This window comes from Nelumbo lutea, chromosome 4 (assembly GCF_056320005.1).
Source record: "Nelumbo lutea isolate HS-2025 chromosome 4, American lotus-T2T, whole genome shotgun sequence".
Classification (NCBI taxonomy): Eukaryota; Viridiplantae; Streptophyta; class Magnoliopsida; order Proteales; family Nelumbonaceae; genus Nelumbo; species Nelumbo lutea.
Window position 1 is genome coordinate 100,987,759 of NC_142687.1, and position 109,893 is coordinate 101,097,651.

Genomic DNA, 109,893 nt, shown 5'->3' on the forward strand with positions numbered 1-109,893 from the left:
ATTGGTCACGAAATAGACCTGCTGCATAAGCTTTCCCTAGTTGACACTTTGCTGCTAGATCGGAATTAAGTTTAAGGGATTTTTAGACTGTCCTCTACCTCAAAATTCTGATTTGCAACCCCCCATAAACCGCATCCTGCCCGTGCCCGTGAATTTGGCATCAATCCACGGGCAGGATTCAGTCCACCCCTAGAAATCCTAGCTCCACCCTAGGGGTGGACTGAACTGTAAAAACCCCGACCTTCAGAGACTGCAACAGTTCTCTTTCGGGCTTTACAAGAAGAAAAGACTTCTTAAAGCCACTAGTTAGGAAGAAGGAAGAGTGTAAGGATGAAATGGAGTATAGGGAGTCTTTATTACTGACCCTATAGTACAAGGAGGTCTTTGTAATTAATATAAATTTGTTTCTAGTCTAGCCTTGCAAAGGAGCCACAAGTTATATCTAAAAAACTGTGACCAATTAAGCAATATCATAAAGGTGATAACCAATTGGGTGTATTTATCAAACTTCATGGGTGGGTTTTGATTGGTCAAAGATCTTCTAGTGCCATGTCTTTTCATATCATAGATTTTTCTGTATGCATAATATATATATATATGTGTGTGTGTGTGTGTGTATGTGTATGTGTGTGTGTGATATATATAATATATTATTTATAATGCAATATATTATATATATTTATTGTATCTATATTATATATTTATATATTTGTTTATTATCTATATTATAAATATCAAAAAATCAAAAAATTTAAGAATCAAAGCTATCGTAAACCGAACTGATCAATAGGTTAGTCGATTGGTTTTGATTTGGTTTCAATTCATAGTTTTTCAAAAACTAGTGATACTGGGTTTGGTTTGAAAAATAGGTCGATGGCTCGGTAACCAAACCATGAACAACTCTATAGCCACATGCTAAAATGTTAAATAGTGTATGCCCTTAGTTCCAATCAAATTTATGTATATTGAGCTTTATGAACAAATAAAGTTAGCTCATTATTGTTTTATGTTTTGATTGGTGTGTTTACATGAATTACTTCTTAAATTAGACATCTATGAGATTTATGCTAATTTAAAAAGTTCTAAGCCACTGGATAAGTTTGTGGAATTTATCCTAACAAAGCTAATACTGATGTACTACTCAAATGGTGGAGCAACTTGTCTTAATTGTTGGAGTTGGACCCTAAGTATAATCAATGGGTGTTTGCAAGAAACAATGGATATGGGCCAATTTCCAATTATGCCTTAGATCTTGGAAACAAGTGGACAAAAATGGAAAATTGCACTTAACCCCATACTCGACAAAGATATTACACTAGGCTTTGAACTATGATACTTTTGATATGCCAACTAGTGAAATCCTCTTAGGGTCAAATACCTAGGTACCATGGAGCAATTCAGAACATTACTTAAGTGGGTGATCATTGTAATAGGAATAGCGACTTTGTGAGACAAAGAGAATATTGGGGTTAACACTTTTTGTGATAAAAACTTGAAACTATCAGTTTTGGATTTCAATTCTTTTTGAAATCTCTTTAAAAAGTGTATTTATATTTATGATATATTATTTATGAAAAATATTTGCAGAAATTTTTAATCATAGGATCCATTAGAGTAGAGGGTGTGACACTGCATTTAGTCGTCAAGGAAAATATCATTCTCTATGAGTAGTGTTTGATCATTTAGGGTTAAGAGGTTGAGAGCAAAAGACCATTACAAGGATGAAACCTAACGGGCTTTATCTTATGTCAATCCATTATCCTTGGGATTCTTAGGGTGGATGAAACTAAGGGTCACTTAGACTCAAGTGTTGGGGTCATACTTAGCCCAATTCGATTAAGTTAGGGGTTCACTAACTTTGTTCAATGAAATTAGCACATGTGTTACTGACATGGGGTGAATCCATATGGACTGATATAAGACCTTTGTGGGTCTTATGCCATACATTATTTAAGCCCAATAAGGCTTGGAAGAATGATGTTAATAAACCACTTAAGTAATGAGCCTTAGCCCATTAACTAGTAAGACTAGTTAGACTAATTATCATGTGCAATGAATTGAATATGGGTATGGATCTCCATATTATCTAATGTAATTAGAGACCTAACCAAATCAGATTTGGATAGTCCTAATTACATTAGGATTGAGGTCTATATATAGGACACAAGAGGGAGAGTTCGACCACTACTTGTCTTGCACTCTTTCTTTTTTCTCTTGTTACCCATAAACCCTAGTTCAAACCAGCTTTGATAGTCATTGTTTTTGATGTTTTTTCTACTATAATACACTAGAATTGAAGGCGTGAATCACCACTCTAGTAGTTGGAATTTGTGGTTTCTGTATTAGTTATGCTCATGTTTAATTTGTACACCAAATCTAGTTCAATCCAATGCTAGATCAACCCTAGAAGAATCTGACTCTCCAAATTCAAAGAATCCTATTCTTGGATTAGGACTGGAAAAAATTTTGAAATTCATCTATTGGACCCTACCTGGTTCAGTCAACATACTAATGTTTACAGTTCGTTCAATAGTAGTATCAGAGCATTAGGTCCGGTTCTAGTAGAATATTTGATTTTTTTTTTTTATCAATTTGACTGAAACTAGTTTAGCCAATTTGACCTATAATTGTTTATATTAAGAATTAAGTTCTCAGTCTTGGGGAAATGATTTGGGTATTGAATCTTTATGTTTTTTTTTTTTGCAAATATTTATAATATTTTCATGGAGTCTTGAATTTATTGGTTGATGTCTGGTGGAGATTGAATTCTTTATTGTTTGCAAGATTAATTCACATGGTGCCATTTCAACTATTGCATGAAATTTGTAATTATATAATTACAAAAATGCCACTATTGAACACATTTTTATATTACCTTTATGAATAATGATGATAATTAAGTGCTAAACCAATTAAAATTACTGATTTTTTTCACTTTCAAGTAAATCTTTTTCCTAAAACAAGCTTTTAATTAAAAAAATCTGGGACATCAATGGGTAACCTCTCTCCATTGGGGATGGAGGTTCGTTTTCCTCCCCCCACAATGATCGAGGACAAGGATGGGGAGTATGGTTAAGCTAATTTATATATTGATTTAGTTTAAATTAGTAGTGTTTGGAGAAAAAAAAGCTTTGATACTAATAAAGTTTAGCCCTATTTATTAGTAAATGTATTATCTTAGAACGATTGTTACTATATATAGAATATGTTTCTATAATAATAAATTAATTAATAAACTAACTTAGATTAATAAATATCTATTGAACTATTTTATTAGGTAAAGTACATTTTTCCATGTTAATAATAAAATATTTGCATTTCTTTTTAATCCATTATGTTGTCATATTATATATCACTATTGCTATATAAGGTTTAAAATTTCGCAAAATATTGGTCAATACGTATCGTGAGAGATCCGATACACGGAAAATAACTCAATTGTTTTTTTTTTATTTTTTTGTTTATATTGGACTGTTTCAAGTACGTATTGGGCCTATCAGAATTTAATTCTCCCTCTTTCTATTTTTTGAATTCAAATTTAAATTTAATTTATTTTTTCTCTCTCTCATTTATATCACTTCAAATGCTCATTTGAGTTACCTCTAATTGAGGCATTTAAGACATCATTAAATGCTAATTAAGTCAATTAACTTGTTTAGAACCCTAGTAATCTATTTACAATAACAACTAATTAACCAATATGCTAACCTTAATTGCTTATCTTAACGGCATGCATTTTTATTCTTAAAATAATTTTTCTTCTCTTGGTGTACGTTTCTCAATAAATGCTAAAATTTGATTATTAAAACTTATATACTAATAAGGTTAATACAAATTATATTTATTTTGTTAAAAAATAAGGTATATATTAACTTATATATAATAAATATTAGTATGTATAAACACAACATTTTAAGTTCTTCTATTATTTTTCAACGGTTACACATATAAATCATTAAAGTATGATTTTTAATTTAAATAAATTAGTTATAATCACATAAAACTCATTTTTATCATTGTTAATATAATTTTACTAATATTTTTTAAAATTTTTAATATATTCATACATTTCCAAAATGTATCTCGATACATCTTTTAAAATTACCATTCCGATATTTTGAAATTTGAGGCTAACATCTCACCTAACAATTATTTTTGTTTTGTTTTAAGAAATAAAATCATACATGACAGCAAATACTCCCTTCTGTCTCTCAAATCCAATACAAGTAGTCTTTTAAAATTACCATTCCGATATTTTGAAATTTGAGGCTAACATCTCACCTAACAATTATTTTTGTTTTGTTTTAAGAAATAATATCATACATGACAGCAAATACTCCCTTCTGTCTCTCAAATCCAATACAAGTAGATTATTAAAATCATTCCAGCTGATTGACTGTGGACAGACTGCATCTTAAAATCATTCCAGCTGATTGAAAAAAGAATATTAAGCCCATTAAAAATGCGAAAGTAAAAAGAATATTAAGCCCAGAAATCGCCTTTTTATTTTAATTAAGTTTTAAGGGAACAACTGACCCGTTAATGGCGATTTCTAAAAAGAATGTCGGTTCACATCCAGAGAGAATAGAACCTTTGTGTATAACCCCTTTTCAACCTCTGTTAAGCTTCTTCTCCGCTCTTAGTTTCTCCTTCTTGCGTTTGGTATCTGTCACTCTTTCTCTCTCTATCTCTTGGATTTTTTATTTTTCTCTTTGTTTTTTCAAGAGCTTGAAGCTGAGCTCATTTATGGAAGAAAGAGGCAGGGTTTCGGATTTACCGGCCTGCAAAATCCCTAATTTACTTTCCTTCTCAGTCATTTTACTGCTTCTGAGCTTCAACTTCGTAGCAGCAGCTCAAGAACCAGAGCTCGATTTACAGGTTGAAGACAAAGATTCTCTTCTCAGGTTCAGATCCTCCATTAACGACCCAAAGCAAAGTTTGGCGAGGTGGGTTGGGTTCAAATGTAGCAACTGGACCGGAATCGCCTGCGAAAACCGTACTGGGAGAGTCGTTTCCATCAATCTTAGATCATTCAATCTCTCCGGACTGATCGATTCCAGTTTGTGCCAACTTTCCATGCTCGAAACCCTAATTCTGTCTCACAACAACTTCTCCGGTTCTATTCCTGCCTGTTTTGGGAATCTTCAAGGTCTAAAAACCCTAAATCTTGGCAACAATGCGCTTCGAGGTGGTGTTCCTGATGAGCTCATGAAGCTTCGGCAACTTGAAGAATTGGTGCTGAGAGAAAATTATGATCTGGGAGGCCCCATTCCAGGTTGGATTGGGAATTTCTCTGATAAGCTTCGGAAGCTCGACTTGGGGATGAATTCGTTTCGAGGGGAGATTTCTGAGAACTTATTCTACCTTGAATCGCTGAAGTATTTGGATATCTCCAACAATCTGCTGTTCGGGCCCCTGCGTGATTTTCATCAAACCTTGGTTTATCTCAATCTCGCTTCAAACGGGTTCTCGGGGACAGTTCCTTGCTTCTCTTCTGCTGCTCAATCTCTCACAGTTCTCAATCTCGCTAACAACTCCATTGTGGGAGGAATCCCCACTTGTCTTTCTGCTCTTAAAGCATTAACAGAGCTGAAATTGGCCTTCAATGGTCTTAAGTACGGAATTTCTCCGATGCTCATGTTTTCAGACAAGCTTCTCGTTTTGGACCTGAGTTACAACAACCTATCGGGTTCTCTGCCAACCAAAATTGCGGAAACAACAGAGAAATCAGGTCTTGTGCTTCTCGATCTTTCGAACAATCTATTCTTGGGTGAAATTCCGCTGGGTATTACTGAGCTTAAGAGCTTGCAAGGACTGTTTCTGTCTCACAACCTCCTTACGGGAGAAATTCCAGCAAGGATAGGAAACCTGACTTATCTTCAAGCGATTGATCTCTCTTACAATGAATTATCAGGTTCAATTCCTCTCAACATTGTTGGGTGCTTTCAGTTACTCGAACTGAAGCTCAATAACAACAATCTCTCCGGTGAAATTCAACCAGAGCTCGACGCATTAGACAGTCTGAAGATATTTGATATCAGCAACAACAAGATCTCCGGCGAGATTCCGCTCACATTAGCAGGTTGCAAGTCACTCGAGATTGTGGACCTCAGCTTCAACAATCTCACTGGCACATTAAACGATGCAATCCTTAAATGGTCTAACCTCAGGTTCCTCTCCCTTGCTCGAAACAACTTCAATGGTGTCCTGCCAAATTGGTTGTTTTCATTCGAATCAGTTCAATCAATTGATCTATCGGGCAACAATTTCTCCGGCTTTATACCAGATGGAAACTTCAACATCAGCTCATATTTCAACAATCGCCAAGTAAGCAGCGGCAGCAGCAGAACCTACGAGCTAGAAATTAAGGTTTCTGCAAATGCTGCAGGAGGAAACAATGAATTGGGTTTCAGTTACAATCTCTTATCTGCAGTTGGAATCGATTTATCTGCAAATTTCCTCCATGGCGAGATTCCAGTAGGTCTGTTTGGATTACAGGGTCTGGAGTACTTGAATCTATCATACAATTACCTTGTGGGTCAGATTCCGGGAAGCTTAGAGAAAATGTGGAGGTTAAAGACTTTGGATTTGTCCCATAATTCGATATCGGGACAGATTCCGGCGAGCATTTCAGGGCTTCGGGATCTGACATTTTTGAATCTGTCCTACAACTGCTTGTCTGGGTTTGTACCGAGGGAGCAAAGGTTTTGGAGGTTTCCAGGAGCATTTGCTGGAAACCCAGACTTATGTGTGGATCTGACCAGCCAAGGGTGTCAACGGGGGAATTTTCCTGTGGCATCAAGTAGGATGTTTGAGGGAGAAAGGGATGAGGGACTGATTTCTTTTACGGCTTTCTATGTAAGTGCTTTAGTTAGTTTTTATGTTGGTATTATTCTTCTGTGTTGCTCTGCTCGAGTAAGGAAAAACATTCTCCAGCCCCTGAACCCGGAATATTTATAACATAGTTCTGTTATCAAGTGATTGCACTGTAAATAACAAGCTATTCAGTTTCCATTGTGTTCTTTCTTTTTGAACTTTTGTTTTAAGTTGAGCATTGTGGTTTGTGGGTAACATGATCCCAGTCCCATGTTTAACTTCAGCTTGCATGCATTCAGTTTGGATCTGCTACCAACGAAGCTTCTGACATTATCTATGTCTCCCATTCTCAGACATGATTGCCGTCTCATAGGTATGACCACATCAACGAGTAAGAGACATGTTTGAGATGTCATGTTGGAAGTTTTGTTGCTAACATCTTGTTATATGCAAATTTGAATAAAATGAAATGCCTTTTCCTTTTTCTTTTTTGGGTTCTAACCTCTTTTTTGTTGACATGATGGGTCAGAAGATAAAACAACCAAAATCACTTATTGACTCTTCAGTGCGAAATGTATCGGTGACCTTGACAGTAAAACGGATATTCAGACCATCAGGAACAATTTCTTCTTGATTACATTCACTTCATTGTCGACTATGTGACAGTCATTAAAAATTGACGTTGGATGGTGAAGGGTTAGTACCTTGTCTTTGTGCATCAGCTGTGGTTGGAGGGGACACAAGGCACATGAGTGCCCAAAAACTAGCAAAAATACACATAATGATGGGTAGGTCACTATTAACCATTGAAGAAAATAAAATACTTGGAGGAACAATTTCTTCAGTACGAGACTCTTGTGAAGAGATAGGAAATTCATCATATGGATGGCCGAACCCTACAGAAAGGTTTGATGAAATTTCAAAAATTTCATTTTCTTTCATCTGAGAATCGTATTCCCTTATTTAGAAAATTGCATTTTAAAGGTTCATTTTTTAAACAAAACTGAATCAGATCTGAAACCAAACGGAAAGTGAGGGATATACCTGATACAAAGTAAAAATGAACTCTTGATATATGTGTTCATGCCCAAAGATAATACCAAATCCACCTCCACTGAAGATGATACAACGTATGTTGAAACAGGATCAGCAAGAACCTGGGATTCTTCACCAAGAATCGAGCAAGGTGGTGTGAGCACGACTTTTGGTTGTTTCTTCACCAAGAAACAATGACAAGAACATTTCTTGAACACTCCAGTAGGTGGAGATCGAACTGGGATGGCACCAAGAGTTGAGGGGGAGAAAAGACTGCAGAAATGAATGAATTCTCTCTATGGAATTCGCCCCCTATTTATAATCCTTTCATGATCAGCTTCCTAATCTGATTAGGAAGAGATTTCCTAATCTAAATCTTGTATTTAGATCTAGACTTTCAAATTGATAAATGTTACATTTTCTAACTGCTAATCCCAATCAAATTATAAACCAAAATGACCCATTTTAATTAAGCCACTTAAACCCAATTCGAGATGGGCTTTAGGCCCATTAAGTTATATTGCTCATTTAGCCCATTATATGTTAGCTAATTTGGTTCTCTTTGTATTGTTTGGGACCCTAGCATTGATCTATACATCAGTCACATGGGTTTAGCCCAACCTTTGTTACAAGGCCTGTCCGAATTCATTGTATGTCACAATAAACCCCTGGATCCATCACCATGGGCTCTTAAAAGGCCCAACATTTACACTAAATGGTCATTGGGTCGAGTCATCTTGTGAAAACCCAAGGACTATGGGTAAATGCAAGATTAGCCCATCAGGTATTACCCTCAATGCCCTTACACTTAACCTCTCAGCATATAATGATCATACACTACCCGACTAGAGAGGATATCTCCCTCGGTTGCAAGGTACAACGCTACAATCTCTACTCATATGGATCTTGGGAATTAAAACATTTTGCAAACATTTTGTGAAACCATAACATACAGGTATATCTCTATATATATGTTTTGTAAAACAAGTTTCAAACACATTTGAAATCCACTGCTAGTAGTTTAGGTTTCCATCAGAGAGAGTGCAGTCCCCGATCATTTGCTTTGTCCGACAAAGGGGCTGATCATGTCATTATGGTCACTCACTCAAGTGAATTCTCGGATTGCCCCAACATACCTAGGTTTTCACCCGATAAAGGATCTCACTGATTGGCATATCAAAGGCAACCAAATCCGACACTTAGTGTAGTACCATAATCGAGTCTAGAGGTCAGGTGTAACATTCCAGTTTTGCCCATCTATTTCCAATCTCCAGGGCAATTCTGAAATTTGATCTGATTTAGGGTTTCAAGCAAATCCACACTACATGTACCTCAGGTCTCACCCTAACAGTTGAGACAAGCCACCCCAACCAACTTTGGCAGTACATCAGTGTTAGCCTTGGCAAAATAAATCTCCCCAGATCTATTCAACGGATATAAAGATTCTAAACTAACACAAGTCTCATAAGTGTCCAGTTTTAGGGTATTACACAGAAACACACCATAATAACATGAATCAATTATGCACTTTATTCATTTACAATAAATGACAATAAGTACATCAATCTGATTAGAGCTAATGGTATACACTGTCTAACATCTTGAGTTCTAATTTCAATGGTCACCACAAAGACAGGACATGGATGAACCAACATGCACACTGGACACAAGCAAAGAACCATCGTGTTGAACACTAACAGGCTGGAGGTTCCAAGGAACAACAAGAAAAACAATAGTGTGATAATTAACTACTTGGCAAAACCTCGGCTATTGCTGCTACTGATGGCAACAATGGCATCAATATTTTTTAGATCAAAGACTATGATGACCATGAAAAGAAAGATAGCTATTACAATGATAAAGATGAAGATATTGGAGTATCGATGGTAAGGAAGAGGAAAATGATGAAATGGAAGAAGATTGGAATGGTCAACATCCTCGTGGGGGCTGAAGTCATGAAGACCTTGCCTTTAATGGAGCTACATAGTTGTGATGTTAGAGGGGTAGGAAGACCTTGCCTTTAATGGAAAATTTTGAAACTAAATTGAATTCACAATCCTAGAACTTGTTTTTTTTTTTATGGAAATTAGAGCCAATCTTGAGCATGCAAAAAATGTTAGATCTTTGTTTTTTCATAAATTTTTACTTGTTCATTCTATGGGTTTTTCTAGGGGATTTTGGATCTTATGGGCCAAAAACATTTGTAACCTCCAAGTTATATTTTCTCATGATAGGTTGGTGCATGTTTATGCCAATGAAACTTCTACGCACAAATCATGGTTCTATACTTTTGTTTATGCTCCCCCTAACAAAAGTGAGCAACCTCAAGTTTGGAGTTTGGTAAAATAAGTTGTTGAACATACAGTTGAAGCTAAGGTGGCATTTGATAATACTTTTTAGATCTTTGAAATCTGAAAATGTTGCTTTTCAGATTCCACCGATGTTTGGGTTGAATTTGAAAATTTATCTCTGAAATGCACTTTTAAATCTAAATTTGTAAGAGACAGGACAATGACTTAATGCACTCAAACGTTTTACAAACCACGTTAAAAGACAAAATTGCCCATAATCGATTTCCCTCACCCTCTCCCTTTCTCTTCGCTTGTCTTCCCACCACCCCTGCAACTCTCAACAGCAACATTTCCCTCCTTCTCTCTCTATATATTCTCGCCACTACTGCTGCAACTCTTTGTAGTGGCGTTCAATGTCCCATAACTTCTCCCTCTCCCTCTCTCTCTCCCCCCTTGTCTTCTCGCCATCGTTGCTGCTTTGGAGCAGTGTTTCCCTCTCCCTCTCCTTCTCCCTCTCTCTCTCCCCTTGTATTGTCTCCACCACTGTTGCAAAGTGTTGCGACAGCGTTCAATTTTCCATGCCCTCTCTCTCCCCCCTTGCCTTCCCGCCACCGCCACTACAAAGAGTTGCAACGACGTTCAATTTCCCATGCCCTCCCTCTATTAGATAGTGTATGCCCTTAACTCCAATCAACATGATGTACATTATAACATTTATTGTAAATGAATAAAGTACATATTTGATTCATGTTATTATTGTTTGTTTTTGTGTAATACCCTTTAACTGGACACATATGAGACTCGTGTTAGTTTAGAATCTTTACAGTCGTTGGATAGATCTGGGGAGATTTATCCTACCAAGGCTGATACTGATATACCACCAAGTTGGTTGGGGTGGCTTGTCTCATCTGATAGGGTGAGACATAAGGTACATGCAGTGTGTGTTTTCTTAAAACTCTGAACAGGACCAAAATTCCAATATTGCCCTGGACCTTGGAGAAAGATGGGCAAAACTGGATGTTACACCTGACCCCTAGACTCGATTATGATACTGCACTAAGTGTTGGATTGGGCTGTCTTTGATATGCTAATCAGTGAGATTCTTAGAGGGGGTCAAAGCCTGGTATGTTGGGACAGTCCGAGACTTCATCTGAGATGGTGATCATAGTGACAGGATCAACCCCTTTGTCGGACAAAGTGAATGATCGGGGATGCACTCTCTGATGGAAACCTAAACTGTCAGTAGTTGATATCAACCGTTGAAATTTGTTTTCGCAAAATATATTTATATAGACATATACATAAGTGTGTTATATATATATATATATATATATATATATATATATATATATATATATGTATTATGGTTTCAAAATTTTGCAAAAGGTTTTAATTCCTAGGATTCATGTGAGTAGAGAGTGCAGCACTGCACCTTGCAGCCGAGGGAGAGGTCCTCTCTTGTCGGGTAGTGTTTGATCATTATGGGCTGAGAGGTTAAGTGTAAGACCATTGATGATTATACCTGATGGGCTAATCTTGCATCTGCCCACAGTCCTTGGGCCTTCATAAGATGACTAGATTCAATGACCATTTAGTGTAAATGTTGAGCCCATTAAGAGCCCATAGTGATGAACTCAGGGGTTCATTTTATTCAGCAACGAATTCGGCCAGGCCTTGTAACAGATGTTAGGCTGAACCCATGTGGCTGATGTGTAGATCAATGATAGGGTCCCACACTATACAAAGAGAGTCAAGCTAGCTAGCATTAAAGTGGAAGTGAGCCTGAAAGCTTAATGGGCATAAAAGCCTATTTCGAGCTAGGTTAATTAGATTAATTAAATAGAGGCGGATCTATGATTTGGATCAGCAGATAAAATAAGAGATTATCCTAAACCACTTAAAGAGTCCAGATCCAAATAAAGATTTGGCTCAAAGGAACTCCTAATTTGATTAGGAAGGCTGATCTTTATCTGTAGATAAGATAAGGGATTATTCTTATCACTTAAAGAGTTTATATCCAAATAAAGATTTGAATCAAGAAACTCCTAATGAGATTAGGAAACTGCCTCTTTAAGGCTAAAATAAGAGAGCAGGGCGAACTTTGAATACACACTCACTCAATACAGAGAGACAACAACTCAATTAGACTTATCTTACCTTCAGCTCTTTTTCTTCCTACTCTTGCCGCCCTACCCTGTTCGATCTCTAGTTCTTAGATTTGATCAAGATTCGATCTTGATATTGTTTCTTTACAGAAGAAACAATTTAGAAGCTGTGCTCACTGTCCCATTCAATTCTTACTGAATAATCACTAGTTTTTGGTGAAGAACTACCTGATGATCATGCCTCATCCCAAGTTGTGACATCTTTAGTAGATGGAGGATTTGGTACACTCTTTGGGCGTGAACACCTACGTTGGGAGAAGCATTCTTGCATGGATTCCATATCAAGTATATCCCTTCCTTATTTTTGTTTCAGATTTGATCCGATTTGGTTACAAGAACGAACCTTGAAAATGCAGTTTTCTAAATTGGGAATAGGATTCCCGAATGGGAGTAAAGAAATTTTTGAAATTTCGCCCAACCTTCTTGTAGGGTTCAGCCATCCATATGATATATCTCCCATCCCTTCAGTGGTATCAAAGTCAGGTTCAAGTCTTGAACCAAATTAGAATAGATCTGAATCTGCACAAATGGGCAGAAGGCGTTCTACCTGATTTGCGCAATTGACGCTTTTTCTGGGAATTGGTTCTCAGATAATGGGCAGATGATTTGGAAAATAAATCTTTATTATTCTCTAATATTTATGGAATTGTTCTGTGAATGTTTCTTGAATTTTTGAGTTGCACATGTGATGGAGATCGAATCTTTTTTGTGCCAAGATTGGTGCACCCTACAATTTCTTTTCTATTCAATTTTGGTTTGTAATTTTTTTTTTTTATTTTAGACAAATTGTATAGGAATTCGATGTGATGTAATAATAGAAAAAATTAGGTTTTTCTATTTTATTTCCATCTGGAGATTGCTGGAGCATGCAACAGAGGAGAAGAAGATTTTGCATAAACAAGTTCTGCGATCTGCGATTTTGCAGATATTAATTCTGCAATCTGTGATTAACTGTTGTTTACAGGTTTGCAGGATATCCAAGAAAAATCACAGTGCAGCCTCTAATTTTAGTTTCTTGATAATTTGATTATCTTGAATTAATTTATTTTCAAATCATTATTCTTGAATTAAATCTTCAACTTGAAACCAAAACTTGGGCCGATTTACACCAGATTTGGTCAAAACTGGTTGGACCGAATTATTGGTTCGATGGGGTTGGATTTTCTTACCCTAATTCGATTTAGGCCAAAGAGTTGATGGCCCACTTCAAGTTTTAATTCGGCTCACCTCTATAAAACCTAATTTAATATGATAAAACTAAATCGGCCATAATTTAGCTACATGGGCCGAACTGCTTTTTGCAGTTCAACCCGTGTACCTAGATAATGTTATATGATAATATTATGTGCTTTGTTGGGCTGATACTGATTTAACCTAATTAATTAAGGATTTTACAGATATTTTAATTGATTGAATCAATTTATTTCATGCATGTGATGTATGGATGTGTAATGTGTTACATACATGGAACATAATTATTTTGATAGTGACTCTTTCGCACACCATGGCTGAATGCACATCATTGCCATGGTGTTCATAAGATCATTGGATGATCTCCCCGTTTAATGGGCCCTACATCAGCTTCCTCCCCAAGAGGAACCGTGCAGAACCCTAGCCGTTTAGGGCCCATTTAAATATGACTTTGAGAAAGTCAGTGGGAGCCACTTTTGTTTGACCTAAATAAAACTAGGGTGTAATTGTTTTTTCCCTCCACTGAAATATGAGTGCATGTGATAGTGAGATTCATATGATGAACTCTCTAAAGGCCTTCCATCATTAGTATGAAGATGGGTCATTCAATAATGAGGAGATGCACCATAAAATTGGGCTATCCATTTGCTATTGGATCTGTTGGATTGTTTCATAAGATGATAGGGGCGTCATAGACCGATGTGGGAGGGGCCTATCTTAAAATGGAAGACTCTTTCATGGTACCTTGGCGTTCACGAATATGATGGGTAAACACTCATTGCAAAAATGTTTAACCTAAAATGACAATGAACCTTGCCTGACAAAAGCCAAAGTGAAAGTTCATGAGATGAATGATGTATGTAACAGTAGAAGATCTCCCAACCTGTGAACCTTGCCTTGAGGGTAAGATGATGAAACAACCATTTAACGGTAAGCCTGAAAGATCTACAGGTACACTTGACCTTATACATACTGATGTATGTAATCCCCTGAATGTTAGGACACGTAACCAACACATTTATTTTATAACATTTACCGATGATCACTCTCGGTATGGTTATGTGTACCTAATGAGACATAAGTCTAAATCCTTTGAAAAGTTCAAAGAATTTAGGCAAGAGGTTGAGAAACAGTTAGGGAGACATATTAAGGCCCTTTGATCAGATCAAGTAGGCGAATATCTCTCTGATGAATTCAGTGACTACTTAAAGGAAAATGGGATAGTATCACAATTAGCTCCTCTTGCTACACCACGGTTAAACAGTATGTTAGAGAGGAGGAACCGAACTTTATTGGGGTTATGCATTGGAGACTGCGATATATGTGTTGAACCGAGTTCCAACCAAATCTGTTCCGAAGACTCCCTATGAGCTTTGGACCAGTAAGAAACCAAGTGTGAGACACTTGAAGATTTGGGGTTGTCCAACACATGTTAAAAGAACAAATGCTGAATGTGTTTTGTAGTCGAAAGGCTCTGTAGGGTATTTATTCTATGACCCAAGAGAGCAGAATGTGTTTTGTAGTCGAAATGCTCATTTCTTGGAGGAAGATTACATCCTAAACAATCATTGTTAGGAAGTTGTTCTTGATGAGAAGAGCTCAAGGGTAGTGAGAGATGTCCCACAAGGTCTAGTTAATAACCAAAGTAAGAAATCTACCTGGGAATCCAGGCCTCCAGTTCGTTACGACTATGACAAAAAAAGTTACTTGGTAGAAGCCACAACCAGTGAGGAGGATCCCGTGATTTATACGGAAGCTATGTTGGGCATAGATTCCTTGAAGAGGGTAGATGCCACTAGAGCTGAGATGGACTCAATGGAGACCAATGGAGTCTGAACTCTAGTAAATCCGCCCCCTGGGATAAAAGAAATTGGTTGCAAATGGATCTATATGAGAAAGAAATGCCCCGATGGTAAGGTTGAGACCTACAAGGCTCGTCTTGTGGCGAAAGGGTACACACAAAAAGAATGAAACAATTATGAGAAAACATTTTCGCCTGTGGCCATGCTTAAATCCATTAGGATTCTGCTAGTTGTAGTAGCATACCATGACTACGAGATTTGGCAAATGGATGCCAAAACCGCGTTCCTAAATGGAGATCTTACTGAAGATATGTATATGCAGCAATCACAAGGTTTTATAGTTGCAGGTCAGGAATACATGGTATGCAAACTCAATTGATCCATATATGAACTTAAGCAAGTTTCTAAGAGCTGGAACATTCGTTTTGACTCTACTGTCAAATAGTTTGACTTTGAGCAGAACCCGGATGAGCCTTGTGTTTATAGGAAGACTAGTGAGGATAAGGTTACGTTCTTAGTTATTTATGTAAACGACATTCTACTCATTGAGAATGATGTAGGAATGTTGACTACGGTGAAAGTATGGCTTTCACAACAATTCTCCATGAAAGATCTTGGAGAATTCTCTTATATCTTGGGACTTCAACTCTATAGAGATAGATCGAAGAGGATAATAGGATTATCCCGATCTACTTATATTGACAAAATAGTCAAGAGATACAGTATGAAGAACTCTAAGAAAGGAAATATTCCTTTCATGCATGGAGTCACTCTCTCCAAGGGTATGTCTCCCAATACACCTAAGAAGATTGAGCGCATGAAGGAAGTTCCCTATGCCTCTGCCGTAGGGAGCATCATGTATGACATGCTGTGCACTCGGCCAGACATTGCTCAGGTCGTGAGTGTAGTAAGTAGATACCAGTCTAACCTAGGACAAGAGCATTGGACCGTTGTGAAAAATATACTAAAATACCTTCGAAGGACAAAAGAGTTTTGTCTAGTATTCGGTGGTAGTTCACTACATATCCTTGGGTATACTGATGTCGATTTCCAGTCAGACCTAGATAATAGAAAGTCTACATCTGGATACATCTTTACGGTGGGGTCCTGTCCAGTTAGCTGAAAAAGCAGCAAACAAGGGTCTACTACAGATTCCACAACCAAAGCCGAGTACATTGCCGCAAGTGAAGTTGCCAAAGAAGTCGTATGGATGAAGTTCATTTAGGAGTTAGGAGTAGTTCCATCTAGCACATCATCCATTCCATTATTGTGTGACAACACTGGAGCCATTGCTCAGGCTAAGGAGCCACGAGCCCACTCGAAGTCAAAGCGTATCGAGAGGAAGTACCATGTACTACGAGAGATAGTTGGAAGAGTGGACGTCCTGATTCAGAAGGTAGCATCAGTAGAAAATATAGCAGACCCATTGACTAAACCACTAACACAGAAAGTGTTTGAGAAACACGTGGAAAGTATGAGACTCTGGCTTATACCTAATTGAACCTAAGTGCAAGCGAGAGTTGTTAGACAGTGTATGCCCTTAGCTCCAATCAACATGATGTACATTATGACATTTATTGTAAATCAATAAATTACATGTTTGATTCATGTTATTGTGGTGTGTTTCTGTGTAATACCCTTAAACTGGACACATATGAGACTCTTATTAGTTTAGAATCTTCACAGTCATTGGATAGATCTGGGGAGATTTATCTTGCCAAGGTTGACACTGATGTACCGTCAAGTTGGTTGGGTGGCTTGTCTCAGCTGCCAGGGTGAGACCTGAGGTACATGTAGTGTGGGTTTTCTTGAAACCCTGAACCAGACCAAAATTCCAATATTGCCCTGGACCTTGGAGATAGATGGACAAAACTGGAATGTTACACCTGACCCTTAGACTCGATTATGATACTGCACTAGGTGTCAAATTGGGCTATCTTTGATATGCCAATCAGTGAGATCCTTAGAGGAGATCAAAACCTGGGTATGTTGGGACAGTCCGAGAATTCATCTGAGTGGGTGATCATAGTGACATGATCAACTCCTTTGTCGGACAAAGTGAATGATCGGGGATGCACTCTCTCTGATGGAAATCTAAACTACCGGCGGTTGATTTCAACCGTTGAATTTTTTTTTTGCAAAATATATTTATATAGAGATATACACACATATATATATTATGGTTTCAAAATGTTTGCAAAAAGTTTTAATTCCCGGGATCCATGTGAGTAGAGAATGCAGCACTGCACCTTGCAGCCGAGGGAGAGGTCATCTCTTGTCGGGTAGTGTTTGATCATTATGGGCTGAGAGGTTAAGTGTAAGACCATTGAGGGTTATACCTGATGGGCTAATCTTGCATCTGCCCACAGACCTTGGGCCTTCTGAAGATGGTTGGACCCAAGGACCATTTAGTGTAAATGTTGGACCCATTAAGAGCCCATAGTGATGAACTCAGAGGTTCATTATATTCAGTAGTGAATTCGGCCATGCCTTGTAACAGAGGCTAGGCTGAACCCACATGGCTGATGTGTAGATCAATGATAGGGTCCCACGCCATACAAAGAGAGCCAAACTAGCCAACATTAAAGAGGAAGTGAGCATGAAAGCTTAATGGGCCTAAAAGTCCATTTCGAACTGGGTTAATTAGATTAATTAAATAGGGGTGGATCTGGGATTTGGATCAGCAGATAAGATAAGGGATTATCCTTATCCACTTAAAGAGTCCAGATCTAAATAAAGATTTGGATCAAAGGAACTCCTAATTTGATTAGGAAGGCTGATCTTTATCTACAAATAAGATAAGGGATTATCCTTATCACTTAAAGACTTCATATCCAAATAAAAGATTTGGATCAGGAAACTCCTAAGGAAATTAGGAAAGGCTATAAATAAGAGAGCAGGGTGGACCTTGAATATACACTCACTCAATACAGGGAGAAGACAACTCAGTTAGATGATCTTGCCTTTAGCTCTTTTTCTTCCTATTCTTGTCGCCCTACCCTGTTCGATCACCAGTTCTTGGATTTGATCAAGATTTGATCTTGATATTGTTTCTTTCCAAAAGGAACAATTTAAAAGTTGTGCTCACTGTCCCATTCGATTCTTGCTGAAGAATCATTAGTTCTTGGTGAAGAAATACCTACTAAAGCTGCCTCATCCCAAGATGTGTCATTTTCAGTGGAGGAAGGATTTGGTACACTCTTTGCGTGTGAACACCTACGTTGGGTGGAGCATTCTTGCATGAATTCCGTATCAGTTATATCCCTCCCTTATTTTGGTTTCAGATTTGGTCCGGATTGGTTACAAGAACGAACCTTGAAAATGCAGTTTTCTAAATTGGGAATAGGATTCCCATATGGGAGTAAAGAAATTTTGAAAATTTCGCCCAAACTTCCTGTAGGGTTCGGCCATTTATATGATGGATCTCCCATCCCTTCACCCTCTCCATCTTTCTCTCCTCTAAACTTCCCGACATTGCCGCTGCAACTCTCAGCAACGCCTCTCTCTCTCTCTCTTTCTCTCTCTCTCTCTCTCTCTCTCTCTCTCTCTCTCTCTCTCTCTCTCACCGCTGCTGCAAAGAGTTGTAGCGGCATTTGATTTCCATCACCCTCTTCCCCCCTTCCTCCTCCCTCACCCTCGCCCGCGGCCCGACACGATCATACGGGTCGTGCTGGGCTTAGGGCCCAGCCCAACACGGCCCATATATATATTTTATATATTTTTATAATATTATAAAATTATAATAATATAATAATATATAATATATAATATATTAAAAAATAAACATTTTTTTCTTTTATTATACTAATTTATTTAATATTGTATATATAAGCAATTTTATACATCAAAATTCATATACAATTAAAATTTGAAGTTTTTTTTGTCAATATTTTAAATAAATCGCTTTAGCCTGATGCACGCCCCAACCCGACCCAAGGCTCGGCCCACGGGCCATCCCAGCCCACGGCACAGCATGGGCCCGCACAAGCCTGGGCCGTGGGTCGTGTCGAGCCGACCCCCCAATTTATCCCTGGGGGTAGGACGACACAACCCACACTTTGTGCGGGCCACCCACGAGCCATATTGTACCCCATTTTACACCTCTAACTACCGTTAGATTAGGGTTTTGGTCCAGAGAGAGAGGGAGGGAGAGATTGGTAGAGGAGGAGACTTGCCGCCATGGGTGGAGCTAAGATTTTTTATTGAGGGGGGCCAAAGCGTAATAAACGTGGATAGGGGGGCCAAAAGATAAGAAACATGGGTAAGAGGGGCAAAATATATGTGGGATTTAAATAATTACTATGAAGATTTTCAAGGCATAGGGGGGGGGGGGGCATGGCTCCCCTCTGCCATCCCCTGGCTCCGCCCCTGCTTACCATCCTCAGATTTCAAATATGTAGAGGAGGAGACTTGTCGCCCTCATATTTCAGAGTTATAGAGGAGGAGACTTGTCATTTGTAGAGGAAGAGAAATTTGTCAAAATTTCTCTCTCAGATATAAACAAATGATGAAAAAGTAGAATCCTTAATTGATGGATATCCGTTTGACACCATGACCCAACCCACCCAACCCATTTAAAATTTTGTTATTGGGTTGATCCACCCGCTAAGAACCCAGTATTAAAAGTTACGACCCAACCCGCTAAGAAATGGGTGGGTTGGGCGGGTTGAGCAGGTTGGGTTAAAAATTGCCGCCCCTGAGTCTACCTCTTTCCATATTTTGATTAATGGCACTCTCAAGAAATTCACCCCTTCAAAGAGATTAGGCAATGTGATTCTCTCTCTCTATACATTTTTGTATTGTGTGCTGAAGCTCTTGCTAAAAAACTTTAGAAAGAATATTTACTCTAGAAACCCTATTTGATGCAAAATGTCAAGGGAAGGTCCAAAGATGCCAATATTACAATTTATCGAGGATTGTCTTATTTTTGCTAAAATTACAATCCCATCGTGTTTAAAATTCAATGATATTCTAATTAATTTTGCTAATTCTTTAAAGGAATGTCCAAATTTTGCTAAGTCTATAATCCAATTTTTAAAAATATTCCTCTATATGCCATTGATTTCAATGCGCTTGAGTTTCTTAATGTCTAGCATCCCTAGCCATTAGCCAACAAGTAACAACAACTTCTATAGCCTCAACTTCTTCGGAGTCTACCCAAAATTCTTTTTCATTCCCCTCCTTTGCCTTCGTGACACAAAGGTCTTGCGCACTAGTCGCCCAATGCGCATAGGGACGAAACTCAGAAAACTAACCTCAATGATTGCCTTCTCACGCACTTGTTAAACCAAAACATGAGGCACAACACCAGTGGCATATTCCCCTTAGCCTTCGTCTTCATAGAGTTTAAATCTGCGCCCCACAACGTCGCACAACACATCCCAGTCCTGTATTATAAACATATCCGATGATAGTATCAGTTTCAATGATGTCATCATTGAGAGATGTTCTTAATACAAGGCAGAGATGTGTTACCTTTCATGACCTTATGCAGTGACATCAACTCCACATGAAAACATTTACTATTGGCTAAATCTACTAGAGTGAAGTTCCCCTTCACCCACAACGTCAGTAGAGAGGGCGATTCTTCTGACAATATTCCAAATTCACCACCCGACCATAGGAATGTTTGGGTCCTAAGACACTAATGTGCCAATAGAGGTTCCATGAAGTCCATGTTTTAGTATCTCGTCCTTGATCACGTCGTATAGTCCATTCTCGTCGATGGTTGCCAGAATAGTCCATTCTCTGTTAGTAGGGCAAAAGCCTCCATTGTTTCCTCGGTTTGGATTTTTAACTGCTTTTGTGACATATAAAATCCATTTACTCAACATAGGCCAGAAATGGCGGCACATAGAGAAGAATACGATTAATGGGACTGAACCATCCTAATTAGAAAAAGGTTACAAACAGAATGTTTGGCAAATATAGAGTAGGGATAACAATTTTTTCCATAAAACCGAGGCCCCGCCTCAAATGTGTGGGTTTTCTCTGATCTTAAACGGGGATGAAGTGGGGATGGGGATTTCATATAATTCTCCAAATCCACCCTGAATTAGATAGTAAATTAATAAAATATACCCAGGTTTAATATTAATTTTTAAAATATCTATAAATTTTCCCTAAATTCTTAAAACCCTAAAATTGCATAATTCTATTTTTAAAATACTTCCAAATTATCATAATCCAATTTCTAAAATACCTTATTTTGATAATCCTATTTTTAAAATATTCTAAAACTAAATATACTTTTAAGAAATTGTCTCTGGGGAAAATTCAAGTATTACCGATCTTTAAGAGGGAGTGGGGAATCCACCTATTGTCATTCGTAACGGAAGGGGAGAATAAGATGAACAGCAATCTCAAGATATTTTTTGAAATTATAGGTAGTATCTTAAGCGCCAATCCTAAAATAAAGAGGCAACGTGCATGTACTTCCACGTGTCATGATGGGGTTAGCCCTGTGTTTGCAAAAAAATGATTTAATAGGGTTTCCAATTTTCATAAATATTGCTTTAATGTGTACATCCTACATTTAACAGTCATGCAATTGAGACAAGTGGCATTTTCATTTTCTAGAAAGCTAAACATGTGGCACTTTATCAGAAATTTCTGTTAAATCCCACAACCCACTACCAAGCTGCCAAACACATGGCCTTCTCATTTTTTCTATAAAGTTACACACATGACATTTTCTGAGAACTTGTTGCTAAATCCCACAACCCACTATCACCATTTTCAATACATTCCTAAAAAAATGCAGAAAATACAAAAGTGATTATCTAGAACCACTTCTACCTACATTCTATCAATATAGATTAATTATTAACCCTCTACTTATTATAACAAAAGAAAATTATCCATATTCTAATAATTATTGAAAAGTTATTTTTTAAAATAAATATTTTTTGAAATTTTAATAATTATTTAAAATATTAATAAATATAAATTTAACAGTATTGATTCCATAATGTAAATTTAACATTATCGATTCCTCGTAATTAATACAAGGTCATTTAGTAGCCCTAAAATAAAGAGGCCACATGCATGCACTTACACGTGTCATAATGGGGTTAACCTGTGTTTGCAAAAAATGATTTATGAGGGTTTCCAATTTTCATAAATATTGCTTTACTCTGTGAACACCTTATCGTTATTTGTCAGACATTTAACAGTCATGCAATTGATGTGCTACCGTAGTTATGGCTAATGAATGACAAATAAAAACGGGAGAATGACAAATGCCAAACGCCACGTCAAAATACTAAATCGTTGCAACAAAGGAAAACGGGAGAATAATTGATCAGTCCTGGTCAGAACTTTTTAGCCCCACCATACAGGGGATGAATCTTGACGTAAATTGATGCTAAATTCATGAGAAGATGTGGTTTATAGAGGGGCTAATAGACTATTGGGGGTCATCATTCAGAATTCTGCATTGGGTTGCATTGTACTTAACCCAAGGAAATGGTTCTGCTCCTCAGTAGCGTGCCTCATGTTGGCCTCACAGGCACATCCCACCATGTATAGGGAACATCTCTCGTACTTATATGTTGTCAATCATGGGAGATGTTCCCACTGCACGATGGGATGTGCCTAAGAGGTCAGTGTGAGGCACGCTTTGTGAGTAGCAGATCCGATCTCTAATCCAACACTTTTCCTAGCAATATACTTATTAACAAAAATACTTTAATTAATAAGTAAGGAGGCTACCTTAGAATAAGAAAATGTCAAATTGACTTAACCTTTCTTTCTTAATTCGTGTAGAAATAGACTTTGCCTATTGACATAATTTCTTTTATCAATAAGGAGGGGAGGGGGGGGCCAATGTAAGTATACTAATTTAGATTCTATGGAGACAATGTTATAGACACTCAAGTATGACTACAACACTCTCACATAGCATCACAAACTTAGGTCACACATGAAGGATGATCATCCAATGATCATGTTATAAAAACATTCTAGCCATTAGAGTGGTAAAAAATCAAATTTTCATTGAAACCCTGATGCTGAAACGGCATAAAAGAAAATTTGGAGTTTTCTCTTCTTGGATTGAATGGATTTTAGACCATAAAAAATCTGATCTTTTCAGTCAAAATTCATCACATTACCTGATTTTGAAGTCCACAATTGCAGAACTCAGTGTGGCACACCCAAGCCAAATCTTCCGCAATGCATTGCAACAAGTTGAAGATGGTGCAACTTTGAACTTGCAGAATTGGATTCTTTCTCCAAAAGTTATAGCAGCAATGGTCTAACACTTCTCATGTTTTTGGGCAAGAATTTTGACCCCAAACAAACCTGAAATAGTGTTAGAAATAGTGGATAAAAGGGCCAGTCAAATGGGGTTCAAAACCCTAGCCAAAAGATCACACAAAGGTAGTGTGGAATTCAAGTAGTAATGAGAGAGTGGGATGGATCCGACCTCTCTATGTTCCAATCTATTTATAGACTTGGGAGGGATGAATGAGTCCTATCCTAATCTAATTATAACCCTTAACTTGTTTAAGACAAGATTAGAGTGAGCCTAGCTCTCTTAAATCAACCATTAGATTGGAATCCATCTAACTAGTCTACGTAGTCAAATCCTAATCTTACTAGACTTTTCTAACACATAGTTTGACTAGGACTCTAATGTGATACTTCTGATTATCCATTAACTCTCTAATAATTCTAGAAAAAAAATTATCCAATTGGAAAATCATAGATGTGAGACCCATAATTCAATGGGAGAGCTAACATGTCACATGCTTTATGCAAGCTAATGGAGACAACCACTTAAATTCTCATTAGACTCATAGGCTAATTCGACCCATGCTGATATGGACTTTAGTAATCAGTCCCATAAAGTGTCTAAACACTTTTTCCCTCTTTGTCCTTATGACATGGTGTCTAACTTTCAACACTGCTTGAATCCTTCGTTGAGGATAAACAAAATTCTACTACCAATAGATTCAAGAGTCCAAAGAGAAAATTGTACAAAGTATTCTCTATGTCTTGACATAGTGGCAGATCATATCACATTAATCATCAATTGGCATACCATCCTTGAATGCCCCAAAATAAACAAATTTTTTACCCAGAAGGATCTCATTGGTTGGTATATCAAAGACAGACAAGTCTAATAATGAACCCGATATCAATATCAAGTTAGGGATTACAAGCAACACCCATTTGTTCCATCTATCATAAAATTCAGGAACATGCTGGATTTGGTCTAATTCAATATTTTTTGTAAACACTCACCCTCACACCTTAGGTTACAACCTGAGTAGTTGAAACCCACTGCTCCACAAACTTGGACAGTGTGAGAATGTCAACCTTTTTAGGATAAATTTCCCCAAGTGTCACTAGTTGTGAAGATTTGAGCCCATATTAAATTAATTATGTGGTATCGTACATAATACTAATGTGAACCAAGGATAATTTAGTAAAACAACCCAAATGGCACATGGAATGAATGTTCCTTTATTCATATAAATTATGCAATATATCGGTTCGAATTGAGGGCATACACAATCTAAAATATACTTATACAATAAGATAATTATGCCAAAGGCACCCAAATACAACTACAACTTAGCCTAAAAGTCCTCATAGTGTAGTCTCGCGCAGATCTTAAACCACTATAAACAACTATATCCATGAAGAAAAGTAATGAGCCATTGTCACAACGTAGAACACAACCAGTAATACCTTAGAAACATCACTATTGTTCCATGATTCAGCACATCACCACATTAGTTCTTTGCATAATAATGACACATCCCTTGGCATTGCAGCGCAGTAGTATAACATATCCACAAAGGCCCACAATGACAAATTAATGCATGAATATCTTAACAAAAGCATCTATGGCATAAGGGGCTTCTAGAAGCGGGGTTATAGCTAACCTCATGCTCAGATGTGGATCCTGGGGAGAAGGGTGGTACCTAAACCCTTGGATCTCCATAATGAGATGTGGAAAAACCCTACTTATGCCCTCTATGTCTTAAATCTAACTGAATAAAAGACCTTCCCACTTTTGGGAAAGTTCTCTCTTCTGTTATGTGATTTCCTATTCCATTAAGTGACTTCCTCTATAAATAGAGGATGCCTTATTACACCCTTGCGTAAGCTTCGGGCTATGCTCTCAGCCTCTCTCACAACCTCCATTGAAGCTTTCCTGCAACCTTCTCTCCTCTCTCTTCCTCTCCTCTCCTCAGAGGCATCTACCATCTTAGAGAAAGACCTCCCTGCATTGCCTTACATCTCCCACTCACACTTGGTTCTTTCGGGTCTAATAGAAATTGCAAGGTAGGGTGTCGATCTCAAAAATTGCTTTAGGATGAATCACCCTAAGTAAAAACAAATGGAGATTCCTCTCAACTACCTCACTCTAAGATGAAAAAGCCTAGTTGAGACCTTGTAAGGCACTTTCTCTCTCCAATTCTTCATGATTTTCGTTTGTCATTCAACCACCAGCCTTGGACAATCACTCTCCAAAAAAACAAAGAATTGGGTTTTCTAGATTAAATTAATTGGTCTTCTAAGCTTCTATGTAGTTTACTGATCTCAAACATGCATTGAATCTCCCTTAGAAGCCCTAAATGAGGCTCTAATACCAAGTAGAAAGTAAAAATAAGTAAAAAATAAGAGATGGATGTGAAGATGGAAGCAGAAAGTTCTTGGAGAAGAAAAGAAAGGAGAGAAGAAGATAGGAGAAGAGGTGCCAAAAGTGTTCTGGCCACCCCAGTGAGACGTGACCCCAACTTTCTTGAATATAAGAAAAAAAGATTTGGACTGTTCATTTTTTTATTAACGTTTCAATAATTAATAAAGAAAATTAGATGACACTTGAAGGGCAATTGCGCTTTTTCAAATGACACTTAACAACTGATTAACGGCTGGTTTATGGTAGGTGCTGGATTGACATGTTTTGAATTGTCACATTTTGAGGACCAAAATGACACTAGGCCCAAAATACAGGATACTAATCAGAAATTTTTCCTAAAATTTATATAGTTATGAATATTAACACATTTTAGTTCTTTCATCATTTTTAAATGTATTTATAACTTATTTATAATCATCGGATATTTACATTAGGTGTTTGATGATATATTTTTTAGAATTTATTTAATTTCTCTTAAAAATTGTCTCAAGACTCTTTGCCTTGACCAATACTTTGAACCTTGATTTTAACAAGAATCATATATATTGATAGACAATATTACAAAAGTTCAAAGTACCGATATGTATCAATTTTTTATCCCACTGATACATTAACTACTACGACGGACAATATTACAAAAGTTCAAAATAATCTGCATACTACCCATCAACTGTACTGTGCAACATGCGTGGAATGGCACCAAAATCATAATACTTTAAAGTTTAAACCTTGACAAAGCTAAGCTGATTTTGTAGACATGATCTTTCCTATTTGCCCAATACTCGATACGATATTGACTACTTGGCATTGCTGATCTTTAGCCTTTTTATAAAATGGCAATCATAATTCATAAGAATTTATAACAAAAAAAAAAACATTAGGGTAGTCATACATTTCCAATGCACAATAGCTTATTCATGCGTTCCATTTTTCTCCAGTGGGGAACACAAAATAAATCCCCAAGAAGTGTAAGCTTGTGCAGATTAAATAAGAGTACCAACAAGAAGAATCCAAAGACAGAAAAGGAAAAAGAATAAATATAGGAATCAGATTGTGAATATCAGATGGCAGATCCATCCTGAACGACTTTTCACAAACTTCCAAGTTTGGTAGATCCACCAAGATCAGATGATTTCTCAAGTTGAACGCAGAGATGCCATCCACATTCAAGAAGCCATGACCAAGGGTTTCAATCGTATGTAGAGTACTCATCATAGATAGTTGATTGGTCCATCTAAGCTTCCAGAGGCAAACTGGAAATCCAGATAAGAAACAAAATCTATTTTAGAACTAACATGTATTTGATGAATTGGTAACTTACCATTAAAAAAAAGAATTAATTAGTGTTAGAACGAGCAAACTAGATTTAAGGGGCAGAAAAAAAAAAAAAAAACTCAATCAGCTTGATTTTGGAGCCAATTCATCGGGCTGATTTTGGAAAACGAGAGCCAAAAGGGGAGAAAACTTGATACTCTCACAGTAAGGGAATAGTTTTGTGCACCCTTTTAGAAGTCCAAGGACTCTTGAAATTAAATAACCATACATAGGATTTGTACAGCTCAATGTTTAAAAACGTGGAGGCGTGTCACTACCTAGAGACATGAGGTGTAAGCCTCCTCAAGAAGAGGAAGAGGAAAAGGATTCTTGTTTCTTTAAAAATGTCATATTAAGAAGAATGAGGATGCACATTGAAGCAGGGCCTCCTAGCACAGAAAAACACATTGGTTGCATCAGAATAGTGGCCCTGGGGGGGAGCCAAGGCAGTCCAGAAGCGGAGCCCCCGCCAGAGTTCCTTTTCCTTCCCATTCCTTTACTTTTCTTCTTTCTGTGTGAGGCACACACCTAGCATGCCTCATGCTCCCAAGGTTAGGGCTGTCAATGGGTCGGGTCTGGATTGGGACTGCCTGTACCAGTCCCATCAAAACAATAAACCCAGAACCGTCCCAATTAGTAATTGGGTCTAACCCAATTACACTGAGCCATAATCATTTAAATAAATAACCTAAAACTTGTTTTTTGATAATATAACCTTAATAAAATGATAGTAAAATAATAAATTATTTATATATTAATAAATCAAGTGTTTTTAATCATAATTGTCTTATGTATTATCTATCAAATTTACACTTTTACACAAAATATAATAAAAATTACAAAATAACTAGGAAGCCCTTACATACTAACAAAATAATCAGTCGGGGTCTGTGTTGGATTGAAACAAGCAAGATCCAAAACTGACCCAATTATTAATCGAGACAAAACCACAGAACCAGAACCGATATAATCAGTTCCGTCAATTTGGGTCTGCCGGGTAGAACCAACTGATTGACAGCCCTACCCGAGGTGTATGCTTCAGAGGGATCAATGCCACCAGCATGCACCTCAAGGTCATTTTGAGAGCGCCTCGTGCCTCCAGGCATATTGCCTTCCATACCTTTTAAAACATTGGTAGAGCTATTCCAAAATTCAAAGAACCTTTTTCTCTCCAAAATCCTATCATTCTTAATTGACTAAAAATTTGCAAGTCCTAGAATCAATATTAACATTATTTAGAATTGGTATTTATTCTGCGGCTCTGCCAGAACCAAGTTTTCAGATATCAATTCCTACTTTTGTTCACACTAATTGATAGGCAGTAAGGGGCGAGAGACACACCCAATGCAACTTTACCTGTCTCACTATCGGATTTGTTGATGTGGTGAACTCATCAGTCATTCCTTCCCAGACGACTCTCCCCTCATAGAGGAACAATAACCTATGTTGAAAGACGTTGCTGTTAGCTTAAGACATTTGAAAATACTATGTATTTGGTTTTGATATAAAATAAGAGAAAACAGAACATTGATGGAAGTTCTCAACAAAGTTTGTGAAATTCCTTAATAACTTTCCCTCGACTTTCTTTTATCAAACCAAATACAGTATAAATGTTATTTGATAGAAAATTTTACCTGTCCACAGCTCTTCTTATGGTACTATGTTGGTGAGTGACAACCACATAAGATGCAATTTTCCCTGGTTTCCCCATAGCATCTTCGCCCTTCAAATGGACAGAGCGGATCAGATCTTCAACCACAGTAGATGCAATGGGATCAAGTCCAGCAGTAGGTTCGTCATACAAGAGCACCTAATCAGGAAAACAAAAAGAAAAAGAAAATTCTCTTAAGAAACATAACAAGTTTGTATTGCAAGTAACCTTTCTCGTAAGTTTCCAAAAAATGAGTATCATGGCATCATGCAGTCTCCAATAGACCAAATATAATTTTATAGATTCAAACAAAGAGAAAAAAAAAAAAGGTAAGATAAAAAACCAGGGGCAATCATCAATAAGCAAAGTGAGAACCTCAGAATCTAAGAAAGCAGTGTGGTTCAAACTGATCATAATTCATAAGGGCTGTACTACTATAGAGATCTAATGTAAAAGGTGTTTCAGTAATTTACCTTTTAATTATTTGGGGTATCATTGTAATTTCATTTCCATTAAGAAAGTATAAAAATAGAGATGAAAGGACATTAGAGCCCATGTTTCTTTTGAGGCTTACAACTTATAAGCCTGATGTGTTCACCAATTCATTTGAGGCATACAACAACTCATAAGCCGCACCCATCCATCAGGTATCTATGCATAGGAGATTTTTTTTCTACCATGTCATACATGTTCTTCCACTAGACATCCAGCTATAGGTAATGACTTCTTTTGCTTTCTAGGCTACTAAATTTTGAGTATTTCCAGATAATGTAAAGATGAGAAAAACAGCTTGCTTTTGGCCATGCAAAACAAAATAGGCTGAAAAACATCTATTAAATTCCAAAAACAAGAGAAGAGCTCTCTTCAACTACTGGTTATATTAATTTGAACATACCTCTGGTTCTATTGTCTCCTTTGTGTTGTCATAAATTATCGACCGAGCCAATGCCACTCGTTTCTTCATTCCACCAGACAGCTCTGAAGGCAATCGATCCTCAACTCCCTGCATGAATGTCAAGTTAATTTTTTCTTCACATCTTCGAGTGATGAATTTGCATATTTGCATAAAAGTCCAAAGTTTAGTTTAGAAAGGCTTTGAAGATAAACTAAGGTTTGCTTTATGCATTGCTGAGATAAAGGTACATTTTCAGGGATTAGACTGAATATCAGACCAGCATGGGCAGAGGTTCAGTAAGTTGTAGATTCTTGTAGGATGGTTTAGAGTGGTGTGAACTGTGGAGGTATTGACACCTACTAGAGAGGCTAAAACCTTGGCATCCTGAGCGAAGATCTAATTCCACTGGATATGAGATCAGAAAATATTTTGGTGGATGCTCTTGATAGGGAAGGGGTTGATAGGGCTCCTTTTTTCATAGTACAAGACACTTCTTCTCTTATGCATTCGTATGGAGTTGAGTTTTGTTAGAGTCGGCTGTACAGGGGTATTTTAGTCATTTTATTTTATATTAAGAGTGTGGTGTAAAGTCATTTATATTCTGGTTTAAGCGTAATGTCCCATACTTAATTAGGGGTGTAAATGGATTGAATTCGAATTGAATAAGGCAATATCCAAGTTTGAACCCAATTAGGAAATCTGATATCCGAATTCGATTCGATATCCAGCAGATATTGAAAATTAATGTTCGAATTCAATTAAATATTTGAATATTCAATTTGAATTTGATCAATAAATATTTTATTTATATAAAGTACATAAATATATAAATTATTTATATAATTCAATTATTTATATATATATATATAAATTGTATAAAACATTTAAATATTTTATATAAGAATTAAGTAATCGGTCAAACTCAGATAGTTACCGAATCGAAACAGGTCATATCCGAATTCGAATCCAATTAGCTATTTGATACGAATAGGATATCTGAATTCAACCGATTAAATATTCGAATTATCCAAATTCAATTCGATTATGTTGAATCTCGAATTCGATTCGAAATCGGATTTTCGAATACCGTTGACACCCCTAATAAGTGTCTTTGTGCTTTTAATTAGAAACATATAAATAATACCTCGCTGACTAGAGATAGAATAGTTCTCTAGTCCGAACCAGTTCTCTCTCTCTCTCTCTCTCTCTCTGCTACTAATCTCTGTTATTCTAGGGCTGAAACCAGTACAGATCAGTTCTGTAACAAGTTGTGCCTCCAGGTACATGAGGTCCATGTTGGTCTAGTACTTTATGCATGTACCTTGCCACTCCTTTGGATTAATAAATTTCTGTTATGAGAGAGAGGGTGCCCATTAGATATACTTAATGATTTATCAAATTTACTGCTGTGTGATCAGCAGAGAAATGAGTTGGAAATAAACCAGAAATAAATCTGAGTTTTAGTTAAGAGAAAATAGAAAAAGAAGAAGAAAGAGGAAGTTCAGAAGGAAGAAGAAAGTGGGAACAAGAAGAAAGAAGAGAGCTAATTGATCCTCTTTTCAGTCGCCTAAAACCTTTATTAAAGTTGATTGTAACTTAGGTACAATTACAAGGATGCCCTCAGTGGGGTGGCTAACTCAGTAAAGATGATAAAAAAGAAACAAAACTGGCCCATTAACTTAACATGACACGCTATTAACAGCACAAATAAAATAAAAGGATTAAGGCCCATTCAGCCCATCATATCTACACTCCCGCTCAAGCTGAGCATAGATATCAATAATACCCAGCTTGCTTACATAGTGTTGTAACTTTTCTTTAGGACACCCTTGGTCAAAACATCTACTAAATGTTCTTCTAAAGAAATGAAAGGAAGGCAAACATCTCTTGATGCCACTCTTTCTCTTATGAAATGCTTGTCTACTTCAATGTGCTTTGTTCTATCATGTTGAACTGGATTATAAGCAATATTAATGGCTGGCTAATTATCATAATACAACATCAGAGGCTTATCATAGGCAATGCCCATCTCTTCTAGAAGGGACTTAAGCTACAACAACTTTGAAACTCCATGGGCCATGGTCCTATATTCTACCTCAGCTAAGCATCTGGCTACAACAAATTGCTTTTTACTTCTCTACAAGACAACATCTCCAGCTACCGTAACACGGTAACCACACGTGGATCTCCTGTCATTTATATTTCCAGCCTAATCAGCATCTGTATAAGCCACCAACTTCATATGTCCATACTTAGCAAAGAGGAAGCCCTTTCCTGAGGTCTCCTATGGATCCCAATGTGAAGATAATTGATAGTCAGGGGGAGCCATTAGAAGACTCCACAAGATACCGGAGATTGGTAGGCAAGCTGGTCTATCTTACCATCACTAGGCCTGACATCTCCTTTAATGTTGGAGTCCTCAATCAATTCATGTAGAATGCTACAACTGTTGACTACTCATTTGGATGGTATTATGAGGGAGTTGATGTATCTAAAGGGTGCTCCCAGTCGAGAGTTGTATAATAAAAGGGGAGATATATCTTTGGTAGGGTATTCAAATGCAAATTGTGCAGGGTCTCCAACGGACAGGAAGTCTACTACAAGTTATTGTACCTTCTTGTACAGAAATCTTGTCACTTGGAAAAGCAAGAAGTAGAGTGTGGTTGTTAGGAGTAGTGCTGAAGCTAAATACAAGCAATGGCCCATGCTACTTGTATACTAGTTTGGCTAAAGCATCTTCTTCAAGAGATGAATATCACAATTGGACAACCCATTAAATTATCTTGTGACAACCAAGACAAAACACATATTACCTCCGATCCAATGTTTCATGAAAGGACTAAACATATTGAAGTTGATTGCCATTTTGTGAGAGATAAAGTAACAAATGGAGATATTATTACTCCCTATGTTAAATCTGAAGACCAAGCAATTGATATTTTTACTAAAAATTTGGGTCGCTCAAGGATGGATTACATTTATAACAAACTAGAACTTTATGATACATATGCTCTAGATTGAGTGGGAGTCTTAGAATTGTTAGAATTAGTTGGAAGGGTCATACTTGTCTTTTCCCTTGTTATTTTTTATCTCTTATATGTGTTGTAGCTTATCTAAGGGCATTGTTGTCATTTCAGAAATCAGTAAAATGTTAATACAAGCTGGGTCAACAGTGAGGAGAGTGAGTTCGACTTCTCCTTGCTTGTCTTCCCTCTTTTCTTCTCTTCCTCTTCTCTATCTCTTCCCTACCTTCTACCTTTGCTTCTTTTTCTCTGTTTTCTTTCACTTTACTTCTCTTTATTGAAGTTGGAATAAGGTCAAATTATAGTATACAGAGAAACTCCTCTCCCCCTACTTGCAGGTTGAGGAAGCTGCTTGCAAGATAAATCTTTGCATAATGCCATTGTTCTGAATAGGTACATTTAGCTTGCTCCCAAATCTCATACGCCACATGACCTATGGCAGCATGGACAGTAGCAGGCTCAACATCACCATACTATTTTCTTTATCCCACTTATCATGGTCTACGCTCCCAGACTTCGACTCTTTAATCTTACCATTAATATCACCTATCTTTCGCCTTGCAGTTATGTAGAGTTTAATTTCCTTTGACCATTCTAGGTAACTAAGTCCATCAAAGGGAATTACAGCCATAGGAAAGTTCATATCAAATCCCCCACTCAATCCACCATGAATCCTCAAAAGACATGCTAGGAGGGGTCTGATTTCATTATTCAGTCACAAAGAACAGCAGAAAAGAGAGAAATTATCACCGCTATCATAAGAACACTTGATTTCTACAAACCAGCACTATAGAATCATTCCCCTTGTTCACACCAAAAATCACACACTACCACACTGCTGAAAAAAATTCCAGAGGTAAAAAACAGACTATTCATGTTATGGACAGCCCCTACAAGTATCATGTCACCCTATTTCAGGCCACACAAGCACTGCAATCACCAAAACAATGTAGAGAACTGATGCTGCAGCAGGTACAGATCATACAGACCAATACAACCCACCTACCTGGGTACAAAAAGGAACACACGAACCACATGGAACTCTATTCACCCCTTTTTCGGGTGATTTCTTGGCACACAAGAAAAAAAAAGGGGAAAAAAGCATAGGAACCACTTACAGGTCAGCTGATGCACTTCCCTCTAGATTCAATCCAAAAAGAAAAGAAGTCTGAAGGAAAAAAAAAAAAACTTGATTGGACTGTCTTTAATCCCAAAGCCGATGCTCTGATACCATGTTTTCTTAGTAGGAAGTGTTAGAAAGTCAGAGGAGAGAAGAGAGAAGAAAGATTCAGAATCAAAAAGATAGGCTGGCAGCGTCAGTTTAAGTATTTATACTAGGGCGACCCAAGACATAAAAATCAAGAGAAAAAATTACAAATGTGCCCCTGCAGCACTAAAGAATAAACATATGATAGTTTAACACTCAATATATGCTACTTTACATGCTAGAAACTAGTTTTGCATACTCTCCTAAATGGATGAAGTATCCATGTCAAACACACATTGGATTCTTGAGGGACACTTCAATGTAAGGTTTTCCCTTTTTTCCCCCTAGATTATTTGATATAAATGAACAACCAACATACAATATGAATTCCATTTTTCCCATAAAATGTTACTTTCTTCATAGGAATATAATGCTAGAATTCAAAAAAGAAAAACTATTATAAAGTATATACTTTTCTAGGACACATGTCAGATCAGACCCCCCCACCCCCCACCCCCACAAAAAAAAAAGAAAAAAAAAATCCTTGTCCTTATAAAATTGCTAGAAACATGCACAGTAGTTAGGCTTAGAAACATGCACAGCAGTTGCCCTTTCAACCATACCTTCAACCCAACAGCAGCCAAATTTTCAGTCACAAGATCTGCTATTTGCTCCTTGGACATTAAGGAATTTTCATACCTATCCAGCAGCATACCAAATTAGGCATGACGTCAGTTATTGCAAGAATTAATCTTCCTGATCTGGAAAAAAGAGTGGATATCAATTATAAGATAATGCAGAGTTTCACTTACAAAAGGAAACCAACATTTTCACGAACTGTTAAAGAATCAAAAAGTGCAGCACTCTGAAATACCTGTTATCAAAATAAAAGGAAATACAAGCATCAAATTATTTTCCAGAAAGACAAACCCTATACTACTAATAATAATACAACATAGAAGACAAAATGTACCAAACCAATCCTAAGGCCTGTTATCTCCTCGTCACTAATCAGACCATGCCTCTTCCTTCCCCGAATGAAAACCTCCCCCTGCACATTTATCAATAAATATTATTTACAAAGTGGATTGAAAATCATAAAATTAATGTCTAAAATAACTTATTCTATTGGCACTAAGAACTGCTACAAATTGGCCTATGTAGATAATTAGAATGCACCAAATCAAAAGAAGAGGACCAGCGAATGGCAACAAAGAAGAGGACCAGTGGAATGTAAATTCCTAAACATTTAAGCACCAGTTACATGTTTCAATCCATGGTTATTCATCCACATGAAATACCCAAATAATTAGCTTAGCACATCAATGCAACAAAATTATCAACACTTGGTGTGGAGAATCTTGATGTACTGTAATACTATTGTTGAGTAAGGGCAGTTTTTTCCTTTCATATGTTTTTGTATTAGAGCAACTAGTTGCTTCTTTTGTAATCTATATAAATATTTTAAGCTGAAATGTGTACGTAAGAAGGCCTGAGGATGAGGGAAATGGAATCTAACAGTATTTTTTGCCTTTTTTCTTAGAAATTACAAGAATACCACTCTCTACCAACTCTCTCTCTTTTGCTTTTTTTTCTTTCAAATTACAAGAATGCCACTCTCTCCTACCAACTCTCTCTCTCATTTCTTTCAAATTACAAGAATGCCACTCTCTCTCCTACCAACTCTCTCTCTCCTGCCATCTCTCTCTCTCATTATAAATTACAAGAATGTCACTCTCTCTCCAACTAAGGGAGACCTCAGCTCACTGCTAGGGGACCTACAATCAAAGGTAGTCAAGTTCGAGTCGTGCCGAGCTTAAACTTTTGAGCTCAAGCTCAAGTCTCTAATTCGAATCGAGCTCGAGCTAGACAACACCTCGACCACTGAGGGAGACCTCAACTCGACACCTCGGTCACTGTGGGAGATCTCGGCTCAACACCTTGACAACTGAGGGAGACCTCAGCTCGGCAGCACCTTGCCAACTAAGGGAGACCTTAGCTTGACACCTCGCCTGCTAGGGAAACCTCAGCTCAACACTTCAGCAACTGAGGGAGACATCGATTTGGCACCTTGAAAATTGAGGGAGACCTCAGCTTGGCACCTCGGCTACTTGAGAGACCTGCAATCAAAGGTAGCCGAGCACAAACTTCCTAGCTTTTGACTCGAGCCGAGCTCAAGTCTCTAATTCGAATCAAGCTCGAGCCTGATAGTTTATGAGCAAGCCCCTGCAACGCAGGGCCCCCTCCACTAGTTTAGTCATTATGTTAAAATATCAAGTTTATAGGTGTGAACAGTAACACACCTCATTCTCTCAACAAACACCTCTTCGTCTCTTCTTCTCTTCTTTTCTTTTTTCTTTTCTTTCCTCTTATCACACAATACCTTCTAACTTGGTATCAGAGCACCTTGAGATCAAGGGAATCATCTTCTACTGGTCGTGACTCACAGACAAACCTGCTGACATCAGCATGCCACCAGTTGACATCAACAGTCCGTACAGCCCCATGTGTTTTTTATGCACATTGATGCACCTCAATTTTAAAGGAATTTTGGTATATTTTCATGATAGGCTGAAGATGTTTAAGATTGTTTTTTTTTTGGATTTTCTGGATGAAAATTGGTGAAAATTCCAGATCTGAAGTTTGGGGCTTGTATTCTCATATGGTGGGTTGGCTGCCTTTAAAACTTCTTGTGTTTGGATCGTGGGAAATTACTAAGTCTGCAGGAAGTGATCCTCAACCTTTTGGAGCCCTAAAACATTTTTGAGAAAACTTTTTTCTTCCACCATTTTGTTACCAGCACCTGTTTTTCCCTTATTTTATTGCTGCAACCCTTGTTCAATCTTGTGGCAAAGGGTTTTGGGTGTTCAGCTAGAGTTGGGATACTGTAGTGTTGATGAGAAATATTGTTTTTGGAAGGATTGTGATCAATGGACTCACACAATGATGTCCGTGTGTCTACCTATGTCTTCCTGGGAGGTAATGATAATGCCAGTGGACAGATAACTACCATAAAACTTGATGGGACTCCCTTGAATGGTCCCAATCAGCTAAGCCTACAATCAGTGGGGTAAGCTTGGATTTATTACTAGTAAGGAAGTTAAACCAAAGCCTGAAGATCAAAATAGGAGCAGAATAATCTGTCAGTCATGTCATGGCTTGTATGCTTTATGTAGGCTAGCCACACATCACCCGCAACTATATGTTCCTTTCAACGGCCAAGGATATTTAGGACACTGCCACTTATTCCCAAGCTAAAAACATTGTTAGAATCTATCAATTATGGAGAGAAGCATGTAATATGTGTCAGGGGGAGAGGTCGGTGGCTATGTATTTCTCTTCCCTATAATCAATTTGGGAAGAAATTGATCATTTAAAGGCTTTGGTGTGGAAGGATCCTGTTGATGTTGAACAAAACAGAAAGTAAATTGAGAAAAACCAAGTTTTTTATTTCCTTGTTGGACTGAATGCTGACTATGACTTCACCAAGCAACACAACCTTAGTGATGATATCTTGCCACTCTCCACAGCATATTCCCTCGTGCAGAATGAGGAGAGAAGGAATGCTATGATGTAAGTACATATAGGTGAGCACACTGCCCTTGTGTCCACAAAACCCAGAGTTCTGGTAAACCTCCTATGTTTGAAAAACCTAAAGAGATTATTTGTGAATATTACAAGAAGTCGAAGCACACCAAGGATGGATGTTGAAAATTGAATCCCCACCTAAAGCTTGAAAAGTTTAAAACTCGAAAGAAGGGAAATGCTCATGTTGCTACGGGTAGTCATGATTCTCAGACGAATATGCTTAAGGGAAATCCTCCTACTCAAGCACCTACTCATGACACCTCCAATGTGATGAACAAACTAAGAGGCATCTTACTTCAACGTAAAGAGTGGGTTGTCTACATCTGCTGGTTCACATACACCTTCCAGTGCCTTTGCAAAATCAGGTACTATAGTACTGCAAAGGAGCCAATGATCATATGACCGATATGCCTTCCTACTTAACCACTTATAGATTATTTTCAGTGAAAGGTAACATTACCATTATTGATGGATCTCAGACTCCAATCTCAGGTTCGGGTGAAGTTAAACTTACCAACAACTCTGAACTCTGTATTCCAAGTTCCACAATTGCATAAAAATCTTATATTTATTAGTTCCCTTACCAAATCTCATAACTGTTATGTAACCTTCATTCCATCTTATTGTGTCTTTCAAGATCTGAGTACAGGAAGACAAATGGCAATGAACAACAGGCCGATGGAGTTTATCTTCTTGACCAGTCTCCAAAGTTAGGGTTAATGTGTCAATTTGAGTCCTGTCATGATAAGAAACTAAGTCAATTGAAATTGTGGCATCACCGTCTTGGGCATGTGCCTTTTGGTCCATCGATGTTTTTGTTTTCTAGTTTGTTTGAGCCTTTGCTTAGTTCTAGTCTATAGTGTGAAGTTTGTCAACTATCAAAGTACTGTAGAACCACATATTTTGCAAGTAACAAAAGAAGTAATATTGTTTATGTTTTCCAAGAAGACAAAGAAGAGAAAAAAAGAGAGAAACAATGTGAGAAAGGCACAAAAGTGTGCTAGCAGTGCTAGCCATTCTATTATATATTAGGGCAATCAAAGTACAAGAGATAAAATTACAATAGTGTCCCAGTAGTCGACTACTAGGAAACCTCTTCATCACGTAACCGACAACTAGGAATATTATACTGATAGTAGTCGACTACTAAGAACGATATATTGATAGTAGTCGGCTTTGCCGCTTTATAAAAATGAGCCTATCTCTACCTTCCTAGTTCCTTACAATTCTGGTTCTGGATTTGGTTGGGATTTGGGTTTAAGAAGGGCTATTAGGGATGCTGAGTTAAGTAGTACTTTGTCTCTCTTGAGCGTACTTGATGGGGTGTACTTGGACCCACTTCAAGCTGATAGAAGAATCCGGACCCCCACTACTTATGGTTTTTTTACTTGCTCTTCCTTTTTCAAAACCCTAACCCAACCGGATACTATTGGGAGTCTACTTTTTCCTGTTAAAGAGTTGTGGAGAAAACCTATCCCTCCTAGGATTGGTTGTTTTTGCTAGGAAGCTTACTTGGAAAGAATCAACACCTGTGATGTGCTTCAAATAAAAAGACCAAAGAGTTGTTTGCATCCTTATTGGTGTTGTCTTTGTAAGGTTGATGGTGAGAATTACTACCATTTATTGATCTCTTGCTCATTTGCTAAAGGTTTATGGGAATAGTTTTCTTCTTTGTTTGGATGCAGGTGGGCCCCGCCACCAGATGTTAAAAGTTTGTTTGCTCCTTCCTTTTCTAGATTGCCAAAGAAAAGGAGAAGAATAATGTGGCGTTGTGTGAGAGTTGTTGTTTGGACTGTCTGGGAAGAAAAGAATTCCAGAATTTTTTCAATGAAGGAGAGAAATAAGGAAACCATTCAGAAGGTGATTTGCTCCAAGGTATTCCATTGGCTTAAATCAATGGATCTCTTCAACAATGTCTCAATAGATGATTTGTCAAGAAAATGGAAAGAAATTGCCTTTTCAGCCCCAGTTCAAGAGGTTTCAGTTCTGTTGAAACTGAAGAGAGGAGAGGAGACGTGTGTTTCGGCAATGAGGGTTCTGAGAAGAGTTTTCGAACAGTCTCTATCTCAGCCCTCTAACACTGTTTTATTAAATATTTTGAGTAATTACAATGAGGCCCTTAGTTGGGCAGAATTTACAAAGAACTTAAAAAAACAACTTAACATTGACAGGATGGACCCAAAATAACAAGAAGAATAAAACAACCTATGTGCCATTCGGCCCATCTTCTCTACACTCCCCCTCAAGCTGAGCATAGATGCCAATCATGCCAAGCTTCTTGGTATCATGCTGAAGTTTTGCCTTGGGAATGCCTTTGGTAAGAAAATCTACCAACTGTCCTTCAGATGTGATGAAAGGAAGACACACTTCACCCGAAGAGACCCTTTCCCTAATGAAGTATCGATCAACTTCAATATGCTTGGTTCTATCATGTTGCACTGGGTTGTGAGCAATGTTGATGGCAGCCTGATTATCACAGTATAACATCATTGGCTTGTCATATTCAACTCCAAGTTCTTCCATCAAAGATTTTAGCCATAATAATTCAGAAACCCCATGTGCCATGGCCCTGTATTCTGCTTCAGCAGAAGACCGAGCAACAACAGATTGTTTCTTGCTTCTCCAAGAAACAACATTACCAGCTACCAAGCTGCAATACCCAGATGTAGATCTTGTGTCATCAATGTTCCCGGCCCAGTCAGCATCGGTGTAAGCTTCAAGTTTCATATGACCATGCTTAGCAAACAGAATACCCTTTCATGGGGAGCCCTTCAAATAACTTAGGATTCTCTCTGCAGCTGCCAAATGAGTGTCTTGAGGAGCATGCATAAATTGGCTAATGCAACTGACTGCATATGCAATATCTGGTTGAGTCATGCATAGATACAAAAGTTTCCCAAGAAGTCTCTAAAAGATTCCTTTGTCTTCTAACAATGTCCCTTCTGAGGCTGAGAGTTTATGACTCATATCAATAGGAGTAGCAGCTGGTCTAGCACCCATCTTTCCAGTTTCAGAGAGCAAGTCAAGAACATACTTTCTTTGGGAGATAAGGATCCCATCCTTGGATCGAGCCACTTCTATGCCAAGAAAGTATCTCAATTCCCCCAAATCTTTAATCTCAAACTCTGTATGGAGAAAAGATTTTAGATCTTGAATTCCTGAGGCATCATTACCCGTCACTACAATATCATCTACATACACAATGAGGTATACTGCTAGAGGTCCACTCCTCTTCACAAAAAGAGTATGATCGGACTGTGTCTGCACATAACCAAAGTTAACAAGTGTTGTTCTAAATCTCTCAAACCATGCTCTAGGGGACTGTTTTAGTCCATAAAGAGATTTCTTCAGTCTGCATACCTTCCCTTTTATATCAGTTCCATACATCCCTGGAGGAAGAGACATGTAAACCTCCTCATGTAATTCACCATTCAGAAATGCTTTCTTCACATCCAATTGATAAAGGGGCCAGTCAAAGTGAGCAGCTAAAGATAGAAGAACCCTCACAGATGTCATCTTGGCAACAGGTGCAAAAGTCTCTAAATAATCAATCCCATATGTCTGTGTATAGCCTTTTGCAACCAGCCTGGCCTTGTACCTTTCAATGGTACCATCAGCTCTGTATTTGATAGTAAAGACCCACTTGCAACCAACAGGATCCTTCCCTTCAGGCAAATCTACCACTTCCCATGTGTCATTCTTGTGTAGGGCATCTATTTCAGATTTCATAGCATCCCTCCATTCTGGAATCTTAAGAGCTTCTGACACTGACCTGGGAATAGGATGAGAAGCAACAGAAGAGAGATAGGCAAAATATGGAGGTGAAAGCAAACTGTAAGAAAGGTGCTTGGAAATGCAGTGTGCAGTGCACTTCCGTTTTCCTTTTCTAACAGCAATGGGAATATCAAGGTCAGGGAAGGATGAATCTAAAGGTGCTGAACCAGTACCTCTTGTCTCTTCTATGACTGGAAGTGTAGGAGGCTCATGTGTTGTAGGAGAAACAACCTGCACATTTATGGATCTTTGCCTTTGATACACCTTGGGATTGAGGACAGGACGAGGAGGTAGGGTACCAGGACAAGGAGAATGGAACAAGTGATCCAACCTTGATTCATTTGAGGGAGAGGCAGACACATCAAGGGACTCAACAGGGACAGGAAGAGGAAGAGCAAACACCTGTGTCAAATTCTCCCCCTGTGGACAATGTCCTTCTGGAGAGGAACCATAAAAAGGGGAAGACTCATCAAAGGTGACATCCATTGAGACATACCGATTGCCAGACTTTGGATCAAAACAGCAATAACCCTTCTGTTTGGGGGAATAACCAAGGAAGATACACTTTTGGGCTTTGGGTTCAAATTTATGCCTTTGGACACTTGGAACATGTACATAACAGGTGCAGCCAAAGACACGAATAGGAATAGGAAAAAGATCTTTGTCCGGATGAAGAAGAGTGAAGGGAGACTTAAAACCCAAAACCCTGGATGGCATGCGGTTTATGAGATAGGTAGCAGTAAGTACAGCATCACCCCAAAACCTGGTAGGAACATGTGAGGCAAATAAGATACTTCTTGCAACCTCAACAATATGCCTGTTTTTCCTCTCAACAACCCCATTCTGTTCCGGGGTCCTAGCACATGAGCTTTGATGAATAACCCCCATGTCAGAAAGATAGCAGGATAGGTTTTTCTCAAAGTATTCTTTTGCATTGTCTGATCTGAAGATTTTAATCCTGGTATCAAATTGGGTTAGAACAAATTCATGGAATTGTTTTACAAGTCTCGGGACTTCATCACGGGATTTCATCAGGAATATCCAAGTGAATCGTGAAAAATCATATTAAAGGATACTTTAAAAGGAACAGAAGATCTTTTATTTCTCAAAGGATACTTGCTTCTACAATGCTTTGACAATTCACAAGACTCACAATGAAGACTGGACAGACTAATTCCCTTAAACAGTTCAAGGAATAGATGACTCAAAGCCAAAAAAGACAGATGACCAAAACGACAATGACACAACATAATCTGACTAACAGACTCTGAAGAGACAAATCCAAGAGCAACATTCCCAAGATGATCAATGCATTGTCCCGGAGTATCAAGCAGGTATATTCCGTTCGCCTCATGGCCACTCCCAATCACCTTCTGAGACTCCAAATCCTGAAAAACACAGTAGGAAGGAAAAAATGTTACACAACAGTTTAGTGACTTGGTTAAACTGCTCATAGACAACAAATTTGTATTTAGTTTAGGTACATGAAGGGCAAAAGGGTGGTACAAGGAATCTGTAGCCTTGATGGTTCCCTTACCAGAGATAGGGGCAAGTGAACCATCAGCTAAAGTGATTTTATCACGTCCAGGAAGTAAGTCATATGAAACAAATAAGGTAGACAGATTGGTCATATGATCAGAAGCACCTGAGTCAATAATCCAAGGTATCTTGAGATTACCTGAAGAAGTAGCATGATTAGCAGAAGCCCTTATACCTGAATGAGCAAATGCTGAAGTAGTAGATTTTCCTGAAGGGTCGATAGCAGAGGTCACATCACTCAGCTGACTGATCATCTTCCCAAACTTTTCATATTCTGCTCTCATGGCTGCCAACTGTGCAGAAGCAGACATCTCTTCACTATCTGGCCCGGCAGCTACATTTGCACTTCCTGATCTTTTACTATCATATTTTTTCAGAAACCTTATGGGAACAAGGTTAGGATGTAACTTCCAGCACTTGTCTTTGTTGTGCTTCGGCCTCTTGCAGTACTCACATACAACTTCTTTCTTTCCTGTGCCACTAGAAGTTCCAACATTCCCTTTAGGTTTAATCCCCATATTGGCGAAGTGATCATTAATATCAGCCCCTTGAACCTGTACAGCCCTTCTGCTCTCTTCACTACTCACCAATGCATAAGCTTGTGACAAAGATACACACTCCTTGGAAAGAATATTCTGTTTTGTGATATCATATTCCGGGTTAAGTCCGGTTAAGAACTCAAATACCCTATTTCTTTCAACCAGTTTCCTGTAGGTCTCTGCATCATTGGTGGTGTCCTAGGTTACAGCTTCTATCAAGTCTATTTCTTGCCACAAAGACTTCAAAGTTGAGAAGTATACAGATAATGTTTTCTCCCCCTGTCTCAGATTCTTCACATCACTTCTCAACTTATAGGCTCTATCCACATTTAGTTTTTGGGAATAGGTTTCAGCAACACTATCCCATATTTCCTTTGCTGAATTCATCCATAGATAGTGGTGGCTGATCTGTGGCTGCATTGAGTTCACAAGCCACCCAATGACAGTGTAATTTTCTTGCATCCACTTCTCGTAGGATGGATCATCTTCTGGGGGAGCCTTCTTACTCCCGGAAATGAACCCCCACTTTCCTCTACTACAAACATGAATCTTTACTGATTGTGACCATGCCAGATAATTAGTTCCATCTAGCTTAACTGTGGTCACAGTCAATAAGGAATCACTTGAAGTCCCCTGACCCAATCCATATTCAGCACCACTTTTGTTTTCAAACTCTGAGGAGTACATCATGTAAATACTCCAAATATGATTTCAGATGACTTCTACAAGTATGCTGGATAAGAGCAAGCAATAACTAAGTTCAGCCGACCACAAGGAGACAACACACTGAGTTCAGCCGACCACAAGGAGGCAACACACTGAGTTTAGGCTTCAAGAAGAAATCAGAAACCCTTAGGCACTGTGCACTTAGCCGAAGTACCTTTTCAAGGTTGTACACTCAGCCAATAAGAGTAAGTACCAATCGGTATTGCTGAATAGGCCTTTTCACAAACACAGTATGGGCAATAGAGACAACCCCACTGTCAAAGAAGAGAAAAGACCCCAAAACCTGTTCGTACAGCCCTCTAAAAACAGCCGAATAAGAGTAACAATACACAGCCTTGTTATAAGGATGTTTTGGCAGATTTTAACAATCCAAGAAGAAGAGAAAAAACAGCCCAGAAATTTCTAGGTTAAACCAGATTTAATGGAGTTGAAGGTAGTACAGAACAGCTAGGATTTTCGAACACTTCAACAGTCCAAACACAGTCGAAGGTAATGTAAAACAGAACCAGAAAACTGAGCACAACTTGCAGTTCGAGCTTCAGCAGTCCAAACACAGTCGAGCTTCAAAAAACAGAACCGAGCTGTTCCCCTTCCCTTTTTTTCTTCTTCTCTGATTCTTCCTGGTCACCGAACCCCTTCTCCAAGAGATTCTAGTCTTGGGCTTGTTCAATGACCTCCAAGAATCAGGCAGTACGTGACTAAGCCTCCAGCCCTAGGACGTTCAAGTTCAGATATGCTCTGATACCATGTTGAAACTGAAGAGAGGAGAGGAGACTTGTGTGTTTCGGCAATGAGGGTTCTGAGAAGAGTTTTCGAACAGTCTCTATCTCAGCCCTCTAACACTGTTTTATTAGATATTTTGATTAATTACAAGGAGGCCCTTAGTTGGGCAGAATTTACAAAGAACTTAAAAAAATAACTTAACATTGACAGGATGGACCCAAAATAACAAGAAGAATAAAACAACCTATGGGCCATTCGGCCCATCTTCTCTACAAGTTCCAACTTGGTCCCCCCTCCAAGTGGATTCTATAAATTGAACTTTGAAGGAAGCAGCATTGGGCAGCATTGGTAACCCAGGGCCTTAGGGCATTGGGGATGTTTTAAGGGATGGAAAAGGGAAAATAACTTCTTTGTTCTCAGGCCCAATTGAAGAGGGTGACTCTCTTAAAGCTGAGATTTTGGCAGCTTTAGAAGGTATTCAAAGAGCTAAGGACTTAAACTTGAGGAAGCTGATCATCAAAGGAGATTCTAAGCTGGTGATAGATTGGCTAAAGGGAGATAAAAGTGGCTTGTGGATGTATAGCAATGAGAAGAAAAAATTCAAGTGGTTGACAAAAGAAATGGAAGTTAAAGTAGCTTGGGTTAAGAGATGTGCAAACTCCTTTTGGGCTCAACTGTAATTTTCTGCAATGTTTCTTGTGTGGGGGAGATAAGAGAGGTTACCTCCCCTTTGTATTCTTTTTTCTCTAATTAATGAAATCCTTTGTTATTGATTAAAAAAAAAACTTGTTGAAAGAAATAGGTGTACAAATTGATACTCCAATGATCTTATATTGTGACAACCAAGCTGGCCATAAATATAGTCTGCAATCCTGTTCAACATGATTGTACAAAGCATATAGAGATTGACAAGCACTTCATTAGAAAAAGAATTGCCAGTGGAGAGATTTGTTTACCTTTTGTGAGGTCTGAAGATCAGTTCGTCGATTGTCTCATTAAAGGTGTTCCCAAGCCAAAACTTAACAATTTGGGCAAGCTGAGCATGATAAATATCTATGTTCATCTTGAGGGGGAGTGTTGAGAGTGTAAAGGCAGTTTTGTCCTTCTATATGTTTTTGTATTAGGGCACCTATTTCTGGGATTTTTTGTAATTTTTCATTATGTTCAAATATCAAGTTTCTATGTGTGAACAGTAACACACCTCATTCTCTCGACAAACACTTCTTCATCTCTTCCTCTTCTCTTTCTTCTTTTCTTTTCTTTTTCTTTTTTCTATCACACAATAACTTTTAACTATTATAATCCCTATTGTACTTTATTTTTATTCTTTTATTATTGTTTCCACTCTTTGGGGGTGGAGGTCAATCATTACATTGACACCCCTGGAATCCTGTGTCTTTTCTCTCATTTGTATTGCTAGAATAACATGGTGTCTGAGCAGGTCAATTCTACCAGCTGTTGATTCTGTTTCAGTTTTTGGATGTTGGAGGATTGTTTGGGGAGTCGTTGGATTATCGCCAAGTCCTGTTTGAGGAACCGAAACTAGTAGAGTTTTCCTGGAGAAGACGCCCAGCAGGTCGGTATTTTTTTCACTTCTTCTGATCAGCTGATCCGATCATCCTAAGAATCTGGAGTTAGTGTCAGTCTGGCCTTCTTTCATTATCCATTTGATCTGATCTGAAGTTGGATTCAATTGTAGAGGGGTTTTGATCCTGCCTTATGATCAACAGTCCCAGAGCCTTCCTTTTTTGGATTGCCATCAACCTACACCTGCTGTTGTGAGATTTCTGCTGAGAAATCTTATTCCATTCGATGGGGTGTTACTCCTGCTTTGTGTTTGGATTGTTTCTGATTGAGTTTGGCAGGTTTATCACTAGTTTCTCTCATTTGAGCATTGATTTTAGCACTGTTATTCCTCTGTTTGAACTGTGATTATTATCTAGAATGGCTAAGAAGGCTTATCATTCCCATGAAGTTTGATGGAACTAATTACAGCATGGTGGAAGTTCCATTTTGATTTCTTTGTTGAAGGAAAAGTTATGGAGGGATATTTGAATGGAAAAGTTACTAAACCTGATGAAATCGAGACCAAGGCCTATCCACAATTGTATCTGGATAATGGAAAAATAGTTTTCTGGATACCTAGTTCAATAGTTTCTCATATCTAGGGGTGTCAATTGGACAGGATTTGGTCCAATCCAATCCAATCCAATCCATATGTGAGTCCATTATAAATGGACCAGGTCCAATCCAATCCAATGAATATTTTGGACTGGTCCAATTGAATGTCTGGACCATCCAATATGTTCAAATTCGTTTTGATTTAGATTGGTTTCAACCCAAACCCAGTCCATTGACACCTATATTCTTATCTTATATCAATGGACCAGATATTGGCTTAATCCAATCCAATATAAATTTATTACGGACAGACCGGGTCCAATCCAATCTAATAAATATTTTGGACCGGATTGGTCCAATCCAATATGTCTTGTTGGTCCGTCCAAATTGATTTTGGACTGGATGGGATCCAATCCAAAACCAGCCCATTGACACCCTTACTCATATTGTTGTACCCATGAGAAGAATGTGAACTGCTTATGAAGAAAGTTTACCATCAACCTGATGAAATCAACACCAAGGCCTATTCACAATAGAATCTGGATAATGGAAAAATAGTTTCCTAGATACTTAGTTCAATAGTTTCTCACATTGTTGTACCCTTGGAGGCTCGCCTTGCCTAATTGCCAAGTAGTTTTGTATATTGTGTTATAAAATACTTTTACATTCTTAATCTTTTAATATTATAATTATAAAATAGACATTACCAAACTAAACTATTAATTTTGTGTGTTTATATACTAATTTCTTTTTTCTTTCTTTTTACTGATCAAAAAAATATACTAATTTCTTTTTATTATTTTCTAATTTGTTAGGGTTTAATCAACACAGACATTGTTAACTACTGTATTGAACCCTCAAAGACTTCAAAATCTGAACCAATAAGGAAGAACTTAAAATTTGTCTAATCATTTCCTTCCACCTTTTTTTTCTTCTTTTCCTTTAACAAAAATAGGGGTTCAGCCCCTATATTTTTTAATTTCTTTTCTTTCTCCTTGTTCTTCTCACGAATATGTTGATTTTCTAGACTTAAACATGAAGTTTATACTTTTCTTATGAAAATTATGGATAATTATTAAGGAAATATGGTTATGGAACCTAGGGAACCACCCTAGGATATATGTTTTTTACTTAAAAAAATCTATCGCCTAGGCATTGCCTAGGAGACCAGGCGTTGTGGAAGTAACACGTATTGCCATCTCCCTCCTTGATCCATTGCACTCTAGATCTATGCCTCCAATACATTTCTTCCCTCCATACAATATTCTCCCACTCAAGCTTAACACAACACCCTTTCTCCAATTCATCCCAATCAAGCAAACCCTTAGCTTCTTTATCATCTAACAAAGTCAACTCTTTCCAGATTCTATCTTTTTCAGTGGAAATAGGATTAAGAGTTCCTTTGCTCCATATCTTCAGTCTAGACTTCACATATTGAAGCTTCACAAAGTCACTTCTTTTTTTTATAGATAAAAGTTCAATTGATTTCATTAGAAGCAAATGATAAAAAGTCCGTTACAAGCATCCCAATATGAGGTGCAAGGTGCAGCCTCACTCATTAATACAGAAACATCATATAGTTACAAGTGGGTCCAGTACAACTGATCCCTAGTTACTCCTTGTTTAGCTAGAGAATCAGCAAAAGCATTTGCCTCCCTCCCCACCCATTGTATAGTTTCTTTTTTTTTATCAATACACACCACCCATTGTATAGTTACACCCATCTGCTGAGTAATCCATTTGAATTTCTTCATTTCATTTCTGTAATCCCAAATCACTGAATCTGGGTTTTTTAACCAACCCACCACCACCTTGAAGTCCCCTTTTATCACCAAATTTTCCAATCCTAACTCTCTTGCAATCTGTACGCCTTGTAGAGCTGCATACAATTCTGCCTTTAAGGAGTCTCCATTCCCCACTGGTCCTGAGAAGAGTGCTCTTAAATTTCCTTCCTTGTCTCTGATGACCCCTCCTATTCCAGTTGGGCCTAGGTTGCCTTGACTACTCCCATTGAAGTTTAGTTTCAGAAATCCTTCAATGGGAGGTATCCAAGCCAACCTTGCCTTAACCTTCTGCACTGAGCTAGAAGCCACTAAAGGCCAATTCCTCCAAATATCATCAAATGTGAAATTTTTGAATAGTTCCAACGTTTGTAGCCAATGTACAACCCTAGTCATTACACACTCCATAATTTGTCGTTTGCTCCTTTCTTTCTCTTGGAAGATTCTGGCATTTCTCTCTTCCCACAAGGTCCACACCATTGCTGCTCTATTGTACCTCCACATTACTCTTCCCCTCTTCTTTGGTAAAGCAAAGGTAGATGGGTCAAATAGCATTTTTATCTCCGTTGGCATAATCCACCTGCACCTAAACAAAAAGAAAAACCAATCCCATATATCTGTAGCAAATGAACAGGAAAATAGTAAATGGTAACAAGATTCACCATCAGATTTGTATAGAATGCACCAATTCAGAGAAATACACAGAAAAGGCCTCTTCTTTTGCAAATAATTCAGAGTGTTAATTTTCCCCCAAGAGCTACTTCCCAACAGAAAGCCTTAATTTTAGGGGGAATCAGCTGAAATCACACTTCTTTCCAAGGAAAGGACAGAGAGGAAGGGGACTAACAAAGAGCTTTAAAAGGAGGCACAAGAAAAGGAACCTTTAGAGCTTGGGAACCAAATTCTTCTATCTGGACAAGAAAGCTCTAAGCAAACACTATCAAGAAGGAAAAGCTCTGACAGATAAGTTGCTTCCTCATTCCTCAAACCCCTCCGAAATCCGAGATCCCAATTAAGACTCAAAGACAAAGAAGGAAGAGCCAAAAAAATTGAAACGAACTTTTTTTTTTATCAATCTACCCACATATTGATAAAAATATGTCTACCCACAGTCTATATGAGAAATGGGAAAGAACTCCATTTCTTAAGATCCTAGATAAAAAATAAACTGGCAAGAAACCAACATGTGAAAACCAGTTGGAGAGAGTGCTGTAGAGTGGTACTAGAGAAGTGAATGTTTTAATGGAGTTCGTGCAGGCAGGTCAGTGGAGAAGATCCTTGAAGATAGAAGCAAAAAATCTCATGTTCGAAAAGATGAGAATCAAGGGGAAGGTAAGCCTGAAGGTAAGGGAAGCGAAAAAGGGTACAGTATTGCTGGAAGGATTAGAAGTGATCGAGTGGCTAAGAGAGTTCATAGCTGGAGCCTGTTCAAAAGGTAAGCAGATAAACTGGCAGGATTTTAGTACATTAGAAGGGAGAAGATATATTATTGAATGTAAGAGGAATAGAAAAGGTTTCTTCATAGCTTTGGCTGAATTTTTTGGAAGGGACGAAGGCAACTGGTGTGTCTACCAGCAGGAAAACAGAACCAAGGTTGGGGGGAAGTTGACTGGTTGCTCAAAGAGTTCTTAGTCCAAAGAGTAGCAAATGATAAAAAAGCCTCCATAAGGGAGAAGGCATATCTCAGCAACAGCAGGGTAGAACAAGGGCCAGTGGTCATGACAAAAACAAAAGGCCAATGCAGAATGGTGGGAGGTCTAGAGAGAGAGGAGTGGGATAGTAAGTTTGTGATACAAGCCAAGGAAAAGGTTAATGACTGGAGGAGGGTAGCTGATTTAATGGCAACCAGGTTGAAGCTGAAGAGTGTCTTCATAGTAACCCCCTTTGATAGCTGTAAAGCCATCCTAGATCCATTAGAGAATGATTTGGAAATATTAGCTATCAATGTTCAGGCTGATTTCAGATCATTCAGTCTTTAAATGGAATCCAACATCCAACTCCAAGGATTCTTTTTGTCGAAGATGGTGTGGTGGTGCGTGTAATAGGCTTGCCATTTCATCTATGGAAACAAGAAATAGCAGAATCTATAGCTGTATTGTGTGGAGGAATCTTGAAAGGAGCTTTCTGGGGTGATCTTTACTCAGTAGCAATCCTGTTAAGTGGTGTGAAGCCAGAAGACATTCCACGAAAGATAGAGGTACGAACAAAGGGGAGCTTTGTCCCTGTGTGGTTAGCTTCCTCCATTGAAGCAGGGCTGTGGAAGGAGGCTCGTATGGTAGGAGGGGAGGAGGAAGAAGAAGCACTACGTGGACCTGTGAGATTGGGTAATTCAAATGGGAAGCAATGTTTCACTAAAAAGGGCCAACAATTTCTTGGAAGCCAAAAAGTTTTGGGGCAGTTGGAAGGTCAAACCTGGAGAAAGCAAGATAAGGATATGACAAATGGCAGATCCTTTGCACAGGTGGTGTCAGGGGAAACAGACAAAAACTTACCATTGGCGAAAGGGAGAGGGCTGAACAAACAACCTCAGACAGGGAAGGTTGCTGGCTCGATGTTGTGGACGCATTCGTGGGGAGGACATACAGCCGCCGACAGCAGCAGTAAGGAGGGGCCCACAGGGCGGCAGCTTATCTTATCAGCTCTCAGCTCATCTTATCTTATCTTTAGTAGTTTCCCTTATCTTACTTTATCTACTAGGAGTTTGTTATCTATTAGAAGTAGGAGTTTGATTGATCTTAGAGTTTGATTTATCTTAGCCTTATCTGTAAGTAGTCGAATTCTACAGGGAGTCCTCCTATAGAAAGGATTCTCACCTCTTGTGATCTCCTATTTAAGGAGTTGCGAATTGAGAATAAAGGCATTCAGTTTTCAGTCAAAGAAAGGAGTAAGGAGAGTTAGGGTGATCTCTTGAACAAATCACCTCTAGGTCACCACAATAGGGTCTGCACGCAAAGGGAAGGGCAAGGGGAAGCTAGAGGTTCTCCCCGTGACGAGATCCTACGCCCGGGCCCATAACATTTTGGTATCAGAGCCAAACATCATGGGCGATATGGAGCAGCTATCATCCAGGGTCCACGACTTGGAACACCAACTCATGGAGAACCACACGAAAGTGAGAGAAGTCAAGGAAGATGTCTGAGAGCTTCGTCGCCTACACGAGTCGAATTTCTCCACCAGGGAGAGGAACCCTGAAGGGGCGACCACTACCCACAGCCACTGACCAGATTTGGCGGAGGCATCCGGCGAGCGACAGATCACCACCCCAACAGCAGCGGTCATACCCAAGTATAGTAGGCTGGGGTTTCCTAACTACAGCAGCAGCAGCGGCGACCCACTAGGATGGTTGTACCGCTGCGAACAATTCTTTTGCAATCAGCGCACGGAGGAAAGGGATAAGGTCAGTCTAGCCGCATTTCATCTGACAGAAGAAGCACAGCTCTGGTTCTACCGAGTAGAGCAGGAGGAACCAGGACTCAGCTGGGACCAATTCAAGTCCTACTGCCACCTCCGGTTCGGGCCCCCATTGACAAGCAACCCATTGGGAGAGTTAATTAACCTCAAGCAAACAGGGACCGTAGCCGAGTACCAGCGGCAATTTCAGACCCTTCTCGCCAGAGCCTCCTCAATATGAACAGATCAACAGGTGGATATGTTCACTGCTGGATTAGCCGAGCCCCTAAGAGTCGATGTGGAAATGCAGAGCCCTCCCAACCTGGTCACCGCCATGAACCTAGCCCGCGCTTTCGAGCGCAAGCTACAGATCAGCCGAGGATCTTTCAGCATGGGGCGTTCAGTGACTTCATGGACAAACCCGAAATCGACTGGAGGGGGGCCTTCTTTGGTAGCCAGCAGGGAACAAAAGCTCCACGCAGGTAACACTTCCAGATCGGCATCCAGCACAGGAAGCAGCATGACAGCACCTCCCATCAAACGCTTATCTAGAGCTGAGATGGCGAAGCGTCGGGCAAGAGGGCAATGCTTCAACTGCGACAAGCTGTACTCAGCCAGGCACTGATGCAAGCGGCTATTCTGTCTCCTGGTAGACGAACTGGAGGAAGATGAGGAACCCACAGCATTAGAACCCGAGATCTCCCTCCACGCCATCACCGGGATAAGAAACTCTCAAACCATGCAGTTGCGGGCACAGGTGGCAGGAAAACCAGTACGTATTCTTGTGGACTCGGGAAGCATGCACAATTTTGTCAGCGAGCAAGCGGCACTTCAACTGAAACTACCGATGGAAAGCAGACCGCAACTACAGGTAGCCGTCGCAAATGGGGAGAGAGTTCACAGCACTGGAATCTGTAGGAACATCCAAATACAGGTCGAATTCGAACCCTTCTCCGCTGATTTATTTGTGCTGCCCCTGGACGAGTTTGATATCGTGCTTGGAGTTAAGTGGCACATCACTCTAGGCCCTATCCTATGGGACTTCAGTGCCCTAACCATGTCTTTCCACCTGAATGGAAAACAAGTCACCTGGCAAGGAACCAGGGTAAAGACAAAAAGACCGCAAGTGCATACTCTCCATGGCGAAACCATGCACACCGCAGAGATGGAGAGACTTCTCACCGACTTCCCGGACGTGTTTCAAGAACCCAAGGGACTCCTACCTGCCCGATCGAGTGACCATCGAATTCCTTTAATACCAGGTTTAGAACCCGTCGTCGTCCGGCCATACCGCTACCCGCATTTGCAAAAAGATGAGATAGAGAAATAGTGTGCGGAAATGCTGAAACAAGGAATCATCCGCCCCAACCGCTCCCCCTTCTCTTCGCCGGTTTTACTGGTACCAAAGCAAGACAGCACCTGGAGGTTTTGTGTGGATTACAGAGAACTCAACAACAGAACCGTCAAGGACAAATTTCCAATTCCCGTGGTAGACGAACTACTGGATGAACTCCACGGGTCTCAATACTTCTCGAAGCTAGATCTCATATCAGGGTACTTTCAGGTCCGGATGGCCCCCGAGGATGTGGAAAAAACAGCCTTCCGGACACATCATGGCCACTTCGAATTTCTAGTCATGCCATTCGGCCTCACCAACGCTCCATCCACATTTCAGTCATTGATGAACAAGGTATTTCGGCCCCACCTTCGCAGATTCGTCCTAGTATTCTTTGACGACATCCTGGTTTACAGTTCATCATGGGTTGAGCACGTTCGTCACCTACAAACTGTTCTGGAACTACTGTGCCGACACAAACTCTTCCTGAAGCGGCCCAAATGTTCCTTCGGGGAGCGTCAGGTCCTTTATCTGGGACATGTAATCAGTGGGCAAGGTGTCTCAGTAGATGGCTCCAAAATCCAAGCAATTCAAGAGTAGCCCAAACCTCAATCCACCAAAGCTCTCCGCGGGTTCCTAGGACTGACCGGGTATTACCGCAAGTTTGTTAAGAATTATGGACTATTGGCTGCCCCATTAAGAAAGATGCTAAAGAAGAACGCGTTCCAGTGGGATGAAGCAGTTGACGCCGCCTTCGCAAACTTAAGGGATGCACTCTCCTCCACCCCCGTGCTACAGTTACCAAACTTTGACCTAGAATTTACGGTTGAATGCGACGCTTCCGATACAGGCATTGGAGCAGTACAACAACAGCAAGGACACCCCATAGCCTTCTTTAGCCGCAAACTAGCTGACCGGCATCTAAAGCTACCGGCCTACGCGCCAGAGTTGATTGGACTAGCCAAGGCCGTACAACACTGGAGGCCATACTTGTGGGGGAGACCCTTCATCGTCAAGACAGATCACTACAGTCTCAAGTATCTGCTGGAGCAGCGGCTTACCACTCCACCTCAACAGCACTGGGCGAGTAAACTGCTCAGGTTTGATTTCCGGGTAGATTAGAAGGTGTAGAGAACACTGATGTGGGCCCCACTGCAATGGTCCCCACTGTGTTCGTAGGGCAGCAGTATTTGTTTCAGTTATAGTAGTGTCAGTTTGAGTCAGTTTGCTAATTCAGCTGTTATTTATTTCAGTTTTATTTACTTTCTTTATTATGTAAGTACCAAGGGCAGATGTGTCCTTTCATCATGTACTAAACATAAACCTATAAATATTAAGAGAGTGGCTGCGGCAGATCTGTTAGAATCTGTCCCTCCTTTCAGCAACTTGTGTTCTCTTGCTTCTCTTCTATTCTCTCCCTTTTCTCTCATCTTCTTTTCTGTTTTACAAACCTAAAACCTTTTAGGATTCAAGACTGATTACAGTCGTGATCTTCTACTTGGTATCAGAGCCTATCTAGGGCTTCTCATGTGTATCTAGTCCAGCCGATCACATGAGAACTAGCTAGGGCTGGAAGCCTTGAAGAAGTTTTTCGGCGGCTGAATCTTGGAGATTACCAGGAGAGGTTCGCAACAGTTGAAGACTTGCCGCAGCCTGCAGAGAGTTGGTAATCAGGAAGAGGCAGCGAAGGTTAGGGTTCAGGTAACCCTAGAAGACAGTACACCGAAGGCAGGTAATCAGTAAGTTTGTTTCTTTACTGATTTTTAGAGATTGCAATCAGCCGAGATAGGTTGGACCTATCTAGAAAGAGGGGTCGAACTGTGTTCAAGTTTGCTCTAGGGTTTGGCTTGCCGAACTGTGATTAAGTTTGTGTCTAGAGTTTGATTGTTGGGCCGAACCCTCCTCTTCAAAGGGGACTAGTTTCTAGGGTTTCACAGTGCCCTACGACAAGTCCTACTGGTGCGGACTGCTTGGAGAGTACAGCTGAGCACTTTAGTGATTTCAGATCACTAATTTTCTTCAAACCTACAGTTGAAACCCTATTTTTGCTCTCACAGTAATGGGCCCCACAGTAGTGGTTTCAGATAACTGCATCTCAGATTGATAGGCGATTGATTTCATATCAGTTTTGTGTTGGTATTCCTGATCGGATCAGACCAGTTTCATATCAGTTTCAGATCGGTTTTGTGTTGGTATTTCTGATCGGATCATATCAGTTTCAGATCAGATCAGTTTCGGATCAGCTTTCAGACTTACTTCCTTGACTCTGTTTTCTGGTATAATTGCTCTAACAGTTTGTAGCCACTGAATCTTGATCAAAGATGGAGTTCAAGGGTTAGGGAGATAGTAGTTTTGGAAACCACAGTTATGGTAATGTATCTGAAACCGGGTTTCAGATTACAACTATGAGGTTTGATGGGTCAAATTATTTGGAGTGGGCACAATCAGCCATGATGGCTATTGGAGGAAGGGGAAAACTGGGTTACCTCTTGGGAGATGTGAAAGAACCTTCCAAAGAGGACCCAATATACACCAAGTGGGTTCAAGAGAACTATTTAGTTATGGCATGGCTGTGTAATTCCATGCAGCCACATATCAGCCGAAATTACTTGTGGGCAAAGACAGCCAAAGAAATATGGGATGTTGTGAAAGAAACCTATTCCCAACCCCTCAATGTTGCCAGAGCCTATGAACTGAAGTGTGAGGTGAACAGCCTTAAACAAGGAGAGAAGCCAGTTTCTGTCTACTTCTCTACCTTGAAATCCTTGTGGCATGAGATTGACCATCTGGAGACCCTTGAGTGGGAGAGTCCCAAAGATGCATAGAAAACAAGTTGAGATGAATAGGGTATTTGAGTTTCTGGCTGGTTTGATTCAGAAAATGACATTGTGCGACAACAGATATTGACAAGAGATAGTGTGACCCTTTCTCAAGCATATTCCTTGGTGCATAGTGAAGATACCAGGAGGAAAGTTATGATGCAGCCTCAGCCTTCTTTCCCAGCCTTGACAGCTATTAAACCCAAGCCAGGGGGTGACTCAGAAAGGGACCGGAAGAAGGAAGATAAATGGGATCTGGTATGTGAACATTGCAAGAAACCCAAGCACACAAAAGATACTTGTTGGAAGCTACATCCTCACTTGGTCCCAGCAAAACTGAGAAATAAGAAGGGTAATGCTCATATGGCAGTGAACACTGATTCAACATCCTCATCAGGTACATCCCTGGAGACTTTAGCTGTTGTTCGGGCTGCCCTCATACAGTTGGAAAAGGAAGTTGTAAGTTCAGCTCAGCCATCCCAGTCCCCATCAGCTCCTGCTACATCTGCATTTGCACATTCAGGTACTCGAGCCTCAGCTTACCATGCTTCAGCTCCAGGTAATACTGATCACTACTGGGTAATAGATTCAGGTGCATCTAACCATATGACTAGCTTGCCATCTTTGTTTACTTCTTATCACTTGTCCTCTGGCCGAGATAGAATATCCATTGCTAATGGCTCTCTTGTTCCCATTTCGGGCAAGGGGGACATCAAGTTATCGGACACAATCTCTTTATCTTCTGTTTTGCATGTTCCTAAGCTTAATACCAACCTCCTTTCAGTTAGTAGTATTACCAAACACATGAACTGTTCAGTAACCTTTTTCCCTGACTAATGTGTTTTTTAGGATTTGGAGACGAGGAAGGTGATTGGAACTGGCTGTGAGACGAACGGGATCTATCTGCTTGGGGAGAGTACCCGACGGGAAGAGTCAGGGGATAAGAAGTCTTTTGTTTCCCAGTTTGTGAGTTCGATTATGCTTTGGCATAACCGATTAGGTCATTTGTCTTTTAAGTCTTTGAAGAGTCTGTTTCCTGCTTTATTTGAGTCTGTTGAGCTATCAGAGTTGAGGTGTGAGAGTTGTAAGCTTTCCAAACATTGTAGACCTCTTATTCTTTAAGTAATAAAAGGAGTAATTTCCCTTTTGATATTGTGCATACTGATGTTTGGGGGCCATATCATATTTCTTCTATGGGTGGGTACAGATATTTTCTATTGATTGTTGACGACCATACCCGGTTTTCTTGGGTATATCTTATGCGTTCTCGGGATGAGGTTCCTGCTCTGACCCAAAACTTCCATCAGATGATTCTCGCTCAGTTTGGAACTAAAATCAAAGTCCTCAGATCTGATAATGCAAAGGAATACTTTGCTCAACCATTGACCTCCTACCTTCGTAGCCATGGAGTTATTCACCAGAGCACTTGCCCTTATACACCACAGCAGAACGGCATTGCCGAAAGGAAGAATAGGCATATCTTGGAGGTGGCTAGAAGCATTATGTTTACCTCCAATGTACCTATTCGCTTCTGGGGTGATGCTATCCTCACGGCAGTTTATCTCATTATTCGAGTTCCTTCCCGGGTCCTTGATATGAGAACCCCCTTTTCCCTTCTTTACCCAGACAAGGAGTTGTTCATTGTTCCCCTTAAAACCTTTGGTTGTACCTGTTTCGTCCAGCTTCTCGGGCCTCATCATTCCAAGTTTGACCCTAAGGCCTCCAAATGCATTTTCCTTGGTTATGCACAAACTCAAAAGGGTTATTGCTGCTATGATCCGGTTTCAGGGAAACGGTTTGTCTCTATGGATGTCACCTTCTTTGAGGAGACACCCTACTATCCTAGGGTTTCTCCTCAGGGGGAGAGCAGTAAAAGTGGGGCTGTTTTGAGTTTCTTTCCTCAGGGGGAGAGCAGTGAGAGTGGAAGTGGGGCTGTTTTGAGCAGTGAGAGTGGAAGTGAGGCTGTTCCTTTACCTATTCCACTGGGTAATGAAGGTTGTAGTGGTGAGGGTGGTCAGAGGGAGCCGGAGTTAAGAGTCTATCACAGGCGATGCAGGCAGGTTGATCCTAGTCTTCAGCAGTCCCGGCCAGATCCAGTTCCTTCTGCGGCTCCAGATCCAGAGCCTATTAAGATACCTCTCGCTGTTGCCACTTCCCCCCCTGTGGATGACCTTGATCTCCCTATTGCCATTCGCAAAGGGAAACGACATTGCACCACTTCTACAGCTCACAGCATCTCACAGTTCCTATCCTATGATCGTCTATCACCATCTTACCGGTCCTATCTCACTTCCATTGCCGATGTCCCTATTCCAAGAACAGTGCAAGAAGCCTTATCGGTTCCAGAATGGAAAGATGCAATGCAAGTCGAAATGGATGCCCTGTTGAAGAATAATACCTGGACACTGGTTGACCCACCAAAAGGAAAGAAACCGGTGGGATGCAGATGGGTATTCACTGTGAAGCATAATGCTGATGGCTCTACTGAAAGATACAAAGCCCGGCTGGTTGCAAAGGGATTCACTCAGACTTATGGTATAGACTACTTGGAGACCTTTGCCCCAGTAGCCAAGATGACCACCATTCGAGTTTTGTTATCCCTTGCAGCAAATCATTCTTGGCCCCTGTTTCAGATGGATGTTAAAAATACCTTTCTGAATGGAGACTTACAAGAAGAGGTTTACATGCAGTTGCCTCCTGGATTCTATGATACAGAGACAGGTAAGAAGGTTTGCCGACTGAACAAGGCATTGTATGGTTTGAAGCAGTCACCTAGAGCCTGGTTTGATAGGTTCAGATTAGCCCTTGGAAGGTTTGGTTATGTACAGGCTCAGTCAGATCATACACTATTCATCAAAAGGATGGAGTCCTCTCTGACACTACTAGCAGTATATGTAGATGATATTGTGGTGACAGGAAAAGACAGTCATGAGATTGAGTCTCTCAAGCAGCTCCTTCATCAAGAGTTTGAGGTAAAAGATCTTGGTGCACTACTGTCACAAGTGACTCCTTTTCTGCGCCATCAAGCACCTACCATGAACCATCAAAGTGCCAACCGCGTGCCTTCCAGGTGTCAGCATGTGTGTCATGGGTGGTCTATGCATGTATTTGTTAAGGGGTAACCGCCAATGGCGTTATTGTAAATACATAGTATGAATGTTCATTCTTTTGATGTTTCTTAATGTCACTCCCCCAAAAGCTTAGCATACTCTTTGAGGGGAGGTAGGTAGTCGAGTGAGTTCATTAGCGTGTAAAGGTTAAGCACGAGATCCCCTCGACACTGTACTGTGTGCTTGTGCTTACCATTGATTAATGCAATATGAGTTACCTTTTGTCTAATCTGTGTGCATTCTTGTTGCCTGGTGTGTGTTGCTGCTTGCTTTCGTAGGCTTTCTCGACCCCATCGAGCGCCGCACGGGGCCCCGCTGATTAACCCCGTGACAGTTGATATCAGAGCAGGTTGCTCCTCAACGCTCGTGACCCTTGCATAGCAACAACTAGTGGTGGCGCAATGAAGCACAACAAGGAACTCACCGACGAGATTAGGCATGGCCTTGCCCATGCAAGGGAGAATGACAAGTCTCTAGGTGATGAAGCCGCTGCAGAGAAAGCCCCAAGGGGTCGCACATCCAAGACAAGCAAGCCTAACAAGTCAGTTGACACGCTTGCTGCCTTCGACACACGGATCCTTCGTTGTGAAGTGACTGTTGGGGAGATGCGTGACCGAGTAGAAGAAATCCACTTGAATGTGGAAACAATTGAGAGCTCCATGGTGGAGCTAGAAGCCCGTTTAAATGGCATTATGAATGAGGTCCAAGACGTCCTGGATAGAACCCTCAAGGAAGTCCTTGGAACAAAATCCCGACAAGAAGGGAGCTCATCTCGATCCGACATCCAAGACCAGGTGGATGAGATGAAAGCTGAATGGATGGCCATGAAAGTAGCCATGGCCTCTCCTTCCGACATCCAGACTCAAGTGGATGAACTAAGAGGAGACATGTCACTCCTCAAGAGACTGGTGGCCAGCACTCCAAGCCCTTCCACAACACTGGCCCCTGCTCGTGTGAAGATTCGGGAGCCCACACCTTATGCCGGCTCCCGAGATGCTAGAGAACTTGACAACTTCTTGTGGCAGATGGAACAATATTTCCATGCCGCTGGCATTGATGATGACCTAACGCAAATTCGTACAATGATCATGTATTTGACTGACATTGCTATGATATGGTGGCGCAGGCGATGCCAAGACATTGAACGGGGTACGTGCACCATTGAGACATGGGCTGATTTCAAACGAGAACTAAAGCGGCAATTCTACCCAGAGAACGGGGAGTACCTGGCGTGGAAGAAGTTGAAAGCACTCCTACATGGGGACTCACTCCACGATTATGTTAAAGAGTTTTCAGCCCTTACCTTGGAGATCACGGACATGTCCGACAAGGATCTACTGTTCAACTTCATGGACGGACTGAAGCCATGGGCCGAACTAGAACTCCAACGCCGCAATGTACAGGACCTCGCCACGGCAATGGCAGTGGTAGAGCAACTCAATGAGACCAGCTTGTCAGATGAAGAAGCTCATAAGTCAGAAAGCCCGCGTTCCCCTAATTTGAGTGGGGGAGCAAGTCGTTCACACCCTCCGTACGACAACTCCAGCTTCAACAAGCCAGCAAGACAAGACTACGGGAAGAAGCCACAAGGAGAGCAAGGCCCTCAGCACCACTACAAGCCCAGAACCGCTGGGTCCCCAATTTCTTGCTTCCTTTGTGGGGGAAATCACTTGGTTCGCAACTGCCCAAACAAGAAGAAGATCAATGCCCCTGTCGCCAAGCTCAGTGATGACGAGCAAAGTGATGAGGAAAAGTCTGTGCAAGCGCCAAGAGTGGGCGCCCTTCAACTCTTCAACGCCATGGTGAAGAAAGAGGCCAATCATGGAAGGCCAAAGAGCGCCCAAAGGGGGCTGAAGTATGTAGACATCCTCCTCGGCGGGAAGCTGACTCAAGCCCTTGTTGATACAGGGGCCTCCCACAACTTCATTTCAGTTGCCGAGGCCAAGCGACTCAAGCTGAACACTGTGAAAGAGACAGGGTGGATCAAGGCCGTTAACTCCGGGGCAAAGGCGATTGAAGGCACGGCTCATGGGGTTGACCTCCAAGTTGGGCCGTGGACAAACAAGATTAATCTTTCAGTTGTACCCCAGGATGACTTCCGAGTTGTCTTGGGAATGGACTTCATGAGACAAGCAGAAGCCACTCTCCTGCCTCACATCAACTCTCTGTGCATCTTGGACGAGCGCTCCCCTTGCATGGTACCAGTTGTGACTTCTACCCGGGTTCATGGGAAGCAGGTTTCTGCACTACAACTTTTTCAAGGAGAAGCTTTGTTCAGCGCCAACATGAAGGAAGAAAAAAAGTTCCCCACTCCACAAGCTAAAGAAGCCACACCTCGAGCCAACAACTACAGCAGCAGTAGGAAACAGCAGGCCATCCAGCCGTCTACACCTCTCCAGCAGGAGAGTTCGTGCGCGTCGACAACCATCAAGAAAAGCAGAAGACCCAAGGTCGTGCCCAAGTTCAACATCACCTATTACCACAACCACAGGGGAAGCGAGTGCCACCCAAGCTGCCTAGGGACCACTTTCGCACCATCCCTCAGACTGAATCATGTAGTAGCCTTGTGAGACACCCTTGGGGAAAAATTCATGGGAACCAACACCCCAACAATCCAAACCATCATTTTGACCCTTACCTGGCCCAAACCTACCCGATAACCAAGTCGAATCAGCCATTAACATACCTTGAGGCCGCCAGGAAAGGACTTAGCCCTAGGAAACCCCAACAGAATAGGCCAACCCAACCATGCTACAAGACTATGCACCTCGGCCTTGGACGACAGCAGGTTCAGGAGCAGCAGAAGAACCTTCCTTCCGCTGTAGTGACTCTAAGAGACGAGCCGAAGCCGATCTCCGAGGACGTAGATCGAATTGAGTGGGGGAGAATGTCACAAGTGACTCCTTTTCCGCGCCATCAAGCACCTACCATGAACCATCAGAGTGCCAACCGCGTGTCTTCCAGGTGTCAGCATGTGTGTCATGGGTGAGCTATGCATGTATTTTGTAAGGGGTAACCGCCAATGGCGTTATTGTAAATACATAGTATGAATGTTCATTCTTTTGATGTTTCTTAATGTCACTCCCCCAAAAGCTTAACATACTCTTTGAGGGGAGGTAGGTAGTCGAGTGAGTTCATTAGCGTGTAAAGGTTAAGCACGAGATCCCCTCGACACTGTACTATGTGCTTGTGCTTACCATTGATTAATGCAATACGAGTTACCTTTTGTCTAATCTGTGTGCATTCTTGTTGCCTGGTGTGTGTTGTTGCTTGCTTTCGTAGGCTTTTTCGACCCCATCGAGCGCCACACGGGGCCCCGCTGATTAACCCCGTGACACTACGGTATTTTTTGGGTATTGAGGTTGCTAGATCCAAGTAGGGGACTTTTATCTCTCAGAGAAAATATGTTCTAGATTTGTTGGCGGAAACTGGAAAGTTGGGTGTTAAGCCGACCGATACACCCATCGAACAAAATCACAAGATTAGTGCAGAGGGTGGGGACCCTCTTGAGGACAAAGTTATGTTCCAACGGTTGGTTGGAAAGCTTCTATATCTCTGTCTCACTCAGCCGGATATCAGCTATGCAGTTAGTGTTGTCAGCCAGTACATGCACTCCCCTAGAACTTCTCATCTTCTTGCAGCAGAACGAATATTAGCATACTTGAAGAGATGCCCGGGTAGAGGTACATTACTCAAGAACAATAATCACATGAGGGTGGAAGTCTATACAGATGCCGATTGGGCTGGAAGTGTTGATGACAGAAGGTCTACCTCTGGATATTGTGCCCTTGTGGGAGGTAACCTTGTCTCTTGGAGGAGTAAGAAGCAGAGTGTTGTTTCCCGCTCCAGTGCTGAAGCGGAATACAGGTCAATGGCTAATGGAGTGGCTAAAATCTTATGGCTGAGGTCACTACTTGAAGAGTTGGGTATTGACTATGAAAAGCCCTTAATGTTGTATTGTGATAATCAGGCAGCTATTAATATAGCCCACAACCCAGTGCAGCATGGCAGAACTAAACATATCGAAGTTGATCGACATTTTGTGCGAGAAAGAGTTATATCACAAGAAGTGTGTCTTCCGTACATCACATCCAATATGCAGCTCGCAGATATCCTCACCAAGGCTGTACCGAGGAAGAAGTTAGAGACAGACCTATCCAAGTTGGGCATGATAGATATCTACTCCCAACTTGAGGGGGAGTGTAGAGAACACTGATGTGGGCCCCACTGCAGTGGTCCCCACTGTGTTCGTAGGACAGCAGTATTTGTTTCAGTTATAGTAGTGTCAGTTTGAGTCAGTTTGCTAATTCAGCTGTTATTTATTTCAGTTTTATTTACTTTCTTTATTATGTAAGTACCAAGGGTAGATGTATCCTTTCATCATGTACTAAACATAAACCTATAAATATTAAGAGAGTGGCGGCGGCAGATCTGTTAGAATCTGTCCCTCCTTTCAGCAACTTGTGTTCTCTTGCTTCTCTTCTATTCTCTCCCTTTTCTCTCATCTTCTTTTCTGTTTTACAAACCTAAAACCTTTTAGGATTCAAGACTGATTACAGTCGTGATCTTCTACTCAAGGCAGGGACCTTAAATCAAGCCGCAGATGCCCTATCCAGGCGTGATGAAGATACTATACACCTTTATGCAATCTCTCGGCCCCGCATCACCCTATTGGAAAGCATTAGAAGCATGCTGCCCCAATCACCGGAGTGGAGGGACCTTGTTCAGAAAATACATTCCGGAGCGACCAACCCGAACTGGTCCATTCACAACGAGCTGGTACTATACAAGGGACGAGTATATCTCCCAGCCAACTGTTCCTTAATCCCCTCCATCATCTCCAGCATTCATGACTCCACACATGAAGGTGTTCAGAAGACATTGCACCGCGTCCACGCCGATTTCCATTGGCATGGTATGCGGGCTTCGATTCGGGACTTCAACCAGAATTGCTCTATGTGCCAACAACAGAAATGGGAAAACTTACACCCGGCGAGCCTTCTACAGCCTCTTTCACTTCCAACACAGATCTGAGCTGATATCTTCATGGACTTCATTGAGGGCCTACCCAAGGTCGGTGGAAAATCGATCTTGTTCGTGGTGGTGGACCGTTTTGCCAAGTATGCTCATTTCATTCCCTTATCCCACCCATATAGCACAGTTTCGGTTGCCCACGTCTTCTTCACACATATTTTCCGTTTGCATGGGCTACCCGAATCCATCGTCAGTGACAGGGACCCGATTTTTACTAGCACCTTCTGGAAGGAGCTATTTCGATTGCAAGGAACAACCCTAGCCTTTTCTTCCGCCTACCACCCGCAGACAGACGGGCAAACGGAGGTGGTAAACCGTACCATAGAGATGTACCTCCGTTGTTTTGTGGGTGACCAGCCACGGCGTCAGGTGGATTGCCTTCCATGGGCCGAATACTGCTACACCACGGCCTATCACTCTTCTCTTGGCATGACTCCATTCCAGGTCGTCTATGGTCGATAACCCCCCCACCTATTGTCCTATGAACCTGGTTCGACACGGCTGGAAGAAATCAATCGTGGTCTAAAAGATCGCGATGCCCTCCTAGCCGAAGTCACTCTCCGCTTACAGCAGACTCAGACGCGCATGAATAATGCCTACAATCAGCGCCACAAAGAATTAAATTTCGAGCCCAGACAGTTCGTATAGTTGAAGCTCCAACCCTATCAGCAACACTCTCAAAAAAGCAGATGTTCCCCTAAACTGGCTCCCAAATTTAACGGGCCCTTCAAGATTTTACGGCGAATAGGGAAAGTTGCTTATCAGCTCGAGCTACCAGAACAACGCAAACTCCATGATACCTTCCACGTGTCCTTGCTCAAGCCATTTACAGGTACTCCTCCTGATAAGGTACCTTCCCTACCACCCTTAAGGGACGGAAAACCCATCCTCCAGCCTCGGATTCTGGTTCGATCCCGCGTCAATCGGGGTACTCTCGAAGTCCTAGTGGAGTGGGACGACCTACCATCAGCTGAGGCCACTTGGATCCCCTGGACTATTCTTCAAGACGCCTACCCAGATCTCGAACTTGGGGACAAGCTCGTTGCCTAGGAGGGGTGTAATGTTGTGGACACATTCGTGGGGAGGACATACAGCCGCCGACAGCAGCAGTAAGGAGGGGCCCACAGGGCGGCAGCTTATCTTATCAGCTCTCAGCTAATCTTATCTTATCCTTAGTAGTTTCCCTTATCTTACTTTATCTATTAGGAGTTTGTTATCTATTAGAAGTAGGAGTTTGATTGATCTTAGAGTTTGATTTATCTTAGCCTTATCTGTAAGTAGTCGAATTCTACAGGGAGTCCTCCTATAGAGAGGATTCTCACCTCTTGTGATCTCCTATTTAAGGAGCTGCGAATTGAGAATAAAGGCATTCAGTTTTCAGTCAAAGAAAGGAGTAAGGAGAGTTAGGGTGATCTCTTCAACAAATCACCTCTAGGTCGCCACAATAGGGTCTGCACGCAAAGGGAGGGGCAAGGGGAAGCTAGAGGTTTTCCCCGTGGACCGAACCGTGACGAGATCCTACGCCCGGGCCCATAACACTCGACCTATAAAACAGGGGGGCGTGACTTTTTAAGAGGTCACGTGGGACGAAAAGAATTAGAAAATGGGCCCAATCGAGTGGATCCCTTTTGTGGTGGGCCGGAGAAGGCAACTCAAGTAAAGGTCTTAAAGTTGGGTTCCTATAATCTTGAGCCCAAGACCCATTACAAGACAGTTGGGCCGAGGGACACTTTAAGTAAGCACGTGACTGGAAGGAGGGATGAGCTGATAGACAAGATTAAGCGTCTATCTTCTTCTACCCCGACTCCCGATCGAACAGATCAGGCGCAAAATCTCAAGACTCTCAGTCTCGAGGCTCTCTACAGTGGGTTCCATCCAACCTGGCGAGCCGTCTTTCACCAGATAGGCGCAACCCGAGATACATGAAGCCTAGTGATTTGAACAGAACAGGGTCTGAAGATTGGTTGTGTGAACAAAACAACAGTGACGATTCTGATAGAGACGAAACGTGAAGTTTGGGAAGCCTGTCTCCGAAAAGCAACAATGAGTTACTTGAAATAGAAAGTTTGCATACAAAGTTGTTGTTTTTAGAGGAAGAGACTGAAGAGGTAGGTGGCGGGAAGACTAGAAATGGTGAAGAAAATGGTTCTAAAGTTGTGAAAACTCCTCCTCCCTTCGTCGAGGGAGCTGACCCTGAGTCTAATGAATTACAAGATGTTGGTGGAGAGGGACAAGAATCGGCCATGAGGATGGATGTGGGTATTCCAGTGTCGGAAACACAAAGAAAGGTTTTCCAAGTGGGTAGGTCGTCAGGAAGTGATTCTTTCACTATGTCTACTTCACAACCTTGTCCAAAAAAGGGAAAGGCCTTAAAACCATTTGCCGCCTGTCAGCACTTCAATTCTAGTGTTTCTAGTCCTACCCCCGTCCTACCAGGTATGGGTGTCAATTCTTTTATAGGTACCGACTTGTTTGCTATGCCTGTAACAGATATCCCAGCTTCCCATCCAGGAGGTTCTGATGCAAGAGAGAAGGTGATAGTGGAAGGAGAGAGGGTGTTGGAAGGAAGTAGTAAGGGGGAGGCGAATAGAATTTGGGAGATGATTTGTACAATGATGGAGGAGAAAAAATAAAAAGGAAGGACCCTTAGAAAGATGTTGTAGCCAAAATAAGTGTGAGCAAGGTCAAATTCTTCCTCAGACATTGGCTGGAAAGGATGGAGAAAAGAAAAAGGATGATTGTTATATTAGGAAAGAGGGAAAAAAAAGGAACAAATAAGAAAAAAAGATCTGAAGTGGAAAGGCTAATTTCAGACATTGAAGGGGATCTAGAATTCAATGGTAGAGGGGATAGGAGGAAGGGCCTAAAATGAGGAGACTATGGCCTTTTCATGGGTTTTTTGCTATGTTGTCTCGATGAAAATTATTAGCTGGAATGTAAGAGGGTTGGGGAGTGCAAGAAAGAGAAGGGTGATCAAAGACCTACTCCGGAAGAAAAAACCTGATATTGTGTTGTTACAAGAATCCAAAATGATGGAATTAGATGGGAGATGGGTGAGGAGTTTTTGGAGATCTAGAGGTTTAGGTTGGAGCTTGTCTCCTTCTTGGGGAGCCTCGGGAGGGATTGTAACATTGTGGAGGGAGGATGTAGTGGAAGTAGTGGAAGAGTTGATGGGAAGATTCTCAGTTTCCATTAAGTGTAAGAATGTAGAGAATGGGTGTGTATGGGTCTTAACCAATGTTTATGGCCCTAATTCCTATAGAGAGAGAAATGAGATGTGGGAGGAACTATATGCAATCAAGGGGCTATGGGATGGTCCTTGGTGCCTGGGCGGGGATTTTAATGTCATTAGATTCTTTGATGAAACCAGTAATCCCCAACAGGTAATTTCAACAAGCATGAGGAAATTTAATGGTTTTATTGAAGAATGTGAATTGAAGGAAATACCTCTGCTACAAGCCAGTTACACTTGGTCCAACCTTCAGGAAACCCCTTTGTGTTCGAAGCTGTACAGGTTCTTATTTAACCTTGCCTGGGAGAATAGTTTGGAAAACTTGGTTGCTAGAGCGAAACCAAGAGTCACCTCCGATCACTGTCCTATCCAAATAGGTACTAAGTCATTTTCTATAGGACCCAAACCTTTTAGATTTGAAAATATGTGGCTCACCCATCCAGATTTTGTGAAAAGAGTGAATGAATGGTGGGGTGAGGAAGAAAGGGGGGTAAGATGGAAGGGGATCAAGTTCCATAAGAAATTAAAAAGGCTGAAAGCCAAAATAAAAGAGTGGAATAGAGATCAATTTGGTAGAATTGAAGAGCAAAAACTGTGCCTAATTTCTCGCATAGAGAACTTGGATGTAAAGGAATCTCAAAATGGGCTGACCGAGGAGGACAGAGTGTTAAGGAGACAATTGAAAAAGGATTTGGAAGAGGTGTTATTGAGGGAAGAAATCAGTTGGAGACAAAAATCTAGACACAAGTGGATTAAGGAAGGCGATGGGAACACTAGATTCTTCCATGATTTGGCAAATGGGAGACAACAAAAGAATCTTGTGACCAAGCTAGAGATAGGAGAGGAGGTAATTACCAACCAGGATGACATAGCCAAAAAAATTGTGGACCACTTCAAATCGATTTATAGAAGACCTTTGAGTGAGAGAGTAGTCATGGAAAGGGTGGATTGGCCAAGAAATGAGGATGGAGTGGCAAGGTGGCTAGAAAGGGATTTTGAGGAAGAAGAGATTAAGAAAGTTGTTTTTCTAATGGATAGATCCAAGGCTCTGGGTCCAGATGGCTTTACGATGGGCTTTTATAAGCCCTGGAATTAATGCCACCTTTTTGGCCCTGATACCTAAGAAGATTGATGCCAACCACCAAAAAGATTTTAGGCCTATTAGTTTGGTGACAAGCATCTATAAAATTCTGGCTGAAGTGCTCTCATTGAGGATCAAAATAGTCATCCCTTCTATCATTAGTGAAACACAGGGGGCTTTCATTCAAGGGCGACAAATAACAGATCAGATCTTAATTGCGAATGAGTGTGTGGAGGAAATGAAAAGGTCTAGTAAGAGAGGATTCATTTGTAAATTGGATCTTGAAAAGGCCTATGATTTGGTGGACTGGAAGTTTCTATTAGAGGTTATGCAAAACTGTGGGTTTGGGGACAAGTGGTGTAATTGGATCTTTGGGTGTATTAGTACTTGTCACTACTCTATTTTGGTAAATGGTATGGTGAGGGACTTTTTTCCAGCTTGCAGGGGTGTCAGGCAAGGGGATCCACTCTCACCCTTCCTTTTTACCTTAGTAGCTGATGTGATTAGTAGGATCATTACTAAGGCTGACAGCGAAGATGCCATTAGGGGTTGGAAAATAGGGAGACACCAAGTTCCCGTCACCCACCTTCGGTTTGCAAATGACCTAATGATCTTTTGTGAAGGAGGTATTAACGAAAAGGTAGCAAACCTAAAGGAGCTAATAAAAGGTTTTGAAAGTATCTCTAACTTGAGAATAAATCTAGAAAAGAGCTGCATAGCGGGTATAAATTTGGAGGTAGGGGAGGTCGAGGCTATTGCGGAGTGTCTTGAGTGTTCCACTTCTGTTTGGCCTATGTCATATTTAGGGCTTCCTTTAGGGGCAAATCCTAGGGAAAGTAGATTTTGGACCCCAGTGATAGAAAAGTTTGAGAAGAGATTGGCCTCATGGAAGAGGAATTATATCTCTTTAGGAGGGAGAATTACCCTAATAAGAGCTACCTTGGCTAAGTTACCTACCTATTATTTATCTATTTTTAGGATACCAGTTAGGGAAGCTAGGAAACTGGAGAAGTTGATGAGAGATTTCTTATGGGAGCCGGGACAAGAAAAAAAGGATCACTTGGTTAATTGGGAAATTGTGTGCAGAAGTAAAGAAGAGGGGGGTTTGGGACTTGGGAGGGTAACTAGAAAAAATCAAACCCTGTTAGGGAAATGGTTATGGCGATGGCATTTGGAAAGAGAGAGATTGTGGCATGAGGTGGTGGGAAGCATTCATGGGAGGTCAGAGAATGGATGGGATGCTGGTGTATTGAGGCAAGCTAACCTAGCAGCACCTTGGAAGGCTATTCACAACACCCTTCCTCAATTCCTCAATTTTATCAGGTATGAAGTTTGTTCTGGCAACTCTGTCCTTTTTTGGGAGGATATTTGGGTAGGAGACACACCATTAAAGGATTTGTTCCCTTCGCTTTTTTCTATTTCTTTGTACAAAAAAGAGGTGGTCTCAAAATTTGTCTCACCTTTGGGAACACCCTTAGATCCTACTGGGGATTTTGGGTTTCATAGAGGTCTTAGGGATGATGAAATTGATTCTCTTCCTGCTTTGCTTGGTTGTCTTAATCAGGTTTGTTTGGATCCCTCCAAGCCAGATAAGAGGGTTTGGACTCCCAGACCCAATGGAACCTTCACTTGTGCTTCTTTCTTCAAGTCCATCTCTCACCTTTCTATTCACCAACCCTTTCCGTCAAAAGAAATTTGGTGTAGGCCAGTTCCCCCAAAAATTATGGCATTTTGTTGGGAAGTATTCCATGGGAAAGTTAACACTTTAGATAACCTACAAAAGAGAAGACCTTAACTCTGTATTTCTCCTAATTGGTGTATCCTCTGTAGAGCTCACGGTGAGGATTGTTACCATTTATTAATATCTTGTCACTTTTCTGCAGACCTTTGGGCTTGGCTACTTTCGTTGTTTGGGGGTAGTCGGAGCCTACCAGCAGAAGTTCACATGCTCTTCAACCATTCTACCTTTTACTGGCCTACAAAAATAGGGAGAATTATGTGGAGATGTGCTCGTGTTGCTTTGATTTGGACTCTTTGGGAAGAAAGAAATCTTATAATCTTTCAAGAAAAGGAAAGGAGCAGCCAGGATTTGAAAGACTGTGTGTTAAATAGGGCAATACATTGGCTAAAGACCTTGGAAATCCTTCATCAATTCTCCTTTAATGACCTCTGGAGAAATTGGTCAGCAGTAGCGAGGTGTTCATCTCTAAAGGACAAATCAATTACAAGCTGGTCTCCTCCATCCGAAGGCCCACTAAAGTTGAACTTTGATGGAAGTAGCATGGGTAATCCAGGTTTATCCGAAATGGGGGGTGCTTTGAGAAATGCGAAGGGAGAGATTTTGTTGCTTTACTCAGGTCCCTTGGGATTTGGGAACTCCATCAGGGCAGAACTCTTAACTGTTGTACAAGGAGTGCAATTTGCAAACCAGTTGAGGGTACAACAACTAATAATTGAGGGGGACTCCAAAGTGGTGGTGGGTTGGTTGAAAATTTCTGAAGAGGCTATGTGGCAATACAAGAATGGAATGAAGAAATTTAGTTGGTTGACAAGGAATATGTTGGTCACTGTACAGTGGGCGGGGAGATCAGCAAATACTTTGTCAGATATGTTAGCTAAGCAAGGGGTAAATAGGGAAGAATTATTTTGGGCTCAGTTGTGATTCTTGTTTTTCTTTCCTAGTTTACTTGTAAGATTCAAGGAGAGGCTGCAGCTCGCGCCTCTCGCTGGGATGATGTATGAACTCACTCTAAATTTGTTTCTGAATCAATAAACTTATTATTATTCATCAAAAAAAAGATCCTAGATAAAAATATTGATATAGACTCTTAACCTGAGCTGGACAGCATAGATCAATTAATGATAGCGTTGAATCTCTTAACACTACTTTAAGCCACTAAGTCATCTCACCTTTTTTTTATACAAAGAATTTATACAAAGAAATAGAATACAAAGAAGGAAATACCTCCTTTAAAGGTCGGTCACCAAGCCATGAGTCTCCCCAGACCTGAATTAAATTCCCTGAGCCAACATCATACCTGATGTACCTGAGAAACTGAGGGAGGAAGCTATGAATTGCTTTCCAAGGTGCTGCCAAGGTAGCTCTACGCAATACACCAGCGTCCCAGCCATTCTCCAATGTACCATGTATGCTTGCCACTACCTCAACCCACAAATTTTCTCTCTGAAGAGGCCATCTCCATAACCATTTCCCAAATAGAGCTATGTTAACAGATGTTATTTTATATATGTATAGTACCGTAGGGGTACTATTGTACTTTTCCTTTTCTTTATGTTTAGTTGTTGTCGCCCTAGTATAAATATAACAGAATGCGCCGCCTGCAGTATCTCTTTGGACTCTCAGTCCTCTTGTCTCTCCTCTCCTCTCCTCTCTCCCTTTCTCTCTTCTTCCTGTACAACATGGTATCAAAGCAGGACGTCCAGGTCTGAAGGGTGAAGTCAAGCAGTCTGTCTTTTCCTCTTCCAGCATGTAAAAGACTTTGTTTCGAGGGTGACAAACTTTCAGAAGTTATCATCTACTGTTCATCTGCTGTTCAGCTGCCCTGATGTTCGACTGAAGTAACCTTCTTTTACTTTGTTCTCATCTGCTGTTTGGCTGTCCTGATGTTCGACTGAAGTACCTTTTGTTTACTCTCTTCTCCTTTCTGGTCGTGTGCCTGTGCTGGACCTGTTCTAGGTCTGCCAATTGGATGTGAGGTGAGTTGCACCTCTTTCTTCTCCTTTTTTTGTGGGGTCCTTTGATCCCTGTGAAACCGTAGGTCGTAAGGACCTTGTTTATGTGCTGCAACAGCAGCTTTTTGGTGGACTGAAGGTCCGGAAGTTGAAACCATAGGTCGTAAGGACCTTGTTTATGTGCTGCAACAACAGTTTTTTGATGGACTGAAGGTCTGGAAGTGGCTGGTACCTTCTGTAACAACTATTTTAAGGTTGTGTTCCTCTTTTGGGTGTTGTTTTTTGAATCTGAAATCATGAGTGGTGAAGATTCTGCTACATCCGGAGTTTCCTCAACGCTGAATGGAATGAGTGGGGGTGTGGACCTATCCTTTCCCATGGCTGTTGTCCCTCTTGATGGTTTAAATTATTTAGAGTGGTCAAGAGGGATCAAGCTGTACATCACTGCAAGGGGGAAGATAGGTTATATTAATGAGAGAATAAAAGAACCACATTCTGGGAGTGCTGAATATGATAGATGGAATCAGGAAAACAGCATGGTTATGTCATCGCTTTTAATCTCTATGCAACCTCAAATAAGGAGGAATTTCATGTGGGCTGAGATCTAGGAACAAGCAAAATCAACATATTCGGAACTGCGACACTATGCAAAAATCTACCAACTACAGGCAGAATCGTCTACTTGTAAACAGAGGAAGAGGTGTCTATCTGTATATTACTCTGACTTGACTTCTGTCTGGAGGAGTTGGATCATTATCAGAGTGTGGAATGGAAGTGTGATGAAGATGCAAAACTGTACAAAAAACTCGTCTCCCAGCAGAGAGTGTTTGCTTTCTTACATGGTTTGAACCCTACATATGAGTCTATCAGGGTCCAGATCCTCGGTTCTAAGGATCTTCCATCAGTCCAGGAAGTTTATGCTCCTGTACAATCTGAAGAAAGCAGAAGGAATCTGATGAACAGTTCTGGTGGAGATGCAGTTGTATTCGCCGCGAAAGGGAGTGTTACTACTAGTGGAGGAAATTCTTCCAGGAAAGGAGAACTTTAGAAAAAAATGGATGACAAAGATAAATTGTGGTGTACTCATTGCCAGAAGCCCCGACACACCCGAGATACATGCTGGGATCTCCATGGAAAGCCGAAATGGGCTCAAGATCTGAATAAGAAGCAAAGTTCAGATGTGAATAAAAGGTCAAGACAGCAAGGTACAAAGAAACACACTATGGCCAACATGGCTACTCGAGAGAATCATCCCCCCATCCATACTGTGACTCAGACACATTCATCTGGATCTGACCCAAGGGAGGATATTATGAATTCCTTCCATGACCATTTAGAGCTCTATGGTAGAGCAATTCGTCAGATGGATGCTCTTCCCTCAACCTCATTTGTGTCTACATCAGGTAACTCTGCCACAGCTTTCCATGTTGCTTCTCATACCCTTGACTATCTATGGATCATTGATTCTGGAGAGTGAAAACACATGACTGGTACATCCTCTTACTTTCAAACCTATCACCTTTCTGGAAGAGACAAGGTGAGACTAGCCGATGGATCATATGCTTCCATAGCTGGTCAAGGAACCATCTCTCTTCCCCTTAGCCTTACCCTCTCTGATGTTTTACATGTTCCAAAATTTCCCATTAATTTGTTCTCTGTTAGTAGCGTTACTAATTCCTTAAACTACTCGGTGACCTTTTTCCCTTCTTACTGTGTGATCCAGGATCTGGCCTCGGGGAGGACGATTGGTAGAGGACGTATGGTTGATGGACTTTACATGCTGGAGAATAAGGCTGGTCTTCATGTTACAGAGTCTAAGAGTCGGTCCTGTAAGAGTCAAGTTTATTTATGGCATTGTCGCCTTGGTCATTTATCTTTTGAGTCTTTGCAAGTGGTGTTTCCAGATCTGTTTAAGTCGGTGTATGTTTCAGATTTCTCTTGTCAAACGTGTCAATTGAGTAAACATTGTAGAACTCATTTTCTTCCAAAAAATAGTAAATCTGAATTTCCTTTTCACATTGTTCATTCTAATGTGTGGGGCTCTGTTACTTTACCATCTGAGAGTGGTTACAAGTATTTTATCACCATCATTGATGATTATTCTAGATATACTTGGGTATATCCCATGCGAACTAGGGAGGAAGTACCAAAAATTATCCAAGATTTTTAGCGGATGGTCCTCACTCAATTTCAAACTGAAATCCAAAATTTTCAATCAGATAATGTGAAAGAGTATTTTCATAGTGATCTCACGGAATTCTTTGCTTCGCATGGTTCACTTCACCGTAGCTCTTGTGCCCGAACACCACAACAAAATGGTGTTGTTGAACGAAAGAACCGCCATCTCCTTGAAGTGTCCCGGGGTTTATTACTCCATATGAATGTCCCCAAACAGTTTTGTCTTGAGGTTGTCCTTTGTTATACCTACCTCATTAACCGTGTGCCCTCTCGTTGGTTAGAGTGCAAAGCCCCACATCAGCTTCTCTTCCCTAAGGCCCCTCTTCTTCCCATTCCTCCTCACGTATTTGGTTGTCGGTGCTTTGTCCAAAATCTGTCTCCCACTCGTGGGAAATTGGATTTTCGTGCTATTCCTTGCATATTCCTGGGGTACTCCTTCACTCAGAAGGGATACCGTTGTTTTGATCCTGTTTCTCGGAAATTCTATATTTCCATGGATGTCTATTTCTTTGAGAATGAGCTTTTTTTCCCTGTTTCTCCTCAGGGGGAGTGTAGGAATGAGGAGAAACTGGTTCAGCTCCCTCCTCTTCCTAATCCTCCGCCTATTTGTGTCTTCTTCCGTCGTCGCAAAGGCCAACCAAATTCAAGAGTTGTGGAGAATCCAGAAGTTGTACCTCCAGTGCCATCAAACTCCTCGAGGGCGGATCATACTCACTCAGGTACCTTGGTTCCCAATGATGTCCCTGACCCCATTACAATTGATACCTCTATTACTAATGACCTTGACCTTCCTATTGCTCACAGGAAAGGTGTTAGATCGTGCACCACTAAACACCCCATTTCCCACTTTGTTTCCTATGAGAACATTTCTCCCTCTTTTCGTGCATTTCTTACTTCCATTGACAGTGTCCCTATCCCTAAAAATGTGGTAGAAGCTCTTTCAGTACCTGAATGGACAGATGCTATGAAGGAAGAAATTAATGCCCTTCATAAAAATGGCACATGGGAACTTGTAGATCTTCCTAAGGGAAATGATCCAGTTGGATGTAAATGGGTGTTCACAGTCAAACATAGGATTGATGGCATGGTAGAGAGGTATAAAGCTCGTTTAGTGGCAAAGGGGTTTACTCAGGTGTACAGAGTTGATTATGCAGAGACCTTTGCTCCTGTTGCCAAGATGAACTCTATTAGAGTTCTATTCTCTCTTGCTGCTAACCTTGACTGGGATCTATATCAGCTTGATATCAAGAATGCATTCTTGAATGGTGACCTTGAAGAGGAAGTTTACATGATACAACCCCCTGGTTTTCAGGTTCAAGGCAATGAACAGAAGGTGTGCAAGTTGAAGAAGTCTTTATACGGGCCGAAACAATTACCAAGAGCCTGGTTCAGCAGATTCCATGTTGCAGTTCAGCAGAAAGGATACAAGCAATGTCAATCTGATCACACACTGTTTGTGAAAAGAGAAGAAGGTAAAATTGCTGCTTTGATAGTATATGTTGATGATATAATTGTCACTGGTGATTGGAAGGATGAAATCCAGAGGTTGAAGAGTTTTCTTGCCACACAGTTTGAAGTAAAGGATCTAGGACCTCCAAGATACTTCCTTGGAATTGAAGTTGCCCGCTCAAAAAGGGGTATCTTCATTTCCCAAAGGAAGTATGTCCTAGATTTACTCCAAGATACTGGAAAAATGGGAGTGAAGCCAGTTGACTCTCCCATTGATCCCAACCATAAATTAGGTAACAGCCAAGGTGAACCTATCAAGGATGTGAAACAATTTCAGAGACTTGTACGGAGATTGTTATATCTTTCTATGTCCCACCCAGACATTGCTTATGTTGTTGGTGTCCTTAGCCAGTTTATGCATGCACCTATGTCCACTTATCTTGAAGTGGCAGAAAGAATCCTCCGATATCTTAAAAGGTTTCCAGGTGCTGGCTTGTTGTTTCAAAGACACGAGCATTTGAAAGTTGAAGTGTATACTGATGCAGATTGGGTTGGATCTCAAAATGATAAAAAGTCTACTAGTGGTTACTGCACCTTCATAGAAGGAAACTTAGTTACCTGGAGAAGTAAAAAAGCAAAGTGTGGTGGCTAGATCCAGTGCTGAAGCTGAATGTTGAGCAATGGCTCGTGGAGTGGCTGAAAGTATGTGGACAAGAATCTATTGAGTGACTTGGGTTTTTCAGTGGATAGGCCTATGACCCTATTCTGTGATAACAAAGCAGCCATAAACATTGCTGCTAACCCAGTGCTACATGATAGAACAAAACACATCGAAGTCGACAAGCATTTTATCAGAGAGAAAGTCATCACAGGCGAAGTGTGTACTCCCTATGTCAGCTCTGAGGACCAACTTGCAGACATCTTTACAAAAGGACTACACTCAAGACATCATGATCTATGTGACAAGTTGGGCATGATTGATATCTATGTTCCAACTTGAGAGGGAGTGTTAACAGATGTTATTTTATATATGTATAGTACTGCAGGGGTATTATTGTACTTTTCCTTTTCTTTATGTTTAGTTGTTGTCACCCTAGTATAAATATAACATACTGCGTCGCCTGCAGTATCTCTTTGGACTCTCAGTCCTCTTGTCTCTCCTCTCCTCTCTCCCTTTCTCTCCTTCCTGTACAACAAGCTATATTCTTATTCCTTACATTCTCTAGACCTAAACCACCTTCTTCCTTTCTTTTACACAATCTCCCATTTTATTAAGTGGTCCTTTCTGGTCTCTCCCGGCTCCCAAAGGAAATCCCTCATAATTTTTTCTAATTTCTTTTCTTCTCTTGGTGGAATCCTAAAAACAGAGAGGAAGTAGATGGGTAGGTTAGCCAAAGTTTATTTTATCAGAGTGATACTACCTCCCAAAGAGATATAACTTCTCTTCCGAGCAGCCAATCTCTTTTTACATCTTTCTATAACTGGTTCCAAAACCTACTTTCCTTCGGGTTTGCACCTAGGGGAAGCCCTAAGTAGGTCAAAGGCCACGGGGTGATATGACATTCTAAGCAATTTGTTAACCTATGTAGAACCATCCCCTCCATATTAATCCATGCTATGCAACTCTTGTCCAAATTGATTTTCATGATTGACACTTTTTCAAACTTCTTGATTAGATTTTTCAATCTCCCAACTTTCCTGATGTCTCCCCCTTCACAAAAAATAATGATATCAGCTGCAAATTGGAGATGAATAAGTGGAACATTGTCTCTACCCACTCTCCAACCCCTAAAATCATCTTCTTTGTCTACCATAGAGAGGAGTCTAACACTTTTTCAAACTTCTTGATTAGATTTTTCAATCTCCCAACTTTCCTAATGTCTCCCCCTTCACAAAAAATAATGATATCATCTGCAAATTGGAGATGAGTAATTGGAACATTGTCTCTACCCACTCTCCAACCCCTAAAATCATCTTCTTTGTCTGCCACTAAAGTAAAAAGGAAGGGTGGGAGGGGATCACCTTGCCTTAACCCTCTACAAGCGGGGAAGAAGTCTTTTACCACTCCATTAACAAGGATAGAAAAATGACAAGATCGTACACACCCAAGCATCCAATTGCACCATCTCTCCCCGAACCCCCATTGATGCAAAACTTCTTTCAAAAAACCCCAATCCACCATGTCATAGGCCTTTTCTAAGTCCAATTTGCACACAAAACCTTCCTTCCTAGATCTCTTCATCTCCTCTACACATTCATTGGCTATTAGAATTTGATCAACTATTTCTCTCCCTTGAACAAAAGCTCCTTGATACTGACTGATGAGAGAAGGGAGAATTACTTTGATCCTCAATGATAGAACTTTAGCAATTACCTTTTTTTGGAATCAAGGCCAAGAAAGTTGCATTAACTCTAGGGCTAACAATATGTGTATTTGAGAATTCCTTAGAGACTTCAAGTAAATCATCTTTCGGCACTTCCCAACAATCCTGATAGAAAGCCATTGTAAATCCATCTGGGCCCGATGCTTTAGACCTAATCATGGAGAACACTGCCTTTCTTATTTCTTCTTCCTCAAAATCTCTTTCCAGCCAATTTGCTACCTCCTCATCTAGTAAAGGCCACTCCAATCCTTCTAAACTCAACCTTTCCTCCAGAGGTCTCCTGTAAAGGGATTTAAAGTGGTCCACAAAGATTCTAGCAATTTCATCCTGATTTGAGATTAGCTCTCCATTGATTTCCAACCTAGCCACAAAGTTTTTGTGCCTTCTTCCATTGGCAATCGCATGAAAGAATTTTGTATTCCTTCCCCTTCCTTTATCCATTTTTGTCTTGAATTTTGTCTCCAAGATATTTCCTCTCTCTTAAGAACTTCTTCCAATTCTTTCTTTGATTTCCATCTTAAATCCCTCTCTTCCGCACTGAGATTTCTCTCACTTTCCACATTGCCCAACTCTTCAATCTAGGAAATTAGAGTCAGTTTCCTTTCTTCTAACCTTCCAAAATGATCCCTATTCCACTCCTTTATTTTAGATCTTAATCTTTGCAATTTCTTATGGAATTTGATTCCTTCCCACCTTTTATTTTTTATAATTGAAATAATTTTATTAATCAGCAACAATAGTACAAAGTCCCCAAGGAAAGGCGTGAGTTGCAACCTCTCCGGGCTAGTTAAGTACAGATTTCCAAATTAATAACAACTTACATAGAAGCACAAAAAAGATCTTCCCTATAAACCCCATGTTTGGCTAAAGCATCAGCCAAAGAATTAGCAGACCTACTAACCCATTTTACCTCAACTCTCATATTGTTGGTTAACCAATTTACTTTTTTGATGAGATCTTTGTAGCCCTAGATGGTGGTATCCATGTTTAGGAGCCACCTTGTTACCACCTGAGAGTCCCCTTCAACTAGGAGATGCTCCACCCCGAGCTAGTTGGCGATCTAAATTCCTTGTACTGCAGCAAGGATTTTTGCCCTTGTGGAATCCCCCACTCCCACTGGTCCTGAGAATAGGGAAATTATGTTGTTGTCCTTATTTCTTTGGATACCCCCTATACCTGAAGGCCCGGGGTTGCCTTGGCTGCTTCCATCAAAATTCAGCTTGATGACACCTTCCAAAGGCGGAATCCATTCTGACAGAATTCTATCCTTCTTTGCTGAAGTGTTAGCTATTACTAGCCAATTCCTCCACAAGTCATCAAAGGAGAAGTCATCAAAGATATCCACAGTTTTCAGCCAATGGATTGCTCTTGTTAGGATACAATCCCTCATTTCATCTAACCCTCTTTCCTTCTCTAAGAAAATTCTTGCATTCCTTTCCTCCCAAAGAGTCCACAGAGTGGCTGCCCTGACACATTTCCACATGACCTTACCTCTTCTAGTGTGCCAAACAAAGACATATGGGTTGAATAACAAGCTTAAACCAGAAGGCATAGACCACCTACCTCCAAATAAACAAAGGCTCCACCTCCATATAGTTGTAGCAAAGGAACAGGAGATCAGCAAATGGAAACAGTCCTCATTCTCGGCCTTACACAAGGAACACCAATTTGGGGAAGACAAAGTGAGGGTCTCTTTTTCTGTAAATTTTCCAAAGTATTGATTTTCCCATAGAAGACTTCCCAGCAGAATACAGCAATTTTTAGGGGAATAGGTCGCGCCGAGACTTCTTTGACAGGGAATCCTTGGGAAATAGGGTTACAACTGAGGGATTTTAGAAAAGAAGAGCAAGTAAAAGTACCTTTTGGAAGAGGAATCCAAACCCTTTGATCAGAAGAAGTGAGGTCCAAGCAAACAGATTCTAGTAAATGAATTAGCTCAATAACACAATTCGACTCACCATCCCTTAACCCTCTACGAAACCCAAAGTCCCAGTTTAAAGATAAGGGGTTTAACGGGCTCGAGAGAAAAGTTGCAATTGGCTCATGTTTGTGAAGGGAAATGGAATAGAGCGAGGGGAAACAATCTTTGAGGGGTTGAGTACCCACCCAAAGATTGGTCCATAGACATTAGTTAATACATTGAATCAATCCTCCACGCTCTTGAATTTTAATGATATGGTATACCTACCTATCAATTCTTCCATTGCTTCAAGCACTTAATCCTTCCACAAGATCATTATACCCCCTGAAGCTCCCCAAGATGGAGCCTCAACCCATCTTATTCCTCTCGATCTCCACAAACTACTGATCAACCTTCAATCCAATTCTGTTAATTTGGTCTCTTGCAGCGTTACCACATCAGGATCCTCTCTTTTTATTAGGTCTTTTATCACACTCCTTTTCCTTGCGCTTAATACAAAAACACCTAGGCATTGGGCGAGGCGACTTCTAAAAATCGCCTAGTCACCTAGGCGTCGCCTTGACAACTAAGCCTTTGAGGCCCAAATTATGTTTCAAGGTACCCAGCCTATGTTTCAAAAGCCCAGGCCCATTTTTCTTATTACCCATCACGTGATTACTTAAAGTGCTATGTGATGGCTTATTAACCTTTGACCCTAATGGTTCAGTACTGTTCAAATCTGATACACCAGCTGGCTGACCCACCCCTTCTTTTGAAATTTGAGTTTGGGATTATTTCACATGTCGAGGTCCATTGGTCAGCGCCTCAGCATAAGACCAGCCATGTGTCTCATCCCTTTCTTTCCTTGCCTTATAAACTTCTTCCTCTTTTAGTTCACCTTTTCCTCTCCCCAGATTTTGCTTTGCCATTTCAGTGTAATTTCCTTTCTCCTTTCCTGCATCCACTTGACTTCTTCCACGTAACCATTCTTCTTCTACCTTCTCATCTTCTTCCCTTCTTCCCTTCCTCCAAAGCTCAGCTTCAATGGCTGTAACTAGCCAGGCTAAGTAAAAGGTTCCATCAACCAGTACCCTTACTGAACGTGGGATATCTTCCAAGTTTACATTACTCAAACATACTGCAGCTGAATGGAGGTTTTTAACAAAAAAGCTCTCTAACCTTGCTTTGCACAGATTTGCTATTGAGACAAAAACATCTGAAATCCATACGTGAAATGGTAGCCCCAAGATTCGAACATTTATTTTGTCCCTCACATGCAGTTCCTTAGAGTTAGAATGAGGAGTCCATTTTGAAAAAGTCACAGAGGCTGACTCCAATTGGCAACATATAGCCTGGAGTTCCATTTTCTCTTCTACTAACTCTAGAAGGGCCTTACACTTTTCAAAGGGGGTTAAAATAATAGTACTGTTTAACTTCAGCTTCTTTAGTAACTCTTCAGAAATTCTCCTCCAGTCCTTTGGTGGGGCTGTTAAGGTAACATAAATTTCTACTCCCAGTCATTTTTGTGCATGTTGCAAACCATTCAACAGTCCTTTGCTACTTGAGCCATGAGCTGCATTTCTGTTACCTCTTCTGGCAGCTCCTTCTGCTCCCTCACTGTAGAGTCTCCATAAACCCCCTGTGTTTCTTCTACTAGCTCCCTTCTACTTTCTTCTCTAGCTTCCTCCCATGTAATGAAAGTCTTTCAAAATCCCTGAAACTTCTTCCCAGCCATTCCACTTCTTACCTTCAGGGAAGCAGACCATCTGCTTTTTTCCTTCCCCAAAAAATTCCATAAGCACCACGTACCTTCCTTTAGGATTCTCCCTTCTTTCTGCTATATACCTCCTGCCATTAATCTCAATGGAATCTTTGTATTCAGACTTCCTACTCACCTGAACAGCATCTTCCATAAAAGTCCGAAACCACACCAATGCTTCTTCCCCTACCAGCAACACCATGGCCATATTAATTTCTCTGATTTTTAAAGCTTTCTTCCCTTTCACCCTGTAACTTTCAAATAGGAACTGCTTTGCTTCCACCCTTAGAGATCTTCTTCGAACCTCAGTCTGCTGAAACCTCCCTTCCTCCATTTTCACTTTCTCCTTTCCTCTCTTCACTCTTTCCTTCACAAAGTCACTTCTTTCTTTCTAATTCCTTATTCTTTGGTGGGAAGCAAGCATTCTACTTACTTTTCCATCCATATTCTTCATCTCTCATCGCCCATAGCCCCTCATTCACCTCACAAATCCCACCACCATATCTTAAATTAGTAAGACCCTTACATCAGATATTGAAAGTAATATATGCCATTCTCTTATAGATTTGAAGTTTTCCGATGCTTTGGCATGGTTGTTAATATCATTGCCTTTTTCAGTATAGATGTCAATTATGCTATGTAAAAATTAAGGAATTACCATGGGATGTAGAACTTTCTTAATCAAAATCCATCACCTAGGTTTCAGCTTAATAAATAAGCACAACTTTATAACTTCTTACAGTTTCAGTTTAATAAATTATGTTCTAAAATTCAATAAGTTACGTTGAAACAAGTATAACTTCATACATGTTTAAGTCTTCCTACTGCCTTCATATCATTACTAGCTACCAAAATACTAGCAACATCTTCTGCATCAGTGTTTGTAGTCGTTTGGGTGTTATGATAGTTCTAATTCAAGTTAAAGAATAAAAAATAAGAGCATGCATTGCAATAAAAGAAAAGAGAGGATTAGCAAAGTTGATCAATAAGTCAGATATATTAAATAAGAACACATTGTTGCAAAGAGAATTCTTCACCTTTCAAATGCTAACCAAGGACACTTTAGCCCTAACTCCCTCAAAAGGTTACCTTGTCAGGAGCAAGCAGTCCTGCTATAATCTTTAGAACCGTAGATTTCCCAGTGCCAGAAGGCCCAATTATTCCAACAGCTTCTCCATGTCTAATCTGTGTGTGCATATACGATTACAATAAGAACATATAGAAAGGGAAACCAACATACGACTTGAGTAAAATTTCTAGATAAATAGGCAAAGAAAGAAAGAACCAGCAGAAAACATCAAAAACTGTTTCATTGAAGTAGATTCAAAAATAAATTTAGGTAAAACTGTGTTGTGGATGCTTTTACAGCCGCTAACAGCAGCAGTGATGGACAGCAGCAGTAATGGGCGATTAATTCAGAGTTTAATGGACAGCAGCAGTAATGGGCGATTAACTCAGTGTTCTCATCTTATCTAATTCAGTGTACTCATCTTATCTAGCTAGATACAGTTCTATCTTATCTAGTAGGGAGTCTTATCTGTTCAGTGTTCTTATCTAAATTCAGTAGTATAGATCAGTAGGGAGTCCTCCTAAAAGTGGGATTTATCTTCTTGTAATCTCCTATTTAAAGGAGCTAATGATATTCAATAGAGGCATCGAAATTCTCAGTCAAGACAGAGTAGAGGAGAGTTGGTGATCTCTTGAAGAAATCACCATTAAGGCACCAAGATAGGTCCTCAAGAAAATGGAGGAACAAGGGAAAACAGGAGGTCTTCCCCGTGGACCGACCCGTGACGAGATCCTATTCGTGGGCCTGTAACAAACTGTCATTTTATTTCTACATCAATAAGTCGGCAAATCATAGGCAATTACTAATGTGGTAACATTCAAGCTTCCAACATTGAGTAAATGGACATTTATAAGAGAGAAGAAAGAAAGAAATACCATAGGTTGCATCCCATAGGTTTTCTACCTTTTTTTTATCAATACACTAAGTTTTCTCCTTGTGTACAACTTGGGACATAAGGGTGTTTCTTAAGATTTTATTGAATACATGGTGGGAGCTGAATTTTAGCATCCATTACAACCAGTCAACCACTACACAAGAACATTCCCTAGTGTTGCAGACTCAGGTTCCTTTTATATAGGACTGATGAAGCTAAATGATATATTAGGACTAGACCACCGCAAGTGTTTAGGCTTGACAGTAAGCTTCTCCCTGGGACTAGAGAGACTGGAGTAAACGATGATTATCTAGTGGTGGTTGGATGGATGAACCATTATCCAATGGTCCATGGAGACTTCAATTGTATTAGAGAGGTTTGAATCACAGCAGACAAGAAAAATAGCTGGTTCAATACTTCAATTGAATTGCAATGTCACCTGATTCTATAGCCGATAGATTAGCAAGAGGGTGGCAAGAGAAGGACTACTGCTCTGTAAAACTTTCAGTTAATTTCCGTATCTTTTTTCTCTTTGTGATAAGATCTTGGTCAGCCATTGATGCTTCTGGTCTTTCTTCCTAACCTTGTGAGGAAAGGTCTTCATACTTACATGTAACTTTAATGTGTAGCTGATATGAAGAAGGTGAGATGGACAAACGGCAAGACAAGAAGGGATAGGATTAACAATATGCACATTGGAGAGGACCCAGAGTAGCCTCAATTGGTGACAAGATGACAGAAATTTGACTGAGATGATTTGGTAATTGCACAGATGATCAATGACTGCACTAATGAGGAACATTCTTGTGCAAGTAGAACACTCTTAAAAGACCAAGGGAAAGACCAAAAATAATATAAGTTGAAGTGTTAAGAAGTGATCTACGGACTTAAAATTTGACAGAAAATATGGCTCTTGGTAAAGCATAAAAGCAGGATAGGATCTATATAGCCAACCCCAATTACCTGAGATTAAGGCCGAGTTGGGTTGAGGTTTTGGGCCCTTTGTTAAACCACTAGTAAAGCCCATCCATCCTGACATGTTTTTGCAAACAAAATTTGGATGGAAGAGCACAGGAAACACAAAGACATGTATGAATGACCTCTTGGAAAATGGCCTTCATACAAAATATAGGGAGAAAGAAAAAGTACACTCACCTAAGAAAAAAATGAAAATATAAATTTTGAAAAAAAAATGACTCCAAAAGGAAATGCAAACTATGATAAATGGCTAAGTGGGGCAAGGTGCCAACCAGCCGGTTGGTAAGGTCACCTGCTGGTTGTAGCGGAGACTTGGGATTGAATCCCTCCTGCACCTGAGTGGGGGGAGTTATGGGTTGGGGGATGTGCTACCCCCCGTTGTGTGGCCCTTCAAAAGTAATCAAAAAAATACTGTTATTTATAAAAAAAAAATAAATGGCTAAGTGGGTTATTTATGGATTATGGTAGGTTTTAGGCACTCTAATCCATCCATTAAAGAAAAGGGATATGGATAAATGTGCTCAATTCTTTTTTTTATATATAGAAAGTGAGAAAAAAAAACATCAAAGAAAAAGGAAGAAAAGATAGGAGTAAGCTTTCCTGTTAATTTATCATTCTTTCTTTTAATTTTAACTTTTGCAGTAAACCCCACCCCAACACGTTTTCCTCCACCTCTTCACTATGATATTCCTACAGCCTCCCTCATGAGATGGAGGACCATATTCCTTTTATTCCTATCACCCCATTCTGTTGGCTAATACTATGCTATCTCCAGGATTCTCAGCACCAAGACGCAAGTGAGAAGAGAAAAAAGAAGATTGGTGTGAAGAGCATAAAAAATGGAAGAAGAGGAAGGTAGGGAATCTTGTTTTCCTCCTACACTTCTTTAGTATTGTTAGCACTCTTGTCTAAATAGAGAGAAGAACAAGAATAATCTTAGAGGTGTCAAGAATGAATGACCCCCACCTCAAAGAGTCTCTTATATATTAAAAGATATGTACAATTACAAGAATGCCCATATAGGGCTGAAAGAGAAAAAAGAAGAATAAGAAGTATAAGTAGTGTACAACAAGGACTAGAGTAATAAGATACATCAAGTTATAGAGTCTCCACCCCCCCCCCTCAAACTGATGCCTAGACATAAGCATCAGTTTGTCTATAAGAAAGAGATGACGAACTCTAGTCATAGCTTTAGTGAAGATATCAGCAATCTGCATGTCTGATGCTACAAGAGGAAGCAATATAGACCCAGTAGTGAAGAGATCTCGGATAAAGTGGAAATCCACCTCGATGTGCTTGGTCCTCTCATGGAAGACAGGGTTAGATGCAATCTTGATAGCACTCGTATTGTCTACATAGAGAGGAATAGGAGTAGGGAGCTGAATGCCAAGATCCATAAAGAGAGACTGTAACCAAACAATCTCACTGCAAACCGAAGGCATGGCCCTATACTCTGCTTCAGTGGAAGACTTGGAGATTGTTTGTTGTCTCTTACACTTCCAAGAGATGAGTGAATCACCCAAAAAAACACACCACCCAGAAGTGGACCTAAGTGTCTAGACAACTAGCCCAATCCGCATCAACATATGCTCTCAATTGAATAGGACAGGAGGAGGAGAAGAACAGTCCCTAGGAAGTTATGCTTCTAACATATCGAATGATGCGATGAACAGCAGTCATATGAGGCTGACGAGGAGAAGAAACAAAATAACAAATTAACTAACAACCTGAACAGCATGAGAAATATCAGGCCAAGTCATAGTGAGATAAATGAGGGACCCCACAAACTGGCGATATAAGGCAGCATCAGGAAGTAATGGACCTTCAGATTTAGATAGCTTAAGATTTAGCTCCATAGGTGTATCAACATGCTTTTCATCATTAAGACCAGCAAGTTTAACAAGGTCAGAGGCATACTTTGCTAACAAACAAAATATCCTCGATCACTACGATGTACTTCCAGTCCTAGGAAATATGTGAGAGGGCCCAAGTCCTTCATGTGAAAGGAATTATGAAGTAATAGTTTCAATTCACGAATGCTTTCAGCATCATTCCAAGTCAACAACATGTCATCAACATATAGTAGGAGAATGGTATTACCCTGAGGTCGTCGCCTAACATATAAAGAGTGATCAAAAGAACTCTAGCTATATCCAGCAGCAACTACAACATCGCGAAAGCGTTCAAACCATGCCCGAGGAGCTTGTTTTAGACCATATAGAGATTTTTTGATGCAACATACTAAAGAAGGATCACTGCAGTATCCAGGAGGAGGCTTCATGTAGACCGTCTCCTTCAATTGACCATGAAGAAAGGCATTCTTCACATCAAGTTGGCATATGGTCCAAGACTGAGCAGCAGACACTGCTAAAAGAACACGAACTATGGGGATCTTTGCAATAGGAGAAAAGGTTTCTTCATTGTCAATACCATACTCCTGACTATATCCCTGGGCAACTAAATGTGCCTTGTATCGATCAAGGGATCCATTAGACTTCAGCTTAATGTCGTAAACCCAACGACTCCCAACAATGGATGCATATGGAGGAGCAAGCACAAAATCCCAAGTGTCATTCTCATGTAAAGCATGAAATTCTACATCCATGGCTTCCTTCCAATGAGGGCTACTATTAGCTTCCTGGTAGGAGCAAGGAACATCTGTGGGGGATAGGACAGCGGACAAAGAGCTATAGTTTAAAGGAAAACCATAGCGGTTAGGAGGTCTAGATATACGAGTAGAACGATGAAGAGGAATAGAAGTATAAAGAGGTCTGAAGTAGAGGTATCACTTATAGGAGCAGTGGTAGAATGATGATCTAAACCAAGAGGAAGGAGAGTCGCAAGCGTAGGGGCTGGAGCACATAACCGCTTGCGAGAGAAGACGAGAAAGTCCTTCTCAACAGAAGGAGGTGGAGCATCCTTTGAATCAAAGTTTGGCAAAATAGAAACAGACGGTGCAGACAATCTAGCAATTCCAACAAAAAATGAAATGTGCTCAAGGAAAACAACATTGTGTGATATACGAATGCAACGAATAGAGGGGTCATAACAAAGAAATCCTTTGTGGACAGAGGAATGAATATAGTTGATCAAAAAAACAGTTGTACTGGCCGCCTCTACCCAAAAGGAAGGTGGAGTATGGGACTCCTACAATAATGTCCTCACAACACTAAGGATATGTCCATTCTTGCACTCAGCCACACCATTCTGCTGAGGAGTATCTAGACAACTTCGTTGCACTTGTATTCCATGGTCCTTCAAATAGGATAAAAAATCTCCATCAATGTATTCTCCCCCTGAATCCGAACGGAGAATACGCACTTGTGATTGAAACCGAACCCACACCGCAGCATGAAACAACTTAAATGTTGGGAACACCTCAGACTTGTAGCGAAAAAAGTATATCCATGTGTACCTGGTACAATCATCAATGAACGACACAAAATATTTCTATCCAAGCCGAGAAGGGACAGAAGCAATCCAGACATCACTATGTATAAGCTCAAAGGGAGAGGTAACATGCTCAGATATGTAAGGAAATGGTAAGGTACGACTCTTACTTAAGCAACAAGAAACACAAGATGTATCAAATGTGTGCAAGGAACTTTATTCTTAATAAGGCCTGAATCAAACAAAATTTTAAATTTTTCAGAATGTAAATGACCCAAACGTTTATGCCATAAGTCCCAAACATTATTTCTATGACTCAGAAATGAACTAGAAGTGGAGGAACTAAAATAAACTGATGATGCTACTGTTTTAGGCTTCTCGAACTCCAATGCAAACAGACGACCCAACATGCACCCCTTCCCTTTCACCTTTCCAGTGTCCCTGTCCTAAATCAAACATCTATCCTGAGAGAAGATGAGAATGTTACCTTCATTAATTAATTGGCCAACAGAATTCAAGTTTGTAGTGAGATTAAGAACAAGAAGAAGGGTCTTGGTAAGAGGGAAAGATGCAGTGGGTGAAAGCTTAAGAGACAGATCACTACTACCAATGATGTTTAACTTTTCACCATTGGTAGTAACAATATGTTTGTGATGGGTTTTAGTAAGGTTACTTGGTTGGTTAGGGTAGGCTCCTGTCATGTGGTTGGTAGCTCCGGAGTCAATGATCCAAGTATGAGAATAAGAAGCACAATAACCGGAAAACTCGCCATGTAAGCCAATGGCAGGAAGAGCAGAAGAAATAGCAGAAGTTACCAGTTGTCGAGTGTTTTCCTCAACCATAGATGCCAGAGAATCACCTTTAACAAAAGAATCACCACCAGTAGTAGATTTCTTACTCCCATGTGCTACAACAACAGTGTCAATTCAATAGGTTGATCCTTCCAGCTTTATAGGAATAATATCTTCTCTATTGGAGGTCATTTCAGCAAGAAAACAGCAGTCCAGGCACAAGGATATCAGAGACAACCAAATTCAGCAATCAAGAACTCATGATGATAGTCCAAAAAAGGCAAGTTTTAAGACTATCAAGTCTAAAACCCTTCAAATATGAATCTGAAGTCTGAATCAAATAAATGAGAAGCGAGAAAACCCTAGGACGACACCAGATCTAGGGTTATAAGTTGATCGAGTCAGCCGATTGAGAGAAAACTGTGATTTACCAACACAGCAAGCGTCTTTTTCAAGAATAAGGAGATATCTTGTGCTGATCGAAACGGTCCCTAGAAATCTCCAAACCAGAAACTTAGTGTAGGATTAAGAAGAGCTTGAGAGGACCCTTTAATCTGGAGAGAAAGAACTCAAATCACAGGCTGATGTAGAAGGCCAGAAGTCCAAAAAAGGAAACTGTACAGTGTTACAACACCAAGAAGATCAGAACTCCTTCGAAAACTTCACCAAACCAGATGTTGTTTGTAGGTAGAATAGATCAGGTCTAGGCGACACCAGATCTGAAGTCCAAAGCTGTTGCAGTCCAAAAAGGAAATTGTACAGTGTTGCCACCCCAAGAAGAAGATCAGAACTCCTTCGAAAACTTCACCAAATCAGATGATGTTTGTAGGAAGAGTAGATCAAGTCTAGGCGACACCAAATCTGAAGTTTGGCCTCGAACCAATGTCTCACAAGAGAGATCTAACGAAATCTCTCCTACTGATTGCGCAAAGAAGACTGAACAGAAAAGGGTTGATCAAAACAGCCCTAATATGACGGGATTACTGCTTCTAGTGAGTTTCACAAGAAAGAAAAAATAGATCAGAGAACAACCCGCTCTGATACCATGTCAACACTCTTGTCTGAATAGAGAGAAGAACAAGAATAATCTTAGAGGTGTCAAGAATGAATGACCCCCACCTCAAAGAGTCTTATATATTAAAAGATATGTACAATTACAAGAATGCCCATATAGGGCTGAAAGAGAAAAGAAGAATAAGAAGTATAAGTAATGTACAACAAGGACTAAACTAATAAGATACATCAAGTTATAGAATCTCCGCAAGTATGATATTCCTATAGCCTCCTTCATGAGATGGAGGACCATATTCCTTCTACTCCTCACCCCTTTCTTTCTTCCCTTATTTATTTCTTTCTTTTCTTCTTTGTCTCATATTGAAATACATGTAAGGGAGATAACTATCTACAGCCTTTTTCTTTGAAACTTGGATGATTATGGTTCCTTACTCCATCTTAACCCATAAAATTACTATTTTATATGCAAAGAGACAACCATCTACAACCTTTTCTATGAAACTTGGCTGATTATGGTTCCTTACTTCATTTTGACCTCAGAAATCATTACTTTGTACAAGAGAGAAAACCATCTACAGTCTAGCTTAGAAAACTTGGCAAATTATGGTTCCTCACAACATGATAATACACAAAATCATTATTTAAATTTTAAAGAACACCTACAGCACTATTCATGAAATATGGATAATTATGATCCCTATTTGCTTGCTATACAAAGAAAAAAAAAGATTATTTATTTATATTTGTTGGTTTTCGTTCAAATAAAGAGGCAATATACACCTTCAAAGGAAAAATCTCTAGAAAAATTCTACTTAGTTTATTATGCTTATTTGTACTTCTAAGCCGGAATCAAGAGGTTTTCTCTGCACCTAGCAAAGATGTAATTAAATAAACATCTATGTGATTTCCTAAATGGAACTTACCCAAATATCAAAAAGCTCAATTATTAGTTTAATTGGGTGAATTATGTTACTTGAGAAATTATACTAAAAATTTTCCACTAACACTGCAATATATATATTAACATAGAAACCTACTAAAAAGAGACCAGAATCTCTTAGAAAGAAGCCAATCATGGAAAACCTTCACCTTGAACATCCAATATGTCACTCACATTTTCTCCAAGACCTTTTTTTACAAGATTTTCTCCAAGACCATCAATTACATACAAATATTATTAGAGAGCTTACTACTTTCACTTTCTTCTCAACTACACAGAACTAGCAAAATCCTCTCCCCCCAAGAAAGATCAAGCCCAATTTTTTGCCAACTTGCACTTCCTTTTCAACTACCCTTGTTAAACGCAATTCTTTACATACTTGAAAAAATTCATCAATATGAATGTTCTCTACCTCATCTTCATATTCTACTTCTAACTCGCCCTCTTTTCAACATCCACCATCTCGAGTCTTCAAGAATCAAGCTTTCTCCGTTAACCCAATGAATCTAAGGCATCCCAACCATTCATACAAATAAGTAACATATCCAACATCAAAACTCATCCCTTTCAAGTTTTCTTTTACCAATAGTTCAATATCCTCAATCTTTCCTTTGGAAATAGATCAGAACAATCATCAACAAGACTTAGCATCCCGCTTTCAAAGTATTGATTAAAGGGATGAATACTTCCCTTACCAACCCTCCTCTTCTAAACCCTTTCATAACTTTTATAAGGCCCAGCCCTACAAAGATCACTTACAAGCTAAGAGAAAACCCTGCTAAAACAAGCCAAATGCTGACTCTTGGAGTTTTTCACTTTTTAACCACTCTAATCAAAACCATATCACCCAACAAGACTTAGCATCCCGCTTCCAAAGTATTGATTAAAGGGATGAATACTTCCCTTACCAACCCTCCTCTTCTAAACCCTTTCATAACTTTTATAAGGCCCAGCCCTACAAAGATCACTTACAAGCTAAGAGAAAACCCTGCTAAAACAAGCCAAATGCTGACTCTTGGAGTTTTTCACTTTTTAACCACTCTAATCAAAACCATATCACCCCACGTTTCCAATGGTAATTTTATACATTTCAATACTCAACCAAACTAACAAGTCTTGAGACCACACCACATCATCATAAACATTACCCACAGAAATTCCATCCTATTGATATTCATAACCTTCTCGACAAGAAGGACCTTTTGAACATCTAGGGAAACCATGTTCCCCCAAGGGTGGAAGTTTTTGCTTGGCTAGTGGCATTGGATGGCATATTGACATCAAATCATCTTCAAGACAGGCTTTCACTTAGCTAGCAGATGCGATCTTTGTGAGAATGCTGAGGAATGTCTTTCATTTTCTTGTTGAGTGCCTCTTCTCCAAGTTCATTTGGGTTTTTTTCTCCAAATGGCCTAAGATATCTGGAAATGTCAAGGCAAATATTGCTTGCAGCTGCACTCCTTTCACGGTTTGTTGGGAACTTTGGAAAGAAAGAAATAGAAGAATATTTGACGAGAAAGCTTGCTAAGGGAACATATAACACTTCTATGCAGCAAACAAATTATGGACTGGATCATTATTCTCCCAGAGTTCAAAGGAATCACAAAGGAAGATCTTGGTTTTGGATTTTGGAACACTTTGCAGCTGGCCTAATTGTTTTTTCTTTGTTTCATATGGACTAAGTTTTCTTCTCCTTTTTCTTTCTCAATGTATCTTTCTTTTGTTATGCTCCCCTTTGTAGCTATGCTCTATAGTGATATCTCATCGCTATTAGATGTACTTCTATTAATAAATTTTCTTTTTCATTTACTACCAACAAAAAGGACCTTTTGAACAGCAATGCTAAACTCAGATCTTACCTCCACAGCATTGCCCACCACATCCTCCAACACCATCAAAATAGAACCTTCAACACCTTCATCATTATCTGATTTCTCCTCTAAATCATTCTCTATATAATCACCTGACTCCACCATTGTCAAATCCTCCTTTGCCTTGTTTTCGACTTCCTTTTAGTTACCTCTAAATCATTCTCTATATAATCTAACCCCGTTCCAGTGTTTTAAAAGTGTAAGGCACAAAAAAAGCACAAGGGAAAATTTGCACCCAAGGCAAGGTGTAAAAATCCAAAAATTAAAAATTAGAAAATTAAATATTAAACACAATAATTGAAATTATAAACTCAAATTTTAATTTTTTTTTTAAAAACCTATTATTCAAAATTAAAATGAATAAACACAACATATAAAAAAATATTCAAATGAAAATTTAAAAGTAAATCATGCATACAAAACATATTCAAGCATGCAAAACCCTCAATCTCTTGTTTTTCCCAATTTTATTCCTTCAAAATAGCTATTGTGATGTAAAATATTTTTTGCATTCCTGATTCTACAAGCCACCTTTGTACCAAGCCCCATGAGACAAGCCCAAACAAGTCCATGTTTTTTTGTAAGAAAAAAGACCAAAAAGTTCATGTTGAGGTCTTAAATTCTTAATCCCTACACAAAATTTTGGTGAGAACCCCCTATTTGCTAATGTTGTTCATTAATTCATCTTAATAAAATATCTTAAAAATTAATTAAAATTATAAAATCTTTTTTCGTGTGTGTAGGGATTAATAATTTAAAACTCTAGCATAGTCTTCTCTGATCTTGCCTCAAGGGGCTTGGTCAAGGTAGGGATTAATAATTTCAGCAACAAGTGGTGTTGAGTGCAAGGTGTAGTGTGCAGTGTGGTGAGAAGTGAATTAGGATAAAAAAAATCAGATATGGGACATAACAGTGACAACAAAACTAGTGTGGTGGTTCCCACCGACTACTTGAATGTTCAGATGACTTCTATGAAATTGAATGGGGAAAACTACGTGCCTTGGGCGAAATCTGTAGAGGTCTTTCTTGTTGAGAAGAAAGTGAAGCATATAAGGGAAGAAAAACCCTTTACCGAGTCTCATGAGTATGGTGATTAGGAACAAGAGGATGCACAGATTATAACTTGGTTATGGAATAGTATGGAACCCAAGATCAATATGAATTTCATGTTCCTTGATACAACCAAGGAGGTTTGGGACCATGCCAAGAAGCTGTATTCGGGACAAGACAACACAACTAGAGCGTATCAGCTTTATCAGGAATACTTTAATCTGCAACAGGGTAATCAAAGTCTTGAGGAGTACTATGCTAGCATGAGAAGCCTTCGCAATGAGCTGAATGTGTACCATCCCCTCACCTCTGATGTTAAAATTCAGCAACAGCAGAGAGAACAACTAGATGTGACCAGATTTTTTGTAGGACCGAAACCTGAATATGAACCAGTGAGCGCACAAATACTAGGAGGGTCAGCTCTTCCATCTTTAGAAGAGGTGTTTGCTCGTCTTCGGAAGATCTCTATTAGACTTACAGAGAACTCTAGTATCTCTGACAGGTCGGCCTTTGCAGTGTCAATAGGGGGAGGCCGTGGTGTTAGAGGTGGAGCTCGGGGAGCTCAATCTGGTCGTAATGGTAGCAATGGACCGATGTATGGTCGTAGTAGTGGTGGTGGACCTATGTATAGTCGTGGTGGTGGACATATTGGAGGTCGAGATTCAAGGGGAGTTTGTGGTAGAGGACGTAGTTCTGGTCCAAGAAGATGTACGCATTGTGGTATGGAAGGACATACCATCAATTATTGTTATGATTTGCATGGCCCACCCTCAACTTGGGCAAATCATGCAGTGACCAGTTATAGTAGTTCCAGACAGGAGGGTCATCCAGCTGATCAGATGCCCTCTATATCTACAGATGTTCCCAGGAAGGAGATGATGAGTGTTCCACGTGATGAGTATGAGAAGTTTGTTCAAGCCACATCTCAACAAAATACAGCCACTCTTGCACACTCAGGTATGGCTTGTCTGGCATCCAAACCTAGCCCCTAGATTATTGACTCTAGAGCCTCCAATCACATGACTGGAAGTCCAAGTTTGTTTTCCTCCCTTTCTCAATGCCCAACATCACACTCTGTTACCCTTGCTAATGGTTCCACGTCTTCCATTTGTGGTGTTGGTAACGTTAACATAGACCCTTTATCTTTATCCTCAGTTTTGTATGTTCCCAAGTTTCCTTTTAAACTTATGTTTATTAGTAAGTTGACCAAGTCCCTTAATTGCTCTATCGCTTTTCACCATTCTTCTTGTGTTCTTCAGGATCTCAAGACGAGGATGAAGATTGGTGGAGGGCAAGAAGTTGGTGGACTGTATTATCTTGATGGTGGTGGTAGTGCATCAACAGCCCTTCAGACATCTCTTTCTCCTCTTCGGTGGCATTGTAGATTTGGTCATCCATCACTTAAAGTTTTGAAGTCTCTTGTTCTGTCGTTGAGTCATCTTTCTGTTTTGGATTGTGAGTCATGTCAATTAGGGAAACATCATCGTGTTTCCTTTAGTCCTAGGGTTGATAATCGTATGTCGAGACATTTTTCTTTAGTTCATTCAAATGTATGGGTCCAAATAAAATAATGCCATACAATGGTTATAAATACTTTGTTATTTTTATTGATGATTATTCAATGATGACATGGCTTTACCTAATGAAAGAAATGATTGAATTGTTTTCCATTTTCCAAAAAAATTTATGCTGAAATTCGCACCAATTTGGTGTACAAATTAAGAGTCTCCATTCTGATAATGGTCGTGAATACTTTTATACACCATTTTAGGAGTATTTGGAACAACGTGGCATTATCCATCAGACTTCATGTACCTACACCCCACAACAAAATGGGGTAGCTGAGAGAAAGAACCATCACCTTTTGAAAACCGCTTGATCCCTTATGCACCATATGTATGTACCCAAACCTTTTTGGAGTGATGTTGTGCTTACATCTTGCTTTTTGATTAACCGGATGCCCACGCCCATCCTTAAAGATCATTCTCCCTTCACCACTTTGTTTCCTACCTTGTCTTCATTTCCCCTTACTCCTCGGGTTTTTTGGTGTGTCTATTTTGTTCATAATCTTGTACCGAGAAGAAATAAGTTAGATGCACGATCCATTAAGTGTATTTTCCTTGGCTATTCCCAGACCCAAAAGGGTATAAGTGTTATCACCCTAGCCCCTAACGTTCCTTTGTGTGTGATGATGTTACTTTCTTTGAGTCCACTCTATTTTTCTCAGGGTCAAGTGATGTTTCTTCTTCCTCACCACCTCCTCCTCTTTTTTTTATGAATGATAATAAATTTATTAATTCAGAAGCAAATTTAGAGTGAGTTCATACATCATCCCAGCGAGAAGCACGAGCTGCAGCCCCTCCTTGAACCTTACAAGTAAACTAGGAAAGAAAAGCAAGAATCACAACTGAGCCCAAAATAATTCTTCCCTATTTACCCCTTGCTTAGCTAACACATCTAACAAAGTATTTGCTAATCTCCCCACCCACTGTACAGTGACCAACATATTCCTTGTCAACCAACTAAATTTCTTCATTTCATTCTTGTAACGCCACATAGCCTCTTCAGGATTTTTCAACCAACCCACCAAAACTTTGGAATCCCCCTCGATTATTAGGTGTTGTACCCCCAACTGGTTTGCAAATTGCACCCCTTGTACAGCAGCTAAAAGTTCTACCCTGATGGAGTCCCAATTCCCAATACACATTGACAACATGTACCGGTTCCTCCTCCAGCTCCATCACCGTCAACAAATCCAGCAGTTGTTCCCACACCAGCTACAACCCCAATTTTTTATCTTGATCTTCCAATTTCCTTGCAGAAAGGTAAACACAATTGCACTCTTCATCCTATTTCTAATTATGTTTCTATCACTCATCTTTCTGCTTCCCATCGCCAGTTTATCTCTTTGTTATCTTCTATTACCATTCCTATGAATGTCCAGGAAGCCCTTGCCTCTCCAGGGTGGCACCATGCAATGAAAGAAGAACTCTCTACCTTAACTCATAGTCATACATGGGATCAAACCACACTTCCTCCTAATAAGCAAATTGTCGGTTGTAACTGGGTATACACTATTAAGCATTTACCCGATGGCAGTGCAGAGCGGTTAAAAGCTAGACTGGCTGCCAAAGGGTATTCCCAAACATATGGTATTGACTACACAGAGACGTTCTCTCCTGTTGCTAAAATTGGTTCAGTTCGTATTGTGATATCTCTAGTTGCTATGTATGATTGGCCTCTCTTTCAGCTTGACATCAAGAATGCTTTCTTACATGGTGATCAACTTGAGGAAGTCTATATGGAGCAACCATCGGGGTTTGTTGCTCAGGAGGAGGATGGTAAGGTGTGCAGACTAAAGAAGGCCATTTATGGACTTAAACAATCTCCTCGTGCATGGTTTGGTAGGTTCAGTAAAGTGGTAAAGAAGTTTGGTATGAAGCAGTGTCGGGTTGACCACTTAGCCTTCAGTCATGACTCACAAGCCGGAAAGATCTTATTGGTGGTATATGTAGATGATATTATCATTACCGGGAGTGATAAATTGGGAATTGATAGGTTGAAGATCTTTTTGTAGGAACACTTTCAAACAAAGGACCTTGGCAAACTAAAATACTTCTTGGGGATAGAAGTAGCAAGGTCTAAGCATGGTATTAATTTGTGCCAGAGAAAATATGTTCTTGATTTGTTGGAAAAAACAGGATTATTAGGTGCCAAACCAGCCGAAACACCTATGGAATCAAATATCAAGTTGAGTAGTGATATGGGTGAAGAGTTTGATGATCCTGGAAGGTACAGGCGATTGGTGTATAAACTAAATTACCTAACCATTACCCGGCCAGATATTTCATTTGCAGTTAGTGTGGTGAGTCAATTCATGCAGAAACCCCAGGTTCCACATTGGAATGCAGTTCTAAGGATTATAAGGTATTTGAAGGGAGCTCCTGGTCGTGGCTTGATATATCAGAGTGGAGGAAATCTCGAAATAGAGGGATATACTGATGCTGATTGGGCTAGCTCTATATCTGACAAAAAATCCACTACAGGTTATTATACTTTCCTTGGAGGTAATCTGCTAACATGGAAAAGTAAGAAACGGACAGTTGTGGCAAGAAGCAGTGCAGAAGCCGAATATAAAGCTATGGCACATACCACTTGTGAATTAGTGTAGCTAAGAAATCTTCTACAGGAGATGGGATATTCAATTAACACTCCAATGAAACTTTATTGTGACAACCAAGTTGCAGTCCACATCTCTTCTAATCCGGTTTTTCATGAGAGAACCAAGCATATAGAAGTTGACTGTCACTTAGTGAGAGAGAAGGTGATGAGTGGAGTGATAAATACTGCATATGTTAACACAGAAAATCAATGGGCATGTTCATCAAAGGGTTGAGTCGGGGGAGAGTAGATTACATATGTAACAAGCTAGGACTATATGATATATACTCACTAGCTTGAGAGGGAGTGTTAGTGTTGACTGTGTAGGGGTATTTTAGTCTTTATATTTATGTTTAAAGCTGATGTGTAATGTTTCTGTTAGATGATGTGTCCCACACTTAAGTAGGGACAAAGTAGTCTTTTGTTATTATGGATAGAAACATATAAATTCAATCTGGCCGACTAGAGAGTGATCTGAGTTCTCTAGTTCGAAACAGAATTTTCTTCTTCTTTATTCTCCTCTCTTCTTCTTCTACTTCTTCTTCTAGTCTCTCTAATATTTCTTGAACCCTAATTCTAACAGAATTCTAGTGCAGATTAGGTTTATAATAAAGGGCACAAGGAGGAATGTCCCTCCACCATAAGCCCACCAAGAACTTTAGCTTACTTCCCAACATAGGGTATATCTGATAAATATCATAAAAGAAGGGAATAGTGATATTGAGCTTTCAAGGGAATGAAAAGCTTACCTACTATCCACTTTGTGTTCCATCCAGCATGGAGCCTGCACTTGCTTTATTTTGTTCTCTATCCTAAAGTCCTAAGATTGAGTCAAATTCCCCTTTGCAACCTTAATGCCAATAAGCAAACTAAAATAAATAACGTCAGCCAAGATAACGCAATGCATCTGTATTTTAGCATGGTTTACTTCTTGCCCAAACTGCAAAATCCCCTAGGCTCTTTGAAGAGTAAACCATATATACTTTCTAGTTTCTAGTGTAACCAGATTGAGAGTAATATAAAAACACTAATAAAAAAGAGAACCCATGTGGAGATATCAAGAAGGTTAGGTAGGTCAATCACTTAAAATAGATATTTGCGTTTCCCATCCATTAGTATAGATATCCAAACCCCGCAGACAAGGAGGGTAGCTGGCAGCAAATAGATAAACTGGCTACCAACTTCACAGCCTAACAAGAGAAAGGCCATTTTTCCATGGTGCCTTCTCCTTTTTACAAATTCTTGCGGAATGCTTCAGATGAAAAATCATTCAACATATGGGCTAATCAGTTTAATGAAACAGAAACTGGGTTGTAGAAAATAGACCTTGAAGTGCTAGATTTTGGTTTAACGAAACAGCACCATGATTCAACATATATAACATAAATGTTCAATAAAAAGAAAAGCCAAATTCACCTTTAAGCTCAGACCTCTCAAGATGTGCTTGTCCCCAAATGACTTGTAAACATCTCTACACTCAATAAGGACATCCGACTCATCCTCAACCTCTCTAACCGCACGCATATTATCTTTTTTAGACGATCCCTAACAACATAATTAACATAAAAGTCATTATTACGATCTTCTCCACATAAATTTCAGCTAAAACATATTTCAGCACATCGCCCACGAATATGAAGCAATGTCAGATGCCAAAAAAATCAAAAAAAAAAAAAGATAACACGAAAGTTGAAAGTTCCAGAGTAAATGGAAATTTGGCGAACCAACATTGAACTTGATTGCAGATAAGCCACCGCTACAGCTCCTCGGAGGGGCCGAACAAGCACAAATAATCTTCCTCTCCCCGAAATACGAACCCAATCTCTTTCTGCTGGGAACCAAAAATCTAGCAGATTGAAAGGAGCACCGGAAACTGGCCAAAGGGGGAAAGGGGGAATTCACTGCAGCAACCATATTTTCTTGGCAACTTCTGAAGCCAAGGAATCAAAAGTATAGAATTCTGACGCGCACCCAAACCGTTTTACAGGATGAAACACATTAAATTCATTAAATTCCCGTCTTTGAGCGAGAAAAAGAGAGACTTCTGCGATGGTAGGTCTTGTTCGTAGAAGCTAGAAAGCGACCTCCACAAGAATTTCCTCAAAAGTTGAATTAGAGAGACGGGTAAGTCCAGATTCGTATTTTCAGTGAGAAACACATGACAAATTGAGTTCTCCTATCTTTGAAGCCAGGATTCGGGATTAGATGTATTCTTGTTCTTTTTTTTTCCTACGATTTGTCTTGCCAGTGTCCTGGTTGTTGATGGTAGAGATAGAACCGTACGTAATATACTACGGTGATACAGATACGAGCAAGTGCATGGAAGAAGGGAATGACGCAATGGTTCATAAATCATAAGTTGCCGTCTAGTAAGCGGAACACAGTAAAAAGAATTCGAGTTTGGTTCTCACACCGACACACCATCCTCACAGCTTTTTTCCAGCCGTGCATCGAGAATATCTCCGTATTTATATGTATTATTCATTATCATGGTAAATATTTCCGATGCACGGCTGTGAAGGGGTTTGAGCTGGTGTGACGGTTTTATGATGATCAAATACGATTTCAGTTAAAAATCAGCTGAATAGTAGTCAATCTTGGGACCCACCATAAAAGCAAATGTGTTTGAAGATGGAATTATGAACAACATCAATGGACCACCGACCACGGAGTGTTGATTGTATTAAGTTCAGAGTTCAGATCTGCGCCCCACAACGTCCAACAGCAGATCTCCGCCGTCTATTGAGAGCATCTCCCCAATAATAATACCAAAAGCAATAATGTCTTCATAGGGAGATATTCTCAATACATGGAAGAGGTGTGTACTGAGACGTTGTGGGGGCCCCTTGTAGAGAGCAGATGTGAATTCTAAAGTTCAAGGTGAGTGGTAGTGGGGTTGGGTCGAGTTGAAGCTTAATCCAAGCCTAACCTGAGTTTAATTCAAATTTTAGTTTGGATATAACTTCAATCAGAGCAAATTCCGTTTGAATACTATTCAAATAGTCTTTATAGCCTTGCATCAAGAATATTTCTGTAATTTTATGTTTTATTTCGTGAAGAGATATTTCCAATGCTAGACTATGATGACTGTTCGAATGGATTTTGCTTTGACCGAGTCCTATTTCCTTAGTTCGAGCTTTATTGAAAGAGATATGAGTTTTGGCTGGTCTGGGCTCGGGTTTGGGGCCTTTGGGCAACTAGTTCGATTGTATATTTCTTTTCAAACCTTTTATGTATACATTTTGATTGGATTGGACTATGATAACTGAAATTTTACAACCAATCAAAATCAGAAGGTATCATAACAGAGAGACGACCAATCGGGTGGTATATGATAGATCGTTCAATACTTATATAACCATCTTTTATTAAATTTTAATTGAGGAATCTTAATTCACCCTCACCTCACCTTATAAATATTTATTTCATCGTACAATTGGGAAGAGTGATGGCAAGGGTATTAATGCCAATAAAGAAGGGGTATGGAGTGGGAAGTTTTAAATTGTTGTAAGTGTATGATGAGATTACAATTTGTGGGGTGGGTGTCAATGAGATTTCTAAATTTTATGACCAAGATTGGGTCAGGCTTGACCTACCCGAGACTTCAATCCAAGGTTAGTTCAAGTCTTCTGGCCCAAGCCCATCCCAAAGCCTAAAAACTTAAGTTAGGCCTACCCAAGTTGCACTCATGATGATAGGAGACAAGTAAAGTTGCATAAACTCATTGTATATGGTAGGGCTGTTCATGGGTTGGGTTGGGTTGGTTTATTGAGGTTTTTTTAACCGATCTGACTTGGTTGGGTTACCTGAGATGGAAACCGAAACCGACCCAGTGTTAAGCAAAACCGACCTGGTCGATTTGAGTCGGGTTGGGTCAGTTTGTGTCGGCTTCGGCTCTAAGTTCATCCATGCCCCCCATGTCCACCTAGTTTTCTAGAAATATATTTAAAACTGAAATTTGTATTTTAAATATATATATATATATATATATATATATATATAAACAAAAATATATATATCTGACATATTTTCATAATATATATTTTTTAGATATAGATATTGGAATATATATTTTCAGATATTTCAGTTTTTAGTTAAGTAGGAACTAAGTCAGTTTTGGTTTTCATACAAGAAAATCGAAACCGACCCGAACCACCGGTTTATGAATTTGTACAACCCGAAACCGATCGGTGCTGATGAAAACCCAACTGACTCGGGTTGGGTCGGCCTGGGTTGGTTGGTTTGGTCAAGTTGGATCGGTCCAGGTTGGTCAGTTTGGTCGGGTTGGGCCTTCTTATGAACAGCCCTAGTATATCAGCATTCCTTTATGACTTTAGAAAGGAGAAGGGATGTTAGAGAGGGTAAGGCTAAGTCATAAATCCATGTTAATATGGTCCTAATAGTAAGGTCAAGTTGCTCTTAAATAGGTTTCAATTTAGTTTTGGGGTAAGGTTGTTCCATATCAAACCTAACCCACTTTACACTGTCTCATTGATACCACTTGTTGCCCAAATAGCCTAACCTAAGAGGGAGTGGAATGTGTTTTAAAAGATATTTCCACAATTAAAGCCTTATAAAACTATATATGCAAAACTTTATAGTAGGGCTACCTAGCCCAACCCAGCCCGTTATTTTTCGGGTTTGGACAAAACTTGAGGCACGTGGGCTCGGGCTTTAAATACCAGGCCCTGTCATTTTTGGGGTCGGGCTCGAGCTTTCTCAAATAAGCCCGGCCCGATACTATTACATATAATAAAAAAGAATTTATGTTATATATAATAAATATATAATATATTTGTTTCTTAAATTATTAATAAATATTAGTTTATTATTATTATATATAAATTAGTTTATTAATTTATTAAATTATAACTAAATTAAATAATACCACTTTATAAAAGTACACTGAAAATAAAATATTTTGTGTACAGGTCGGGCTTTAGGCTTTATATAAGGATCGGGCTCGGGCTCAAAATCTAGGCCTGATGGTCAAGCTAGGCTCAAGCCCGGCCCAACCCATGAATAGGTCTACTTGATAGAATGGGAGCCTGTGTGTGCAATGATATGTGATGCAACAAGATAAGTAAATTAAAATAGTAAACAATTACAAAAAGTAAAGCACAAAAAGATTGATAAAGGTTCGACCAAACCCAAACCTACATCCTCTTCACAAGAAACCCCTTAAGAATTTTCATAAAATAATTGGACTTCTAGGTACTAACAAACAAAACCTTATAGTAGTTGGACTCCTAATGCCAATAAGACTTACATATGCCAACAAGACCCAAACGGTTGAACTTTCAAATGTTAACCAAACCTAAATGGTTGAACTTCCAAGTGTTAACCAATTAGACATTTGACACGTAGATGAAAACTATTACAATCAAACTAAAACAAATGCAAAAGTATGCACATATTTATAAGCTCAAACACTTTAAACTATTTGAGGAATCTTAGTGAGAAACAAATAGGGTACAAAAAAAATTCTTATTAATATGAATGGATTAAGCTCATAAATCTCTTTTTTTTCCTAAAAACTATTGCTCAAAAAGCTCTCTTTTTTACTTAGGCTCAGTTTGGAAAGGGTTTAAATGCAAATATGTACAACGTAAATACATACAAAATAAAAGGTCTTGCACTCTACATATTTGCATTTGTACTCCTTCCAAACCTAGCCTTAGCAAATATCTGCTAATGAAGTTCTTCTAGATTTTAATCCAAAAGCACTAATAATTTGTAGTGGTTAAGAGCAACTAAATGTTATAGATATGTTAGGAAGGGATTAAACTAAAATTATAAATGTTTTAAGCAAGTTTTTAAAAAGGATTAAAAGCTTACCAAAAGAAAAATAGTCATTATGCCTTCAAACGATCAGACTTCCACCAAGTAACCAACAATCACAAACTAGTAGTCAATTACTACGTGCGGGGAGGAATCACTTTTGTTTAGTAGTCGACTACTTCCTCCTGATAGTCGATTACAAGCCAATACTTAGTTCCAGTTGTGAAACATATTTGATTATCGATTTCCTGCAGTCGACCATCAAGTTGTGTCCAAGTAACACTAGCCTTGGCTATCATAGTAGACCCCTCTCTCCCAATCTTTTTATCCTAGCCATGGAAAGAATTTCAATATTTATTTATAAATTTGAAGAGGAATGGGCATAAAAGGAATCCAAATTGCAAACAGGAGCTCCCTCTATTTCCCATCTATTTTTTTGTAGATGATATTCTCCTCTTTCTTAGAACTCACTGTGAAGATCTAGGTAATCTTAAGAACATCCTGTAGCAATTTCAAACTTCCTCAGATCATTTAATAAAATTTGATCAAAATCTGAAATTTATTTTTTAGTAAAAACATACCTCTTAGACAAAAGAATTATCTAATGGAAACTTCAGATAAAAACTCTCCAAACTCATTCCAAATATTTAGGGATCCCTCTAATGTGGTATAGGAACAAAATTAACTAAATAGAAAGATAAAGCTTTGAGTCAAGAAAGAAAGCATATTCTCATCCAATTGGTACCTCAAGCAATCCTGGATTACACTGTGAGTGGTTTCCAGATGCCCCCCAAAGAACCATCAATGAGATTGAAAAAAGTATTAGGAATTTTTGGTGGACAAAATTTTATACAAATCCCCATCCGTTTCGTTGGTGTGCCTGAAATAAGTTGACCCAATCAAGAAATCCATGAGGATTAAGGTTTAGAAAAATAAAACTTGTGAATTTAGTTCTCCTTAAAAAGTTAGCTTGGAGATATCTCAATGAACATAAACTTTGGGCACAAATCTGGAAATCTAAGTACCTTAAAAACATACAATTGTTTCCTTATTCTATCTCAACGTTAGTTTTTTATTTCTAGAAATCCATAAGACAAAAAATTTGTGACATACTCCCCGAAGTAGGTTGTCTAGTCTCTATAAACTCTAATCAAAGAACTGACCAAGTTCCCTTGATCCAATCCACTGATGGGTTCCAAATGTTAGTACAACATGTATCCTCAACTCTTCAAAATCTTTATTTTTTCAAATTTAATCATGCATGATTCTTGTGATATAAACTTTAATGCTCAACACATAGATCATGCTCAAATCAATAACAACCTAAATACCTTCATTATGATGAAAGAAAATCATATTTCATGGGTATGGACTCCACATGCTTCAAGAAGATTTTTTACAAAGCATGCCTATGCTCAACTCCAACAATCAACTCCTATCACGCCAAATGATAACCTTAGACTTTACTTCACGAAGGGTGATTAATAACTTCATTAATGTCAAGTATCAAGTTTTAAGATTCTTTTCATGATCAAGGTTGTGTCATGTGCAACCATAACTTGGAAACAGTTAACCATCTTTTTTTTGTATGCCCTTAAATTCAAGTTGTGCTTCCTTGGAATATAAATATAAATTTCATGTTTTAATCCTCTTGGTTGAATTGTATTTTTGATTTAATTAAATCTCAACCTTTGTACTATATCTAGTTAACCTGATGTGAGCATTAGAAAATGACTCACTTGGGCTGAATAGGAATCGCTACTCATCAGTTATTGAAATGGAGGTGATGAGACCTTCGAGAATGACATCAAAATCATTATTCATTTAATAGTGACTCCAAAGTCAAGGCACTGACTACACTAGTTCGGGAAAAACTCAGATGGGAGAGGGAAGGGGTTAGGCACCCCTCACTAGCATAAATAAGCAATTATTGTAAGAAGAACAAACCATAAGAACAAACAAGCATATATTTTTTTTTCTTATTGAACCCTATTTTTTATTTATTTTGTGGGGTTACTTTCTATTTTATTTTTTTTATTTCTATGTTCTAAAAATATATTTTTTGAATCTTTTATATTTTATTTCTTTATTTTTTATCTTTATCTTTTTCATAATTTTCTATTTTATAATTTTCTTCATTTTTTATTGTTGTTTCCTTAGCTTATTCTCCCTGCCAATGCACCCTAATCTATCAAGCTAAACCTCGACTCTACTGATCCAAACCCCTTATTATAGATTTTCGTTTTTCTATTTTCTTCTCATTTTTTCATTGAGACAATTGAGCACTCAAGTTGATTTCCTTCTCTTACTTTAGTGTGAGAGACACTAGACAAATAAAATAAAGATGGGAGTGGGCTTCTAATTCAAAAGACAAAGCTTCAACAAGAAAAGTAATTCAGATTCAATCTATAGAGGAAATGACATGAAACACTATGAATAGATCAAATACTAATGAATAGAACAAGCAACATAGTTATCATTCCTAAGTGACAATGACAAATTGAGAGAACATAAGAAATGAGAATGCTACACCAAGATTTAAACATTCATTCACTTTTATCTACATCAACCTTAACCTTCTAAGCAAGAAGAAGAAGAAGAAGAAGAAGAAGAAGAAGAAAGGCAGAGCATACAATGAACTAAACAATGACATTGTCATAAACATCAATCAAAATATGCACATAGTCATTAGGCTTCTCTAGAAATAGTTACCAGATGATTTACTTAATAAAAGATGCAAGAAAAAAACAAGGTAAATCCAATAGAAGGCTAATAATCTACGGAAGTTGGTTCGATGGAACCAACCACTTTGACCCCTTTTCTCTCTCTTAGGTCCCGATTACAACCAAAATGAAGACAAAAAAAAACTAACTACAAAGGGATGAGGACAAAACTTAATTCTGTGTATTTTGGCCTCTAAACAATTAATGTTGCAAGGAAATCTCACTCGACTTCAAAATTCGACTACTAATGCTCAAATTAAGGGAATTTCCTTGGATTGTGATAAGGACAATAACAATAGTGGTATTAACATTCAATGACGAGATACACCAACTGATTAATGATGGAAATTTGAATGAATCCATCTATGGTTGGCTCTGATCCGTGGGCGAGGAAAATGGCGCTCAAGGGGATCGGTGATTATTCCAGGGAAGTCGAGCGTGATGGAGGGAAATGGGATAAAGAAGTGGTGAGATTCCAAGTTGTCTTTGAGCGAACATGAGAAAATAGAGGCTGTTGTTGGGGAGCTACTCTATTTGTTGTTGGGAAAACGATAACAAATAGGGAAAACAAGAAGAAGAGGAGGAGGAGGAGGAGGAGGAAGAAAGAGTGAGATCGTTGAGAAGAATGGTCAAATGAGAGGTAGAAGAAATCAAAAATGGGGAGGGGGTGCCATGCTTCTCTATCTAGGAAGAAGATGAACAATGTACTATTGGAGATTCTTGGGGGAGAGAATAAAACAATGAGGGAAAAGAGTAAGGGAGAGAGAGAGAGAGAGAGAGAGAGAGAGAGAGAGAGAGAGAGAGAGAGAGATTCAGTGGAGTGAGGAGGGGTCGTCGCTGCCGCCTTTGTTCGGTCTTGAGGGGAAGATGATGAAGAGTGAAGTTTCAAAAATCCATCAATTAGAAACTTTGGATTAAGGGCAAATTGGTAATTTCAAGGAAAAATATAGGGGGTATTTTGGTTAATTAAAGGTTTAAGGGGGTTAAAACTGAGATGCTTAGTTGATGCAGGGATTTTGGGTCAAAATGTGAAGGGTTTGAGTATACATAGTGATTTTGTGTGTACACGGATGATATTAATCGAAATGTAATCTTTTAAAATGGAAGGGTAAATAGGGGTGTTTTGAGTTTAAATTTGACAGGGTAAGTTTTTTTTTTTTTTTGGCATTCTAGATTGAATGGTTGGGTCATGTTGGCCCAACTGGGACCATATAAGGTGGATATGGATGGGGAGTGATTTGGTTAATCTAGAACTTTGAAATAGAATCCTGGTGTGATGGAGGGGCAAACAAAGGTATTTTTGTGATGCACTTTTGTAAGTAAGGGCTTTAAGATGTATGGGATCACATGGTAAGGTCTAATTGATTTAACGGGTTACGACTATGGAGATTTGGATCAACAAGGGGGTTCAAAATGAAATTTTAGTTTGATGGGAGGATAAACAGAAGAATCGTGGGTTTAAATTTCATGAGTAGATGTTTTGGTGTGTCTAGGGTTGATTGGTGTTTTTGATTGGTTTAGATGTGTTAGGTTTAAAGGAATTTGGGTTTGTGGGTGTTTTAGGCCAACGGAATGACTTGAAATAGAATATTTGCTTTATTGTGGGGTAAATGAAGGAATATTGGGTTAAAATTTATGAGGAAGTATTTTAGGATGTTTAGGGCATGATGGGAGCATATGATCAAAAGATCGATGTGCAAATGGGGGTTGATCGTGATCATTGGATCGGAATTGGATAGGTCTAATAGTGGATTTGGGGAATTTAAGACCGAAATTTGGATTCTTTAGTTTTTTTTGGCATTTTAGGGATATTAGAAAGGTGTAATCGGGTTTCGAGTGAAATGGATGCTTAGGCGACAAATCAAGCAAAAATCATGTTTCGACACCCAAAATGATTTTAAAGATAAGCAATTTTCTATCCAATAGTTACTCTCACATATCAATTCAATGTTTGCACAAATTATTTTTCGACAGACCCCATCAAACTTGATATCTATTGAAAACATTAAATATTCTCTCTTAGTGTAGGATAGTATAACTATATTCTTTGCAAATGTGGGTTCTATTACTCATTCATCTTTTTCATATGCAGCAATTTACCTATCTCCTAATTTATGTTGTTTATGGAGGCAAAAACTAATATCAAATCTATTTGAGGAGGTTGAATTATTTGTCATCTTACAGGGAATCCGACAAGATTTACAATTATCAAAGCCAATCTTTTATTCTCTCCTCATTAAGGCTTCGTAGAAACAATCTTATATCCGTTGGTTGTGCCTCGGGCTTTTGTTAACGACCAAACAATAGATAGTCTCGTGCGAGTCTACTGATTTTTGTTTTGTGAATAAATAATATAATATTCCTGTGAAGCCTTTAAATCATGTAATGTGTGTAAGTTGAATCAATTAATTGGACCATAATGAGTAGTGGACTGGTCTACACCATACCATTGTTCTATACTATGGATGATAAATTGGTCCAATTTACACTAGAGTGGTATTTTATAGGGGTGTGGTATATACCATCATTTTTTATTCCATGTATCTATATACAATTTATGAAGTGATATATAGAAATGTTCGTAAATATCTAATTTTTATAATTTATATAATAAATAAATTGAAAAAGGCATAAGTAATTGAATATTAATTATTTTTAACAAAAAATTATAATAAAGTAATTATTTAAAAAATAAAATAAAATAAAAATAAAATAATTTTAAGAAATGGAACTTGTGGTTGTAAAGGTGTAAAGTGGGCCATGCTGGGCCATGCTGCCCTCCTCGGTGAAAATTTTGGGGGTCGGCCTGACACGGTCCATGGCCTAGGCCCGTGCGGGCCCATGTCGTGCCGTGCCGAGCCTTGGGCCAGGTCGGGCCATGCATCAGGCCAAAGCTATTTATTTAAAAAAATTGACAAAAACTTAAAATTTTAATTTTATATGAATTTTGTATATACAATTGCTTATATATAATAATGAAATAAATTAATATAATAAAATTTAAAAATATATTTAATTTATTAATATATTATATATTATATACTATTA

The 109,893-nt window shown here is 39.7% G+C and overlaps 2 protein-coding genes across 2 annotated transcripts; one reads left to right on the forward strand and one right to left on the reverse strand.

The window, feature by feature from the left end:
• The first annotated feature begins 4,409 nt into the window (after positions 1–4,409).
• CLV2 (Leucine-rich repeat (LRR) family protein) lies at positions 4,410–7,012 on the forward strand. Its single transcript, XM_088981920.1, has one exon. The coding sequence runs from the start codon at positions 4,543–4,545 to the stop codon at positions 6,958–6,960; it is 2,418 nt and encodes an 805-aa protein (XP_088838046.1). The 5' UTR covers positions 4,410–4,542; the 3' UTR covers positions 6,961–7,012.
• Positions 7,013–26,780: 19,768 nt separating this feature from the next.
• On the reverse strand, positions 26,781–100,697 carry ABCI13 (non-intrinsic ABC protein 11). The gene is made up of 10 exons (XM_088984771.1): positions 100,070–100,697; positions 99,758–99,886; positions 83,293–83,388; positions 35,021–35,098; positions 34,860–34,921; positions 34,671–34,746; positions 29,818–29,925; positions 28,906–29,081; positions 28,628–28,712; positions 26,781–27,210 (listed from the first exon to the last, which is right to left on the reverse strand). The coding sequence occupies exons 1-10, from the start codon at positions 100,253–100,255 to the stop codon at positions 27,169–27,171; spliced, it is 1,038 nt and encodes a 345-aa protein (XP_088840897.1). The 5' UTR covers positions 100,256–100,697; the 3' UTR covers positions 26,781–27,168.
• Positions 100,698–109,893: the final 9,196 nt, after the last annotated feature.

Coding starts and splice junctions, on each gene's coding strand:
- CLV2 (XM_088981920.1), top strand. CDS start 4,543: ATGGCGATTTCTAAAAAGAATGTCGGTTCACATCCAGAGAGAATAGAA.
- ABCI13 (XM_088984771.1), bottom strand. CDS start 100,255: ATGGTTGCTGCAGTGAATTCCCCCTTTCCCCCTTTGGCCAGTTTCCGG. Junction 83,389..99,757: donor TGAGAGGTCTGAGCTTAAAG/GTGAATTTGGCT, acceptor ATGCACACACAG/ATTAGACATGGAGAAGCTGT. Junction 29,926..34,670: donor TGGCTGCTGTTGGGTTGAAG/GTATGGTTGAAA, acceptor ACATTCATGCAG/GGAGTTGAGGATCGATTGCC.